The sequence below is a fragment of the Pipistrellus kuhlii genome, unplaced genomic scaffold, assembly GCF_014108245.1.
Source record: "Pipistrellus kuhlii isolate mPipKuh1 unplaced genomic scaffold, mPipKuh1.p scaffold_m20_p_2, whole genome shotgun sequence".
NCBI classification, from domain to species: domain Eukaryota; kingdom Metazoa; phylum Chordata; class Mammalia; order Chiroptera; family Vespertilionidae; genus Pipistrellus; species Pipistrellus kuhlii.
Genome location: NW_023425515.1, coordinates 134,968,865 through 135,113,043, shown reverse-complemented (window position 1 = coordinate 135,113,043; position 144,179 = coordinate 134,968,865). Strand labels below are relative to the sequence as shown.

Genomic DNA, 144,179 nt, shown 5'->3' with positions numbered 1-144,179 from the left:
ACCTTGTTATAAATCAAGAATTTTAGACCCCCAACCTAGACCAACAGAATCAGAACCTGCTTATTAACAAGATCCTGGGTGATTCAAATGCACATTAAAGTTCGAATATAAAATGAGTGCAATGATCCAAAAGGTAGTAGCTGGTCGAATATTTTGATGATATTTTACATCCTTATCCTACAGCCAGGCTTCTATAAAATAACAGTTTTGTCCTCAAAGACCTCAGTCTCTTCCAGCTAGATAATAAGTCTTTATAGGAGAAAGATCCTTCCTAGTTTCTCAGTAACTGCAGTCTAGCACAGTGTTTCATAAATAGTGAGTGTACCATAAATGCCTTTGATCATGCCAGTAGAAATAAGAGTTTTTTGAAATTAGGATCCATGTTTTACCAAAAGTCTATAGATCTCATGGCGTCAAGCATGTCAAACTCGTGGCTGCATGCCTTGGCAATCTGTGAACTTTCAGCAAACAAAACTACCCTTCATATTCCCCAATTATCACCACAGTACTAAGTGTCCAGTTCTTTCTTTTATCCAAATATAATAAGAAGGCTTGTGGATTTTCACTGTTTCATTCTCCTCTGTTTATAATTTTAGAATGTAAATTAAAACTTAACTTCACTATTAAAAAACACACACAAACACACATTTTTTTGAAGTAATTCTCTAGAGCACATGTGTCAAACACAAGGCCCGCGGGCCAAATCCATCCCGCCAGGCCTTGCAATGTGGCCCGCACTGCGCTGTCATCACTGCACTCCACTGCGTTTCCATCACAATGACAGTTTATGACTGTTCAGTAAACCATTCGGCCCGCGATTTAGGCTGGATTTTAGATTTTGGCCCCTTCTCTGATTGAGTTCGACACCCCTACTCTAGAGAAAAGGCAATGAACAGTAAGATAAGGGATGGATGCATTCATCGATAGCAAACAATTGTATGTGTTTTCAGCATAGATGACTCATTAATTCAACTAATATTGAAGATGTGCCATATGAGGGTAACAGATGTGATAATAAAAAATCTGTGGATTTTGCTTCTTTAAGTCCATTGTTGTTTTTGTCGGTGCATCTGTACAGTGTTCTGAGACTTTTTCCCCACAGCAAATCTGACACACACCCAACCAAATAAACTATTATTCCTAGCTTGACTGCTTCTGGCAAGAACAAGAGTTTCATATGCCAACCCATGGCTGAGCCACTGTATGTCTTTATTAAAAATAAAGAATAGTTGCCATTTAGTGAAAGCTTAATATATGCTAGGAACTGTGTTAAGTATTTTCATGTTTTGTTTTCCTCAACTCTCAAACAACCCTATGACACATATGTATCACAGCCTTGTTTCTCAGAAGAGGAAACTGAGGCTTAGAAAGCTTAATTTAGTTGCCCTAAATCAATCAACAGGGACTAAGCTCTTCTCTCTAATATGTCTCATGGTTATAAGGGTCAGAAAGTTTATTCCCATTAACATCTCCTGATCTGAGCTAGAATTCTGTGAAACATGCATAAGTCTGGCCTATGGGGCTTTTTCAATTTTAGTTCATCCTCATCTGGAGAAGTAGGAGTACCATCTTGGCAGGATCATTTCAGAAGAATGTGGCAGAACTTGATCCCAAAATTCCTTATAATGCCAAAGATTTCCAGAAGGGAACTGGCTTCCTACTTATGGGCTCTTCCTCTTAACTCCCCACACTTCTTAGTCCCCTATGGGGGAAGGTGTATGGGAAAAGTTGCAGAAATTAATAATTTATTAAGGTGTCTCTTAAGGAGAAACCAAGATGGAGGCATAGGTGAACACCTGAACTTGCTGTCTCTCACAACAATTTCAAAACTACAACTAAAAGACAAATTGAACATCATCCAGAACCACAGGAAGGCTGGCTGGTGGAAACTGCACAACTAGAAGGAAAGAGAAAAGCACGCTGAGACTCACAGGAGGTGCAGAAGTAAAGGCAGAAATGCAGGCAACTGAGTACGCAGCTGGTTTTTTCAATCCAGAGGGAGACACAAGCTCCCAGTTGCTCTGAACTCCAGTTCCGGGTGAGATTCTGGGGACTCAGACTCATACAGGGAGAAACTGGACTCTCTGGCATAGGGCAGAACTCAAGGGTGGCTTTCTCTCAGAGGAGGTCTCTTGGGGCAAGGCTGACAGGAAGCCATTGCTGTATGCTCCACCTTGAGACTCTGCTCATCCAAGCTGTGCTCAGAGGCTTTTTTATATTAATGACCTGGTCCTTTGAAATCTAAACCTCCCTAACAAACTGTAGCCGAGTCAGAGAGACCCAGAACATCCAAAAGAAGGCCCAAGGCTCCACAGCAGCTTGCACAGCTTCACAGCTGGGCCTCATTTGGCACCTACAAAACCCAAACAAAGAAGAGGAATCTGCAGATCTCTCCATAGCTCCTACTGAGTGGCCACATGTAGAGGCTAAATTAGCACCTCCTTGGAGATCCAAGAGCCAGTGTACCCAGTGATCAGAGTGGGACCATACAGATTATAACTCCTCAGATCCATAAGGGACACACTCAGGGGGCAGAATCAGTGAGCACCAAAGCCCCACTGAAGCAAGTCTTGTCTCATAAGGGTTTCTCCAGCACAGAAGTTCTCCCATCACAGACATGGCTGATTCTCACAGCCAGTTGGCCTGGAGGTCAATTCTTCCTAGTGATACCAACAACAATCAAGGCTTAACTGCAACAAGACTGTACACAGAGCCCACAAAGGGGTGTACCAAGAGTATCCACCTCAGGTAACCGGGGAGGCTGAGCCACCGGACCCTTTAGGAAACCTAGCACACAAAGCCACTTTATTAATTCAGGGAAGCAGCCAAAATGTGGAGACAAACAGGTTACAAATGAAAGAAATGGAGGAAAGCAAACTACTGGATATAGAATTCAAAACCACAGTTATAAGGTTTTTCAAGAATTTCCTAGAAAAGGCCGATAAATTTAGTGAGACCCTTGTGGATATGAAAAAGGACCAACTAGAAATTAAGCATACACTGCCTGAATTAAAGAATAATATACAAAGATCCAACAGCAGACTAGTGGATCCCAAGAATCAAGTCAAAGATTTGAAATACAAAGGAGCAAAAGACACACAACTGGAAAAGAAAAAAGAATCCAAAAATATGAAGATAGTGTAAGGAGCCTCTGGGACAACTTCAAGCACACCAACATCCGAATTATGGGAGTGCCAGAAAAAAGAGAGAGCAAGATATTAAAAACCTACTTGAAGAAATAATGACAAAAAACTTCCCCCACCTGGTGAAAGAAATAGACTTACAAGTCCAGGAAATGCAGAGAACACCAAACAAAAGGAATCCAAAGAAAACCACACCAAGACACATTATAATTAAAATGCCAAGAGCAAAAGACAAAGAGAGAATATTAAAAGTAGCAAGAGAAAAATAGTTAGTTACCTACAAGGGAGCACCCATACAATTGTCAGCTGATTTCTCAACAGAAACTATGCAGGACAGGTGGAAATGGCAAGAAATATTCAAAGTGATGAATAGCAAGAACATACAATCAAGATTACTCTACCCAGCAATCAAGATTACTCTTACCTTCAGAATTGAAGGTAAGATAAAGAGCTTCACAAATAAGAAAAGCTAAAGGAGTTCATCACCGCCAAACCAGTATTATATGAAATGCTGAAAGGTATTCTTTAAGAAGAGGAAGAAGAAGAAAAAGGTAAAGATAAAAATTATGAACAACAAATACTTAACTATCAACAAGTGAATCTAAAAATCAAGAGAATAAAAAATCTGATGAACAGAATAATCTGGTGAATATAATAGAATCAGGGGCATAGAAAGGGAGTGAACTGACAATTCTTGGGGGGGGGAGGATGTGGGGTGTGGGAAGAGACTGGACAAAAATCATACACCTATGGATGAGGACAGTGGGGGAGGGGTAAGGGCAGAGGGTGGGGTGGGAACTGGGTGGAGGGGAGCTATGGGGGTAAAAAAGATAAACAAGCCAAAACCAGTTTGGCTCAGTGGATAAATCATAGGCCTGTGGACTGAAAGGTCCCAGGTTCGATTCTGGTCAAGGGCATGTACCTTGTTTACGGGTACATTCCTACTAGAGGGCGTGCAAGAGGCAGCTGATCAATGATTCCCTCTCATCGATGTTTCAAACTCTCTATCCCTCTCTCTTCCTCTCTGTAAAAAAAAAAAAAAAAAAAATCAATAAAATATATAAAAAAAAATAGGAACAATTGTAAAATCTGAACAATAAAGATTTATTTTTTTAAAAGAAACATTAAAATATGGGGGGGGGGGGGGGAAGATGTCTCTTAACCCATACCCTTAACAACAACAAAATCCTGATTTCAAATATTGCATATTGCCAAAAATAGTGTATGTTGTTCTAAGACTTAAAAATACTGTATCTTTTTTAATGTAAAGAAGTTCAGGTCTTCCTATATTTTTATTATTAATGGCAGAATCCCTTACATTTCCAAAGTCAGTTATGAGGGCAAGATGGCCTGCCTATCAAATGGGTAACCAGAAGTATTATTTATCACAAACAGAATAGAAAACACTCACTGAAATGCAATCTTATTATACTCATTAGAAAAACCTTGTGATCTCCATGTCTGAGTATTGGTCATACAAACCTTATATTCAACATGTACATGGTAATGGAACATAGAAATGCTCTTTAATATCCCCATCAAGAAAGAAATCACCTGGTGGCTTGCCCCGTAGTTAATTAAGCAACTGTCTGACTTCCATATATGTATATTCACTTGACTAGTGTCCTTCAACAGATGTCTATACTGAACTAAAAATACATAGTAGTCAAGTCAAATTAAATAGCTATAAAAATTTTTATTTCAAGACAATCCTATTACATACAAGAAGAGATAAACTCTATAAGATGAAAAATTAATAAGACATTTATTACCAACTCACATCCCTTTCAAATATATAATTAGTAAAACTGATAGTATTTAAACTCAAATTACCCTCATGCTGAGAGATAGGTTCAGAGACTGAAATAACTACCATTGCATGAATTGTGAGCAAACTGACATTTCTTCTGTCCTCTGAAGGGACTACTGGTGTGCAAATATGGAATTTTGAAAACAATTTCACCTAAAGAATTAATTGCATCTCCGGGAGGAACGTGTTTGGTTGAATAACATGACAGTAAATGACTGCCTTGGGTTGGCATAAACTTCGGTAGTTCTTTCTCCACATTTTTCACCTGAGATATTATCCTGAGCTCAGCATGTTTGTGTGTCAAATGGGTGCTTGTGAAATGTTGTCATCTATTGGGAGCTAAGAGAATTCAACTTTGGCCTAATGCTATACATATATGTCAGAAAAATTCTTCAAGGGAAATACCAATATGAAACCTGAAAGTTAGCATTGTGCTACAAATATCCATACTGTCCAAATGTATTTACTCAAATCTTTATCCTTCTTAAAATTTTGAAAGGGAAGTGATAAGGTTCTGCCATGCCACAATATTACAAAACCTAAATTCATAAAATAGATAGCATGCTTAGATGAAGGAATTCTGAGATATCATGGTTAAAAACACAAGGATAGACCTCAACAATCACTTAAGCTTTCAATATCTCTGGTTACTTGTTCTGTGAAGTGGGGTAATTATATTGTACTTACCTTATAGGGTTGTCATGAGATTATATAAGATAATATATGCCAAGTACTTAGCATACTCCCTGACTCATAGTAGTCAATGCAGTGCTATCAAAATATCCTTATCAATAATTTTAGTTATAGAAATTTGATGAATACTCAGAGTATTACTGGTGTCTACTAGTTCAAAGCTATGAAAGTCTTAGAAACTAGCCTTCTTGCCCCACTCTCATCTCACTCCCTGAATGATCTGAAGAGAAATTTAAAAGGTGGGTTTCTGCCGGACTCTCAGCTTTTATTTGCAATCCCAATCCAGTGACTAAGTATGAACTCTAACTCTGTTTCTAAAACACAGGTTCAGAGTTCATTTAACAGGGAACAAAGGGTTGTCCACTAGGACATTTTCCTAGAAACACAGCAGATTTTCAGTGTCAAATCAGTGTAGCACAAGTCTGATGCAACATAAAATTTTCACCCAAATATGAGGTCTATTTGAATTATAATCTAGTTAGTTTTGAAATTCAGAATCAATATTTCAAAGGCACACTGATTAGAGTCAAAGTAACAAAATTCGCAAGACAAAAAAAAAATCTACTTCTAATTTTTTACACACCATTGTGTTTAAAAGCTTGTTCAAACATTTGCTTTGCTATCATATGTCTCATTCGGCCATAGTTTTGTTAAGCTAATAAAAATCTTATTCACTAGATTTTAAAGCATTTAAATATGGCTGCTTTAAATGTTTTGCAGCCACAGCTGGTACCGTTGTGTTAATAAAACATCATTCAGAAAAGTAAGTCGAAGACTTTGGTTGGCATTTATATTTTCCCCAGACCAGGTAAATCAAATGTCAAACTACAATGCCAGTTCTGAAGCATAATTAACAGAGATGTGGACATTTAGAATTTGGCAACATAGAACTGAATAAAGAAAACTAAACATAAATACAGTTTTAGAAGTTTACCATGTGCTCTCTCCACTGAGTTCTGTCACTACATAAGAAATTTTTTTTTTGCTATCTTTTCCCCTCTACCTGTGACCAAGCAAAATTAAATAATACTAACTTTACATTTGTTTAGTATCTTATAGTTTACAAAGTATTTTCACATACTTTCATTTAACTCTCACATCCACAGAGCATTTGATGAGGAAATTAAGTTTGTGAAACTAGCAAGGAAAGCATTAATATTCATATTTTAAGAGCTAAGAAAGGTAAAGTGAGGTATATAAAAATTCAGAGATACGCTATAAACCTAGAACTTACTCTTGAAGTACCCCAACTGCCAGAGCACCAGAGAAAATTAAGAACACTCTAAGACTCATCAAACATCTGGAGACCTCTGGCTCACACCGCTGGTGACCAGACCAGCTCTGAGGTACCAAGGAGCACGATTTGAGTTAGAATGGACTCCAGAAGTTCACTCCTCTTGTTAAGACCAATGGAAGGTGGACTGGTTCTAAGGATCAAAGGAAGGGTGGATTTATATTCTGGGAGCATAGCATAGCACAGTGGTTTTCAACCTTTTTCATCTGATAGCACACATTAAAACAAATTACTAAAATTCTGCGGCACACCGAAATAAATATTTTTTACTGACCTGACAAAAAAAATAGGTATAATTTTGATTCATTCACACCCATTGGCTATTGTGTTGGCTGTTGTCATTTTTAAAATTGACAATCTAAGAGAAAAGAGGTCAGTGGTCCTGACTAAATAGTCAGGTATTACGTGTTTTAAAAATTCTTATGGCACATTGGTTAAAATTTGCTGGTATAGGGTTAAGTTACAATGGTATATTCTGGTAGGTGGAATACTTTTAGTATCATCCAAAAGAGTTAATAATGTACTGTTGACAAAAAAAAAAAAAAAGGTTAAGCATCTGCCTTTGCTTATGTGCAGCTAGATATCAAATACTTCCAAACCATATGTGGATTTAACATGGATTTGATGATGCCATATAGCTGCTTTTTTATTTCTTGTTTGATTTGCATGTTGGAAAGAGAACATGAAAAGACCAAATGAAAAGAATTATTGCCAGAAAAATGTTTTAGTCCATCTTTCTTTTCAAAACATTGGATTTATGAGCTCAATCTTATTTTATTAAGTTTATAATTTCCTGATGTTTTTACTTAATTTTGCTCAAAGCACACATATATCTGGATGTCTACAAATTATTCTCATAACTTCATCCATAAATGACTTAATACATTTTAGGAATGTAGATTTATATATAAAATGTCCAATCAATGCCAGAATTATTAGATTCCTAAACAACAGAAAAAAAGAATCCTGAGATCCAGTGGGAACAGGACTGCACATACTCAGTAGTCCCTCTTTATTCCTGTAACACAGCCAAAGGCAGCAGGGAGACACAAAACAAAAATTCAAACTTATATTTGGTGGAACCAGGAGCTCAGACTCTAAAGTTGTTTCTGTAAACACTGCCCAAAGCAACTGAGTTTGCACAGGAACCCTTGGGAGAAAGTAAAGTTCAGGAAAGAGAATCCAGCAGTTGTAAATATCAGAAACTTAAAACAAATTAACTAACAAACAAAAACACTTTCGAAGTCCAGAAACATTCTGAGAGGCAGGAGTTATACCTATTGTCTGAAACAGAGGGGGAAAGAATAGAAATGAGTGGAATATTAGAAGAAGCCCCCTGAGTATGCTTGATTCAGAGAAGGCTGGATCAGGGATACCTAAGAACCACCCAGACAAGCCATATTTGTGGGAAGTTTACATCTGCCAAGAGGAGAGTCTTGTCTTTGTTTTGTAAAAACCATCTAGTGTAGAATATCATCCTGACCTCTTCCTGCCTTAGGGATCTTTTGTCAAGAGCTGATATAGAAAGATTCAACACTTTCAATGAGAAGTGTATCTTTGAATAATATAAAACTGTGAATGTATATGTGTATGAGTTAAAATTCAGAGCATTCAATGAGAAAAATTCAATAAGCAGCATAGCATCAATACAAAATTGATATTAAAAGGAAAAATAAAGCAGCAAACTTTAGTAACAGATGAAAAACAGTCACCAGAGAAACATTGCCACAGAATATAAAAGGTGTGAATAAAAGTTTCCTAAAATAAAAACATTCCCTTCTATAAGAAAAGTCACAAAGCAGAAATGCCAGATATTAAGAAGGAAATACTGAAACAGAGGAGAGGAAGCATGAGCTGTAATAATTGAGGAAATAAGTAGAGGGGAAAAGTAAAACCATCACAGAAATAAAAATAAGAATTTAAAAAGCTCAAGGGCAACACATTATGCAAAACATAAAGAAGACACAGAAGATAAAATGAGAACAGCAAATACAATACAATAAAATAAAGAACTAAAGTAGAGTGAAGAGAAAATGAGAGCTAGGGATGTTACATATTAGATCCAGCTTATACATAACTGGAATCCCTAAGAAGAAAATCTAAACAATGGAATGGAACATACATCGAAAGACATAATTCAAGTGAACTCCTATAAAATGAAAGGCCACAGAATGTACTGCGGTGAATTTATTTTAAAAAGTCAACAATGAGACATAATCTAGGATAGTCACCTGTCTTCAAAAATAAGAAAGAACCCTTTGAACAATTAGACAAAAAGATAAAGTATGCTTTAAAAAAAGGAAATGATCAGACTGATCTTAGATGTCTCCAGACTAACATTTGTCACCAGGAAACATAACAAAATCTATAAAGTACTCAAGGAAAGAAAGCAGGAGTTGAAGGTTTACCATCTAACTAAACAAGGCTTTAAATTTAAGGCTACAGACAACAAATTACACCATGAAAGGATTTAGAGAATATATTTCCCATCACCTCTTGAGTAAACTTCTACAAAGGACTGGCAGTGAGCTTTAATATACTTCACTGTAGACCTAAGACTTAAAAAAAAATGTGGATTAGAGTGACAGAGGTAATATCAATATTGTATGTGTTGAAAGGGTAGAAATTATAACATTAACATGGTAAAGAAAGTGGGAAGAGAGTACACAGATTCCCCCAGGTGTAGTATCAAGCATAAAAAGATATAATTTAAATATGACACATTAAGTAATATTTGTATAAATATTTAAAAATACATAGATAAATTCTAAAGCTAGGTGATAGGAACAAGGTAGGGAAGAGGAAAAATAGGGAAAAATGTAATTTTATCATTGCTTATACAGGAAACTCATAGTGTCTAAAGATATGAAGAACTAATATTAAGGAGCTAAAATTACAAAAGTAATAGTGAGAACAAAACTGCAAACTTTCCTTTAGTATTATTATAGCTAGCATATACAGAAAGCAAAATGAGGAAAACAGAAAACAAACCTTATGCTACACTGCCTTCTTGCTCCCATCCTGTACCTATAGTTCCCTACAATCAGTCAACAGAGGAAGATGAGATGTGGGCCTAGTTAGGTGATTCTTCACAACATGCAGGCAACCCCCAAAAGTGGACAGCCTGTTTCTGTGACATCTCTGAAGGAGATGTGATGAAGAAAAACCTTCCCTGTGGGCAGAACTTGTGGCAGTAGCACCTGGTTGTTCTCTTAGCTTGGAAGGAAGAATGGCCAGACATGGGATTATATGCCAATTCATGGGTTCTGGACAATGGTTTGGCTGAATGGTCAGGAATCTGGGACTTGGAAAATTGTTGACAAGGAAATTTTGCGAAAAGCTATGTGTAAAGACCTCTCTCAATGGGAAAACAAACAAACAAACAAACAAAAAGCATGAAGACAGTCATATCCTATGCTCATCAAAGGGTGACCTCAAGCATAGGAGGATCTGAATAATGACATAGAGAGTGTGACTCATTCTATGAATAACAATCAGTCTCTCTCCCCAGACACTTCTGTTATTGCCCAAGGGGCCCATGAACAAAGTGGCCATCATGACATGGATGGCCATTATGCATGGGCTATGGCCATTGGTGAGTGCCTAATCTGATAGTGGCAGAGACTAACACTGAGTACTCAACAGGACACAATTCCTTGTGGTCATTAGCCCACTACCTGGTGGCAGGTTAATTGCATTGTATGACTTCCATTATGGAAAGGACAATATTTTGTTCTTATTGGAATAGACATTTAATCTAGATATGCATTTGCCTCTCCTGCATTCAATTACTTCTGATAAAACTACAATTCATGGCTTTTTTGAATGCCTTAGCCACCAGCATGGTATTGTACCCAGCACTGCTTGTGATCAAGGAACTAATTTTACAACCAAAGAAGTGTGACCATAGGCCCATGCTCATGTAATTCACTGGTCGTACCATGTTCCCCACCATCCTCAGGCAGCTGGCTTAATTGAATGGTGAAAATGGTCTTTTGAATACACACACACAGGTGGCAATATATTGTAGGCCTGGGGAAGGTTCTTCAGAAGGCTGTATAGCTGTGAATTAGCATCCAATATATAGTGTATTTCTCCCACATGTATGATTCAAGGGTCTAGGATTCACAGGGTGGAAATATAAGTGGTGCCACTGTTAACTCTAGTGGCTCCCTAGCAAAAACCTTCCTATTCCTCAATTTTATGCTCCACTGGCCAAGAGGTCTTAGTTCCAAAGGGAGGAATGCTTTCACCAGGAGATACAACAAGGATCGCATTGACCTGGAAGTTAAGACAGCCATCCAGCCACTGTGGAGAAATAATGGAGAATTTACCCTCTGTCTGTCTTCAAGCTAGGACACTGTTATTCTAATGCCATTGAACTCAGCCTCAGAGTCAAACTTACACCATCACTATCCTTGTTTTTAGGTCTTTGGACTCAGAGTGGAACTTACACTCTCAGCTCTTTGGGGCCTCTGGAGTTGGACTGGAAATACACTATCAGCTCTCCTGGGTCTCCACACATAGCAAGCACTAACCACATTAAATGAAGGAGTTAATATATTATATTTTGAAGTCTAAATGTTTTATTTCTATTTATTCCAAGAGTCAAAGTAACTATAAGCATCTCACTTCTTCATTGCTGCCTTAGAGGAGTTGAAAAAGGTGCTTTCTATCGCTCCCACTGCTGTGCTGCCTTGTGCAGGTATCCTTGCTTTGGGAGAAAGGGTTAGAGCGGAAGCCTAGTATTTGCAAGGGACCGCTAAGGTTTCAAAAGCTTGATGATGTGCTCTTGAAAAGAAGTGTTGGCGTTTTCCCCATCTCCATTTACCTCTTCTTCTTTTCCTTAAGAGAACTCCCCGCAGTCATCAAGTTTGGCTAGGCTAATGGCCACTCCAGTTAGACGTTATATTTTCCATCTTCTTTGAATCTTGATGAGGCTTTGAGTTTTGGTTCTAGCTACTAGGTTTTAGCAACTACTGCTTAATGTCCTTCAAAATGAAGTTGTTTCCTTCCATGTTTTCTTTTTTCTTTCTTTCTTTCTTTCCACCATCCTGGAATGTGGATACGGTGCAGTGCAAATATCTCAGCCAGAGAGAAAAACCAAATGGAGCAGATGGCAGAGTTGCCCCAACAGCCTGGGTCTCTAGACAACTGTATGGAGCTTAGCCCAACTACCTATCTTGAACTAGAATATTAGCAAGAAAGAATCTTCTAAAATATTTAAGCCACTGTTCCTGGAATCACTCTTTCACAGTGGCTAAGCTTATTCCTAATAATGACAACAATTACTGGTGAGATTCTTAGTTGCAGGATCTGTTTTGCAGAAAAGAGAATCCCCTCTAGCTAGTTTAGAATAGACATATTACAGCCTATTAGGTAGTTTATTGAACTTTTAGGAAGGCCAAGGAAACAATCTTGGATTACATACCGTCAAATGCAACCTAAGCCAGAAAAAACACCCAACTCACTGCAGACTTATTACAGAGGAAATCACACAGGTGCCAGCACCCTATACACAGCCCTTACCAGTATCGTCCATCTCCTTGGGTTCTAGGCTGACTTGTTGGACTGTGAGCCATGAGCATGGAAGCCACCCATTGAGCTAGACAGAGTCCTATCTCTCTGGGCCATGCCAAGGTGGGATCCGCTCCGACTATAATGTGTTGATTTTCTTAGCTCTCTTTCCTTTGTGGCATTAATGTCACCTATAAAGAAGTTGTTTGTCTGTTGAAGTATTCCGTGCTTTCATTTGCTACCAGTGATATCACTAGATGATCCATTTTTTCTTTTGAGCTTCCTAGAAATGAGATCTTTCAAAATTATTCACTATAGATTTTAAACAGTGGATAATGAAAGGCTTTAAACAGTGGATGTAAATGTCAGTTACAGAGTCATCCTACCACAATTTCAAGCCTAATTCCAGCACTATTCCTGAAAGGACAAGATTTATGATCAAAGAACTAGTTTAAGTCATAACTTGGCAAGTAGTCAAAATAGATCAACATTCAATTATTAACATCCGGAACCATACGTGAATTAACTAGAAACCAGATCCTGAAGCCATAAACATTAACACTTGTTCTTTTCTTTCTGTCAATTTAAACACCAAAAGCACTTTAGAAAACCAAAGACACATGAATATTCATAAAGGAAAGAGATTTGAGTGAATCTGTCTGTTTTACTTTTAATGCTAGGATATTCTTTCACATTCTTTCCAATGTTATACTTAGTTTGAATCCAATGTTTTCTGTAATTTTTATGACTTCTTCAAAGACACTTCATTGTGAGTCAGCAAGTAGGCCACCATCATAGATTTTCTCAAAACTGAAAATGATCTCTTTATTATTTAAAACACTTTTCATCTAATTTTCATCAAAAATCTTTCTATAGTCCATTATATTCTTACCTGCCTTATTAGACAAAGATGCTCTTCAATTATCTCCATGAATACTTATCACCAGACAATGTTTTGCAGAGTGAAATTCTAACAACTTTTCAAAGCTCTTTTCTCTGGGACTCCATCAAATATGTTGATGTCACCTCCATATTTCAAATATATATTCTTCATAACTATCAAGCTTAACTGAAGTTGTGTGTTAAGTAAAATCAAGCAGACTCTGAATAGGGGTTTTTAAGTTCACCTAGGAAGTAGGAAATTAAGCTGAAATGCCATAGCTTTGTCAAAGTGGTTTCAACATAATTAAAAAAAATTTTCTGAGTGAATAATTCTGTCAACAGCTATCTCCAACATCTAAAGGTTTCTGACTGAAGTGTATGTGTTTAAACCAATAATTTAACAGACATTTATACAAAAGAAACAACATAAGCGTAATGGAGGTGGGACTGTTCACTTCACAAGGCCAGATTTTGTGCTCTAATGCACTTGATAAATGAATAAATGTGCCTATTCCTGCCAAACATATTTCTCCTGTTTTTGTCTCTGTACCTGGAATACTTTTCCCGTTTTAGCTGAATGTGTGAATGTGTTTTAATTCTTCAAGCCTTGAGTTCTTCAAAACTCAGCTGCAGAAAGCCAACTTTCCACAAGACCAATTTGCCAAATTTCCTTGTTCCTTTGAACTATTTATAAAGTTTACAGAAATTCACATTGGATGGGGTAGTTTTAATAGCTTTAAAAAACTATGTAAACTTTTAGTTGACCAGTTTTCATTTTGTTTTCATAACAGCATTGGAAGGAATGTTTAATTTGTCTCTACCCGATCCTGCCAGAGCTGGAAAGAGCTGGGACACACAGGGGGCTGCAACTGGGGGCAAGATGTGGAGGAGGCTCGGCACGCGCCGCTTCCCAGAGAGAGGCAGGATGTGGTCCTAAGAAAAAGGGCACATCCACTGAACATACGTTCACAAAGAATACATTCTCAAATAGAATAACTTTTTAGATAAATGTTATTCTTCCTTTGTCCCACTCCCATTCTGCCCCTTTGTTTCCCCAGGGCTGTGCTGTGTGCTGACTCTGCTCCTTCTAGTGCTAGCAGCAGGGAGATGGAGCAGAGGCAAGCCAGCACTCCTTTAGATGCTGTTATGGAGACAAAGTGAAAAGTAGCCCATTGAAACTAAGTGGTGAAAAGGAACAAGTAAACTTGGTGAATTGGTCTTGTTTCCTCCAGAAACTCGCTCACATGACTACTTTTCTCTGAAAACTGGTGGGTCCCATTACAACCTGTTCACACCACCGTTCCCACCACCGTTACATCACTTCGAAATGATGTGAGAATAAAAGCATTGTATCTTGATTATCTGGTTTCATAAGTAGTTCCATTTCTAGACTGTTTATTCACTCAACAACTGCTTGATAAAAAGTGAATTTCTTCAATAAACAGATATTTTCCGAAGGGTAGGAGTGGGAGCCAAAATGGGTAAAGGGGGTCAAAGGTCCAAGGTTCCACTTATAAAATAAGTCCTGTGGATATAATGTACAGCATGGTGACTACAATTAATACCATGTTGCATATTTAAAAATTGCTAAGAGAGGAAAGCTTACAAGTTCTCACCACAAGAAAAAAAAATTTCTGTAAGTACTAGTATGTCTGAGGGCAGATGCTAACTAGACTAATTGTGGTGGTCATTTTGCAGTATATAATACAAATGTCAAATCATTGAATTGTATACCTGAAATTTTAAAACAAAACATAGACACTTATTGTGAGGTGACTATGTGCTGGAGAGTAGCATACATGTTGCACATTAAGATTAAAAAGGTTTAGACCCCAGTCCAGAGAGCAGTCTGGAGGAGACAGCCCAAGTCTTAGATACCATTACATTCGCCCTACCTCTCAGCATTATGGTTGGCCAAGAGTCTGAGCTCAGGGGTGCTAAGCTTATTAGAGGCATGTTGCCATTAACAGAAACAGAACTACCAGTCCCAAGCAGAGTTACAGTTTTATAACTAAAATTAAAACAGCAGCCAGAAAAACAGTTCAAGTCCAAGAGAACATACATGGTGGCTCTGAAGGCTACATTTTCTAATTCATCACATTTTTTAACAACAACAAAAAAAGAGAACAAACAAAATTGTATAGTGTGATACATGGAATTTAAAATGTCATGACAAGAAAAATAAAGGTGAGATAGCCTTTGTATTTAAAGTCTGGACCCAGTGTTTAAGTTTAAAATTTAAACTTCAGCAATAATAATTTAATAACTACTGGGTGTATCAATTAATAATGGTGGATTTTGTAATCAAAGAAAACACGATAATTTCAAGAAAAAAAAACATCAAAAGTGCCTTATTCATGAGGATTCCTTTTTCTCCCACATCCTCGCCAGCACTTGTTATTTGTTGATTTGTTGATGATAGCCATTCTGGCAGGTGTAAGATGGTACCACATTGTTGTTTTGATTTGCATCTCTCTGATGATTAGTGACTTTGAGCAGGTTTTCATGTGTCTCTTGGCCAGGTGGGGATGCAGACTGGTGCAGCCACTGTAGAGGACAATATGGAGTTTCCTCAAAAACTAAAAATGGAGCTCCTATTTGACCCAGTAATCCCACTTTTAGGAATATGTCCCAAGAAACTAGAAACACGAATCAGAAAGGATATATGCACCCCTATGTTCACAGCAGTACGATTCACCATAGCTAAGATTTGGAAATAGCCGAAGTGCTCATCAGCAGATGAGTGGATTCAAAAGCTGTGGTACATCTACACAAAGAAATACTACACTGCGGTAAAAAAAAAAAGTTTAAAAAAATTTAAAAAAAAAAAAGAATTCTTACCATTTGCAACAACATGGATGGAGCTGGAGAGTATTATTCTCAGTTCACTGAGCCAGGCAGGGAAAGATAAATATCACAGGTTCTCACTCATTTATGGAAAATAATGAACAACATAATCTGATGAACAAAAACAGATTCAGAGACAGAGAAACATTGATCAGAATCAAACCCCAGGGAAGGTAGGGGAGGGTGGGGGTAAGGGTGAGAGATCAACCAAAGGACTTATATGCATGTGTAGAAGCCTAACCAATGGACACAGACAACAGAGTAGTAAGGGCATGAATGGGAGGTTTGGGGGTAATGGAGGAATAAGGACACATGTAATACCTTAATTAATAAAGAATTTTTTTAAAGTGCTGTATTCAAAGTAATGTCCACTACTAGATAACATTTCACCCATCTTTCAGGTAATTTGTGGATACTGTCCCAGTAGAACTTTTCCTGTTTTGAGGCAAACCATTTAGAGACCCAATTTTACACTTCTTTGTACGTTTTGAAGTGCTGCTCAGAAAGTGTGTGTGCCATCTATTAAAACAAGTGGTAATCTGAAGGAGCAAGGTCTGGTGAATACAGTGGGTGGGTAAATATTATACTTAAAAGGCAAGATCTTTTAACGTGTCTTTAACTGGTTTTGAAGTGTGTGATTGTGCGTTATCATGAAGCAAAATTACTTTGCCATGTCTTCTGGAACATTCTGGTTGTTTCACAATCAAAGTGTGGTTCAAATTGATTATTTGTTGTTGGTAGCAATCAGTACTAATGGTTTCACCTGGTTTTAGAAGCTCATAATATACCACACCTTCCTGATCCCACCAAAGTCAGAGCATTGTCTTCCTGCCAAAGCTATTTGGCCTTACAGTCAATATTGATGGTTGACCTATCAATCCATGATTTTGTGCATTTGTGATTCTCAGAATAAATCTAGTTTTCATCACGTCACAATTAGATGCAACAAAGACTTTCATGCCATTGAAGCAACATTTTACTAATGACTTTTCAGTTTTCCATTTGTCTTTCATTCAGTTGATGTGGCACTCATTTTCCTCACTTTAAAATCTTTTCCATTACTTGTAATTGAACCAAAATTGATTACTGAGCAATGTTTTATCTTTCTGTAAGTTGTTTTTTAGTTTGACACGCATTTTCATCCAATAATGCTTGTAATTATTGGTCTTCAAACTTTTTTGGTTGGCCTGGATGTTCGACTTTCATATAGAAATCTTCACTTTTAAAGTGTTTAAACCAGCATTCACAAGTATCTTGAGATGGAGCATGTTCATCATAAGCTTCCCAAAATATATGATAACATTTTCTTCAAAATAATGAATTAAACTTCCCACAAATGCTCTTTTTTTGGACATGAAATTCAACATTTTTAAACATCTTCAGCAAATTTGACCTGAAGTTTTAAAGCTTGTTATCAGTACAACAAAACAGCATACACATCAAATCGCATATATATCAACATATGTGTAACTCCATCTGTTGAAATAAATCTGCATTATTAACTGGTACACCTAATATGCTCAGTGTCAGTTAGGGTATGTTAAATGATCTGTTACATGTAAATTCATTGAAAAAAAATGTATTAATTCAGCCATAACCCAGTTGAAAGTATAATCTGAGTGATAAAAATTAAACAGTGGCCCTGGCAGGTGTTCTCAGTGGTTAGAGCAAAGGCCCAGGCATGAAGAGTCAAGAGTTTGATTACCAGCCAAGGACACGTACCTGCGTTGTGCGTTCATCCCTCCCCCTTCCCCTTGACCCTTCCCACTCTTCCTGAAAAGCAATGGAAATAATATCTCCAAGTGAAAATTAACAAAAAAATGAAGATTTAAAAAATTAAAGTATCGAATCATTTCAGAGTCAAAGTTTTATAGCTTCCACATATTAAAAATTGGTACAGCCACTATGAAAACAGAATGGAGATTCCCCAAAAATTAAAAATAGAACTATCTTATGATTCAGCAATTCTATTTCTAGATATATATTAGAAAAGCTATATGTATCTCTCTGTTCATTGCAGCATTATTTACAATAGCCAATCCTACCTTATAAAAGAGTAATATGCAAATTAACCATCACTCTGCTCAAGCCACACCCATCCGTCAATCAAAGTGAGTATGTAAATTAACTCTAGTCAAGATGGCTGCAGCCACAGAGAGCAGTTGAGAGAGGCTTGGGTTTCCCTGGCAATGGAAGCCAAGCATTCCACAAACACTGGCCGGCCTACGCCTCCACTCTAGGTTACAAAGTTTTAATTATAGAAGATAGATACCAAGAAAAATGGGGTAATCAGGCTGGCAGCAGAAGCAGTTAGGGGCAATCAGGAAAGCAGACAGGTGAGCAGTTGGGAGCCAGCAGTCCTGGATTGTGAGAGGGATGTCCAATTGTCGATTTAGACCCAATCCTGGTGGGTCTAAATGGACAGTTTAACATCCCTCCGGGTGTCCAAGATTGGAGAGGGTGCAGTCTGGGCTGAAGGACACTCCTCCCCATCCTGTGCACAAATTCATGCACCGGGTTTCTAGTATACAATTAATGTCCACCAATAGATGATTAGATAAAGAAGGTGTGGGACATATATATGATGGAATATTACTCGGCAAAAAATAAGAATAAATTCTTACCATCTTTGACAATATGGATGGGCCTAGACGGTAGTATGCTAAGTGAAGTCAGACAGAGAAAGAAAAATACTATATATCACTTATATGTAGAATCTAAATAACAAAATAAGTAAACAAACAAAACAGAAACAGACTCATAGATACAGAGAACTTATGGTTGCCAGATGTGAGTAGGATTGGGGTGAGTGAGTGAAAAAGGTGAAGGGATTAAGAAATACAAATTGGAAGTTACTAAACAATCACAGGAATATAAAGTACAACATAGCAAATACAGTCGATAATATTGCAATAACTATGTATGGTGCCAGGTGGGTATTAGACTTACTGAGAGGACCATTTCATAAGTTATATAAATGCTGTATACCTAAAACTAATATGATATTGAATCTCAAATATAATTGAAAAAAAAATTTTAAATGCAGAAATGCATGACAATTTAGGATGTTCAATAAAATATAATTGAAATCCTCAATATCTTTGAAGACTGTATCTAAATTATTCTAGATAATTAAAAACATAAATTATGCTTCAGATGTTCCCTAAAACAACCCTCTTAAAAGACACTTATTTAAAAACCTAGGTTTATGATTGCTAGTCAAAAAGAAAGCCTATGAAATCTCCATTTTTCCATGTTCTGCTCGGAGGTAGTAGGTAGTAATGAGGTGAGTTAGTGTTTTTTTACACAGCATGCATAGAAGGCTGAATAACGCCTCCCTCCCCCGAATGATATCCAAGTCTTAAACCCTGGAATCTATGAATGTTACCTTTCGTGGCCAAAAAAGGACTTTGCTGTTAAAATTAAGTTAAGAATTTTGAGATGGGAAGATTTCCCTGGGTTATCTGAGTGGATAACCTTTATTGTACTTGTAATGTATACTTGTATCGTAGTTATACTTGGTTAATGTAACTATTTAATTCAGAGGCACAATGGATTAGGATAAATCCAACAGTCAAATTGACGTGAAAGAAAAGGTTAACTAGATAATAAAAGTCAACATTCTTTGCTCTGCCTTTCCTGAACAAATAAGAATTTCCTTATTTCCTACTTTGAGTCAGAGGACAGACTGACTTTCAGGCTATCACAACCAGTGACTCACACAATTGCCTCATTGATTCCCATAACTAACTCATATGTTCTGAGTTACAACTAGATCTAATTCAAAACCTGCCAGACTGTCATGTCCGTTGTAAGACTTTTGATCCTGTCCACAACTTCCAGAGGGACATTTGGTCCTTGGTATTTAAAATCTGCTCTTCTGCAAAATTCAAACACTGACCTGTCTACCTCACCCCATGTGCCAATTACCAACTAGGCTGCTAGGAAAGAAGGGATATCATTGGCAATACAGTCACAACATGATTATTGGAACAAGAAATCGTGATAGTATATTTTATGTATTAATCCTGTAAACCAAAAATATAAATAAACATATCTATTTGAACCCAGGGACATTTTCTAATTGTGGACATTTTTGACAGGAACAAATATCAAGGATCATTTGGCATGGACCAAATGTGCTCATGAACATTTCCATAGAACCAAATTTCAATGATCTTTGGTGTAGACCAAATGGGCATTTTGGACAGGAACAAATGTCCTTAATCATCAGGTCAGCCAGATGCTCATGAACAGTGTGGTGATTACTGGAGGGAAAGGAGTGTGGGGGAGGTAGTTGAGAATAAAAGGGGTACATGACAGAGATTTGAGTTGGGGTGATGAACACACAATACAATAGATAGATGATGAATCACAGAATTGTACACCTGAAACCCACATAATCTTATTAACCAATGTCACCTCAATAAATTCTATAAAAAAATAAATAACTTTAAAGACTTTTTGGAGTAAGCCCACCACCCCACATCACTTCATGGACAGCCAGATAAGTTCTGAGAAGTGCAGCTCTGCCTCCTGAATTGCTTTGGAAGATATGATCATCCAACAAGCTCCCAACTGTCCTCACTGTCATCTAATCCATAGCTACACGATTCAGACTGTTCATTAAATCTCCGGGGAAAGCTGTAACTTTACATCTTTGTGATTAAGAGATATTTATAGACACACACACACACACACACACTTGTCCAAAGCATTTCTAATTAAAACATTTTGGCAGAAATACTCTTACTTTCCATTTTTGAAATGGTCAGAAGTATATGAAAAGTTTGATTCTTATTGAAGGTATTCTTGTTTTAAATCAATCTAATTTTTCCATAGAATATTCTGTGATTTCAGACATATTCCCTTTGAAATTAATTCCAGTTTGTGACATTCAGAAGGTGAAGACTGGGAGGAATGTAATTTCGTATTAGTGGTTTCTGCGGGTTAGGTAAACATTCCAAATGTTTCCCTGGTGGCACAGTAAGAGATTTAATTCACTAAACACAGTGGATATCTGGTACCATGTTTGTATTAGCCATGCCCAGTACATGAAAAAAAGCCCTAAATATAATTTACATACCTTTTCTAAAATTTTTTTACTAACCCACAGCATTTTAATATGAATTTGTCATTAGTAATGAAGATCTCTAGTTAATATGAATTATGGCAAGAAGTATAGTTAATAACTATAGCATATAAAAGAGGAGTAGCAATTCATTTCTGCTTGCTGTGCTCTTCCTGTGTGACAGGCCTTGTAATGTGAACTGGAGATGGAGGCGTGAATGAGCCAGATCTAGTCCTTGCCTACAGACCTAGAGTGCAGAGCGGATACCACTCTTGCCAGACTCCCCATGTGGGTGATCGTGGCCGATAAGGCAGGTTGTCTTACATCCATTCCAGCTTCCTGGACTGCAGTGCCTTTTTGTACTGCTTAGGATGGAAAGCTAAAAACTACACTTCCCATTCTCTTATTGATACAACCAGAGATTAGGATGCGATTTGGATTACACTAATCAGGTGCATTTATCAAAGACTTGGGTTAAAAACTCAATTAAGTGAAGACTGGGCTAGCTACAGAATCTGTGAGGCTCTGGACAAAATGAAAATGTGAGGCTCAGTACAAAATGAGAATACAAAAAGCAGAAAAAACACTATTTTTTCTTCCTTCTGTGGTCTTTCCCACAACTTTTCGGGGTTGTTTTGTTTGTTTTCTAATTAATGTTGCACCCCTCTCCCTCCCCCTAATCCGCGCCCGCCCCTCCCATCCCCCCAAATGTGTGGTCACTCACCCTCACAGGTACCCAGGCCATGACTCAGAGCACATACATGTGGCCCAATGGCAGCTGGGTTTCCGCTCGCACCTGCAGCAGGAGCAAAGCTTCCAGACGTCCAGTCAGGCATTTCTCCCAAGGCCTGCCACCCAAACCTGCGGGGGCTGAGTGACCCCTGAGAGTGATGCCATGCACCTTCACACTCAGGCGCTAAAGGCCAGTGAAGCCTGAGTGGAGTGCTCCGCCTCCCTGCCCCAACGCATGCGCTGACTCAGCCAATCCCCACCCTCCGCACCCACGCCCAGGCCTCCACCTGCCTCAGGTAGGCCTTGCTTTTCTCTAGGCAGTCGCAGGGAAGGGGAAGCCTGGGTTCCCAAAGGACTTCACTTACAAAACACAAATGTAAAGATCAATGATTAACACTTTCAAGATGGTAAACCACAGAGCATCAAACTCTGAGTGGTGCCCTGTAAGCCTGGGTTGACTGCACAGGTAGCATGCTCATGCAGCTGGCCCTGAGTGGAAAGAAAGGGTGTGAGGCTTTCATTTTATGCCCCGGGATTGTAGCAACGCTATCAAGGTTCTCCCGTGGGCAGTTGCCTGCAAACGTGTCAGGAAGAGACTGTGAGGTTCTTGGCCATGCAGAAGCTGTGTGATTTTGGAAAGTGGGAATTGTTCCTAGAAGCTCAGCCTTGAGTCTGCTCTTACAGTGCTTCCAGTAGGTTTGTAAACAAGCTAATAGCTGGCAATAATTCCCTTAGCCACCCAGAAGGGTTCGATTGAAAACAACAGAAACCACAGTGGATACAGTAGTATAATTCTCTCCGGAGAGGCATGAAATAGTGAGATTCCAGGAGTAAATTGACTGTGGTGGTGGCCACTGTTCAGACAACAAAAGAAAGCATTTTATCTTGCAGGAAGTCATACAGTGCTATAAGAAAAACCAATTAGATAGAAGGAGAGGCATCATAAAAGTGGAATAGCTGTGTCATTCTAAACTGCCATTTATGTTACAAGAAACAGAGAGGACTGTTGAAGCAAAGCATGTATGGTTTGAGAGTGGGAAATAGAAATAAATTGTGTCCATGCGCAGAAAATAGTAGGTAGGAATTGTCCCCATGATGTGGTAGGAAAAACATAAGCTAGACATTTACGTAGATCTACCTGCTGTCTTACTTTAGGTAAATAAATTAACTTCTCTAAGTTTCAGGCTCCTCATCCTATCCTTCCAGAGTAGTTAGAGATGATATAGAAAAAGAACCTAGAGTAATATCTGATACACAGCAGATATGCAATAACTACTGTTATAATAATAAAATAAAAATTTGTGAATAGGAACATGTGAATGGCTTTCTCAGGTCACCTCTGTATCTGGATACATCACCCAAGCAGAACTCTAGTAAAACAACACCATTCCCATTTCTATTGGATTCCTTGGCATTCATCTCAGATCCTCCCACTTATCCATCTAACAATCCAGTCAACTCATCCACCCACCCTCCCATCTCTCCTCTCCCCCTTAAAACACTGAACTGTCTTCAATATCCAGAAGCCTTGAAATTGCCTAGTAACCATCACAGCAAGATATGAATTAGAAAAATGATTTACTCCAAAATAAAATTAGTTTAAAACACATGAAAAACTTTTCCCTCAAAAAGTGACACCAACTTTATAATAATAGCAGGGATGCTAAAGATTTCTCTATGTTTGGGGAAGGGGGACACTATATATATTACATGGGCTGGCAGGTCACATGAGATGCTGGTGAAGCCCCAGTGGCTTGAACAGCTACAGGGAAGCCATAGTGGTAGAAGGCAGGCTTAGTGGGTTGGGGAGAGAAGGAAAGGTGCAGAAATGAAAAAAAAAAAAAAAAAAAAAAAAAAAAAAAAAAAAAAAAAAACTTCAGAACTGCTTAAAGAAGCCTAGCTGGAGTAAGGGAAGAAAGGACAGTAATGAGAGGTAAGGTGTTGCCGAAACCGGTTTGGCTCAATGGATAGAGCGTTGGCTTAGGGACTGAAAGGTCCTGGGTTTGATTCAGGTCAAGGGCATGTACCTTGGTTGCCGGCACATCCCCAGTAGAGGGTGTGCAAGAGGCAGCTGGTCAATGACTCTCTCTCATTGATGTTTCTAACTCTCTATCTCTCTCCCTTCCTCTCTGTACAAAATCAATAAAATATAGTTGTTGTTTTTTTTAAAAAAAAAAAAAAAAAAAAAAGGAGAGGTAAGGTGTTGAGTTGAGAAACCTTAAATACTTGTAGATGTTGTAGAGAATGAAAAGTAAAAGACAATGGAGAGGAGAGATGATTTTCTGAGCAAGATCTGAACACACATCAAAGGGCTGGGATTCAAGCACAGCAAAAGGATTAGATTGAGACAGCAGGAGGAACAGTGATTCCAGTGACAGGAGTGATGGGAGGAAGGATGAGTTGGACCCGTAAAAGCTCATGAATGGAACAAAACTGGAGAGTTCTCATTACTTTTTTTTCCTTTGAAATGGGTTCCCTGAATGCTGTGTCCCGCTCACCTCACTGAGTACTCATGTCCAAACTTTACTGGAATTAAGTCTGAGACTCAGTCCTTTTGGACCTTGTCTAGTCCTGTCTGCCCACTTTATGTGGATCACTGCTCCTGGCTCCTACCTTGCTGACCAAGTACAACATAATGCTTTGTGCCTGACTTTCCTGAGAACTGGGAATTCCTAAACTCTCACAACAGCACTCATATAAACTCAAAAACTAAAAATAATACATGAGAGTTGATCTCTTTATCAAGGAATGTTCACTACATATGCAAACCTCACATGAGATGACCCCAAAGAAATTCCATGATGCCATGATCCAGGAAAATATTTCTGAAGAGGGTGGAGTGAAAGCTTAGGAACCAGCCCCATCTTGCAGCATTGATAGTGTCAATCTATGATGCATGTAGACTGAATGGGATCAGGAATTCTGACAGATATGTAATTCCACTGGTGCAAGGCATTACTGAACGTGTTCAATAAAGATCTTATGATGAAATGACATGTTCATTCAAAAACATCTGCCCCAAGTTTATCCATCTCCTTCAAGAAAATTGTAATGATTGTGTTTCTCTTCATTAATAATGAAGATAATAAGGACAACCCATATAGAAAAAGGATGGATTACTGGCATCACTCAAATGACTTGTATAACAATTTCCTCGGTTTTAAGAAATAAATTCTCTTTGTTATGTAAAGGCTGAAGTTGTGGACTTAAAAAAATTATAAAAGTAAACTTTCTTATGCTAGCCAGTTTTGCTCAGTGGATAGAGCATTGGTTTGTGGTCTGAAGGGTCCTGGGTTCTATTCCATTTGGGGGCACATGCCTGGGTTACGGGATCGATCCCCAGTGGGGGTTGTGCAGGAGGCCACTGATCAATGGTTCTCTCTCCTCATTGATGTTTCTATCTTTCTCCCCCTCTCCCTTCCTCTCTGAAATCAATAAAAATATATTTTTTAATTAAACTTTCTCAAATTTTCAGTTATAAGATAAATAAGGTCTGAGGATCTAATTATAATGTTGAAATAAGTTATATAATTGAAATTTGCTGAGACTAGATCTTAAATGTTCTCTCACACACAAAAAGAAATAAACATGTGAGGAGATGGATGTGTTAATTAACTGATGGGAGGACTCCTTTCACAATAGATGCACATATCAAATCATGATGTACACTTTAATATGTTACAATTTTGTCAATAAAATTGAAGAAAAAAATAAAATAACTTGAATTCATCCTCCTTTTACCACCACCAATTTTTTTTTCTCAAAAGCAAAACTCTATTTGCAGGAAAGACACTGGGCTCTGAATCCTAAAGGGAAAAAAATGTGATCAGAGTAATTTTAGAATTAAGTGCATTATACTATAATATCTAAAAAGTACATAGGGCAATTATAGTATTTTCCTGATTATTTGAAAACTCCCTATTTTAATCTAGATATTCTAGATTTAATGTATCCTATTAATGAAATTACTCTTCCATCACAACAAATAGCAGACTTTATTACTAGTCTTAAGATATGAACAGGCTGAGAATTGGGTATATGTATACAAAAAGTTAAAAAGTGGGGAGGGGGAAGGATGAAGGGTGGTGAATGGCTTTTGGGGCAGCTAGGCTATCCTGTCAGCCTCTGTGAACAAGAGGATGAGAAAGTTTATTAAAAATATTAATAGGCCATTAAAATCGTTTATTAAATCACAGAAAGCAAACATCTCCTTAGCAAATACTGACTTATGTAGTGTTACTATATGGCACTATTAGGCAGATCTTATTGACAGTAAGTCCATGTGTTGCCCATGGAAGTGGGGTGCTTGCAGTGTCAAGAAAAGCATTTCAGAGACTGCGATGGGGTGTCGTGCTGAGATTTATTGAAGCTGAGCAAACACAAAGACTGTCCTGGGTTCAGCTTCATCCTGCTGTGGGGAAAGTCCAGCCTTGTTTTCATCGAGCTGCGAAGGGCCAGGATCCAGAAAGTCTGTGCCCTTGGCTCAGTCCATGCCAGAGCTTAGTTCAGTCTTTGTCTCCACCCAACTAGCTTAGTCTCTGCTGCTGGCTGTGCTCTGGCTGGCGCTGAGCCATACCCAGGCTCATGCTTGGAGACCCCGCAGTGGCCTGCCCTTGGAACATGAATGGGATTGAAAAGCCCTTTTTATGCTTTGATTACATTATCTCAGGCTTTCAGAATGACCAATCTCTTTTCCAGTACTTGTTGGGCTTGTGCTGGGTCCTCCCCTAACCAATCCAATCTTTCCCCAGATTAGATTCCCTCCCCCTTATAGATGCCACCTTGGCTCCTACTGTGCATGCACTCAGCAGAGGAATTTCCCCTTTATTGTTTTATCAATCCCAGCTAATAACCAGTAATTTGTCTTTCCTTGAGATATCAGGTCCCAAGGGCAGAGGATGTGGTGGTCCCAAGAGCAGAGGATATGGTGGTCATTAAATCTATGAATGACTTAATGAGGCTTAATATCTGATTCAGTTTCCTAGTTTATTAGGCTTAATGTCTGATTCCCCCTGCTCCTTCCTTTTATTAAAATCTAGCTACCTATGCTAACAAATGTAAAAGTCATTTACTGACCACTGAGATGGTTTCTCAATATGCTTTGCTCCTATTATAACCTGACCTTTAGTTGAGCTTGATATTTTTCAAATGCTTTTATTTAAACCCTGGACACTTGTACACAAACTTCAGGTTAGCAAGATCTCAAACCCATTATTCTCTTTTGAAGCTATATTAAGAAAAATAAAACAGGCATTGCAGGTTTGCCTCTCTTAAGTATCAATTAGGGGGAGCAAGAGATTAAATGGCTTCACTTATACAATGATTCTAAATATTAAAATTACCTAAGAAGTTTTTTAGAAATTATAATAAACTGTCTTAAGATCTTTTAAATGAGTCTAATAAACAGAAGGGGTATTTTTAATAGGAAAAAGGAAAAAAGCTAGAAATAACTTGAAAAACCTTGCACAAGTTATTGAACCTCTATAAACTCAATTTCCTCATTTGTTAACTGAATGAGCTAATCCATGTAAACATTTAGCTTTGTGCTTGACACATATTAACTTAATAAATATTAGTTATTATTGTTTTTGTTATATTAATATAATTTTGGGGGGAAATCATTTTATTTGTGAGCAAATGGGATTTCTGCAAGGCAGGCAATAATATATGAGCATCAATATTGAATATAGCAAAGTTTGGCATTTAAATCCAAGCTTGGTCACTTACTAGTTAAATCATTATGGGGCAGGCAAGCCATTTGATTTGTCTCATCTGATAGATATAAATAATACCTATCTCTCAGTTTGAAAAGATTAGAAGGTACTATTTTTGCTAAGGTATAATTTCCAAAAACAGTAAAAGCAGGACTCATACATATATAAGATGAACATGTATTAAAAATTTTAATCAACTCTTTAATTACTGAGGGAACCAAGATAGTAAGATATGATCAAAGGAGAATTGGACTTCAAAGCTTTATTATCTAAACAACAAGAAAGCCCACTGTATGGGAGAACATATTTGCAAAAGTTATCACTGATAAAGGTTTAATCTCCAACATTTATAAGGAATTTATTCAACTTAATAAAAGGAAGATAAATGATCCAATAAAAATATGAGCAATAGCCAAAACCGGTTTGGCTCAGTGAATAGAGCACTGGCCTGTGAACTGAAAGGTCCCGGGTTTGATTCTGATCAAGGGCATGTACCTTGGTTGCGGGCACATCCCCAATGGGGGATGTGCAAGAGGCAGCTGATCGATGATTCTCTCTCATCGATGTTTCTAACTCTCTATCCCTCTCGCTTCTATCTATAAAAAATCAATAAAATATATTTTAAAAAATATATGGGCAATGAACCTAAATAGAAACTTTTCTAAAGAAGACAGACGGAAGGTCAAGAGACATATGAAAACATGCTCAAAGTCACTAATTATCCGAGAGATGCAAATCAAAATGACAATATGGTACCATCTCACACTTGTCAGAGTGGCTATCATCAGCAAATTAACAAAGGACAAGTGCTGGTGAGGATGTGGAGAAAAAGGAAACCTCATGCACTGCTGGTGGGAATGCAGACTGGTGCAGTTACTGTGAAGAAACAATATGGAGTTTCCTCAAAAAACTAAAAATGGAACTTCCATTTAACCCAGTAATTCCACTTCTAGGAATATATCCCGAGAAACTAGGGGGAGCACAATCAGAAAGGATATATGCACTCTTATACTAATAGCAGCACAGTTCACCATAGCTAAGATTTGTAAACAGCCTAAGTGCCCATCAGCAGATGAGTGGATTAGAAAACTGTGGTACATCTACACCGTGGAATACTACACTGCTACAAAAAAGAAGGAATTCTTACCATTTGCAGCAGCATAGATGGATATGGAGAGCATTATGTTAAGTGAAATAAGCCAGTCAATGAAAGAAAAATACCACATGATCTCACTCATTTATGGAAAATAAAGAACATTATAACCTGATGAACAAAAAGATAGAGACAGAGGAAGTAAAGCACCGAACAGACTGTCAAATTACAGTGGGAAGGCTGGAGAGTGTTGGAGAAGGGGGAAAGGAGATCAACCAAAGGACTTGTATGCATGAATATAAGCACAACCAATGGACACAAGACACTGGGGGGGTGGGATAAGGACATGTGACAGGGGGTAGGGGAGGCTGAGGAAAGGTCAATGAAGAGAAAATGAGATATATGTACTACCGTGTTTCCCCCAAAATAAGACATCCTTCGAAAATAAGACCCAGGGCATGGAAAAATAAGACATCCCCTGAAAATAAGACGTAGCGCAACTTTGGGAGAAAAAATTAATATAAGACACTGTCTTATTTTTGGGGAAACAGGGTACTATATGTAATACTTTATACAATAAAAAATAAAAAAAGAAACCAAGATGGCAGCATAGGTAAATACCTGAACTTGCTGCCAAGCACAACCACTTCAAAACTACAACTAAAAGACAAAACGAACATCATCCAGAACCACAGAAAGGCTGGCTGAGTGAAAATTCAACAACTAGAAGGAAAGAGAAAAGCAAAATGAGACTCAGTGAAGCTGCAGAAGTAAAGTGCAGAGGTACAGAGATGCGCATGCGAAAAGGGCTGGCAACTGAGTACGAGGCTGTCTTTTTCATTTCAGAGGTAGACACAAGCTCTGAACTGCTCAAAACTCCAGTTCCAGGTGAGACTCTGGGGACCCAGATTCATAAGGGAAGAAACTGGACGGCCTGGCATTGGGCTGAACTTGAGGGTGCCTTTCTCTCAGAGGTACTTGCAGCAATTACCAAGGGACACTGAGAACCAGGGGCCAATTAGAGCAGGTCTGATGGGAAGTCATTGCTGTTTGCTCTGCCCTGAGACCGTGCCCCATCCAAGCTGTGTGCAGAAGCTTTTGCACATGAATGGCCTGGTCTTTTGAAATCTAAAATTACCTAACAAACTGCAGCTGTGTCAGAGAGATCCAGAAATCCAAAAGAAGGCCCAAGGCCCCACAGCAGCTTGCACTGGTTCAAAGCTGGGCTTCATCTGGGCACCTCCAAAACTCAAACAAAGAAGAGGAATCTGCAGATCTCTCCATAGCTCCTGCTGGGTGGCCTCAGGTAGAGGCTAAATTATCACCTCCTTGGAGATCCAAGAGCCAGTGTACCCAGTGGTCAGAGTGGGACCATACAGATTATAACTCCTCAGATCCATAAGGGACACACTGAGGGGGCAGACTCAGTGAGCACCAAAGCCCCACTGAAGCTAGTCTTGCCTCATAAGGGTGTCTCCAGCACAGAAGTTTTCTCATCATAGACAAAGCTGATCCTCACAGCCAATTGGCCTGGAGATCAATTCCTCCCAGCGATACCAACAACAATCTAGTATTAACTACAACAAGACTGTGCACACAGCCCACAAAGGGGTGCACCAAGAGTGTCCACCTCAAGTAACTGGGAAGGCTGAGCCACTGGGCCCTATAGGACATCTAGCACATAAAGCTACTCTATCAACACAGGGAAGAATGTGGAGACAAAGAAACAGGTCATAAATTAAAGAAATAGAGTATATAGAGTTCAAAACCACAGTTATAAGGTTTTTCAAGAAGTTTCTAGAAACCACTGTTAAACTTAGTGAGACGCTCAAAATATAAAAAAAGGACCAACTAGAAATTAAGCATAAATAGTGAACAACATAGACTGATGAACACGAATAAACCCAGAGATAAAGAGCCATGGGTAAGACTGTTGGACCTCAAAGGGAGGGTGGGGATAAAAGAGAAAGATCAACCAAGGACTTATGTGCATACATATGAGCCTAATCAGTGGTCGAGGACAATAGGGGAGTGGGGGCATTAGTGGGGGTAGGGTGGAGAATTGGAATGGGGGTGTTGAAATACGTGATACCTTAATCAATAAATTAAAAAATAAATAAACATACATACATAAAAAGAAAAAAAAAGAAATTAAGTATACACTGACTGAAATAAAAAATAATATACAGAGATCCAACAGCAGACTAGAGGATTGCAAGAATCAAGTCAAAGATTTGAAATACAAAGAAGCAAAAAAACACCCAACTGGAAAAGCAAAAAGAAAAAAGAATCCAGAAATATAAAGATAGTGTATGGAGCCTCTAGGAAAACTTCAAGAGCACCAACATCCGAATTATGGAGGTGCCAGATGAAGAGAGAGATCAATATATTGAAAACCTATTTGAAGAAATAATGACAGAAAACTTCCCCCACCTGGTGACAGTAATAGACTTACTACAAATCCAGGAAGCACACAGAACCCCAAACAAAAGGAATCCAAAGAGGACCACACCAAGACACATCATAATTAAAATGCCAAGAGCAAAAGATAAAGAGAGAATCTTATAAGTAGCAAGAGAAAAATAGTTACCTTCAAGGAAGTACCCATATGATTGTCAGCTGATTTCTCAACAGAAACTATGCAGGCCAGCCGAAACCGGTTTGGCTCAGTGGATAGAGCGTCGGCCTGCGGAATGAAAGGTCCCAGGTTTGATTCCGGTCAAGGGCATGTACCTTGGTTGCGGGCATATCCCCAGTACAGGGTGTGCAAGAGGCAGCTGATTGATTATTCTCTCTCATCGATGTTTCTAACTCTATCCCTCTCTCTTCCTCTCTGTAAAAAATCAATAAAATATTATATATAAGAAAGAAACTATGCAGGCCAGATGGGAGCGGCAAGAAATATTCAAAGTGATGAATAGCAAGTACCTACAACCAAGATTACTCTACCCAGCAAAGCTATCATTCAGAATTGAAGGTCAGATAAAGAGCTTCACAAATAAGAAAAAGCTAAAGGAGTTCATCACCACCAAACCAGTATTATATGAAATGCTGAAAGGTATTCTTTAAGAAGAGGAAGAAGAAGAAAAAGGTAAAGATAAAAATTATGAACAAGAAATACTTATCTATCAACAAGTGAATCTAAAAATCTAGTGAATAAAAATCTAATGAACAGAATAAACTGGTGAATACAATAGAACCAGGGGCATAGAAAAGGAGTGGATTGACAATCCTCGAGGGGGAAAGGGGTGTGGGGGCTGCGGGAAGAGACTGAATATAAAGTATTATTAATCTAAGAACTACTAAATATATTTGACCTGCCAGCTTTAAAAATTCAAAGTACTAGATGTATTAAGACAGATGTATCATTACTAGGACACTACATCCATGGTTCCATTCCTCCCTCTACTGTAAACATAGCAATGATAGATTTTTAATATAAACAAAAATCATAATCATATTCAAAAAGCAGAATAATATGCAGGAGCTGAAGACTTGGACAGCCCAGAGTTGGACTCTTGTGGGATGACAGAACAAGGTGTCCTCCCTAAAGTTGGACACAAGGACAGTGTTACCCTTTGCCCCCTCAATGACTGCTTCTCCTATCTCCAGTAAACAAGGAATAGGAGCCACAAGTCACCAACTAAAACCATAACCTGGACTAGATATGTTGAAGGGAGGGACAGTAGCAGCAACCAAAAAACTGATAGAGAGGAAGATTTGGAGGGGAGGAGAATGGAAATTCCCATATAACATTAAAATTTCAAAGAAAGTGAGAAAAATTAATACCAAGACAGAAAATAAAATTAAAAACCAGAGATTAATAATAGAGAGTATAGTACAGTCATTAACTGTGGAAGAATGGAGACATAGAAAATGTATTAAAGGAAGGAAAGCATTTCAAGGGAAGGTAAATGTTCTGAAGACTGGTCTGTTCCCTGGATATTTGTTCTCAGCTCCATTTCCACCCTTCTGTGCTATCTATCCCCCTTTAGATAAACACACCTTCCCTTTTTTGCTCCTCCAATCATATTCGTAACCACTTTTCTCTACTACATCCCCTGCATTGATTCTGATTGCCTGAGTGGACACTAATAAGATTTGGCTACACCAACAGAATATGGATGACATTCAGCATTCTCATGTACACAGAAATTCAGAGGAACAATTGAAGAAATGTGAATGCCAGCAGGAACTAACCAGTTATGCTAAGAGATGTATTATATGAAATGCTAAAATGTATTCTTTAAGAAGAGGGGGAAAAAAAGATTAGAAATTAGAATTTCTTACATTAGAATCTCCACTTGTTTTAGAAAGGAGGCCAGTTTTCTGTTTCGTATTATTGCAGGTGATTTTAATGTGGTGAGAGGATCACAAATGCTGGAACCAGCCTAACTCTGCTCGAATCTCAGCTCTGCCACCTCCTAAGTGGCCTTGGGCAGAATTTTTTAACTTCTGTTGTAGTACCATCTCAAAATGTCATATGAAGAAAAAAAACATGAACTAATGAAATAAAGGAATATAAACAAGAACCTGGTGTATATTTTCTATAATAATTTTAATAAAGGATATATATTTTACCAGGAAACATGTCAAGATGAAAAGAAAAATTTGACAATCTATAAAAAAGAAATATAAATGATCTTAAAGTTGTTACATTTATGACTTTTACAGTGTCATAGGGCTTTAGAAGCCATATTCTAATGGTCACACAAACTGACAAGGGTGTGAATGAGGAGGGGATCATTGTGGGCTAACTTGGAGACTAGCCAACAACATTGGGAACATGAAGATCATTGTCATACTTATTGCCAAATTAATTTCTTTTCTCTGGTTCAGTTAGTAATGCATGCAGAAAGAGTAACAGGGACCCTAGCAAATGGTGATTTAAACAAGAAACAGGTTTCTTTATTTCATGTCACATGAAGTCCTGGAGTAGGATGTCCACCCTAGTATGGTGGTCAAGGACACCTACAATGACCCAGGCTCCATCTGGCTTTGGGCTCTACAGCCAGCCCTGACAGCAGCCCTTCTAGAGCCCCGAGCAGAGACACCATGTGGCACCAGCCAGCGACCCTCCCTTTACACCTCATTGGCCAGAATCTCCGCATGCAACCTCTAGCTGAAAGGCAATTAAGTTTTTAGACATTATAGCACCTGCCCTAGATGAAGGCAAGGAAAAAAAAAAAAAAAAAAAGGAAAACAATTGATTGAACCTACAGATCCTGTCACATTTTCTAAGTGCTGATTTAGAACACTGAGGCAATAAATTATTGGAGCCACATTATAACATAAAAGAAGTACAGAGCCTTAAAAGAAACAGATTCTCATTATTTCTTGAGTGAATCCATTATATCATATTAGGTATTTAGCTTCTCTTATAAGCATTAATCTTATACAAACATTTCCTAAAATGACTTGGTATTGTATTTGGGGCGGGGGGCTGGGGCGGGGGGCGGATTTTGCCACGACTGGGAAGTAAAAGGATTATAAACAATTCTGTGTAGTTTACTTTTCTCTTAACTTCAGGGTTTGTATTACAGTTTTGATCTGGCATGAGATGCTAAGCCCAGCTAACTTCAGCTCTATGCTTCCTGTGCCACCCTGTGCCCCCAACCTTTCCCCTACATTCCTGCTCCCACACATAAGTTCTTGTTCTACCATTTTTCTTCTTGGTTCAGATTTTTCTTTTTTTTAAGGAACTTTAAAAAAAAAAAGTGATAGAGCAAGCTGACTAAATATATTCCCTTTAGGAAAAAAAATGATGTTATAAGAAACTTTGTGAAAGGGACAACCCATAAAACAAACTGCATTCTGAAAATACCATGAAACGCCAACATAGCATTTCTGTACTTCAAAAAAATGTCCAACTTTTATGCCAAAATTGACTTTAAAATTGAAGCTGTTAAAAATACACACTTAATTTAGTAGCTTTTAATTCACAGGGCTTTTTCATGGGTGGGGTTGCAAAGTGGTGAGTTGAAATCTGCCACAGAGGACTGTACTGCCTCTGTAAAAGTCAGACTTTTTACTAAGAATAGACTTGTGGGCTGCAAGATAATTAAAAAGTGCTTGGCATAATTGAAGTTCTGGTGAGGAAATGATTAAAGTCATGGCCTTGTCTGTTGGGTGTATACAAACGACTTTAAAACTTGGATACTGGAATGTATGGCTTTAAAAGTACTACATTAAGATGAAAAACATGTAAAATGCCACCAATACACCATACTAACATTTTTCAATAGAACTAGAATCACTAAAACATTATATTGATTTTACATGAATAATGAAACTTGCTATACCTATTATAAATATAGAAAAACATCTCTCTCTCTCTTTGGGGATAGCTTACTTTTTTACTCAAAAGTGACAGTGGAAAATAAATTATAGAAAAATGTTTACTTTGCCATTTCAGCATTAACAAACATTTTTTATATATTATTCAGTTTTTCTACCTAGCTTTGTGAGACACTAACATTTAAAAGTCTTGAACAGTAATTCTTATTAGTATAAGAACCAGATACTATTTCTTCCTTGGACTAAATTATTTGAAGTTGAAGAATTAATATTTTCTTTAAAGATTAAGCAATATGCTTAGGTAACTATTACCATGACTACTTTGGGGAGTGGGATCTGGAGTGAGAAGCAGCTGAAGTAATACTTTTCACATCGCATTTTTAGTATAACTTGAAATTGTTTTAAAATAAATATTTATTAACTTCATAATTAAATTATTAATTATAAAATTAGGGCAAACCTTATAAGATCAAAAATCACAAAGAAACTGAAACATAAGTTGTGAAAAAAGAATTACCTTGATTGAAACTTGAAAAATAACTTTATATATATGAACAAGTTTCAAAACAGTAAGATCCAACCTACACCTAGAATTATCATCTTAAAACCAAATAGGAAAACTGAAACAATTACAAGTTTTTGTGTTCTAGTTTCTTTAAAAATAAATTTATCCTAAAAATCAAGAGATCGCAAATACCTTCTCATTATCAGGTATCTTGTTAATAAAAGGCAAGACCACATTCTTATCTTTCCATTAGTAATTACGAAGTCTCATTAACATGCTTTTATTACTAGTCTCAGGGTTCTTAGGTGTGGACTCCATGAAATCAGTTAAAGATAAGTATATAAATTTCAATGATTATGTTATATACAGTTACAACATTAACTTTCATTTTAAAGTAATATTTATATTGCACTTTATAAAACCAATAAATGATAGGACTTACAATCCCAGACTAAATTATTAGGGAATTGGAAGCAGAGAGGATGTGAAAGTAGCAAATTCCTTATCTTCACGAAAAAGCACCAAAACAAAATAAAAGCAGTGACACAGACACAATTTATCAGGCAAATGTGAAGAAAAAGTATGCAGAATTGGTAATATTTATACCATCCAATTATAATTCAAGGCCAAAAGCATAAAATAAGACAATAAAATCTATTTAAATAGCATAATTTATAATAAAAACAGAAGGCTACTTTGTGGCTACCAGCAAAGGATTAAAAGTTCAATAGCCTTAAATAGCTTTATGACAAAGTAGATAATATCTAAATAATAACATATCAAATTCTGTAGAATAAAAGTACTGCACATAGAGGGGAAAATGGGCAGAAACCACATACAGTGGGAAACTTTATATACACCAGCATTCATCTATGACAGACAAAATGGACAAAATAAGGAAGGTTTATGAAATTAAAAATGGAGTAGACAATGATACTCAATAAATTCCCAACAGCAGGAATTTACAAAGACCATATTTTTACTATAACATAAAAAATTAAAGCAAGAAAATCTTTGAAAACAAAAATACAAACCACACATATCCACACACACACACACACACACACCTTACTATTATTATGGGAAGTGGTCAGGTATAAGCTGAACACATTAGAATCCCTCATTATCTAAATGGGATAAAAGTAAATTACCTCAATGCTTAAAATAGATATAGAGATATGTATCATCTATGTGTCAGTAAGGATATACCAAAAAAAACAAACAACCTTTTTGTTACTTTGGAGACTGTTAAGCACTCACTCATTATTCTAAAAATTGAATATGTCAGCTTTTGAGCATGCAGCTTTTTATGTCAGGAAAATCAAACAGTTAATGAAGTAAAGTGTTGTTGTTTTTATAGAGTGGTAGTAACGAATCAATGCAAAAGAATAAGAATTAGAAAACCATTTTAAGATTCCCTAATAAAATAATGGATCTTGGCAAAGATCATTAATGGTTGCTTAGAAAGAACCATTCAGTAAGAAGCTAATGTGATTCTTTTTAATGGATAAGTCAGTCAGACAAAAATGTCTCTACTGGGCAATCCCAAAATCATTAGCTGAAGTATGTGGTTATAGAATTGCCCCATCAACAGAGAATCAAAACTGGATTTTTGTTTTAATAATCTGGGGTTTGCTAATTCATTTCTAAACTATTTGGGAACATAAAGTTATTACAGCCTCATAAGGTTTCATTATGGGGCCACAGACTTTATCATTTCCTATGGCCTAGCCCAGTGGTCAGCAAACTCATTACTTAACAAGAGCCAAATATCAACAGTACAATGACTGAAATTTCTTTTGAGAGCCAAATTTTTTAAACCTAAACTTCTTCTAATGCTACTTAGAAATAGACTCGCCCGGGCCGTGATATTTTATGGAAGAGCCACACTCAAGGGACCAAAGAGCTGCATATGGCTCGCGAGCCACAGTTTGCTGACCCTAGCCTCATTAAACAAAGTTCTGCAGTCACTACTGACATACATACAGCAGCACCAGCAGCAGCCTGATGATTACAAATCTGCTTAGGGAATCTTATTGTCCTGGCCCTTCCAGTTACCCTAATCTGAGCATTCAGTGATTAAACTGTCCAATTAAAATCGAATCCTTACAGGAATTAGTGCCATAATCATAGGCTACTGCACTCGCTGCATATTTATCATACCATCAAAGGATATCATGTTGAATCAATTAAATTCTAATGTGTGAACACATTCTAATAATCTTCCACATCATCCCTCAGCTAAGTATCACAGTAAACTCTCAATTTATTAGTGGTTCAACTATTCTGTAATAAATAAAACATGTCAGTAAACTAGACCAGACATAAGTTTACATGTTTTATAAACGAAGAAATTTTCTGAGAACTGTACAGAGAAACTGCACTTATAACTGAAATATATTAAGAAAATTATCCACAGACTTAGAATTTTTAAAAATATATATTTTATTGATTTCTTACAGAGAGGAAGGGAGAGGGACAGAGAGTTAGAAATATCGATAAGAGAGAAACATCAATCAGCTGCCTCCTGCACATCTCCTACTGGGGATGTGTCTGCAACCAAAGTACATGCCCTTGACCGGAATCCACAAGTCGATGCTCTATCCACTGAGCCAAACTGGTTTTGCCCGGACTTAGAATTTTTAAAAGTCCATAAAATTACAAATAGAACACTCAACCACACATATCATTTTGCTTTAGTCATATTCCCACTGCAAATGACATTATCTCCACTATTGCAAAGCCAAACACTGCATGTGTCCCTTTCTATGAGAAAAAAATATGTAATACACAAAGAGAGAACAGAGAGAAACTGCGTTGCTAAACAGGCTAGAAATACTACTTTCTGTTCCCATATAACTGATTATAAGTAATCTAGATGAGCCACACAAGAGATCAGATTGAGGAAGGCTCAGGGATTCTGGCTCACATACATATTATCTCAAGAGCCAAAGGCATCTGGAGTTAGTACCACTTCTCTCCCCAGGGATGTGAGAAGATATTCAGTCTTTCACAAGTGATAGGCTAAAACATAGTGGATATGTTACCATAGCATGGATCGCTTAAGGCAAAAGTTCCCAGTCAGTGCCATAAATGGGTTACAAATATGAAGATGCCCATCTCAAATTGTAAAATGGAGTGATTTCGCCAAGACCTGTGTGGCTTGGCTAGAGCTCTGGGCCAGACCAGACACTTCTGGCTATACTAGTAAGCATCCACCTACACTTACTATAGTTTGGCATTAAAAATATATATATATTTTCTATGTGTCACGGTTTTTAAAAGGTTAGGAAATAGGTCTTAATCGTCTTGGTATACTCAGCATCGAGCAGCTGCATTTTCTGAGGGTGCAGGTGCCAATGCTAGACATGGCTAAAAGCTGAGAATTCATGCTTGGCACCTGGTAGAAGTCTGCTTCTGTGGGTCAGAGAAATGGAGCCTTTGGTGACTTGTAAGAAATGGAGGGGAAAATAGGAGACTGAGCATCTCAAACACTGAGCATCTGTCCTCATCAAGCTATTTTCTGAACCCTGAACCCTGTGTGAGGCGACTGTCCAAAATCTTAATCTATAAACCTGTGAAAAGCAGAATTACTTGCAGTCAGTGCTGAAGAACAAAAGACCAGACTCAGTTCCAAGTCCAAAAGAGAGATGCCATGGAAAAGAGGAGACCAGAAGTAGACTAGTTTTACCTAAACCATACCAAGCCTTAAATCACTAATTAGATTATGCTGACCAGCCCTTCTTTAATCTGCTTAAGGCAAAGGGGTAGACCCTGTCAAAAAATAAGTCATATTTAGCTTCTACAGCCTTTTAGTAGAAGGAAATTCGCAATAAAAATCTTTGATTGATTTAGATGAATCAAAAGAGAGAAAAAAGAACATAAAACAAGTGGATCATTTCTGACACGCATTTTTTTAGATCCATTTTTCTAGCACACTTGCACTGCAAAACATTTTAAGACTTGCATACATAAAGAGTATGAAAAATGGATCTAAAGTAAATGAATAAAGAGTGCCAGAAATTGTAAGAATGGGAGTAGCCCAGCCAGTGTGGCTCAGTGTTTGAGCACTGACCCCTGAACCAGAAGGTCACGGTTCAAAATAGAGTACATACCTGGGTTGCAGGCTCAGTCTCCAGTGTGGGGTGTGCAGGAGGTGGCTGATCAATTATTCTCTCATCATTGATGTTTCTATCTCTCCCTCTCCCTTCCTTCTGAAATCAATATATATATATTAAATGGGGGAAAACATAAAAGACTTTTTTCTTATTTTTAATCAATTTGAAAGATAAGCTTCAAAGCAAAAATAGTAACAATGTATTGTAAGGTTTATAAAATATATAGGAGTAAAATCTTGTAACAACTTCAAAAAGGATGGGAAAGAGTGAAATTATACCAATTGTAAGTTTCCTAGAATATATGTGAGTTGGTATGCTATTACTTAAAGGTAGACTATGATGACTAAATATGTATTTTTAAACCTTAGAGATGTCACTAAAAAAAATAAAATTAAAGGAAAACATAACTACTAAGCAATAATGGAGATAAAATTAAATAAAATTATATTTAATTAATCAAAAATATTCAGAAACAGAGGTAAGAGTGAAAATAAAGTAACAAATGAGAATATTAGAAAACAATTAGCAAAATAAATTTCAATTCAATATTATTACTAATTACATTAAATGTAAATGGTTTAAACACCCTAATAAAAAGCAGATTGCCCTGGCCAGTTTGGCTCAGTGGATAGAGCATCAGCCTGCAGACTGAAAGATCTCAGATTCGATTCCAGTCAAGGGTATGTACCTTGGTTGCAGACTCCTCCCCAGTCAGGCCTTGGTTGGGGCGCTTGCAGGAGACAACCAATATATGTATTTCTCTCACATTTATGCTTCTCTCTACCTTTCCCTCCCTCTTCTACTTTCTCTAAAAATCAATGGAAAAATATCCTCGTGTGAGGATTAAAAAACAACAAAAAAAACAAAATAGAGATTGTCAGATTTGTTTCTACAAGAAAATTATTTTAAATATAAAGACATAGATAGGTAAAATAAAAGTATTAAGTTATTGCATAGAATAATTAAAGCTGGAATGACTCTATTAATATGAAATAAGTAGACTTCAGAGCAAGGAATATTATTAAAGATATAGAGGGGCATTATATAATGTTGAAGTGTCAATTCACCAAGTCATAACAATCCTAATTGTAAATACACCTAATAATAGAGCTTCAAAATATATAAAGCAAAAATTGATCCAACTGAAAGGGAAACTAGGCAAATTCCCAATTATAGTTAGAGACTTCAGCTCTATTCTTTCAGTTACTAAAACAAGTTGGTAAAAATAAAAAACCTGAAAAATACAATCAACAAATTTGTACTAAAACAAATCTCAACAAATTTCAAATGAATAAAATCATATAATGCTTATTCTCTGATGATAAAAGAAACTAGAAACCAATTACAGAAAGATATATATCAAGATATATGTATATGAAAAATCTCAAGTGTCAGGTAATTAGAAAGATAATTAGAAAATCACCAACTGCCTCAGAATTAGAAATTGATATGTAATGCATGAATTAAATATTAAATCAAAATAGAAAGCTAAAAATATTTTAACTAAAATATAATGTAAATGTGATATACCAAATCGTAGATAACCAGTGCTCAAAGGGAAGTTTCATATATATAATATATAAATGTTATGTATTAATTTGGCTGAATTACCATATGCTGTGATATCTGAGTAAACATTAATTCTGAGTGTATCTGTGAAGGTTCCTGGAAGATTAACATTTGAATAGATAGACTGAGTAAAGCAGATTGCTCTCCCAAAATGGTGGGCTTCAGGCAATCCACTAAGGTTTAAATAAAACACAAAAGGTGGAAGAAAGGAAAATTCTTTGGCTTCTGCCTGTCTACATGAACTGGGACATCAATCTTCTCCTACTCTCAGCACTTCTGGCTTTCAGGCCTCGGACTCACACTGTAACCTATACAATTGATTCTCAGGCCTTCAAAGACCATTATAGGCTTTTCTGGGATTCCAGCTGACAGAGAGTAGATCATGGAATTTCTCAGGCTCCATAATCATGTAAGTTAATACCATATACATACTGTTTCTCTGGAGAATCCAGACTAATACAATATTAAAATTAAGAAATGTGGTCATCAAAAATTACAATTAAGAAAATGGAAAGGCGATTCACCAATAAGTTTTTAAGTATTTTATACATCTATCTCTAATAATTCATTTTATACTATGACCTAACTTGACTTTTAACAACATAAGATAATTTTAATACAAATGAATAATCAAATAGACAGAGATGTAGGAAAACAAACATCAGCTTCAGGTACTACTTGAACTGCCATCAACTAAATGGTAATCAGAATTAAAAATACAACATTTCTAAAATTATGAACAATTATTTATATTACAGTTTCAGAACTTCCAATTTTCAAGGTATGCTCACATTTCTACTTTAGAATTATAACCACAATTGAGAGATGACTTGGCCAAATTGATATTCATCTATAGATTAACAAGATTTAATTGTTCTTACTAGGTGCCAGACATTAGCTAAACAATGGAATGACATAACACAAGTATTTCCTGTGAGCATCTAATTATTACCTTAGGAAAAATGCTTAAGTTGAAAATTATTGTAGCAGTGGCATCAACAATTCTGTGTTCCAAGAACTTGAAATTTTCATGGCATTTGGTAGAATAATTCACATCTAGGCATTTGTTGTAAAGTAATAATTAGATGCAGATAAGGAATTGCACAGGATAATATTTATTGAAGAAAAATATATAACAGAAAACACAGAAACAACATAGTTATCCAACAATGTAGCAATAATCAATATATTATAGTATATTCAGAGATAATAGAATAATAGGTCCCACTGGTAGTGTGTAAAAATTCTTATTCTACCCCACCTTTTCAAAAGTAGGAATTACCTTTTTTTAAAGTTATTGTAGGAAAAATAACAAGAGATTAGTTTATTTACAATTTTTACATTATTTTATTTATATTTTTTTTGCTAATAAGTCTGATTATCTTGTAAACATGTTTATTGGGCATTAGTGATTCCTGAATTGTCTTTTTTTATTCTTTGGCTTTTTTATCTGATGGACATTCATATTTTATTAATTTGTAAAAGCTTCTTTACATGTTAGGCAGGAAAAAGAAAGTATATCATTGTGTCTATTATACTCCCAAGAATTATCCCAAGAGTTATGCTTTGTAGCTTATTGTAGAGAGCATGTGGGAAGGCACATGAGCATTTCTTTAATTATTGTCAGCAGAATTCAGTGGCATTGGCAGAGCCACGTCCTGGAAACATACCTTGCCAGAGGCAGGTGTGTTGTCAGCCTGACCTTCAGCTCAGGCACCAAGGAGTGGGTTTCATTATCTAAATCACATGTGTCAAACACAAGGCCCGCGGGCCAAATCCGTCCCGCCAGGCCTTGCAATGTGGCCCGCACCGTGCTGTCATCACTGCACTCCGCTGCGTTTCCATCACAATGACAGTTTATGACTGTTCAGTAAACCATTCGGCCCACGATTTAGGCTGGATTTTAGATTTTGGCCCCTTCTCTGATTGAGTTCGACACCCCTAATCTAAATCCAGCCAAGCACCAGGAGCAAACATGATTATCTGGGCCCAAACAGAAGTGCTGGTTACAAGGAAGCCACCAGAAAGCACATAATCTCCTTTGTTTTAGGCTTTAGTAAAACTTCCTGGTATTTCGCTTTATAAAATAAATGCACTGTATTGGCTCTGGATCTCCATCAGAGGACAGCTGTCCTACCTTGTCCCAGCTTTATCCTTCTATCTCTTTCGTTCATTTTCTCAATCCCCAGGAACCGGACTACTCTCTAGCCTCACTGGATTCGAAAAAGAGAGAAATATTTTTAGTTTATGTCAGCTAATTTAAAATTAAAATTCTTATTTCTTGAAATGCTTCAAGTCCTGATAGTGTTCAAGCTAAAATATCATTTTTCAACTAAGAAAGGATCAAAATAAAAACCAAATTAGACTTGTAGCATAGAAATAATTTTTTTTTAAGTTTTAAGGTAATTAATGGTGTTTATTTGTAGAAGTAAACACAAGTCTTTTAAAAATAAAAAAGTTTTAGATAGTATTATATTCAGGTGACATTAATAAGTTTTATTACCATTAATTATTAAAACAAAATCACTATTTTTAAAATATTATTCATATATACCTAATTACCTTGGGTTTTGATGCCCTTTTTACTTAGTTCTTTAAAAAAAAAATTGAGCATTTTTTTAAGTGATAGGAAAAGATATCTACTTTACAAAAAATGTTGCAAAAAATAAACTTTAAGCTTGCAAAAAAGTGATTACACTATATAATTACAATGTTTCTAATCAAATAACATGTGATAGTTAATCACAAGTTTAATTTTTATAGTTTAAACCACAAAACTATAAAATGCACATAATCTCCTTTATCTTGGGCTTTAGTAAAACTTCCTGGTATTTTGCTTTATAAAATAAATGCACTATATTGGCTCTGGATCTTCATCAGAGGAGTTGATCAATATTTGTTGTCAATATTAACTTCATCTTATAACAATAAACTAGATATAGAGGTTCCTAACAGTGTTTCCTCCTTTCAAGCCCCATCCCAAACTGTGCAAAAGTAAGAAGAAAAGGAAGATACTTGAGTTATTTTTTAAAAGTAAAACTAATCACAATTTTACAGTCTCTTAAGTTTTAAAGGGGCAAAAATGTTAATTATTTGTCTTTTGTGGAAGTATTAAATCTTAAAGTACCACAACAAACTATAATCTTATATAATAAAGAAGTTATATGCAAATTGACCCTCACACCCTCATAAAATGGCTGCCTATGATCAGGCCAGCAGGGGGATTAGTGAGGGACAAGCAAATGACAGAGCAAGCAGGCTGCATGGGGCAATCAGGCCAGCAGGAGGGTAGTTGGGGGCCACGCTGGCAGGGAGGGCAGTTGGGAGTGACCTGGCTGGCAGCGGGGGGCAGTTAGGGGTGACCAAGCTGGCACACAGAGGCAATGAGGGGCAATCAGGCCAGCGGGGGGAGGGGGATTGTTAGGGGTGACCAGGCAGGCAGGTAGGTGAGCGATTAGGAGCCAGTGGTCCAGGATTGTGAAAGGGATGTCTGACATCACCCAAGGAGTCCTGGATTGGAGAGGATGCAGGCTGGGCTGAGGAGACCCTCCCCCCATGCACGAATTTTGTGCACCGGGCCTTTAGTGTTAAATAAATCAAAACCACTGCCTTATACTTAGGATTTAAGCAACTGTCCCAATGCATAGTATCAAAAGAAAAGATAACACATGGGATTAGAAAAGGAAACAAAGAGAAATTCCTCAAACTATCTGAAGCAAGAGCCCACTCTACTTTCCTAACTCTCTCCTAGTACCCACACTTTCCCATTTCCACTGTGGCCTCTAGAACATGTCTGATAAATAAGGTGCACCCTGAATCTCCTCAGTCTCTACCTCTGTCTGAAAGGAAACCCAACCCTTCACCTAGGAAACTGCCTCCTTGCAGCCCTCAAGAATGAAAGATAGTCACTCTCCCAAACCGTATAGTTTCCCTGCCTTTCTTAGATGAGTGCCCTGGTCCTGCTTTGAAGCTCAGAACTAAAGACAATATCACCATTCCTCCATCTACGTATCCGTCCAACACATATGTACTAGTGCCTGCTATGCACCAGACTACAGAACTGAAAATCCTCAGAGAGATAAAAATCTACTGAGATAATCACACTCAAAATATAATTCCCAGTTGTGAAAGAAAAGAACAAGAAGGTATATGATTCGTATAATTTAGTCAGGCCAGTAGTGGGGGAAGTGGGGAGCATTTCAGGATGAGAAAAGGAAGGAAAGAATGAACTGTTTTCAAGGAAGGAAGTACAGCTGGACCTCGCGTGTGAGGAAAAGAATGGTCTGAGGCTGAGGAGGTTTGCAGGGCCTGGAGACCATGAACGTGAGGGCCAGAATGTGCAGAGTCTTGAGGGTCAGGTTGAGGACTTTGGATTTTATTCTCAATGCAATCACAGAAACCAGTTAGTTTTCAGAACTTAATTCCTTATCGCAGTCATCTATTATACTTATCTGCTCACATTTAATCAGGATGCTTTTTCTTCAGCTCCATCCCAAATCCTTCCAAATCCGAAACAGTTTCAACATCTAAGACTTTTCAGTTACTCAATATCCTGGACTCCGGTGACTCATCTCCACCTCAAGCAGGCTTCTCCTCATTTTTTCCTAATCCACCTCTGAAATCAAATTCTATTTCATTCTCAGACCAAACCTCTCACCAACCTTACACTTCCATTCCCACAACTTTCAGGTCTGTCAATTCAACATTTAAAATTTTATCTGAGTAGGAAAAAAAAAATAGAAAAATACCAATTTCATTAGGACAAAAAGTTATTAGTATTTCTCCCATCCCTACCAAGGCATTTAGCATTTAGGCTTCTTTGTACCCACCCCCATGCTTACACCTACATATGTGAACTTATACACAGATGCTTGTTTTGATTACAAAAAGTGAGTCATACCCTAGCCAATTTAGCTCAGTAGTTAGAGCACTGCCTGCGAACTGAAAGGTCCCAGGTTTGATTTCAGTCAAGGCCATGTTCCTTGGTTGCAGGCACAACCCCAGTGAGGGGTGTGCAGGAGGCAGCTGATCGATGTTTCTCTCTCATTGATGTTTCTAACTCTCCCTCTCCCTTCCTCTCTGTAAAAAAATCAATAAAATAATTTTTTTTTAAAAATTTAAAAATGAATTATGTTGAATATATAATTCTGTGACTTGTCTTCACCTAAAAATAAAAACCATGAACAAATCTCAAGCCAGCTTGATCCCCAGTGGGGACTTGCAGGAGGCAGCCAATCCATGATTCTCTCTCATTGTGGATGTTTCTCTCTCTTTAAATTCATTCTTTAAATTGCTGCACATTATTCAAGGTTCAGTTGCTGCCAGTAGTTCCCCTCCCAAAGGGACTTCTCTTACTTGCTGCAAAAAAACTTGCTGATCCAGAAAATCCTTGGAGTGTGCTCTTCAGTGGAGCAAAGTGCTTCCAGTTTTTATAGGTGGGGGGGAAAAAAACAAAACAAACAAACAAACAAAACCCAAAAACTCATGCTTGGCTTGCAGCTGAAAGTCTGGGGACAGAATGGTTTCTCCTAGCACTTCAGTGGAGGATAATAGGTCTCAGGCCCATGAGAATGAAAGCCATTATGCATTTCACCACTTGGTTTGCTGCTGCCAAAAAATACGCAAGGCAGCTTGCTGGCAGGTACTGAGGGAACCACAAGCATGAGTATGCAAGGAAAATGAAAACTCACTTATGGGGCTTGGAAAGAAAAGATGGCCAGCAGAAGAGAAATTGGAGATGCCTGCTGACGTAGAACTAATCAAAAGAAGAAACAGGAGAGAATTTTAATGAAAATATAATGGAATTACAGCACTAAAAATGAACACTTTCAGGAACTAAAAAACAACAACATGAATTAATTATAAATTCAATATCTAACAGAAAAAGAGAATGATTGCCCTTCAGAAGCATATTAGTGACAGATACTATGAGAAAAAAGACAACTTGCATGGAAGTCAGATCCAGCAGATTAAAGGAGAAAGGAACATGTGGAGAGGTAATCCTATCTAATAAAATAGTAATATGCAAATTAACCATCACTCTGTCACACCCACAAGCCATGCCCATCAGCCACACCCACGAGCCAATCAGAGCAAGCATGCAAATTAATCCCAACCAAGATGGCTGTGGCCACGGAGCAAGCAGGAGGAAGGCTTGGGTTTCCCTAGCGATGGAGAAAGCCAAGCTTTCAACACACCCTGGTGGGCCCTGACCTCCACTCAAGGCTACAAAGTTTCAATTATAGAAGATAAATAAATTCCAACAGAAATGGTGGTAGCCATGGAGCAAGCAGGAAGCTTGGCTCTGCTCCAAGCTACAAAGTTTCAATTATAGAAGATAAATAAACCCCAGATACTAGGGTCTCCACTTGGGTCACCAAGGGGCATGGCCAGCCTGCAAATCACCACAGGCCCCTTGCCCAGGTTGCCCCATGTCCCAAGAGAATCCCCACCCTGATCTGCAACACCCTTTAGGGCAAACCAGCTGGCACCCACCCATGGACCAGATCACTATCCTATCTAATAAAAGAGTAATATGCAGATTGACCATCACTCCAACACACAAGATGGCTGCCCCCCTGTGTTAAAAGAACCTCCCCCTATATGGACACAAGATGGCCACCACAAGATGGCCAGCAGGAGAGGGAAATTGAGAGGAATCAGGCCTGCAAGGGAGGGCAGTTGTGGGCAATCAGGACAGCAGGGGAGGACAGTTAGGGTTGACCAGACCGCAGAGGAGGAAAGTTGGAGGTGACCAGGCATTCAGGGAAGGGTAGTTGGGGGGACCAAGGCCTGCAGGGGAGAGCAGTTGGGGGGACCTGGCCTGCAGGGGAGGGCAGTTAGAAGTGCCAGGCCTGCAGGGAGGGCAGTTAGGGGCAATCAGACTGGCAAGGGGGCAGTTAGGCATCAATCAAGCTGGCAGGCAGAAGCAGTTAGGGCAATCAGGAAGGCAGGCAGATGAGCAGTTGGGAGCCAGCAGTTTTGGATTGTGAGAGTGATGTCTCAGATTGGAGATGATGCAGGTTGGACTGAGGGACATGCTCTCCCCCTCCCCCTTTGTCCCCCCACCCCCCCCCCGCTACATGAATTTCATGCACCGGGCCTCTAGTCTATATATGGAGCCAGGGTCATAATATCCACAATGACCTGAGGCTCGACCAAATGCTAGGCAGCGTGTGCAGCAGGTGAGTGGACTGAAATGCTGACCTCTTGGAGAGAGAGAGAGAGAGGGAGAGGGAGAGGGGGAGGGGGAGGGGGAGGGGGAGGGGGAGGGGGAGGGGGGGGAGGGGGAGGGGGGAGGGAGAGAGAGAGAGAGAGAGAGAGAAGCAGAGTTGATAAGCAATGGCAGCAGCTGCTGATGAGGCTGAGGAGAGAAGCAGGATGATCAGACCCTGCTTTTCTATCCCAGCCTCAGTATCAGCCAAGCCTCTCCCCTACAGGTCAGCAGTTCAGCCTGCTTGCAGTTGATGATCAGCCCTACCTCCATGATCAGGCCCAGAGATAGGCCCAAAGATGCTGACTGACATAAAAACTGACCAATCAGAACTAAATCTGGGTGAACTGTGAAGACCCAATGGCTGCCTAGGAGGTGGGGCTTTTGACTCTGATTGGCATAGAAACCAACTAATCAGAACTAAATCTGGGTGAACTGCGAAGACAGAATCTAAAGTAGGGGCTGAGAAGGGGTTTTAAGGGCAACAGCTGTTTGGTGAAAGGTGTAAGAAAATAATTCAATTTTTTATGACCGGTTTGGAAGTATAGTGCATGACTGGTTATCATCCCAAATACAGGGATTATGTGTTTTTGTCTGACAAGAGCATCTCCTCCTGCTGAAAAAGGCTCCCCCCTCCCATTTAAGTAATACTACCCTCCATAATCTATTTATATTAAAGATCTCTACTAATAAATGCTAATTAGACTGGGTTGACTTCCTTTCAAACAAAGCCATAGTGGTGGGGGCTGAGGCAGAGGCAGTTAGGGGCGATCAGGTCAGAAGGAGAGGGCATTTGGGGGTGAGATCAGGCCAGCAGGGGAGGCCAGTTGGAGGCAACCAGGCCAGCAGGGGAGGGCAATTGGGGATGAGATCAGGTCGACAGGGAAGGGTAGTTAGGAGCTATCAGGCAGGCAGGCAAATAGATTAGGGGTGATCAGGCAGGTAAGGGGGGGAGGCAAGATAGGGGCAATCAAGACAGCAGGGGGGCATGATAGGGGTGATCAGGCCAGCAGGTAGAAAGGTTAAGGGTGATCAGGCATGCAGGCAGGCAGGCAGGCATGCGAGTGGTTAGGAGCCAGTCATCCTGGATTGCAAAAGGGTTGTCTAACATACCAATTAAAAAAATGAATCCTGTGGAATCAGGCCTAAACCATCAGTTGGACATCCTCTGAGGGGGTCCCAGATTGGAGAGGATGCAGGCCGGGCTGAGCAACCCACCTCTGTGGATGAATTTCGTGCACCAGGCCTCTAGTCTATAATAATAAAAAGGTAATATGCTAATTAAACTAGATGTCATTCTGGATGTCTTTCCTGACAAAGCTGGAGCTACAGAGAAGCTGGCCTGGTCCCAGGTGCAGGTGTGCAGCACGAGGAAAGCTAGTACAGGAGGAAAGCCAGGGCTGGCAGCTGGGGGAAGGAAGGCCTACTCTTGCACGAATTTTTATGCATCAGGCCTCTAGTAATCACATAAACAATAGAAGAACACTTTTACGACTTAAGAAAGTCATGAGGTGTTGACTATCAAGGATGAAGAGAAAATCCTGCCAGCCAATAGCGGGAAACTGGAAGCAAAGACATTACTTAGGGACACCAGGCACTGATTTGGGGCCTCCCCAATGTCTGCCTAACACTTCACATGGAAATATTAAGCACAGACATTGTTGAAGTTCTTCTAGGGTCTGGGAAACTTCTTTGTCATCTGTGTCGCTAGTGGCTGAGTACCAGCTTTAGGGACTTTGCAGTAGTCTTTTTCCTTCTAGCCTAAAACATTGTAAGTGCCAATTTTTAAATGCCCTATGCACATATTACTTTGATACAAATTAAAAATATAAGAAACTGTATTCATAGGTGAAGTAAATGCATGACTGTTGGTCAAAAACATTACCTTTATTTACGAAATATATACTAGCTGTGTGTCTTTTGACAAGTTTACTTAACCTTTTTATGTTTGGGTTTCCTGAAGAGTAAATGGGAAAAAAAGTTAATAGCACTCATCTCAATCAGGCATAAAGATTAAATGTACCACACCTAGAACTTTGGTACATATAAGTACTCAATAAATAAGAGCAACGTTGCTGACGGGTGGCTGCTCTTCCATTGCTCCCAACAGAGAAGCACTATACACAGAACTTTAATTTTAGAATCAGAAGACTTGAGTTCACATGTGGCCTTTAAAGTGTAAAAGTTTTATACCACAACCATGGTAGTAACCCCTCTAGGCTTATATTTTTTTCATACCTAAAACAGGAATATGAACAACTCTTCTGCTCAACATCTATCCATCTAGCTATCCACAAATATTAACTGAGTACCTACTATATTCCAAATATTGTGTAATGGCTGAAACAGAAATATGAATAAGATAGACTTCTACCCTAAGGAGCTCACAGTCTAGTGAACAAAACTCAAGAACCTTAGTTCCTTTTACCTGAGTGTTTCTTAAGGCTCACTTTGCCTTAGGAGATGAAAAAAGGACAAAGGTCAAGCCTGTGTTTTAGTAAATGTACTATGATTTTTTTTCTTTTTTAAAAGCAACACTAACATTGTCAGCAAAGGTTGGGAAATAAAATTACTATACTGTGCTATTCTAAGAAAGATACTATGAAGGAGTTGAGTCATTGGGAAGTAAGCCCCTGCAGATGAAATGGCATTCTTAGGAGTGAGGGGACCGGAGAAAAGCAGGTCCCCATTTCTGATGGGAGAAGATGAAACATCTTGGGGAGATTGAGCTTTGTTCATAGGCTAGACTGCGTAGTACTTAGAATAATCTTTTGAGACTCGAGTGCCCTTTGAATAAACAGCTCCACTGTTTGAGAGGAATCACTATTATGTGATCCCTTCCCAACTACATCCATCCCCTTTTAGAGCATCCTGCCTTGGCATTTGTGGGAAGCAAGTTCTTGGTATCTCTATGTCATCTCAAAAATAAAGACCTTATCCTAAAGCTTCTTATTAGGGTGCTTATTTTGATCAACTCATGTGAGTTGGCCCTGGGACAACATTTTCAAATGTCAGCTGGTATTTAATAGCTATGACTTAAAATTGTATATTTAAAGTTCACAAATTATAATGGTAACTTAGCATATACCTGAAGCAATATTAAGTACATCAAGACATGAGGTATCTTTAAAAAGAATGTAACTATACATTATTAAAAATTCATATTCAGAGTATTTTCCTTTATTATATTAAAACATTTTTAGCTACACAATGTAAAACAACGATGTACATTATTTAAAATCATGTATTTAGCTCATAATTAACAGAGATTTCTTACAAATTCACTTGGATGGTGACTACAGACTCACAAAGAATGATTCTGGCTTCTTTTGTGTATGTATAAAAATATTCGAAAAACTAATATAATTTAACTAGAAATTAAACCAGAGCTAAGTAAAAATTATCCAGAAAAAAAAAAAATGCTAACATCTTGTTTAAGTTTCAATTGGATAATAAAATTTAAAAAAAATCTTTACATAAAAATTCTAATACCACCACCCACAAATCATAAAGTATAACAACAGTGTATTTTTTACTTAATCACTTTTTTGATTCACAATAAAAACCTGTTACTTATAGAAAATCAATTCAACAATTTATCCAAACATTGTTACATAAGAAGTTTTAAGAAACTGTAAATAATTCTTAATACTCTCATTTTGATTCTCCGACTTTTCAAGATTATGTTGTATTTCTTTCAAACATACTTCCTGATGTTGTATTTTCTAAAGAAAAAAGAAACAGATAATCAATAATGACATTCATACCAAAGGATAGTCATAATATAACATTTATAATTGGCTACATGAATTTTAATTTTTTTAAAGACTCCTAACCATCTGATGTGTATGTTAATAAATTATCTTAGAACTCACTTTTCTTTACAATGCAGAAAAAGTAAATGGATGATATTTACTGTGGTATACTTTTCTTTGTACTACATATTCATTTAGCCCCAAATTATTACACATTTAACATGATTAACTTAATAAGTGGGTTTTATTTAAAGTTGTCCTAACTTCTCACATCTAACATGATATTTAAATACTAGTTTTTGCCATATTTTATAACATTAAAATGACTTTTGCTGTCTTAAAAATGGACAGAATTCCAGCTTTGATAATATAAACGTTTTATTTTTAGAATATTTCATAAATAAAATGAACTCTTAATGTTATATTCTTTATTTAAAGAAAAAATTAAAAACATAATAAAGCTTTAAAATAATCAGTTGCATATAAATTTCCAAGATATCATTTAGCTCCCAACTAAAATGTAGACACCTTGAGAATAAAAATCTTTTATTTCCCTCCCATCAGGTGTTCAATAACACCTGACATCTTCTGAAACTGAGCAATGCTCAATGTCCCTCAAGTGAAATAGGTGGGATGAAGAAATGTGCTAGTCTAGGCTATACAAAGTTACAGCATGAATATAATGTATCTTTGTAGATGTAGAATGTCAATTTTACTCAATAATTCAGAGGAAAAGATACTAATACAAACCACATATTGTGAGGCAGAATGCAAAATGTGCATACATTTTAGGATAACACTTAAGACTCCAAAGTCATTTCAGGCTGCAGGAAGGTTGGCCTGAGTTAAGCTGCTGAAGGCACCCTTAAGTCTGTGCACCCACTCTGCCCCCCACTGGAACACTTGGGCAAAAAAGTCTATGAAGGCCTGCTACATGGGCAGGGCACTGTGGCAGACACCAGATACAATCAATTATGAGGCAGGATCTCTGGGTGTTTATGATTCAATTGGAGGTAAGGTATGCATACAAAAATACTGAAAGGGACAGAATACATAAACTCCTTTTTTAGCAATGTCTAAATCTATGCTTAGAAATCTAGATTTTTACTATTGCAAAATTTTTCAGGTTTAATAGAGTGTCAAATGTTAAATCTATTTATTTTGGCAGCTTTAGCAAAGACCTGGGAGCATGAAAGCAAAACCCATCTCATCTTAGTATACTTATTTTATTTTTTCAGAAGCTTTAACTATACGAAGGACATGACATATTTATAATATCAGCAATTCTGAAGGTGGGTTAAAAAAATTAGAAATAAAGGGAAGGCCGATGCTAAATTCAAAGTGAAAAATGTTTTGTTCTGATTAAAACTGCCATGGAATTTTTTATGGCAATATAATTAAACTAATATTGCATGCCAAAAAGTCATTTAACTTTTTAACCTTTCAGGTTTTCAACTTTTTAGATACTTGGGAATGAAAAATTAGTTTTCATGGAGTCTCCAGCTCCTGGGAAAAATTAAGCGTCATTATTTTATATGTCATTTTTAAGTAGACAGTTTTCAAGTAATTTAGTCATGGCTAGTGCTAGCTCTCGTAATATCTTCTGCCAGTTGGCTATTTCAGAAATATTTAGGAAAAAACATTAGAAGATTAATTAAACACAGGCAACTTCATAATCTCATTTCACAGCTGAGTGGACCAAAGCAGCCATCTCCTATGCAGATATAACAATAGTAAATATTTAATGCCAACTTATAAACTTTATAAGATAGAATATTCATTATTCAAGACAAGTATCAAAATCTAACTCATAATAATTGTTTAAATTGTGAAATGAAATGAAAAATTCGTAACAGAAAGAAAGTGGAATATCTGTAACTTTCCTTAAGCAGCTGTCATGCTAAAATAATGTGTACGGAAAGAGTCCAATGAAACTTCGGGAAAAAAGGTAACCGAAGCTACTGAGGATGAGGATAATAATTCTTTGGCATAACCCTGACATTTTTAATTTGTGTGATTTATATTACTTGTTATTTGTAATAGTATCAATAAAGAAATGGCCCTCTTTTCCCTCACTTTATACTTTAACTGTTTAAGTAAACTAACGTGGTAAGAATGTTAAATGCTAATTTATTTTTTATGAAAGTACATAAGCTATACTAATACTTACAGTGTTTATTTTGCAAACAAGTTGATTTTGTTCTTCATTTTTCTTTCTAAGTTCAGTTTCCAGATCTAATATTTTAATTTGTAAAGCCCTCTCTCGAGATGACATTTTCTCTATTTCTTCAGAAACCTGTAATTTTCAAAAAGTAAACTAAATAAATGTACTTTCTTTGAAGTATAAAGCCCTGACATAGTAATATTATACCTCTTTTTTCCAAGTAGATTATTAATTGGATGCTAGACAATTTAATTAGAAAGTGTTTAAAGTTGTTGTATGTTAAGGAAACACATGTAGTATAGTATCTGAAAAATGGCTTAAGATACAAGAGGTATATATGCATTTGCACTATTCTGTAACTTCAATAGGTTTTCTCCCCAATACTATATTTTTGTATCTTACTGAGACCAATCTCTGCTTTATTGTATTTATATTCACCATAGTGTCAGGACTGGTGCTGGAATCTAGGAAGTTCTCATTAAATGCTTGGCTGGATAGAATTAGGGGAGGGCAGGTGATATATACACTTCAGACACAAACAAAAGAGATTGAGCTTTCATTCATTCACTTTCCAAGTGGTCTGAATTTGAGTTCTCACATTTCTCTGACTGCTTATTTAGTAGAAAGTCTCACTTAGCTATATTCTTCCAAGGATTCAGATATCTGGGAGCCTATTTGCAAAAAGGTAGGGCTGGAGCCACAATAATGAGAGTGGAGGCAGGGACTACTTAAGGAGCAAGGAACAATGGGAAGAACTATCCTCTAATCTAATTCCTATGGATAAGTTCTAAGTTATTGTAAAGTGATCTACCAACATGTCTTGTGCACAACAAATTCTGAGGGCAATTGTAACTGAGGCATGCTGGCAGTTACAGGAGAAAGCTGTGGGAGAAAGAGCCCTCAGAACGAGTATCCATGTCCATGACCATGTGCTGCAGTGTGGACAATGGTGACAGTGCAGTGACAGCATGCCTCATGAAGCAGGAACTAGAGACAGCCCCACAGTCCACTGCAGTGGAGGGAAAGGAAGGGGCGCACACATCTCTGGAGACTCTGAACACTAGGAGCAGGAATCTGAGGTCATCTAGTATTTTCAAAGTCCACTTAGGCTGAACACAAGATAAAGTCACTTCTTGTTTTCCTTCTACAGGTTGGTGGTACTGAGAAACCTGGCCTACAATTCTATCAATGGCAATACAATTTATTCCTTAGCTTTTATTCAATGATGTGTCCTTCAATATCCATTTAAATTGGTTTCCCACAGTTAAAAAAAAAAAATAAAGTATATGATACTTGTGATATAAGAGCCACATATCAAGGATATTGGATTTTATCTGACTCGTGTGGAACTGACATTAACATACTTTGGAAAGACCATGGGTATAAGAGAGATTAGAGGGAATGATTCAGTATCTGGTGTTGGACAGGTTAAGTTTGAGATGCCTCTGTTAAGTGGAGATATCAAATAAGTATTAGAATATCTGAATCTAGATTTCAGGAGACAAAGAAGTCTGAAGTAGAGAGGTATCTGAGAATCATCAAAGTGTAGATGATCTCTTTTTAGCATCATGTAATCCTATGAGGAAACTCATGACCCCCATTTTATCAATTAAGAAATTAAAGTTTAGGGAAGCAACTTGTCCTGGGTCAGGGTATAATGTACCAGAGGCAGAATTCAAATATGATGGATACCAGAGCCCACCACATGTCTTTTCAAGCCATTTCATAAATTTACCTCTTTTTTGAGATCTTTCTGAATCATTTCTCCTCACCCCTTGAACTACCTTGTACCCGCCCCCTCTACTGTAGCACCTATATGTTGGATGGCATATTTGTTCACCTGTCATCTCCTTCCTGGACTCTGAGTGTCCTGAGAGCTAAAGCCAGGTCTTATTCATCTTTGCATCTCAGGACTAGTAGAGACATACAGTGAGATATTTATTAAATGCTAACCAAATGAATTTAAATAGAATTTACTTGTTGCATGTATTTATGTATGCAACAATGTTTGCCCAAAGAAAAGGGAATTGAGCTTTGCAGCTCACTAGATCCTGATCAAAAACAAAATGTCCAATAATTTGCCCATTTGCTTTGGGTTTTTTTTTTGTTTGTTTTTGTTTTTTTTTTTTTTTTTTTTTTTAATGGGAGGGTAAAGGTGAGAGGAGGAGAATACTCCTTCAAAGTGTTTTCCATCTCTGCCCTTTACCCTGCCACATCATCATTATCAGGTAAAGAAATTCTGGTCCAGTAAGATATCTACTGGACCAGATATCTGTTTAGCTCCAAAAAGCAAAAGTAGGTAAAAAAACAAAAATGTACTTGCTCTCTTCACCCTGTCATCAGGATAAAAACAATAACTAGCTGTAGGTTTGGCAAGATGAGATATTGTCTGTTTAAAGAGGACTCTTTGGTAAACTAATTAAAAAGTTTCTAAATAAAGACCATCTGTACCTTTTGTCTTCCTTCTTCTAAAGCAGCTTCCAGCTGTCTAGCCAATGCTGTATATTCTGCAGACTTCTCTTTAAACTTAAGATTGCTATGCTTAAGACATTCTTCTTGGTTTTCCAGCTTCTTTTCAAGCTCTTTATTTTCTGCATCCATCTGTTCTAATTTTCTTTTTACAGAAAACATATATTTTAAAATTAAAGTGTATAGGGGAAAATGTAACACCAATTATAAGTCATTTCAGTACTTACTCTTTAAGGTTTTCACACTTCAACTGAATAAGATAATTTTCCTCTTCCAGAGAAAGCTCTGTCAGAAGATTGTGATTTCCATTAAACTAAAAAAGAAAAAAATTTTCTTGGTTATTTTCTTTATAATCAATTTCTAAAGAAATGTGCAATTTTTATTGTTAGAAAAATCATTTTTAAAAGTATAAATATTATTATTACTCCTATACAGAGAGACACTAAGAAATATTACATTGGTTAAGTTTTTTAAAACTATGCTGCCTTATGAAAAATCATCTATTATAAATTTTTTGAAAGATAGCTATTAAAACATTCTGAAAATATTTCATTGCAAAAGGTCATTTATTTTATTAAGTCAGTGTGAAGAATTTAAAAACTGTAGAATAGTAAAGGTTACTTTATAGTTTTTGTTTCACTTAAATAGTGATTGATAATTGAGTATCTGTGAAGGAAGTTTGAATAAAAACCATATTTATGAAAGGAGATTAAATTAACAAGGAAATCAATGAAAATACACTTGCCTACACCAAGACAGAATGTTCTTCCCAATGCTTAAGAATTAGAGAACATCACGCTGAGTAAAATATGCCAGTCAATGAAAGAGAAATACCACATGACCTCACTCATTTATGGATATTAAAGAACATTATAAACTGATGAGCCAAAAGACAGATATAAAGACAGTAAAGCAACAAGCAGACTGTCAAATTACAGCGAGGAGGGTAGGGAGATCTGGGGGAGATAAGAGATCAACCTAAGGACTTGTATACATGCATATAAGTACAACTAATGGACACAAAACTCTGGGAAGGGAGGGTATACATGGGAGGGGGGACAATGTTAAAATATGTACACAGATAATAATTTAATTTTTTAAAAAAGCTGTATTTAAACTGTTTCAGAAGCTTTGAAATAAATAAAAAAAATTTCATAATTTCAATTAGTAATTTAGGGTATCTATGTAATGTGACATTTTCTTAGAAATCTCTTATCAGGAATTTAAAATGAGCAACATTTTGTTTGCATGTTGTTTAAAAAAACAGGATGCATTTCAAAATTAAAATCCAAACTACATTTGGAAGATAGGGAATCATTCCTAAAATTGTTTTGCAAATATGAAAAAACAGTAACATCCTTGGACATACTTCTTTGAAAAAAAAGTACTTAATTAAAAATATATATATTAAGTGCTTACTATATGTGCTAGGCATTGTCTTAGAAGATGGCTATTTGGTGCTAACAGGGTATCCTTGATCCCTGCTCTATCGAAGTAAAAAAGTATGTTAAAAAAAAAATTAGAAATAATCCAAGTAAACTTGATGCACAATTCTAATTAAAATACACTCTAAGTTTTGTGAGGTAAATGACAATAATTAACTTTATCCTGAAATTAAAAAATATATATGTAAACACAGCATTGCTCCTTCTCTTAAGCTATTACCCTATCCTCAAATATCTAAATATAGATTTATATGAATAAACCAAACAAGCAATTAATCCTGTTTACAAATTTTTTAGTATAAAATACTAGAAGAATAGCTTGCAAAATAATAGTACTGTATCTGCATAAACTGGTATTTTATCAACTGATATAGGTTGGAGTAAAATAAATCAACCCCTGACATGAGTGCCCTCAACTGGTGAAAGCATTCATAGGCGTTCTTCAACACAGGTAGCAAAAGTGAGAATGACGCTGGACACCTGGCCCTGAAGCTCCCTAATGGTGTGCGCCTGGTCCGCACACGTCCCCTTGCAGTGCCGCAGACTCTCCTGACACTCCTGAAGCCTCCATTCCGCCGCCTTCAGGGAATCGCTGGTGTGTTCGAACTCCTTCAGATGAGACTCCATCTGGCCTCTCATCTGAGGTGTGGCATTAGAGAAATAAGTGTAAGGTCACACAGCATTACTGCTTTCACTATCTTAAACACTAGGTATGCTTATAACACAATATGTATTTTAGGAACAATGGTTTTAAACAAAAAGATTCCATCATATAAATGTGAATTAACATTAAGTTAGACTCTGCTAAGAACATATAACTCAAAAGTGGGTTATACTTTAGTTTTCAGAAAGTTTGTTGAATAAATGAATATAGCAACATTAGTGTGGAGGGAGAATATTTTAGCCTCCTTAGGAAAAGAAATTTTTGAATCCTATCATATTCATATTTATATTCATATTTATATTCCAGCGTAGATGATACTGATAAAGCTGGCATGGTAGTTTCCCAGCCCTCAGTCTAAAAGAACTGTCACCTTTTGTCTTTCCATCTTCTAATTCAGATATTTCAATTAGAACAGCCTTGTTGCACTCATCTTAGTCCAAATCGGTGGGTTTTGCTGTGAATTACTTTAAGATAGCTAATATCATCAGTCCTCAGTAGACTATTTGATTATTAACGGTACTATGAAGTAAATCTCTCTAACTTTATCTATATTAATCTCTCTGGCTACTGCAGTTACTTATAGTAGCACTTTTGTAGAGTTGTGATAAGAAGGTGTTAATTAAGAAAAAAACGACCATTTAGGATGTTCATAGGGAGGAAAAGTAAGCACCACCTGTTTCCCTGACAGAGCGACCACCCAGAGCTACTATGCAACATCTGCCATTCATAATCACAAAAGATAAAACTAGAACAAAGCACACCTTCCAAACATCTAAGAGCCCGTGAGAAAACCAGGAGACTTAAAGCAGTGGAAAAATAAAATGAAGAAGTTCGCTTAAAAACAAAGAATTTTCTGGTTTAATACAAGTAAGAAACCACTGTGACCTCACAGTATCTGAAAAACTCAGGCTTCTGCTCCATCTGCCTTTTGAACAGGTGTTTTAAATGGGCTTTTACTCACAGTGCTGCCCAGCAAAAACAGAAGACAGTTGCATTGGTATGTCTCATGAGAAAAGGAGACCAAGAAATATGAAATGATTTTTTCTCTAGGGTGCTAAAAATAGGAAGATTTATTAATTCTAGGAAAGTAGTAAGCTGCACATTTGGTGGGTTATCTATCTCTGTCTAAAGAGCAGAATGCCTGTGCTGGCTGAATTCTCACACCGATGCCTCATTTGAACTTCTCAGTCCCAAAATATGGAGACAATCCAGAAACAGAGACCGTTAGTTCTGAACAGTAACATCCCATGACCTCTCCAGCCAGGAGCTAGCGTCCCATGGCTTTCACTGCTGCCTTACCAAAAAAAAAACATGAAAAGACCCAAAAAGGGATGTGGTTTCATTTAAAAATTTAAAAATATTCACAAAAACATCATAACTTGCCAATACTGGCCTTCCTCTCATTCTGTTGCAATAGGATGAAAAAAAGGAAATGATGTGGGGGTTTTTTCTATGATATCATTTTTCATCCAACAAAGCATTTGGCAGAAAATATTTACTTTGCTTTTTTAGAAACAAAAGATTTACTGTCAGAAAAACAATAAGAGGTACTCAAGTTTGCATACTTATGGTTGGTAAAGCTCAGTGGTAACCATTTATGTAGCTATTTGAGTCTGCTCTTGAGTTAAAATAATTGTTTATGTGATTTTCCAAATATTAAAGAAAAAGGGAAAAAACATTCATACAAACAAATATGATTTCAAGCCTGGAAGAAACATTATTTCCTCAGAAAGTAAACTCCTACAGAGACTGAGAACAGATAATTCCTAGGTCTAAAATAGAGAAAATAACCACAGTGAAAGATATTTGTATAATATTCATAAAGTCTAAAACATAAATATTATTTTATTATTTAAAATTTCAAACTTACCTTCTCTAATTTTTTATTTTTGTTTTTTGTTACAAGGTTATTTTCACTTAGCAAATTTTCACATCTGCTTTTCACCATTTCAGCTGCTTCTTGCAATTTTTGTATCTGATAACAGAATATTATTAGAGTAACATCTATTATTTTATTATTAGGGCCATAATATAAAATTAAAAAGCCAGAGTTTGAATTTTCAATTATAAACAAATAATTATTTCTCTGTTAATATCTCAGTGGGTTTCTCTAATATTACTCTTTCTTTAAATATAGAAATCACTCAGTGCTCTCCTCTAATTCACAATCCTTGATTTACCCATCTATTCCCATCAATACATCTAGACTCTTCACTTGAGCTCTGAATATCAGAGAGATCTTCATTTGCAGGTCAATGTCACTTTAAAGAATCAATCTCCCTAGAACTGGTTTGGCTCAGTTTGATAGAGTGTCAGCCTGAAAACTGAAAGGTCCTAGGTTAGATTCCAGTCAAGGGCATGTACCTTGGTTGTGGGCACATCCCCAATGGGAGGTGTGCAGGAGGCAACTGGTCAATGTTTCTCTCTCATCGATGTTTCTGACTTTCTGTCCCTTTCCCTTCCTCTCTATAAAAAATCAATTAATATATATATATATAAGAATCAGTCTCTGGTTCAAACCAGCTCCCATAGCAATTATTTTACCCTCCAAATCAAAACCTGCTAAAAAAAAAAAAAATAGCTGACTGAGCACTTTGTACAAGGCCCAGAGCCTAGAATAAGGTAACTCAGCCATAATATTCCTACAAAGGAAGTAAACCCAAACAACCAGTTGGAATGAATTCTTAGTAACATGTGCCACCAACCACCATAGCCTTCATTTCTACCTCTGGCCTGGATGACTAACTGGATATCTCAACTCCATTTTCCTATTTAAGCCATCCAGAGGCAGCCCCTTCCTACTTTACCTACCCTGTGCCCCCTTTAAGCTTTTATAATATTTTTTGTTCATTACTCTTTAATTCAAATGTTCTCTTCCCAAAAACTTAAACTCTTTATTAACTGTTGTGTAACCCATCATTCACAGACCTGCATAAATCCCATCTTTCTCATGAAGTTTTTCTTGAATACTACATTTCCCAAACCTAAGATACAATTCAGTACATGCTCTAATCCATATATAATGTCCTATGTGCTTTCCAGGCATTTCATAGGAGTAAGTCTGAATGAAACTTTGTTTACTGGGAAAAATGGAGTCTTGGGCTTTAATGACCCTAGAAAGGAGTCATATTCCAAATCAATACCATTAAATATACAAGAAGACAAATACTGTACAAATAAATAAGATTAATAAGATTATATATAAGGTTTACATTACATTTATATAATTAATTTTAGATCTACTTTTAAGAATATCCAATACATATATAGACAATGAATATCTGAATCAGGAATCAACAGAGTCATCTATTATTAAAATATTTGGGACTTCAAGAAACACTTGGGACATGTCATTATCTATCACAAAAAAATAGCTCCACCTGTCTTCAGTTCTATTTATTTAGATCATAAACAAACGCAGTGTTTTATGAATAACTTGCCAACGAACATTAAAGTAATTGCAATGGTCACCTGAGTTTTATACACTTCAATAAGGTTTTTCTGTTGTTTTTCTACTTCTTGCAATTCTGAGAGTTCATTTTCAACGGAAACAACCTCATCCTTCAAAGCAGCAAATGTAGTCTAACAAGAAATATATAAATAGGAATTATAAATTATTAAAATTCATTCGTCCTCCAATGCTATATGAATATAAAAACATAACTCATTTATTAACAAAGTTAATAAATAAATACTTTTTATTGAATATAATTACCATCTAAAAATTCAGAAGTTTAAAAAAGTTAGTAGTACTTATAAATAACTTTAAAAGATTTTAGCAAGACAAATTTGAAAATTTTTCAAAATTTACTGACAAAAAAGACTTAGAAAATAGACCAGGTTCCTAGAGAGGAAGACGCATACCAGTTTTTTTCCAAATCAATAAAACTGTAATGCAATTTCAAACAAAAGTACTAGTATAATAATTTGGGGAAGGTAAATATGACAAGATTAATTTAAAATTCATATAGAAAAATAAATAGGAAAGACTAATGAAATTCTGAAAGAAATACTAAGTGGAAAATCTCAGTACTTATTAAAATGTATAAAGAACTAAAATTAAGAGGTTAATATAAGAAATCTAGAGGCTGACTGAACAGAAAAATGCACTAAAATTATATTTACTATACAACAACAATTAGATTTTAAATCAATAGGGAAAATATGGACCAGTAAATAATGGCAGTAACACAATTGTTTAACTGTTAGAAAAAACAGATTACTTACCTCCACCCAACACTATTTTTTTATATGTACTAAAAATGAAAACAGCACTGGCCAGTATAGCTCAGCTGGTTGGAGCAGTGGCCCGTAAACTGAAAGGTCTAGGGTTCCATCTCTGGTCAGGGCACATATCCAGGTTGCAGGTTTCTCCCGGTTGCAGCTTATGCAAGAGGTAATGTGTCAAAGTTTTGCATATCAATGTTTCTCTCTGTCTCTCTCTCTCTCTCTCTCTCTCTCTCTCTCTCTCTCTCTCTCTCTCCCTCCCTCCCTCCCTCCCTCCCTCCCTCCCTCCCTCCCTCCCTCTCTCTCTCTCTCTCTTTCACTATCTCTCAAATCAATAAAAACATATCCTCAGGTGAGGATTAAAAAACAACAACAAAAAAAAAACCCACAAAGCTATAACTATTTTCACAAAAAAAATTTATTGAATCTGAGGATTGCAAAAACCCACTAACATTAAAAAAAAAAAGGTATCAAAAACTGTAAGGATCTGAGATTTTACCCTCCAGATTAACTTGTGCTATTTTACAAGTTAACCTAGCACAGTTTCATGGATGCCAGCAAAAAGCATGAGATTCCTAGGTTAGAGATACAGGACTTTATTACTCCCAGCATTAGCAGTGGCCACATATTGTATCAGCATTCGTGTTAGTTTCCTAAGCCCCAGTTCCCACAGGGCAACATAAAGGTGTTGTTTAGCTGAATGACACCTGTGCATATAGTGAAGGCATCACAGAGGAGCAACGCTGAATTTAGGGAACTGCCTGTTAACAGGCAGCCAACATGCCTGCCCTCTGGTAGAAGGAAACAATGCTATCTTCCAAGCATTTGCAAGCAAGCATTGCTATTTTTCTCTATACAAACTTAATGCTTACTGCAGGATCAAAGACAGCAGCAAAGAGAAGAATTAGGAAGTCAGTATAGCAACAAGATGATGGTGGCTTGAACCAGGATAATGGCAGTGGTGCTGGTAAGAAGTGACCAAATTCAAGGTATATATGAAGTAGATTTACTGACACACTGGAAGCAAATATGAGAGAAAGGAGTCAAGGAGAACACCAAGTAATACAAAGTATGATTGGCATTAACTGAGATGAGGAAAGTGTAGGAGGAACTATTTTGAGGAATGCAGGAGGTCTGTTTTGGACATAACTTTGAAACACTTGTTAAACATTCTAGTGGAGATTTCAAGTAGACAGTAGAATACATGTACAGAATTTAGGGTCAGGTTTAGGCTAGGGACATAAATCTAAAGCCTTAGGATATAGATGGTATTTAAAGACCCAACACTAGATGAGATCACCTATCAAATCTGGAGAAATTTGTTTTAAAATTGCCTAATATTACCAGAAATATCTGTTTTAACCAAACTCCTGTTTCCAGGCATAATTCTGCACATAAATCTGATCTATATAGAGCAGTAACAAATCCCAAATTTTAATCTGGAATGTATTATTCTCTTTGAAAGGTAACTCTAACACTGGCATCCATTCAAATCATCAAAGAACAAAGTCAGATGAACTTATTATATGTTGAACTTCGGAGGAAATAGTATGTTTTTAAATAGAAAGAAAGAATAATAGACATTATATGTTGAAATGGGGAAATCTAGAAGGATAGACATGAAACTGTGAGCAGTGGTTATCTCCCGGGGGGTGGGACTTAGTACTATCTATGTTTCTGTGTTGTAGGAATTTTTACAATGAAGCATTCATTGCTTTTATAATCAGAAAATGTAAGAAAGATATTTCTACTTTGAACAAAACTAAATAAAAGGAATGGTTATGAAAGATTTTTAAAAGCAAAAATAAATAAATATATATATACATAAGTACATAAATAAATAAAATCAAATTACCTAATACTGGAAAAAGTATAGGAACCCAGCATGGCTGATAATTTAGAAAAATAAAACACCAACATTAAAAATGGGCCTCCCTTTGATCACGTAATTCCAATTCTAGGAATTTATCCTAAGAAAATAGATATACTAAAAGACTGAAAGGAACTTTTAAAATTTATATCTGCAAAAAAATGGAAGGAGTCCAAAATCCCAAAAATTATATATATGCTAATATAGTAACTTTAATTATATTTGTTCTGAGGTTACAGGTAATTTTTAAATGTTTTCCTTTTGTGCTTTTCTGTTTTTCCAACTTTCTGTAATAAATAAAAAAACAACTGTATAACCCTCTAAATAAACTTGTGTTCTTTTCAGTAAAGGAGTTCACTGAGCTTGGAAGCATTAGAAACTTTAAAATACAAAATTATTTTAAAGGAATTAAAAGTAACAAAACATAGACTTTTAGGCAATTCTATATTATAAATAACATACGCCAAACATCCCTGGATTTTTTTCTTAAATAAAATTCCAAGACTAATGCATTAAAAATATATGTTTCTGCATTATTGATAAAATACAGTGAGATATAAACTTCAATTCAATGACTTTATACCTATGTAATATAAAATAGAATTTCCATGTAATTCAAACTAGATTTATAATTAATGAAATATTCATTTAATCCTTTCCCTCTGAAGGATATCAAGAAAATTAAGAAAACAAACATAATATATAAAATTTCCTGTTCCTGGATGAAACATTTAAAACATTTCTTCAATAAATACTCACTGAGAGGTAAGTATATGCCATACCTTCCCTGGGCATCCTATTCTGACAAAGATAAGAGTTTATAAGGAGAGATTCTTCCTAAATGAGAAAATTTGGGAGTGGGGGAAAGATTTTGAGTGGACCTTCAAAGAAAAGGTTAGATTTAGATACTGAGAAAAATAGAATTCTAAACTGTAAAGCTAATCTAAACTAATAAAAGGGTAGTATGCTAAATAAACTAGACATCTTCCGGACATCCTTCCAGACAAAGCCACAGTGGAGGGGGCCGAGGCAGGGGCGGTTAGGGGCAATCAACCTGGCAAGTGAGGGCAGTCAGGGGCAACCAGCCTGGCAAGTGAAGGCAGTTTGGGGTGACTAGGCCAGCAGGAGAGGACAGTTAGGGGAAACCAGGCCTGCAAGTGTCCCACATCCCACAAGGTTCAGGGTTCATGTTCAGGGTTCAGGTTCGGGCTCTGGAGGAGTCCACATGCAAATGTTAGTAAAGACAATGGGCAAACACACACCCCCCGCCCCTCCGCATTGGCCAGCAGGGAAAGGGCAGTGAGGGGTGATCAGGCCAGCAGGGGAGGGCAGTTAGGGGTGATCAGGCAGGCAGGCAGAGTGATTAGGGGCCAGCGGTCCTGGATTACGAGAGGATTATCCAAGGGGTCCCAGAATGGAGAGGATGCAGGTTGTGCTGAGGGACTCCCAGCTCTGTGCATGGATTTCATGCACCGGATCTCTAGTAAACTATAGGAAAAGATACAGAAAAACTTGAACAAATTGCAGACTATAATGAATATTCAAATTTGGCTAGAGCTAAGAAGAACTAGTATAATACAATATATCCCCTAGTTTCCTTTGCAGCTATATGGGACCATATGTCTAAATAAGTAGAAAAGTCGAGTGATATATTACTTGAAACTTGACTACATGGTTGGAGCTCAATAACAATTTTAACTATGAGGATGAACTCCATACCTCTGAATGGCAAAATAGTAATATCTAACAGAGACTAGGTTATCTGATGCCATATCAGCTTTGAACTGCCAACACTGGCTTTGTTTTACATAAACATATTCCTTTCTGTTTTCTACTTACTGTCCTCCAAAAATAACATTATGAAATTGAAAATTATACCATCATTTTTAGTCAAGTCTCATCTGGTTACATTAATCTCTGATTGAGAACTCAAATATCCTTTTTCTCAGAAAACATAAAAGCTTCTTCCTCATCTTTTCTCTGGTACACGTACAAACCAATCACCCCTTGGATTTGATTGAGTTGGAAAATTCTTTCTGGTTATGAAGCAGCCAAGAACATACTTTCTGGTTTCAAACAGACCACAGTAGAGGTTTTATCATATCGTAACCATGACACCTAGAAATAATTTTATGCATTAAAGTTCATGTAATTTTGGATGGTTCACTTAATTGCTAAAATGGGAGAATAAGTAAATTTTTTAGGTTGAGACAAAGAGACAGTCATTCAACTTCTTAAATCTTGTTTAATACTGCTAAAACCAATTTTAACATGTATCTTTGCATACAACTATAAAACTTAATCCCTATGTACAAATATGTGTATATAAATATATATCTATACAGACATGTAAATAAATGTAGATTTTTAGAAGTTTCTTATTATAATATACTTTAACACTCTGAGAAACATAAAGGACAAAATGATGTAACAGCATTATTCTAAACATACTGCGATTTTAAGTTACTTGTACTAAGTAGACTAAGTTGTCATTACACAAAACATACACAAACACACAGTACCTTTAATTTTGTATTCTCGAGATTCAGAGTTTCATTTTCATATTCAATTGATTGAAGTTTTCTAAGAATTTCTTCACATGAACTTTTTCCCTGGTCCTCCATTTTCTTCAGGTCTTCTAAAAGATTATTGATTTGCCTTTATAAAATAAAATTATATATTTTATAAAAGTTACTAAAATTTCAAAGAATATATTTTAAGTGTTTCTGAAATTATTTTGGTAGGGTTCATTGTTTCAAAAATTAATAAAAGTCATAGAACAAGGGAAATAAGAAGCATTCATCTATATAAAGTTACTACTAAGTAACCTTGAAAATACCAATGAAAAATTATACAACATTCTCTTTGCTATTCAATAAAACAACTAAACTGCCATCCATAGATATGTCTATCTCTCTCATTTACACACATACAATTTCAGGACAAGATTAAATAAAAGGATCAGGTCAGGCAATAACTAATCTTTAGAAGCAAGTTATATATGACAATTTTCAATGATAATATTGAAGAGAATATACAGAAAATAAGACATTTAAAAGCAAATATTCAGGGTTTATTTTCTTACTTTTTCATTGTTTCGATCTGAACTTCCAATTCAGTTTTTTCTATTACAATCTTCTCATAATGACTTTTCCAGGCATTGGAAGCTGAAATTGCTTCAGACAACTTGGCTTCCTAAAAAATACATAAAGTACTCATCTTGTAATTTAGTAACACTTTGGTTTTGTACAGGCCCTAAACACACATATGTTACAAACGAGGAAAAATCCTATAAAGCATGAAACTATTGTTATAGGAAATTTCAGTATACAACTCTGTATACAGGAAAGAATAATATCTTTATGTAACTATTTTATATGCACATAGTGGCAGTTCTAACTTAACATTTTAAGGATGTTGCTGAAGCTATTTTCAAATATTGTTTCCTAACTAATGAAGATAATTCTCTACTTATTGTAGTTTTCATTTTGTGTTTTATATACAGAAGACACCAGCAACCATATAAACATCAGAGGAGAAAGAAACTATCTGTAACTCCATAATTCCACAGCATTTAATAATGCAGCCTTATTTTATAATGATGCCAAGATGTTTTGTAGAGGTCACCCCACTGGCCTTCAAACATTGTTACTATCAGCAAAGAGATGAAAGGGGTAGTGGTGGCTTATTCACTTTGTGAGCTCCCAGAGCTACAGATTTTTGTTTTATTCAGCCAACCTCTTAGTCCCTCCCCCAAGTCAGCAGGTTCTGATCACCTGATGGAAAACAGAGAACTAGGGGGAGGGTGATGGCAGGGGGCAGGGCCGGCTGCCAGCATCCAGAGAATATGGCCCTAATCACAGGCCAGGCTGAGGGACTGTACCTGTGCATGAATTTTGTGCACTGGGCCTCTAGTACTGCAGTAAAAGTTATGTGATTGTGGACTCTCTCAAAATATCTTATTGGACCATACTCACTCATCCTTCTTATGATGATGGGAGATAATAAAATGCCTTACTGAGTTAAGAATTTCACCTTTTCACTTAAAGGAAGCACTTTACAGTTTCTCTTTGGAGTACCAGAATTGCTAGCATCACTCCTCTTACACTTACACTTAGGGGCCATTATTAAGTAAAATAAGGATTACTTGAACACAAGCACTGCGATACCACAACAGTCAATCCAATAACCAGGGCTAAATAAGTGAATAAAAGGCAGGGAGCATTTACAGTGTAAATATGCTGGACAAAAGGATGATTCATATCCCAGGTGAGACAAAGCTGGACAGCACAAGATTTCAGAACAGCATGCAACTTAAAATTTAAGAATTATTTCTGGAATTTTCCATTTAATATTTATAGACCACAGTTGAGTAAGGGTAACAAACTATGGAAAGTGAATCAACAGGTAAGAGGGGGATTACTATAGCAATGGTAACAGTTAACACTTATTGGGTGCTTACTCTTTTCCTTCCATCATTCACCCAACCACTGAATAAATACTTATTGAGCATCTATTGTGCACAAGACATTTTTTGTTTAATTCTTACAGTTACATTTTTTCTATATTGAAGATGAGTATACTGTTTTCAAATTCTATGTAAATAAATTTTAATATGCACTGTGAAGTATAAGTTGGGTAATTATGTTATATTATAAACAAGGATACTTGGAAATTTTACCTATAAAATAAATGCTATGGAAAACTTAAGACGTGATATGATTAATTGATTTAACTACTTCAAAAGGAGTAGTCAATGACGGCTCCTCTAAAGAGATGTCAAATTAAAAGATACCTGAATAAAGCGGCAATGAGCACAGGGGTGCATGTATCTTTGCTTATAAATGATTTAGAGTTTTTCTGGTATATACACAGGGGTGGGGTTGTTGGATCATACGTAGCTCTGATAGAGGACTGGAAAAAGAAGATGTGGTAATATACACAATAGAATACTACTCAGCCATAAGAAAGGATGAAATAGCATCATTGACACATGGTTGGACCTTGAGAGCATTACACTAAGTGAAATAAGTCAGACAGAAAAAGCTAAGAACCCTATGACTTCACTCATATGTGAGACATAAAACTGAAACTTATGAACACAAACAGCAGTGTGATGGATTTTGGGGAGTGGGGAAGAGGGTCTTATATAAGGTTTCAGGAGAAGACTTGATTTCGGGTGATTTTATAACTTAGAAATCCACACGTGAAACCTATATGTTCATATTGACTAATGTCACCCCAATAAAATTTATTAAAAACAATAAATTAATTTTTTTAAAAAGGATACCTGAATAATTAAAAAAAAAAACACACACACACAGAAAAACCCAGTTAATGTAAACCAGAAAGGAACATTATAGCCAAAGGCAACAGCAAACAAAACAGTAAAACAAACCAACTCCACACATTAGAGGGGTAGAAAGGAGGCTAAACATTGCAAATTATAGCATGGCCACCCACTGTTTTGACATATATTTTCTCATTGTTTTCCTCCCTATAATCATATGATAGGCAGAATTATTATCCCCTATTTTATAGATGAGAAAAGTAAAGCCTGGAGAGATTAAGTACCTCACCCAAAGTCATGAGGTTAACAAGCAGAGGAGTCTTCCTATACTCTTACCTGAGGCCTGGGTGATATGACACTATTTAAATAGGAAATCACAAGAATGTTAATGACTTGATTGGTTTGGTTTTTATCACTCAAGACTATTTTCAAGCTTTCAACTAGGTCTACAATCATCTAGATTTTGAACCTACAATTCTTTTAACTAGTTAAATTCTTCTGAATGTAGGTAAGTTAACTATTAGTCTTAAAATGTTAATACTTGAGTTTATAAAATATTGCTTTGTTTACGTAAGTGTTTGTGCAAGTCTGTTTTCGTTTCGAAAAACCTCTAATAATTCTGTAAGTCTTAACATAAGGTTCTAAGAGGTGGGACACCAATGAGACATTAAAAAGTAAATATTTTATTAATTGGTATCTGAGTAAATATAATAATTTGTTAAAAACAACAAAGCACTAAGCCTATTTGCAACTCTGTACTACACACAAAGATAACTTTCACATGGTGCTGTTTACGTCAGAGAATGGTTTTAAATGCACTACAGAGTTTAAATGAATTACTGAATAAAGACATATGGTCAAATAACATAAATCAGCATTTCCCAAACTGGTGTTCCTCAGAAGCAGTTCCAAGAGTTGTTTTGTGGGTAAAAGAAGAGTTCTGTGGTTAAATAAGTGGTGGGAAATTCTGAGTTCAATACCCTTCATTCCACTGTTTCACTCTTACTGAAATCTCCTCAGGGCCTCTAATATGCTAATGGGCACTGCAAGTCTCCAAAGGGAAATTTGTGTGAAATGTTACTCTTAGTTGGCCATAGAAGCTCTGGGACACAATTAACATAGCCTTTAAGTTCCCAAGGAAACGCTGATATAGTTCTATATGTAAATTTGACATTTTATATAATCTTTCAAAAAGAAAGACTACAGCAAAAAAACTAGGAGTTTTTCTATTATCAGTAACCTTAAGAGAAGAATAAAATTATTATATTAAGCATCATGACATTAACTGCATAAGCTAAGTACATAAAATAGTTCAGTAAGAAAGACTCTAGTATATACTAACCTGGTTTCTAATCTGGGAAGTAAGGTTTTCAATGTTTCCAGTAAAATGTTCAATCCTTTGTTTGTAAATTTTAGATGCCTGTTTTAGGGCCATAGCTTTTTTCCTACTTGATTCTTTCATGGCTGCTGTCTCATGCTTATTATTTTTCAATTGCAAGTTCCATTGGACTATCTTGGTCTCTAAGCTCTAAAAAAATATCAGCAACAATTAAACTTTTAGAACTCCAATATTTATGTAAACATTGCAATAGTATGTAAATAATCTACCACATGAGATTATTAAAGCATTCATCACATGATTACCGTATTTTTCGAACCATAAGACGCTCCGGACCGTAAGACGCACCAGTTTTTAGAGAAGGGAAATGAAGAAAAAAAGATTCTGAAACAAACAGTGTCCTAAAATATTTTATGTGCATTAAAACCCAACATCACAGTCATAAACACATGTAATCAACCCTATAAAGTAAACAGCAGCATTTAGAACCATTTTAGAGCCGGGCAAGCACACAGAGACCACACAGAGCTGGGCAAGTAAAAAAACTTTTTTTTTAAAGTATACGTGTAGGCTATATTTGGACCATAAGACGCAGGGACTTTTTCCCCCCACTTCTGGGGGGGGAAAAAGTGCATCTTATGGTCCAAAAAATACGGTAATAAAAAGAAAATAGTGAAGATAGATGATTTTACCAGTGTTTATCTCTAACCAGTTAGAGAATGCAAATTTAAAATACACAATCTAAATAAAACAAATGCTACTCTCACTATGGATAACAATATTACTGATTATAGTACAAACATTAACTTCCTTGAAACTGTTGTGATTTTAACTAGAACTTCACATCTAGACTATTACACACAGGACTAGTTATCTTGAATTAAAAAAAAATAGTTGAGCTAGAGACAACACAAACAATAGGTTCACCAAAAATATGATCAAAATCAATAGATCCTGAAGGGTATGGATGAGATAAACATATAGGTATTTACCAAACTGTAGTAGAATTAAGGGGCATGCCTTGACACTTAAAAGAGTTCATCAAAGATAATAAAAGTACTGCTTTACCCAATGAGTAGTAGTGGAAGCTATTATCCCAAGACTGAATGAGGTTACATAAAGGAATGACTATTAGTTTTAAAGAGCGAGGTTAAAAAGATGTCTGAAGGCATGTTTCAGTCTATTGAGTTTGATGATGCTAAAGAGCATGACTGTTTTCTCGACATATCTCTTGATGACATAAGAAAGAAGAGAGGCTACTAGGCTGGGTTAATGATGAATATGATTTAGTGTGACTACTCTCATATTTTTCTCCCAAAATTATTTTAAGAGTTTGTATGTTAAGTATTTGAGTACTAAGCATCTAAGAATTTAAAGACCTAAGATTTTAATGCTTTTACATTTTCAGAAAGTTGTGCAGTACTTAAAAGAATGTAAAATTATTACAGAATTTAAGTTTTAGTCGCAATGAAACAATAATTTTAATTTTTTAAAAAGCAAAGAAGTCACAGTAGAAAATGGGCCTTTACTAGTTAACTCTACGACCAATAACTAACTGCTTTATAACTTTTACTAAAATTGAGATCTTAAATAAGATTTAAAGACTTTATTTCTTTGAAGAGTGACTAGGCAGATGGGAGAAGCAAAATATTTTTAAGTTGTCTTTTAAAAATTTATCTTAAACTAAAAACCCCAGGGAATGTTTTACTAAGTAGTTGGGGGGAGATAAGTAAGAGCAGTAGGGTGTCTACTTAAGAGAAACAAAGACCCCATAGGAAATACAGCTGTCATTCCTCTATGAGACCACAGGATGTCATCATCACACCATGAATAATTGCTATCCTGTTAACCTTTTACAACACTAAAGGTGAAGCACATTTTCCAGCCAAAACCTTCTCACTAAATTTATCAAATCCTACACTTAAGCAGTATTATGGAGTATAACTAAACTATCAAATTATTTTTAATTTCAGAAAAAACTAACCCCTCACAGTCATTTGCCAAATGAAGAGACACATTTAAAAACAACTATTTGCCTTTTCACAATTCCAAATAACTATTAACACTGCATATTATAAAGATAATTATTCTCTGTCTCTTCTAAAATATGAAAACATTCTAACTCTAATTGTTATAATAAAGATCTAGAAAAAAAAATGAGTTCAAAGAATCTTTGAGGTAGTTCTCAGAGAATTATAATGTAATGTATATGTTTAAAAGACTCAATATAATGAATTGCATCAACAATAACTAAAAAAAACCCTGAGATTTATGTTGCCAGAGTTCATTTAGAGTTGTTACTAAATCAACTTAAACCTAAATCAAAGAACTGAATTCTGACATGCAATTACTTCTTAATGTCTCAAATTCCAAAAGTGTAAGATGGAATATAGAAAAACCAGCAATCAAATGCAACTTCTTTTAGTCATTTATAAACCAGTTTAATTTTTAAAAAGTAAATTGAACTTCAAATATTAGACAGAGGGCTCTCAATTGCAAAATCTTAGGAGTTTGGCCTTATATTTTTTTCCCTCAAATTATCAGAAATATAAAAAGTAACTGTTTACTTTTAAAAATCGCTTAATAGTTCATTTCTGAATTGAAAATAATTTCAAAAACTTCCCCAACTGCTATTTGAGAACATAATTAAAAAACTGTGCAAGTAAGGTAAATTATAGTAGATGATTTCTTGAGATATTAAATCACATGTAGTCCCTTCTATTGACCATCATGAGCAATGCAATAACAACCCTTAACTCATGGGCAGTGCCAGGACACTGATGCAGAGGACGCAGTGCATCTATAGGGAAAGAGCTTAAAAGCACATGTTGGGGGACAGAGGACAAAGTTTTACATCCCCCATAAGCCTGTTAACGTCCCTTTGATGGGCCAAAGCTCATTGAAGGGGGAAAAAAAAAAAAAGAAACACACCAAGTGTCCTCTTGAAACACGTGCCACAGATTGCAGAAGTCTGCTAAGATTCGGGAGTGCAAAAGCAAACTAATTTAACCCAGAAGTCCTCACACTCAGTGTAGGGATTGTCTTTGTACACTTCTCTTCTGAAAGTGAGAACACAACTTAGTTTCCTTTGGCAAAAATAATTGCAGCAAATCCAGACAGCTAGTGTCATATCATAGCCACCTCAACTTCTTATAGCAAGTGACTGTGAGGCTTCCTAAACAATTTTTAAACCATACAATTTAAACCAAAAAAATGTCTCATGCATACTGCTAAAAACTATACAACAAGATTACTTGATTATCTAAACACCAAACCTAGGGTAGCTGATTTTATTTTTTAAATATATTTTATAGATTCTACAGAGAGTAAGGGAGAGGGATAGAGAGTTAGAAACATCGATGAGAGAGAATCATCGACCAGCTGCCTCCTGCACACTCCCTACCGGGAATGTGCCTGCAACCAAGATAATACATGCTCTTGACCAGAATCAAACTTGGGAACCTTCAGTCTTCAGGCCAATGCTCTATCCACTGAACCAAACTGATTAGGGCAGGGTAACTGATTTTAAAGTTATTACCATTAGTAAACACAAAAATAATAAACATTTATTGAATGCTTACTAAATATGTGAGAGAGTATGTATGTATGTATGCATAGATGTGCCCCCCCCCGCCAGATAAAGACCAGAATACTATATTCCAAAATATAAACAATTGTTTCAGTTTTTGAGTTATTTTAATTTCTTTCTCTTTAACGTTACAAATGAATCACAATAAACATAAGTTAACTGTATAACGGGAAAGGGTTTTTAAGTAATTCAAGCTCTATAACCCTTCCTAGAGTGGTACTAAAAAGAGGCAGCATTTTATTATGAAGGCAAGTCTTCAGGCAGCCCAGAAATCTTATTCAGATTTGCCTCAAATATTACATTTCCCAGAGCAACACTTAAGTTGAATTCTTTCAAAACCACCAAATTTCCAGAATTAAGGAAAGGCTTTATAGTAGATCATTAATTTAATCACAAACTATAAAAATAAATGAATATGTATAACCTTTATGTATTCTCTTAATTTATCATTTTCTGTTTCTTTTTTATGTATTTGGAGCTGTAGTCGTTCATGAACTACTTTAACTGATTGTGAAAAACGGCTGGCTTTCAAAGCATTTTCCTAAAACAGAGAAAAGGAATGTGTTATTTGATCTATTTCTCCACAATCTTTAACTTTACCTGTATTTAAACCTGAACTAAAAAACTGATAAAAAGCAAAGTAACACTTTAAATAAACCATATTACACACACACACTTACACATGTATTTTATGTACTGCTATTAGGGATGTTTTCTCTTCCCTCCTTTTATTTAATTATCTCTTTTAAAAATTCCCATATATACTCCTAAGTAAAATTATGGGTATATCTAAAATGCTCTATAATACAAATTTATACAAAGTTCCTAACATACAGTAATTTAAGCCACATACCTCGACAAAACACCATAAAAATCTAACAGAAATTTTTTTTTTTAATTAAGATAGGCTATTTGCTATGTAAAATATCCAAATAATCTAAAAATCTTTGTGTGTCTATTTCTGAGGATATCAGAGCCAGGATGAAAAGAAGGGAAAGGAGTCAATTTTAAAAAAATAAATGAATTAAGCTCAAAATCTGCTTACCTTTTCATTCTGAAACAAACGTATAAGTTCTTGGATATAGGTCTCCTTTTCAAGTACCTTCTTCTTAAGATCCTTCAGTAAATATAATGTTAGAGTTAGGAATATCATAATTTAACATTAGCTAATTTTATAAAGCCGAGCAGCAGATAAACAAAAATGTCAGGAGAATAGACACAAGTGTAAAAGACTTACAGTATTTTCACTTTCATTATCAGTTAGCTCCTCTAATATGCTGGATAAACTGTCACCTATCTGTGGGAAAAAAAGGCTATAATCAGTGTTCACAAATTAAATTTCTCCATATAAAAAATAAAAAGTGGAATAGCATCAACTAAGAAATGAACATGGACAACTACAATGCACAGTGCAGATTTTTAAAAATGTTGACATCAGAAGAATTTTTGCCTAAGTGTTCCAAATCATGTTTTACCCACAATTCAAGAAATTAATTAATTCACTACATTAATCTCTAAATAATGTCTCAGAAAGTATAAGCCAATGACATAAATATCACACAAAAAATATTATAGGCAGCAGAAGCCCGCAGTGCTATTAATAAGTAGGTAAAAAGCATAAAAAATCTAATTTTACCAATAAGAATTATTTTTAATTATTGTGAATCATAACAGAATCCTATGTAGACATCTGAAATGAGGAGAAGAAGAATGTTTACTCATTTGAGTATTATATTCCTTCTTGAGAATGTGAAAAAGCTATGTATTCCTTACACCTACAAGTAGATACGCTTTGTAACTGTAATACAAACTATATACACAATTTCAGAGAGTTCATGGACTTTCATGAAACCCTCCCATATGCTCCATAAGGTCACACAGTAGAATTGCTTGGTACATGTTTTCATTTCTCTGAGTGTCCACAATTTATAAATGAATGTCACAACAGCTTTATCCATGACAGCCAAAAAGTAGAAACAACCCAAATGGCCATCAACTGAAAAATGGGTAAATAAAAATGGTATATCAAAGCACTGATACATGCTCAACATGGATGAACTTGAAAACACTGTTAAATGAAAGAAGGCAGTTATGAAAAACCACATATTAAATGATTACATTTATATGAAATATCCAGAATCAACAAATCCATAGAAACAGAAAGTAGGTGATATGCTTAGGAGGGTTGGGAGGTGAAATTCCAAAGGGCACGAGTTTCTTTTTGTAGTGATAAGATGCTCTAAAATTGTGGTGATAGCTACACAATTCTGTGAATATACTAAAGTTACTGAGTTGTATATTTTAAATGGGTAAATTATATGGAATGTGACTGTTATAAAAAGAATACATGAATGTATAAATGTAATGCACACAGAGCTTCAATTCTATGAGTACTTTATTAAAATTGGCTGAAATGAATTATAACATTATAACAAAGTTTTTGAGATAATGAAAATATATTTCTACAAAAATATATTGCTCTCACATAGAACTACTTATGAAACATGAAAAGGGTTAGTTTAATGATTGCCATTTCAAACAAAAATTCAAAAATTCCATCTCAAATATACCAACATTTTAATTTCTACAGCTTGAAAAATAATATAGTCGTCAAGTGAGAAATATCACTTTTAAATTAGCGATTAGCTAATTTAAAAGTGATATTTAGCGATTAGCTAAAGACTGAATACCAACAAGTTCCTTACTTATTGGTATTCAGTCTTTCTAAGAAGGTGTTCTAAAGCTTGTTTCACACATTTAAACGTATCTAATTCTTTTGTTAACATTTCCTCCTGTTTAAAAGTCTTCTTCATATTGGATGCAGAAAGATTAGCCCGACAAAATATAAGAACCACATATACACATAGTTAAGACAGTATTAATACAATCTAAAATATATTACTGTTTTCAAAGAATACACTTTTTCTTAGTAATAAAATCATTCTTTTGTACACAGTAATAAATACTGCCAAGTTTATTAAAAGTAATAGACTCTATTACCCAGTACATTCGAGTAAAATGAAATCAAAATAAGAACTTACACTATAAAGTATTGTTGGCATTTATTTTGATAAAATTAATATTATACAATCCATTTTTTTGTCCCTAACTCAAACTTTAGTGAACTGAAATTTCAGAGATTTCTATTCCACACACAAAACATTATAGAAAATAGATACATTTCATCTTTCAGAATATTTTGGTTTTAAATTCACTCGTGAAAAAAGCCGACTCTCTAGTTCAGCTCCAGGTAAATCAACCACCAAGGTAAACAGTGTCTAGCTTAGCCTCTTATCACGTGCATGACTGAGCCTATCTTTGAGGAGAAGAATTGTGGAATAAAGGACACTGGTAAGCCTGCATTTTTTTTTTTAATGAAAAATGCCAGTATTTGAGCATAACTACTTTAAGATATGAGTTAGTGCAATCTGAATATTATGCTAACTTTTAATCTCACTAGATGTTCACAAGTCAAAGTACTTACATTTTCAAAACTAATTTCTTCAATGGTGTCCTTACATGGTAAAAGTGATTCTACAGAATAGGTTGCCAACTCAGCTTCCTTAAATGTTGCTTCCAACTCAGTCTTTTCATTTAGGATGTCCTGGTTTAGACTAATTAGATATGCACAAACAAAATTTATGTTAAGTCTGTCACATAAATGAGGTATATTTTTATGCACATATATGATAACTTACCTAAATATTACAGTTCCATAAATTGTTCTGCAAAGTGTAACAGCAAATTATCACTGGAAATGTAATGAACTTTTCAATACTCCTATATTTTTTCTACATTTACTATAAACAGAAAACCAGCTTTTTAAATGATCAACACTAATAAAATGATCTACACTACATGCTAACTGACCATACCTTTGTGACACCCACCAGCCAATCAGGAGTATGCAAATTAAACCAACAAAGATGGCCGGCTAATTTGCATACACAGGCGAAGAGTGGCTGGGGCGGGGTAGGGGCCCTTGTGTCGCCATGGTGACAATGCAGGCATTCTGCACCACCCCAGCCACTCTGGCCTCTGGGCAGTGTGGGAAGGCAGAAGGGTAGCCTCCGGCCAGAGCGAAGGTGGTGCTGGCAGCCAGGGGAAGGAAGGTGCAGTCTTGCACAAAACCCCGTGCATTGGGCCTCTGGTAAGATATATAAAACATAAAGAGCACCAACAGCAGTGTTTTCACTGTACCATTCGATCATTAGTCAACACCCCTTTTCTGGTTTGTAAAACAATCTGTGGGAGTGTCTTTTTTTCTTCCCTTCCTTCTCCTTTATTTCAAACCCAAAATATTTCTCTTTCTTGATCTTATGCCCAAGCCCTTTCTTGAAACTTACTACTCATCAAAAATAAATAAATAAATAAATAAATAAATCCCGAGAATGAATAATCTAAACAAGTAGAAAACAAAAAACTAAAGCTCTCCATATACCTAAAAAATCCTTTACATTTGGCTTGATAATAATTATCGTTCAGGACAAAACTGATAGTATTTGCCTTCTTCATTATGTTTTACCTAAACACTACTGTGTATCACTCTAAGTTTTTTTGTTGGGGGAGGTTACATTGTTATATTCTGAAATCAGGGTGCTTTTTACAACCTTTGTCACTCAGGAGGAAGTCTTCAGCTGTCTATCCTGTACGTGCCTCATTCTTATAGAATAAGTGTCTAATGCTTTGCCAAATATCCCAGAGATGGGTTGCATCAATTTTGTAACCCCCAGGAAGGAAGGGTCATGGAAAAGGGCTGAGGGAGCTGGTGAACTAGGAATCTAGGAATGTTTAGCAACCTTCCAGAAGCAAGACTCAAATGTAGGTTTGCTGTATATGGTAATTAAGAGTCCAGCAGCAAGAAATTTTATTCCAGTTAGAGATGCTCCTAAAAAATGCTGTTATCACCAATAATCTTAATAGCAAGGGCAACTCTTGAGTCAAAAAGTGACCTGGAAGAGTTAGACTTAAGTATAGAGAAATTTTGAGAATACCTTAACTTGTTTATTATACGTAAATTTATTTTTATGTAAGCACAGTTATTTGGAATAAAAACCTATGTATAATTAAGGAGCTTTTTCAATATTTTTAAATAAAATCCCAAGTCTTTCTTTAATTGGCAGCTTTTCTCTTTCTTTATGGAACACATAATGGCTCATCAGCACTTGATGGCACCTTAGAGACTATGTCAAAAAGTAGATTGTATTCTTAAATCACCACTGGCTTAAAGTGATGGGCCTAAGAACATGCTGGCTCTGAATGATAATTGTCCATTATTAAAAACCATGGGCAGAAAGTCAAGAATGATTCTATATGACTGAACATTTTCATTTATAACAAGCTAAACTGGATGCTGGACCATACCATCCATACTAACAATATTGGTATTTTAAGATTGTCATTTTGGGGAGCAATAAGTCATATAAATAATGAGTATATGCCTCATTCTAAAAAAGCAAAATATGGCAGGTATTTGTTGAATAACAATATGGCAAGTGACAGCGTATTGGTGCTCATGAACTACATTTCCAATATTTCAGAATTTATATCTTCACTTACCTTAGTTAAACCACTTTATACCTTATAAATTTTAATAAGTAAGGTTTCGTTTTTAATTTTATTCACTGAGATCCCAAAAAACTAGTCAAATTCTGCTAAATGAGTATATTGTAATAATTAAATATGCTAACTACTAGATTTGAAGAAGATATTCTAGAAAGAATGCTGTATTTGATTCAAATAATTTACAATATAGGCAAAACATGAAACTCTGAAATCAGAAAATTAGATATCCCCTATTGTTGAGAATACCAGCAGAGATGATTTTCACCGATGTGCTGTGGTAAATGTTCTTTCTCTGATCTACTTTTAAAATGGGAAATCAGTTCTGAATGACTTCCATCATTTGCAGGCTTCTCCATAAATCCGGTCAAAGAATTTATAGGTGGCTTCCACAACAACTTCTCCACAAAAGCTGAAAGTTAGAAAATAATTTCGTTATTAAAATTATCATTTCATTAGATTCTTTTTATGTCATTACCCTAAAATAAAAATCTAAAAATATATAAAAAAATATTTCACAGACAAAACTCAACAAATAGGGATTTTAACTGCTACTAATTGTGAATACTAATTCAAAATAGTATCAAGATTGCACAGCACAAAAATAAAATAAATTAAAAAAGATTGCACAGCACAACCATTCAATAACTGTCAATATCCATAAAGTTTCCAAAAAGTCCACTATTTGCTATATGACCACATAATGTAGAAACTTTTAATTAACTGACTTCTTAAATTATAATATTTTAATCCATTTGGACTAGAAAACATATATAAAAAACATGGGTTACAGACTACACAATTTACCACACATTAATGAAACTCTAAAAAAAAAATCTTTCGATCATATTTATATTTATAAAAAATATATTTATAAAAAAAAACCACCATGGATTACTGATAATGATGTATCATTAGATCCATCCAATAAGAAATATTACTTATGCCTAGAATAGTAAAATTAACATACTTTGAAAGTATTTGACAATAATAGCTACAAAAAAAAGGTAAGCCATTCCTTTGAAAGTAGACCTTTCAAAATTAAATTCATTTACTCCTATTTCCAAGCTCAATCTAGGATAGAGTTTGGTGATAATAGAGAGTTGTCATCACTTCTAAATTTTACTAATTGTTTCACTCAAACATGGAGATGTCATTTTTTAATGTATTTATTAATTCCTTTAAAACTGTTCCAGTTTAAGTAATGTGTTAGTATTTCAGCAATTATTAAGGCTATGTTTTCACAACTATAATATATATACACTGTTGTGAGAAGATTCTATATATATCAGAGAGGTAAATATTTAGGATATAGACCAATGAAAAACATGATCATATTTTGGAAATACCAGAAACACATGCCCAAAGTGAACTGCTGAATAAACCTACATATAGACTAAGATTATCTACTTGAATGCTGCAAACATGCAACACCATTAAGGGAATAACAATAATTGAGCTATCTATAGTTTAGAAGAATTAAAAATATACACATACACAAAATTAAATAAACCAATTTAAGAATGAATAAGAGTATGCGCTGGATAAGCCACTGCAATCAAGAGAATTTTATCATCTACTGCTTTGTACAGATGCAATAGTTACTCAACTCAGAGAGGAACTATACATTTCAATCATTAATATTTGCTTTGCTTTTCACTAGTATATCAAGAAAGAATGTCTTATTTTCTTATTTATATTTGAATCCTCAGAACCAATAAATCTTGTATACTTTAATCAATAATTGAAGGAGAGGACTCAAGGCTTAAAGCAATTAATGAGTAGGATGAATAAAGACGTTTTACTTATTCACGCTTTGATTCATCTTTTGGGGGATCATTAAAAAAATGGTTCCTATATTTGGAATAAAAATTTTTAAATCAATGTGAGGGGTTAAGGATCTTCAATTTGTAGGAAATATTTTATGAGGTAGGATACAGTTTGGTATCAGTACTAGTTGTACTAGTTAATAATGGTGAATTTTGTAATCAAAGAAAACATAACTTCAAGAGAAACATCAAAAATGCTTTATTCAAAGTAATGTCCACTGCTAGCTACACAATTCCCCCATCTTTCAGGTAATTTGTGAATATCGTCCCAATAGAACTTTTCTTATTTTGAGGCAAACCATTCAGAGACCCAATTTTCCACTTCTTCGTACGTTTTGAAGTGCTGCTCAGAAAGTGTGTGTGCCATCGATCAGAACAAGTGGTAAACTGAAGGAGAAAAGTCTGGTGAATACAGTGGGTGGGTTAATATTTCCCAGGCAAGATCTTCTAACGTGTCTTTTACTGGTTTTGAAATGTGTAATGGAACATCTATCATAAAGCAAATTTACTTTGCCATGTCTTCTGGAACATTCTGGCCGTTTCACAATCAAAGTGTGGTTCAAATTGATTATTTATTGTCAGTAGCGATCAGTACTAATAGTTTCACCTGGTTTTAAAAGCTCATAATACACCACACCTTCCTGATCCAACCAAATGCAGAGCACTGTCGTCTTGCTGAAGCGATTTGGCCTTGCAGTCAATGTTGATAGTTCAACGCAATGATTTTGGGTTGGATCAACCCATGATTTTGTGCATTTGGGATTCTCAAAATAAATCTACTTTTCATCGCCAGTCACAATTCAATGCAAAAAAGACTTTCTTTTGTGCCACTGAAGCAACATTTCACTGATGACTTCAGTTTTCCATTTGTCTTTCATTTAGTTGATGTGGCACCCACTTTCCTACCTTTAAAATCTTTCCCATTGCTTGTAAATAATCAGAAATTGTTTACTGAGCAAAATTTTATCTTTTTGCAAGTTGTTTTTGAGTTTGACCTACATCTTCATTCAATAATGCTTGTTATTGTTGGTCTTCAAACTTTTTCAGTTGGCCTGGACATTCGTCTTTCACATTGAAATCATCACTTTTAAAGCGTTTAAACCAGTGTTCACAAGTATCTTGAGATGGAGCATGTTCATCACAAGCTTCCCGAAATATATGACAACTTTCAGCAGCACTTTTCTTCAAAATAAAGTAATGAATTAAAATTTCCAACAATTGCTCTTTTTGGGGGGGTACAAAATTCATTTTTAAGTGTAAAAATACCTATGTTAACACCTTCAGCAAATTTGACATATGAAGTTTTGAAGCTCGCTGTCAATTCACAAAATAGCATATATACCAAATCGCATGTATCATCATATGTGTAACTCCATCTTATGATTAAAAAAAATCCGTATTATTAACTGGAAAACCTAGTATTTTTAATGAGTTTTTACATGGTTTTGTTGGCTACTGACAGCTACTTAGATAATTTTTCTAAAAGTTTTATCACAAGATAAAATCATACAACATTTTTCTGCTTTATCACCTATAAAAGTAATTGTGTCATTTTAAAAGGTAAACAAATAAAATTAAAACATTGTAAAAATAAGGATTTTAGAGTGACTTTTAGCCCAACATTAAAATGGTTATCTTCATTACTGATTCCTCAAAACATGAAAAATATAAGTCAAATCTCAGATATTTCCACTGAAATCATCAACAATCACAGTCTTACAATCTAGAAGTATTTTCCAGGATAAAAATTGTTGAGAGGTTCCAAGGCACTCCACTATTTTTGTGTTGTGACAATACTATAACCAAAAACATGTGTGCTGAACAACAATGTAGTAATTTTCTTTAGCATAAAAAGTTCTATCTTCATTAAAAATGCTATCATCATAGTGGCCCAAATATATTTTGTATGGAAAAGCAGATGTTTCAAAAGAAAATGTAGAATATACTGCCAATTTTGTAGAATATACTGCCAATTGACAAATGTATAAAGAATACTTTTGAACAACTTGTGGTGAAACAAAGACACATATTCTGCACATATACTTAATGATCAAATCCCTAAAGATTAGTAATTTTAAAATATTTTTCATGTTTAAAGAATTAAATTTCCTATACAGAAATGACTTTACCAGTCCTCTACCAAAAAGGCATGTTCTTAAAACTTTTTCCAGGAGTGGTCATGGGTTTAGCTGATCCAGCTACATTCACTAAACTATGTTCCATTTTGGCCAGTAACAAACATTTGAGGGATGGCTGTTCAGGGACTGTGATGCTGGCCATGGTCAGAAAAAAAGCGAGATCACAGTCCATGAGACCTTCCTTAGCACCTAGATTGTTCTAACTAAACTAACCATCTGCAGACAAATATGCGTTTAAAACTAATTTCTCTGGTGAAAAAGAAAAAAAAAAGCGTATTAATCTTGCAGATTGTTTTTGTTTGTTTTTTTGTTTTTTTGTTTTTTTGGTCAAACATTAATTCTTGGAAATGTAGCTCCCATTGGCTTCAAACAAAGGCACACAAAGCTTCTACAGAAAATTCACTATGAAATATTCAACAAGGAACACAAAATAGATACAGGAAAGCTGCTCCTTTCTCTCACTATTCTAGACACTAGCCAAAAGTTTACTAGAGAAATAATTGTAGGTCTTTTTAGACTCTATAATGAAAAAAAAAAATGTATAAGAAATTTGAAAATAGGCAGAGTAAAAAATAACCCAAAGAAGAAAACTGATCTTATGAGTAAAGACTACTATAAATAGAAAAAAAAAATTTTTTTTTTTTTTCTGATACAGAGAATTTAACTTAGATACATTCATGCACCACTCAATGATGGGGATATATTCTGAGAAATGCTTTTGGTAATTTTATTGTTGTGTGAACATCATAGAGAGCACTTACACAAACCTAGATGGTATAGCCTACTACACATCTAGACTATACGGTAGAGTCCATTGCTCTTAGGCTACAAACCTGAACAGCATGTTACTGTACAAAACAATATGAGATTATATCAAACACAAAAGAACTGATATAATCAAGAAACATGGTAAATAGATGTATGAGGCTGCTGCTGGCATAACATGGCATACTCTTTTACAGCAAATTTTTTTTATAAGTAGAAAGAGTACACTCTAAAATAAAAATAAAAATAAAAATAATAAAAGTTGTAGTACAGTGAATATATAAACCAATAACATAGTCATTTATTATCACATATTATCTACTATACAACATTGTATGTGTTATGCTTTTATGTAAATGACAGCACAGCAGGTCCGTTTCACCAGCATCATCACAAACACGTAATGTGTTGTGCTCCAACATTAAGATGCCTATAGTATCACTAGATGACAGGAAATTTTCAGCTCCATTATAATCTTATGGGACCAACATTGTATCTGGGGTCCAATGTTGACTGAAATTTCATTATGTCAAACATGACTGTAAATAATTACCTAACTCCTCTGTCCAATAAATAATCTATACATATAAAAAGCCAGCAACCAGAACCACTCGTCGCTATGACACCCACTGCCAGCCCAATTGGGAGTGAGGACTGCGGGCCAACTGCCCACGGCCCCTCCCCACAGCCGACCTGGCCCTGATCTGCTGATCGGGATGGGCTGGCCAGCCAACCTCCTGTTGTCTCCTCCTCCCGACAGGCCCAGCCCTGATCTGCCCTGATTGGGGCTGGGCCAGCCAGATGCCATCTGTGCATGAATTCGTGCACTGGGTCTCTAGTCCTCTCTGATAAAAGAGAAACATGCAAACTGACCAATTGACCACACCTTCACTACACTCACAAGCCACGCCCACCAGTCAATCAGGGTGAGTATGCAAATTAACCCAACCAAGATGGTGGTTAATTTGCATATCCAGGCCAGAGGAAAGATTGAAGACAGCATAGAAGGAAGCCAAGTGCTGCAGAAAGGATGAAGCTGCAGAGAAGCAAGTAAGTGGGGCGGCACAGAAGGAAGGGAATCCGCTGGGGCGGGGGAGAAGGGAGAGAGGCTGGTGGGGCAGCGGAGACTGCAACAGGAAGCCCTATTGCAGGTGTCTTCCTGCAAGGGGCATCTAGTTTAAATATAAAAGGGTTGCAGAATTGATAATATAGGAGAAAAGTTGACATCAAGAGAGACTGATTTGTAAATACTGGATTATTACTTCAAGGTCCATCCCTCCTCCTTTCCAAAATATCCCTGATTGCTCCAAACCACCAAGAATCCTAAACATCTAATAGTATTTCAGAACCATAGTTTAGAATTTAATTGCTCCATAAATGCTCATATTATTGTTTTCTTTTAACTTGCTACTAAATCTGTAGGAACTAATGTCATATTCATCACCTTGTGCCCTAAAAATTACTTAGCACACTGAAGGTCATAGGTTAGGATCTAATATATGTTAGGGTGATCAAAAAATTTAGTTCTCCAATGGGAACAGTTTTGAAAAGAAAGGAGCCCCATATAAAACCCAATTATCTGGTAGAATAATGGCCCAAAGTTGTTCAGACATTGTCTAATACCAAGTAAAGTCAGATAAACAGAAAGCATTTTCCATTTCTTCAATACCAGGACAATTTCTGTCATTTATTAATGGAGCACTGACTGACCTTATACACATCATCTCACCTAATCAGATTGCTATTAATTTCTAAAAGCTACATATGAAAAAAAAAGTTTTAGGAAAGTTAAATAGCTTGCCCAAGATACAAATAAGGAAGTGGTAGAACTCAGTGTTCAACCAAAGCCATAAGATCCTAAAATATTAATAAAAATAAGAATCTACACAGCACAAATTAACATACAAACCTGCCTTAATCCAGTCAGGTTTTAACAACACTAGTATTATAAATTCTGTTTATATTAAAATATATATATATTCTGTACAAGGAAATGAAGGATGAATAAGATTGGGCTCCTTGAAGGGAGAGCATACAATCTAAAGAGAGTGCAGACAGTGAGCAGACCACTAAGCTCCAGTGTGCTACAGGCTGTGACAGGGAACTCATGGGATACCATGAGAACATGGAGGAGGATACCCAACACCAACTGGCAGGATCCTGGGAGACTTTCTAGAGGAGGTGGAACCCAGTTGAATCCTGCAAACAGTTTGCGGTTGGCAACACAGAACAGCAAAAGTCATTCCAGGTAGAGAGCAAAGTTCCAACAAAAGCAAGGAATCATGAGGGAACATGAATTGCAAGGACAAGTGGCAAAAGATGAAAACAGTAACTGCATGCCAAACTCAAGAGCTTGAATTTTTTCCTAAAGGTTAAAATAAACCATCAAATAATTTTAAACAGGGGAATGAGAGATCAGAAGTGCATCTTTAAAAGACAAACCCAGTGGTATTTTGGAGAATGGAATTAGGCATATGAAAGGGAGGAGAACAGAAGCAATGAAACTGGTTATTAGGGTCTCAGAGAGATGAAATTTCAACATTCTTTCTCTATAAAAATGTTTGAAGAAGTCAGAAGTTGTTTCCACTGGTGGTAAAAACATGAAGAACAGCAAAGGGATTAGAATTAGAATGCCAGAATAGCAAGAGATCAGTACAGAAAAAAGTGATCAAATATAACACCTCATTTACCCATAACTATCTGAATCAATTGCTCCACGTTTTATAAAATGATAGCTTTAACTACCAAAATTAACTTAGACCAGACTGAAGAAAATCTTTTAAAAGTACTATTTCTTCCTTTTCAAACGGAGTACAGGACAGAATGTAATTTAACCATTCCTTGACGACCCAGATAAAATGAGACTAACATTTGTCAGCCAAAGCTGTGGTGAGGTTCAAACAAAATAAAGTTGAAGCACTTACAGGCGAGGATTTTTATGTTTGTTTTATTGAGGACCTCTTTGTCTCATTCTGTTGGGACTGCTTTCCCACCCAGTCTTCCCTTTAAATGTTCATTTTTTAAAAATAATCATCCCGAGTCAATCAATAACCATTCCTGAAATTATTTGCAGCCCTGAGTCATCTGTTATAGAACCAACTCTACCTTTAAAACAATTTTTGAAACCTATTCTTTGCAGGACTATTACAAATCATCCTCAACATAGTCATAAACTGACTACTACTAAACTAGAGCCCAGGGGAAAACAATTACTGACTTCCAAAAGAATTGTGCCCAGTCGATAGATGTTATGTCAACCTCATTGCTATAGCCAAATTTTTGGGTTACATCATTTGTACAGACCAAGCACAATGATTAATAATAATACAAACAAAGCCATTTTCTCATACCTTTGGGTGTTTGGGATACAAAACTACGTTATTAATACACTTCAATTGCAAAAATAAAGGAAAGAGAGAGAAGGAAAAAAAAGGACACTTAGATGTTAAAGATTTACAAACATGACCATGGCATTTTTTATTGCAAGCAGAAGGAAACCAAACTAATTTTAAAAGCAAATAGGCTCTCTGCGGTTGTTCCTGTAACTACAATGAACCCAGTGGTGCTTAAGACTACTCCAAGTAATTCATACAAAACCACCTGACCCCTCACTATGCCTGAGGCTATAGGGAAACTGTCTCCTCAACAGACTTCCATTCCCAGCACCGGCCACCTCTGGTTTCTCAGCCAACAAGCAGCACCACTCACTAACCACCTGACTTAAAACCTGGCGCCGGTTTAATCTCCTGCATGACCACCACTCCAAAGTGGCTGTCGTCCTCCTTCTACAGAAGAGGACACTGACACAGGAACCATTAACCCACCTGCCTAAGGCCACACACCTGAAGGGCTTTCCCAGAGCCTGGAACATAGGACCCTGGAGAAGGAACTACTTCCCGAGGCTTCCAGGAGTGTTTCTCACGCCCAGAGCCCCGGGCCCACTATGCACCTACGGTCTGCTACGTCACAAGGCGGGCGTTTAAAAGTCAGCCGCCAGACTAAGAGGCTGTTCCTTAAAGAAATCCCTCCAAGCCGGGCCAGCCCCTCCAGGGCTCTGTCCCAGGGACCACACCCTTCCTAGGACAAGCCTCCCGGCCTTCTCCCAGCACAGGCTGCCAGCCTGGGGGAGCAGAGGGCGGGCTCAGCTCAGGGTCCCAGAACCCCAAACCCCCGCCAGAGCAATCGCCCACCCGCCTTGCAAACTCAAGCTTCCCTCCCGGACCAGCGCGCCTACGCCCCCACCGCTGCGTCATCACGTCGCCGTGACGTCATCCCGCCGCCCTGAGATGAGAGGGGTCCCAGAGGGTGGCTCCGCGAACGTTGGGGAAACCGGGCTGGGGTACCTGTGCTCTCCAGACCCGGTCGACGGGGAGGGGGCAGGTCGCAGGGGCAGTGCAGCAGGTGAAAGCTAGGAAGGAAGGCGAGGACCTGAGCGGAAGCAGGCGAGCTCCTAGAACCGCTGGCGGTGGAACTGTGCCCGCTGAGGCTCAGAGGGACCAAAGCCCAGCTAGTTACCAGCCTGTGGCTTCCGTGGCAACCGCCGCCCCGCCCCGCCCCGCCCCTTCCGTCAGGCCCGCTGCCGGCGCAGCCCATTGGCCAAGCGCAGGAAAAGGGACGCCGGCGCCGGTTGCTATTGGCAGGAGTGAAGGGCGGGGCCCGGGAGCAGCGGCTCTTTGTCTCTTTGATGCTTCTCAGTTTAAACACTCTGCCCTTCCCCTCCGCCCCCCAGTCTTTTGTTTTATGGAAGGTAAGACTTTCAATAACAACTTACCTGAACTCAACCAGAATGGGAAAGAAGGCTTACAGATTCCGAATTTTCTGGTTGGCCTGAAAGTGCCCCGTTTTTGCTTGTTAAAAGGAAGATTTGGAAAAGCCAAAGCAACCACCACTGGAAGACATCTCATTTTAAATATGTGGAATTGTTAACCGAGACAAAGAGCCACTCTTTGGGCCTCTGTTTTCTTCAGTTAAATGAGAAAACACTTTATGTACATTCCCAAGAAGCCTTCACGCCTCAAAGTCTAACTGTGCCACAATCAGCTGCTATGGTTTATAAACACCAGAACAAGCAAGCCAGATTTTATTTGGAAAAGTATAAAACTTTATCTAACACTTAAACTTAAAATTCATGTTAAGAATGTATGACATCATATTCACAAATAGAACAACTATCAGCTGAGCAGTTTAACTGTGGTATTGCTCATTATTGATTACACACAAAAAAATATTTTCCATTGATTATTCCAGCAACATATTTTTTCCCAGCAGCCAAAAATTCACGAGAATTACAAGTTTATTCATAATAAATACAACTTTCATATATGCAACTGGTAAAAGCACTAGGGACTGGAGATATAAGTACTCTCTCATTAATGAAAAGTTAACTAACTTCTCTGGGCCAGGTTTATCACAAAAAGTAAAATAAAAATAAAGTCAGTCGAGTTGGGGCAAAATACATAATTCTGAGGGCCTTTCTACCACTAATCTAGGATTCTAGCTAACCTTGCTAATCATCACAATTAGAAAAATAATTATATGCCTCTGGGTATATTTTGTTCATTAGTTTATTTTGCTAATTGGATTCCACATATGAATAAAATCATGTAATACTGATAGAGTATAGAGACGTAGAAGCATGGATTAGACCAGGGGTCCTCAAACTTTTTAAAGTGGGGGCCAGATCGCGGTCCCTCAGAGAGCTGGAGGGCCGGACTATATGAACTGGAGGGCCGGACTATAGTATTGGGTCGGCAACTACGTAATTGCGGGTACCACACATATATGGCTTCAGTTGAATTTTTAGGTTTGCAGACGTAGTACAAATGTAAAACAAATTTTGTTATTTGATAGTTGGCTATTCAGCTGTTAATCAGTTCCATGAAAAAATTGTCTTTGATTTTCTTTAAAAAATCCGCAATTACTTAGTTGCCGACCCAATACTAATTCCTACTGTAACACCTCGGCTGCGCTCACTGCCCAAAAAACCTGGCGGGCCGGATCAGACTCCTCTGCGGGCCGCATGTGGCCCGCGGGCCATAGTTTGAAGACCCCTGGATTAGACTGTTGCATCGCAGAGGGAAGGTGGAGGTGGGAAGAGATTAACCTAAGAATTTGTATATGTATATGCATAACCCTTGGACACAGACAATAATGTGGTAAAGGCCTCAGGGGGGCTAGAAGGGGTCAGTGGAGAAAAAAAGGGGACATAATACTTTCAACAATAAAGTTAAAAAATAATAATTGCAAATATAAAAGGCTAATCTTATGAAAACTACTTTTTTAAAATGGCAGAGGAAACATTCACAAAATCTCAAAAAGATTTCATAAGATTCACAAATTAACTATTTTAACCAAATTGTCCAAGTAAATATGGGATTCCTCATCCTCTAAATCTAATCTTTTCCTGAAAGCTGATTGGATATGAATTTTTCTAAAGACCCCTTATTCTTCAGTTATTAAAATGAGCAATAATTCATTCCAGCCCATCCAAAAATGCCAATCAAGAGACTTAGCAGGTTCTGCTTTCCTTTTGGAATCCAGGTACCATATAAGAAATCATCTGATTATCTTGTTGTAGAGCAAAATGCAGCCAGATCCCAGCTATTTAAGCCACTCACCTGCAGTGCCAGACATGGGAGCCATTAACTTTCCAGACCCAACCATGTTCTTATCGAATGTACCTGTGTGAGTGACCCTAGCCAAAGCCATGAGCTAAGGGGATGACAAGTGAAATAGTTTTCATTTTGAAAGGACAAACTAATATGTCTCAGACCATTGAACCCAAGAAAACCTAAATTTGAGGTACCAGAACCCTAAATTTTCATAGGGTTAATCCCTCATTATCTGAATTACATGTGTTTTTTCAATATGTTTTCATTTTATTTTAACAAACTTAGTGGTGTAAAACAACAAATTTTATTTATGGTTCTGTGGATCAGATATTCAGTCAGGGTTCAGCTGGGTGGTTTTTTTTCCTCCATGTAGCAGAAGCTGGGTTCTCTCATCATATTGCAAGCAGATTGCTGCTGAGCCTGGAGTATCATAAAAGAACACTGCTTTATCCTTATATGTTAAGCTCAATATTTAATTCTCTGGATATTTACTGGCTGAACAACAACAACAAAAATGATGCATGGGTATGCAATTTTCTTTTTTAAATATATTATTGTTTGGCTCTGATTAGGTATTAAAGGCCTTAAGAATATAATGTAAGAGATTTAAGTCTCATGACATAAAGATGCTATGTGCTCATAGAGAGTATAGACACTATTTTATTCTTATATTGTTTTAAAATTGATTAATATAACTAGAAATTAATTTGAGAGCTAAACACTTCAAGAAAATGATGCCCACCCAAGTGTCAAATATGAAGAAAAAAGCCTATCTAATAAAAGAGTAATATGCAAATTAACCATCACTCCGCTACACCCGCAAGCCATGTCCACCAGCCAATTAGGAACAGATATGCAAATTAACCAAAGATGGTTGCTGCCAAGGAGGGAGGCTTGGGTTTCTCTGGCAAGCTTTCCACACACCATGGCTGGCAAAGGCATCTGCTTAAGGCTACAAAGTATCAACTGTAGAAGATAAATAAAGCCCAGATACCAGGGCTTCTGCTTGGGTCACCAGGGGGCATGGCCATGCAGCAAACCAACACAGGTCCCTCGCCCAAGCCACCCCATGCCCCAAGGGAACCCCCACCCTGATCCAGGACACCCTTCAGGGAAAACCAGCTGGCCCCCATCCATGTACCAGGCCTCTATCCTATCTAATAAAAGAGTAATATGCAGATTGACCATTACTCCAACACACAAGATGGCTGCCCCCATGTGGTCCAAGATACTGCCCCCATGTGGACACAAGATGGCCACCACAAGATGGCCAGCAGGGAGGGCAGTTGGGAGGGACCAGGCCTACAAGGGAGGGCAGTTGGGGGTAATCAAGCCTACAGGGGAGGACAGTTTAAAAAATATACTTAAAGTCTACAAAGACTGCTGCTTTCTGGTGAAAGGGCTGTAATCACCAAGTACCTCCCTGAATGTTCCCTGGGAGTCCTTCTGATAGACACTCCAACTGTGTGGCTCAAGGACCAGCACCTGGGAGTTTGGTAAACCTGCACCATATTGGCCTCACCAGTCAAAATCTGCATCTGAACAGGTGATTCTGAGAAATATTAAAACTCGACTCAAATATAAGCCCTGACTTGGTTGCTCAGTTGCTTGGGGTGCTGTCCTCATACACCAAGGTTGCAAGTTTGATCTCTGGAAGCAACCAATGAATGCATAAATAAGTGAAACAACAAATCCATGTTTCTCTTTCTCTCTCTCTCACTTCCTCTCTCTAAAATTTTAAAAATACTTTTAAAATACTACTCTAAATAGCACTCATGGAGGGAAGCTCCTGCAGAATGATTTTGTCTGGAGTTTTTTTTTTCTGGAAATTCAGAGCTCCAGGTACCTGCACCCCAAGAACAGAAGGGGAAGCCCTAATGCCCCAATTGCCAGATCTTTCAACGTGTTGCAGTTGCTTTCTGCTTTGTGTGGTTAAATGGAGTCTCAGCAGTAGCAGAGGAGAGGAAGGAAACCCAAAAGACCTGATGCCCTTTGTGGGTGGAGTCAGGGCAGCAGGGAATTCTGGAAGAACCTCTGAGCTTCAGAGACACTGAGGTCAGAATCAGAGCAGGAAGAAAACAGGAGGGGAGACTAGGCAAACAGAGCTCAAATTCTGTGCTTCTGCTTTCATTTATTGATCTCTGGGTCTCCCTGGTTATTTTTCACCTCTTTAAAAAAGTTCCCTTGCATTTCTACTTTCTCTTTCTTTTTCTCTCTGCAACATGATGATAGGAATAATGATGACACCTTATCTCGACATGATGTAACAGATAAAGGATTTTATAGGAGGCAGTTTTATGCCCATTTGGCAAATGAGGAATATTCCACATTTTCTTTTATTGGCTTATCATTAAAAGTAGTTCTTGTTTCCCATTGATTTTGGCAAACTTTGGAGGGTTTTTTTTGTTGTTGTTTTTTGGTTTTTTTAATGTACAAAGTCATCTGCAGAGTTATTGCCACAGTGAGGGCGAGGAGGAGGCTTTATAGCCCAGGCATGGAGGTAAAAGGCTGCATGGGGAGAATTCAAGAACCTAGAAACGAAGTGTAAGCACTCCATGCTTTGGCACTGTGGTGAGTGGGGAAACACAAAACGCTTCCTGGGCCCCATCTGGACCATGCACTTCACTCCTCTGCTTTGAAAATGCATACAGTAGTCCCCTCTACCCACAGGGTGCAGCAAAGCCCTCCAGGGAATGTCTGAAACGGGGAACAGTACTGCACCTTAAGTATACTGGGTGTTTGTTTGTTTTTTCCTATCCTTGCATATCTGTGATAAAGTTTAACTTATAAATTAGACATTATAAGAGATTAACAATAACGATAAAATAGAATGACTGTAACACTATACTGTAATCAAAATAATGTGACTGTGGTCTCTCAAGATATCTTACTGTACTGTGCTCACCTTTTCACTTAAAGGAAGCGCTTCATGGCTTCTCTTTGGCATATCCAGACTGCCAGACTCACTACTCTTGCCATTGTGGGACCATTCTTAAGTAAAATACAGGTTACTTGAACACACGCACAGCGATACTGTGACAATCAGCCTGAAACCAAGATGGCTCCTCAGTGACTGGAGGGCAGGTAGAGTACACAGCGTGAGAACGCTGGACAAAGGGCTGATTCACCACCTGGGCGGGCAGGAGCGGGAAGGCCTGAGATTTCATCACGCTGCTCAGAGCTTAAAACGTATTCGTTTATTATTTTTGCCATTTTTCATTTAACATTTTCAGACCGAAGTTGACTACAGGTAACTGAAGCTTCATAAAATGGATGAAGAAAACCGGTAAGGAAGGCATGAAATGTGCCTTCTGGGTCCTTGGCAAACTTCGGTTTTTAGATTCTTAGTCTGAACAGTTTGTCTCACTTCCATTTTTATTTATTTCAAAAACTAAAGTGGCCATAAATCGTGTAGTCCTCTCCCCTCCTCTTCGGAGTGGGATTGCTGCAAGAACTGTAACAAAGGCCTGAGAGGTAAAAATCCACGGCTTTTTTTTTTTTTATTCCTCAGGATGTGAAATCGCCTGGGTTCTCTGACACCGGGTACATATTTTACTCACTTTGCTTGTGGGTCTCCACCAGCAGACTCTATAAAAAGAAACAGACAGAGTGGCCTTTTGGGAACAGGTTGAACTGCACCATCCAAGAATGAACAAAGATGTGCTTTAGATTCCTTAGTTACTGAAATTGAATAACTTATTTTCTTGAAATCAGATGAGAACAGAGCAAATTCCTATAGTTTTTACAACATTGAATAAATGCTTAGCATTGTGTTCCCATTTTTTTTCACTTTGGGCATATTTCATTTCTTTGATATCATAAAATCTAAGGACATGAGCATTTGGATCTAGGGTGTGAATATTTTTTTGAATGAAAGGATACATTGTTCTTTCTGTTCTCAAAGTCATACTTTATCAGAAGTGATACTCTGCTCAGGAATGACTCTTAAGTCACTTAGTCAAGTCAGTTTTCCCCTGCAGGGTCAGCCTGGCCACAGGAGAAGGCAGGAAGAAGAGATGCTCAGCAGGCCTGGTTGCTGACAGCAAAGAAGGGTTCTGAGGGTAGGTCAGAAGAGAGGTGGTGGGAACAGGCTTTTAGGAGTGAACATGACTCTCCCAGGGAATAGATCAGTGACTGGGAATCTTGGAAGGGACACGCGATGAAAGTGGAATACAGTCAAGTGGCCAGACCTGGGGATTGGGTTCCCGAACCAAGAAAGCAAAGAGCAGATAGACAGGAATGAATGTCTCCACCCAGGGTAAGCAAGGCCTGTGTAGCTTGTTTAGGTTTCAACCCAGGTGGAGTTGAACAAGATTGTTCACTTATGTCTGTTCCTTTTAAAGCTGCATGCACGCTATTGCCAATATTCTCACACCCACATTCTAGGGGAGCCATTATAACTGTCAATAAGTGAAGAGCGCGGCTGACATGGCTCAGTGTTTGAGCTTCTCAACCTATGAACCAGGAGGTCAAGGCACATGCCTGGGTTGCAGGTTGAATCCCCAGTCGGGGGCATGCAGGAGACAGCCAATCAGTGATTCTCTGTCATCATTGATGCTTCTATCTCTCCATCTCTGATCCTCTCTCAAATCAATAAAAAAAAAAAATTTTTTTTAAAGAATAAGTGAAGAAGACTCAATCCTCAATGACCCCTGAACCAGTGAACTACTTATACAAGTTGTGATGTTGACAAGAAGGAACTCTTCCCTTATTCTTGGCCAAAAGCTACTTCCACAGTGTGGCTTATGAGTTGAATTTTTAAGCATATTTCTTAATAATAATGTTTTCTTGAAGTCACGAGAGATTGGCATAAGGAAATAAACTGCCAAGGAAAGTTGAAAATAAAGAGTATTGTTCCATTCATTGAGTCACAGTTAGAGGTAATGCCTTTGGCCTTGCCACACCTGTGGATTTCCATTCTGCAGACACAGTAAGCGAGCAGGAAAAACCCACAGCTGGGAATTAGCCACTGAAGATAATCAGCAGCTAAGCTGACTTCTGAGCTGCAGAGTGAGCAACTTTGGCAGCAAGCGATGACCAGTGACATTCCATTCCCCTCCACACCCAGGGGAGCACCAGTACCAAAGAGCCTCTGCAAGAGGGAACAAGAAGAAAAGACACCTTCTGGAAGGGATACCATCAAATAAGAAGCAGGGGGAGTATTGTCACACTACAACTCATGGCTCCTTCGTAACCTGGCTTTTATTTACTTCTCCTGACTCAATTTATTCTGTCAACACATATTCACTGTGAGTTTACTGAGCTAGGTGCTGAGGAGGTAGTGATCAAAACAGAGTCTCCCCTCTCACATGCCCTTCAGCAGGAAGCAGACAACCAACCGCACAGTATACATGTGACATCATGACCATAAACATGCTTCAAAGGAGAGGGGTCTGATGCTATGAAAAAGGGGGTTTGAAAGTTAGGGAGCTCTGGGCCAGAACTGGAATTGGAAGCAAAACAGGTGAGAAGCAGTGCATTACAGTTCTTCACATTTCATTTCTAGTTTCTTGAGAACATGAGTGAACCATGATTGATATAGTAAAAAAAAAAAAAAAAAAAAAAAAGGAATTTAAAGTCAGTTGGTCTCGTTCTTGCACTATGACAACACGTTTACAACCTTGCACAAGTTACTTAGTTTTCTGAGCCTGAGTTTTGCCATAATGTTGGAGCAATAAGACCCATCGCACAATAAATACTAGTTTTTACCCCATTGGCTAATTTTCATAATCCCCATGAGACTCGGTGCCTTCGTTGAAAAAGTAAAAACTTTACCTGCATCAGGGAATTTATACTGAAGTGTGTTCATTTGCAAACTCTAAAGCATTCTGTAATGATCAGGCATTACTGATCACTCATAAAATAGTTGAGAGGCCTACTTCAATCCAGAACCTATAATAGGTACTGGAGAAATGGAGGGCTGACGGAGACAGAGTCTTGCCTTCAAGGAGAGAGTTGCTGAAGGAGAAATTCATTCTTTCCTCAGCTTCTGAGGGAAGAAGGCAGCCAGGGCAGAGGGACATGCCTCTGCGGTCTGCTCAGGCATCCAAGTTCCCGGCACTTGGCGCTCCCTGGGGGGATACCTGATACCCTCCCCCAGCCATTAGCTGAGAGCTTGCCCAGACTATCTGACCCAAGGCCCTGGGCACAGGGCTGCAGGATGGATTTCTAAATCTTCAAAATAACCAGACAAAGGAATCTTAACAACAAACAAAATATGACTGGAGTGCAGTGGGGAAGTAGTTGCGAGGATGGATGGAGAAGGCTGTCAAGGATAAGGAGAGGAAAATCATTATAGATGTTGTGTTTCTAGAGAAAGTGGATTGAACAATCCAGAGTTTCTCATTTCCAGCCCAGCCACTCAGGCCTCTCTCTTTCGAGCTCCTTTTGTCTTATTTTCCCCTTCCTTCAGAGAAATATAAAATGAATCTGAGGTGGAAGATTTATTGCCCAACTATGATTCAGGAGAAAGCTCAGCCACAGAACAGGCACGTGCGGCATTGCCTAGAGAAAAAGGACTTGCAGAGGCAGGTCTCAGATAGGTCCACCCCTTGATTTGGCAAAGAAGGCACCTCCTCCACTACACGTTCTAGGACCTTCAAGTTCAGAAGGAAACTATTTTGCCCTGTCACCTGGCACCATGCATCTAGCAGGACCAGTGTGAGTGAACCAGTCGGAGGCTTCTCTACAACATGACCCACAGGGACAAAGCAGGTACTGTTGGCTCCCTGAAGATTGCAACTCTCCTGGTGGCTCTAAGTCCAGAACTCCTACTCCTGGGAGCTGGAGTGCAGCTTCGAGACAACGGGTATGACGGGTTACTCATTGCAATCAACCCTCAGGTGTCTGAGAATCAGAACCTCATCCCAAATATCAAGGTGAGTGGCAAATATTATGTCAAATTCATTATCCCATTAGGACATTATGTCAAATTCATTATCCCATAGCCTTCTGTAAGGAGCTAACAAACCTGTTTGATTTGTAATTTGAGCCGCAAAGAGAGCAGTGTTTCTGAAAGATTGCACCAAGCTTTAGTTATAATTATGGGCATGCCAGTGTGTTCACCTAATTCTGTGGAGTCTCAGTTCACCCACTGTTGATCTAGTCCTCTTTTTTGTTGTTGTTGTTGATTACTACTAATTTTAGCGTTTTTGTGTTCCTGCATGACTGTTTTGGGGTAGCAACTTAAGAAATAAGTACTGTGGCAACAAAGACCAGATGTTTGACTGATAAATAAGCATGGTTTCATGCTTATTAAAATCATGTGGTTGGATTCCCTCCTGAGGGTGAGAATCCTCAGACAGAAAGAGTGGTAGTCTGGATGGAGTGCCGAAGAGCAAAAAAATATTTCTTTTTACCCGAATGCTCTCTAATTGACTATTTTCGTCTTACAATCAGGAAGGATCACAACTCTATTACTCATGAGCCTCCTTTCATTGATGCTTTAGTGAAATTAGTAACATTTATAAGGTGTGGTCTTGAACATGCCCACAGGTGTAACATGAAAAGGATTTGTTTGGTAAAACCTTAAAAGCCTTTCACAAAGTTGGAAAATTACATAGGCAAGCCCAGACACCTAATTACTCTCCTAAAAATCTCTTTCAGACAACCATCTAACTTTAGTTTGTCCCTAAGTTGGCACAGCCTAATGCTGTCTCTAATAGAAATGGGCTCCTTCAAAATATTTCCATTATTTGTGACCAGCAAACTCAAACATAAAGAACTTATAATGATAAAGGATAAAACAAGCTTTCCTTTTATTTGGTTATAGGAAATGGTAACTGAAGCTTCTTTTTACCTGTTCAATGCTACCAAGAAAAGAGTATTTTTCAGAAGTGTAAAGATTTTAATTCCTGCCACATGGAAAGCTAATAATTATAGCAAAGTTAAACAAGAATCATATGAAAAGGTAAGAATTCAGTTTCATTAAATGAGCTTCAATCAAGGGTGGAAGGGTGAAACAATCGAAATATACTGTGTTCAAACTTTAAAAGTGAGAACTTAAGCAAAAACAAATCATTGATATTAATATGCAAATGACATTTTGGGAAGATTGTTAACCACAAAATATATAGATATTTAATAAAGGAGTACAAATTTTGTGCTAAAAGGTGAGCAAAATGCCATTGCTCAAGTAGCCTCTCAGATTTCCTTACTTTGTAACCTACAGAATATTTCCTGAAATTTCTGGTTAAGGACCAAAACCTAGCTTTATCTACTGAGTCTGAGCTGTAAAGGGAACAATTCCAATTATGGCTATCTTTATAATATGTCAGGGCAGTAAACATGCATGTCCATAGAGAAACATTGGCCACCCATGCACATGAAAATATGACCGTCTTCTGCCAAAGTGTAAGTTAGGAAAATTTCACTTTACCTCATATCTAGGACAGCTTTCAAGTAGTATGTTGATAAGAAGGAAGGCAGAAAGTGGGGAGAAGGGGTGTGTGGCTATTTCCTCTTTTCCAACCAAAAAAAAAAGAATTTAATCTTCAAAGGACTCTGATAATTTATAAATTATAGTTAAAAATCTATAATGATGCCTGGCTCATACTGGTGTGCATGCTATAAATAAATGGTAAGTAAATCTGGTAAATCACTGAAGTTATTGTGAACAAGAGCCATGGCACTGCCAGTAGGCACAGAAGCAGAGGTATTGAAAATGTAGCTCAGGGCTCCAGCAATGGAGTGGGTTGGAGATCTGTAACTACAGCTCAAACAGGACTGGGACATATGCCATCATTTCCCCTCTGCTCATTTGTGTCATTGCTATGAAGCCTGTTTTAATTCTTAGCCCTTTTTTGAAGTTACTCTCTCCATAATGGAATGGTATACAATCTAGATAGGCACCTCAGCGTCCTGAAGAGGTTACAGAGGCTCTCATAAGCATTTGATTTATGACCAGAGGAAAGCATTTTGCAATTCTTGAGCATGGAGGTATGAGAGATGGAGGACCTGGGATAAACTGGAAAGAGAGCTGCTGTTTTTTTAAGATGCAACTAAGTGCCAGGAATTCTACACAAATATATTGTTTAATTCCCCCACACCCTAAAATTGGTTGCTGTTATCACAAATTGGGAAACCCAGGCTCAAATAAATTAAGGATTTTGTTCCAAGTCAAACAGCTAGCAAATTTCAGAGCCACAATTTGATTCCCAAACCCATGTTCTTTGCACTAAGCTATGTTGCCTCTAGCTTCCTATACAGATTGCATTAACCAGTTTTGCCATCTGTGGAACAAAGAAGTATTGGAGATAATCAACCCCAAACCAGGTAGTATTCCTGATCCCAATGAAGAAATAAACAACTAAAGAAAAAATGAGAATATGACTGAACAGAAAGATTAAAGAAAATAATAGTCGTTGAAAGCTGTTCCTATATCTGTTGGATACCAATTTCTTTAACCTCATAATATCAATTAAGGCAACACTTAGTGGATAATAATTATGCACAGTATACGTTCTAAGCACTATGGAGGACTCAAGGACAAGCAAGGTGATTCCTATGAATCTAGTTTCATGTAGGTAGAAAAGAGGGGAGGAGAGAAAGGGTTAGGAATAGTAGGCCTGCGCTGGGTTACTATGGTCTACAAGGTAAAAGGTTAATCCTGAACAGCCTGAGTATTCTATCCTATGCAAAGCACTTTTTCTTTTGCTTCAGGACAAATTTCAGGAAATAGGAATGAGATTTTGTCCAAATGACAAGGGCATGACAACTGTTGCTTTTTTGTGGGTGTTGCCTTGTATCCCCATGACATGTTTTATATCTGAAAGTTTATACCTTGATCCCCTTTATCCATTTCCACATCCCAACACCCCTGTCCTCTGACAACCAATGATCTGTTTGCTATAAGTCTGGTTTTTTAGATTCCACATAAAAGTGAAATCATGCAGTAGTTGTCTTTCTTTTTGACTTCTTTCACTTAGCATAATGCCTTCCAGGTCTATCCATGTTGTTGCAATGACAAGATTACATACTTTGTTATTTCATTGTGTGGGTATATGTGTGTGTATGTATGTGTGTGTGTGTATGTATTATATATGTTATATATTATATACTATATATGTACTAGAGGCCCAGTACATGAAAATTCATACACTGGAGGGGAGGTCCCTCAGCCTGGCCTGCCCTCTCACAGTCCAGGAGCCCTCAGGGGCAGGAGGTGACATGACGATCAGGGGAAGGCGATGCCACATCACACCTCTGCTGCTGTAATAACATCTATAATAACAAAAGTCTAATGCATGTCCTTCCTTCCAGACAAAGCCACAGTGGCGGGGGGTCAAGGCAGAGCAGCCCTGCGTTAGCAGGGGCCAAGGCCCTTGCATGACTTTCATGCATCAGGCCTCTAGTATATATATAATATATCTTCTTTATCCATTCATCCTTTGATTGACACTCGGTTTTTTTTCCCCATGTGTTGGCTATACTAGTATCTAACAAAGATGTAATATGCTAATTGACCATCAAGCCATCACAAAGATGGTGGCGCCCACAGCTAAAAGGGAGGGAATATGCTAATTGACTGCCCTGCCCTCAAAGATGGTGGTGCCCACAGCCACAAGATGGCAGCACTCATTCCTCTCAGCTCCTCCGAGGTGCCAGGCATGTGGCAAGGCTGGGCCCACCCCTGGGCAAGCCTGGTCATTCCACATTCCTACCTCTGGATTTCCTCATTCCTCCCTTAGCCCCCAGCCTCCCAGGCTGGTCCAAGGTTCAGGCAAGCCTTGGATGGTGGCTGCCTGGCTGCCAGGACCGCTGAGGCACAGGTAACCAGGGCTGGAAGAGGTTTGCACTGCTGGCAATGGTGGCAGCAGAGGTGTGATATGGCGTCGCCTTCTCCTGATCACTGGGTTGCCTCCTGCCCCTGAGGGCTCCCGGACTGTGAGGGGGGCAGGCTGGGCTGAGGGGCACCCCCTCCAGTGCATGAATTTTAATGCACCAGGCCTCTAATTGTAAATAATGCAGAAATGAACTTAATGTGCATCTATTATTTTTTTAATTAGTGTTTTCATTTTCTTCAGATAAATATCTAGAATTGGAATTGTTTGATCATATTCCAGTTTTAGTTCCCATTTTATGAGGAAAGTTCATACTGTTTTCCATAGTGATTGCACCAATTTATATTCTTACCAAAAGTGCATAAAAGATCCAGGTTTTTAGATCCTCATCAATGGTTATTTCTTGTCTTATTTTATAACTAAAAGCCTGATTTATAAAAACTCATGCACTCAGGAAGAGATCCCTTAGGAGTGGGCCTAAGCTGCAGTCTGACCTTACTCTGTGGGAGGCAACCCATGGGCCATTAGGGGGACAGGGACAGCTGGCAAGTGGCCAGACCTATCCCCTGATCACCCCTCTGCCATCACTAGTTGCTGCTGCCCACCTCCCCTAACCCCAATTGACATCCCCTCCTTCTGCCCGCTGGCACCTGCCTTGGCTGGCCTGGACCAACCCACTTGCTGGCCCTACCCCTTGCCAATTGATCATTCTGCTGTTGGGTCAATTTGCATATTAGGCTTTTATTATATAGGTTAAACATTCTGACAGGTATGAGGTGATATCTCATTGTGGTTTTGAATTGCATTTTTCTGATGATTAATGGTGCTGAGCATTTTTTCATGTGTCTATTGGCCATCAATATGTCTATGGGAAAATGTTTATTTAGACCCTCTGCACATTTTTTAATCATATTTTTTTTTGTTATGGAGTTGTAAGAGTTATTTATATATTTTTATGTTAACTGCTTATTGGATATATGGTTTGCAAATATTTCCTCCCATTGACTTTTGTTTAACTGACAGTTCCTTTCCTTCACTGTGCAGAAACCTTTCAGTTTGATATAATTTCATTTGTTTATTTTTGCCCTTGTCTTTAGAGTGAGATGGCCCCTCCAAAAAAAAAAAAAAAAAAAAAAAAAAAAAAAAAAAAAAAAAAAAAACCACCCAAAATTACTATGTATTATATTCAAGTCATTAATCAATGTTGAGTTAATTTTTTTTATGTGGTGTAGGATAATAATCCAGTTTCATTCTTTTGCAGGTAGCTGTCCAATTTTCCAACACCATTATTGAGAAATTGTCCTTTCCATTGTATATTTTTGCCTCCATTATCATAAATTAACTGACTATATATGCATGAATTAATTTATGAGCTCTCTATTCTGTTCCATGGATCTATGTGTCGATTTTTATACTGATACTGTTTTGGTTATTACTATAGCTTTGTAGCATAGTTAGAAATCAGGATGCATTATGTTGAGGTACATTTCCTCTATTCCAACTTCATTGAGAGCTGCTATAGAGGAAATGTATTTATGTTTATCACAAATCAACATTGAATGTTGTTAAACATTTTCTTTGCATTTATTGATCATATTATGATCATACAATTTTAATCTTTCATTTTGTTTTATTTTGGTGTCTTAAATTAATTTGTGGATGTTGAGAAATCCTTGTATCCCTGGAATAAATCCCACTTGATCATGGTGTGTAGTCCTTTTAATATATTGTTGAATTTGGCTTGCTGATATTTTGTTGAGGATTTTTGCAACTATGTTTATTAGTTATATTTTATTTTTTGTAGAGTCCTTGTCTACTTCTGTTATCAGAGTAGTGCTGGCTTTGTAAAGTGTTTCCCCCATCTCAAATTTTTTGGTAGTGTTTGAGAAAAATATTTATTAAATCTTCTTTGAATGTTTGGTTGAATTGATCCATTAAGCCATCTGGCCCTGGATTTTTCTTTGTTGGAAAGGTTTTGCCTACTTATTCAATCGTCTTACTAGTAATTTGTCCATTCAGATTTTCTATTTCTTCATGGTTCAATCTTTAGGGATTATATGTTTCTAAGAATTTATCCATTTCTTCTAGGTGGTCTAATTTGTTGGAGTATAATTGTTCATAGTAGTCTCTTACGATTCTTTGCATTTCTGTAGTACATTTGTAACTTCTCTTACATTTCTTATTTTATTTGAACCCCCTTCCCCCACTCTCACTCTCTTTCTCTCTCATCTCAATATCTCTTTCTCTGATAAATCTAGTTTAAGGTTTGTTAACTTGGTGTATCTTCTCAAAGGATCAACACTTAGTTTCATTGACTTGTTTTTATTTTTATTTCATCTCCATCTTGTCGTTAATATTTCCTTTCTTCTAACTTTGGGTTTTGTTTGTCCTTCTTTTCTATTTCTTTTAGGTGTAAACTTACAATATTTATTTGAGGTTTTTCTTGTTTCTTAAAGTAGGCTTGTATTGCAGTGAACTTCCCTCCTAGAAATGCTTTTGCTACATCCATAAATTACGGGATGTTGTATTTCTGTTTTCATTTTCCTCTAGCTTTTTTTTTCATTGAGTTCTTCAATGACCCAGTAATTCTTCAGTAGCATGTAGTTTAATCTCCACATATTTATGCTTTTTCCAGTTTTCTTCTTGTAATTAATTCCTAGATTTATACCATTGTATTTAGAAAAGATGCTTGTGATTTCAATATTCCTGAATTTATTGAGAATCATTTTGTGGCCTAACTTGATCTATCCTGGAAAATGTTCCATGTGCACTTGAGAAGAAGATGTATTCTGCTTATTTTGGATCAAATGTTCTGCATATATTTATTAAATCCATCTTAATAGATCTAAAAATGTCCTTAAGCCTGATATTTCCTTATTGATTTCTGAATGGATGATCTCTCCATTGATAAAAATGGGGTGCTAAAGTCTCTAATATTATTGAATTCTGTCAATTTCTCTCTTTAGGTATGTTAATATTCACTTCATATATTTTGATACTCCTATGTTGAATGCATATATATTCACAAATGTTATATCTTCTTGCTGGATTAGCCTTTTTATCATTATTTAATGCCCTTTGCCTTGTATTACAGTCTTTGTCTTTTTAAAGTCTTTTTGTCTTATATGATTTGATTTTTAAATTTCTATTTATATGAAACATTTTTTTCCCATCCCTTCACTTTCAGTCAGTGAGTCTTCTTACATCTGAAGTAAGTCTCTTGTAGGGAGCAAATAGACACATTTTGTTTATTTAACCATTTATCCATTCTGTGTCTTTTGAATGGATAATTTAGTCCATTAACATTCAAGTAATTATTAATAGATATGTAATTACTGACATTTTATTAATTTTTTATTAGCTGTTTTATAGTTTCTCTGTGTTCTTTTTCTTTCTTTTTTTAAAATATATTTTATTGATTTCTTACAGAGAGGAAGGGAGAGAGACAGAGAGTTAGAAACATCGATGAGAGAGAATCATTGATCAGCTGCCTCTTGCACACCCCCTACTGGGGATGAGCCCGCAACCAAGGTACATGCCCTTGACCGGAATCAAACCCGGGACCTTTCAGTCTGCAGGCAGATGCTCTATCCTCTGAGCCAAACCGGTTTCGGCTCTCTGTGTTCTTATTCTTTTCTCTTGCTCTCTTCCCTGTGGATTGATCACTTTATTTGATAGTATGCTTACATTCCTTCTCATTCTCTTTTGTGTATCTGCTATGGGTTTTTGTTTTGTGGTTACTATTAAGCTCACATAGAGCAGCCTATATCCATAAAACAGTCTGCTTTAAATTGATAGCAAGTCACATTTGAGTGCATTCTAAAACTCTACACTTCTACTACCCTTGCCATGTTTTATATTTTTGATGTCACATTTAAATTTTTTTATTTTATGCATACCTTAACTAATTACTATAATTTTAGTTAATTTTACTACATTTTTCTTTTAACTTTATAATACCTTTATAAGTGATGACTCTGTTGCTTTAAGCATATATTTACCTTTATCAGTAGGATTTTTACTTTCATGTGTTTTCTTGTTATTAATTAGTGCCATTTCTTTTCAGCTTAAAGAAATCCCTTAACATTTCTTATAAAGATAAGTTAGTGGTGACAAACTTCTTTGGATTTTGCTTTATTTCTTCTGGAAGATTCTTTATTTCTTCTTGAATTCTGAATGATAACCATGCTGATAGAGTGTTCTTGGTTGAAAATTATTTTTTTTTCTGGCATTTTGAATATGTCTTGCTGCTCCCTTTTGGCCCATAAAATTTCTGCTAAAATATCTTCTGATAGCCTTATGGGGTTTCCCTTGTATGAAATAAGTTGTTTTCTTTTACTGCTTTCAAAATGATCTCTATCTTTTGCCATTTTAATTACAATGTGTCTTGGTGCATATGTCTTTACTTTATTTGGAACTCTCTGGGATTTCTGAACCTAGAGGTCTGTTCACTTTCCCAGGTTAGGAAGTTTTCAGCCATTATTTCTTCAAATACTTTTCTGACTCTTCTCTCTCTCTCTCTTTGCCTTCTGTTTTAATGCAAATGTTATTCCTCTCAATGTTGTCCTATGCGTCTTTTAAGCCATATTGACTTTTTAAAAATTATCTTCTCTTTGTGGTACTCTGCTTGTGTCAGGTCCGGTGCTTTGTCTTACAGCTCACTGATCTGTCGTTCTGCTTTATCCAGTCTGTTTTTGAACCTCTCTAGTATATTCTTCAGTTCGGTTATTGTAAGCTTCAGTGCTATATCTTCTGATACTTTCTTTTATTTTCTCTTTCTTTGTTGAAGATCTCACTATGTTCATTCACTCTTTTTCCAAGTTTGTTAAACAACTTTATGACCATTCATTTGAATTATCAGGTAGATTACTTCTTTATATTGTTAAAATTTTTCTGAGTTTTTTTCTTGTTCTTTTATGTGGAATATATTGCTTTGTTTCCTCACTTCGTTTAACTCTCTGTTTGTGTGTATTAGGCAAAATAGCTATTTCTCTCAGTCTGGAATGAGTGGCCTTGAATAGGTGATGAACTTTATTAATCAACTTTGCCCTAGCTCTTGGTTGTCTCTTAAGCCTTTATGTGGTTTAAACAGACTGATTTATTCTTAACAGGTCCCCATTGTTGAGGGGATGGCAAGACCTGTCAGTTTCTCAAGGATATGAATCTTATTTTGCACCTAGTTTCAAGTTCATTGGAAGCCAGACTCTCAAGGCAGCAGCTTTTAAAGTACGTGAATATATCCACAGTCATTAGCCCTGCTGGTCTCCAGATCAGGAGATCTGGAAGTGTTTCGTAGGTGATGCTGGCTGTCTTCAGTAAGGCAGCAAGAAACCCTTCACTGTCATGCCTGGGGAAAAATGTCCTGTCTGTGTGTGCACATGCACACATGCTGCCTTTAGGGAGGGAGCAGGAGGATGTGTGCTTGCAGGCCCCAGCCAGGGAGTGGGAGAGTGTTGCAACTGGCTTTGCTGGTGACTTTCTGTTCATCTTCCCAGCCAGGGAGTGGTTGGATGTTGCAACCCCACTCTCCCATTTCAGCAAGGTAGTGGGACAGTGTGGAAACTACTCACCCTGCCTGTCCTAGCAATGCAGTATGTGTGTTGGGGGGTGGAGCAGGGGGTTGATAGTGGGGTAGGGTGCAACACCCAGTCTCACCACTTACGGTAGTAGGGCAGGTGGAGAATGCAAAAATAGAATCTGCCAGTGCCTCCATCTCCAGAGAGAGTTTCAATTATTCTCTGCTCCATCAGCAGGTGCTTTCAGGTGCTTTAAGATTAGTAAATGACTCTCCTCATGTAGTCTAAGCACTTTTCAAACTTCTTCTTTTGCACTGGGTCCCCAGACAAATAAAACCTCACATGAGCCCTTAAAAAGAAGAATCTCAGTTCCCTAAAGCCCTTTGGGTCCCTTATATCATCCCCGTAAGTTTTCTAATCCAGACACATATGGGGCGTGTCTCTCCAGTGCAGATCCCAGGTGCTGGGGGTGTGATGTTAAGCTCTCGTCTGCAGGGGAAGCACCAAGCTGGTGAGATCCTCCCTATCGTGTGTTGCTCCATTACAGAAGCCTGTCTCTGCTTCCTTACCCAGATCAATGTGGTCCTTTTATCTTTTCTTCATGGAGGAGCAGTGTAGTTTGCAGGTATTTTTGGAGGAAAATGATCCATATGTAGCTATAGGTCCAATGTGTCCGTGTCCAAGGGAGGAGGCGAGCTCAGCATCTTCCTGTGCTGCCATCTTGGACCCCCATCTGAAGGTGGCACAGCTCAGTGCAATTTCAGAAAATTTTAATCTGGGAAACAGGGAGGGCAAATAGAAGAAATTAAACTCTCTGGAAATTTGCTAAACTTTTAAAATGTAGATTTTAAAATAAAATTTTATAGGAGTGACATTACTCAACATAAATATATAGGTTACATGTGTGGATTACTAATTTACAAAATCTATATATAGGACCATGTAACCACCACCCAAAGTCAAATCTTCTCCTGTCACCACATATTAGGACCCCTTTTTTCCCCCATCCTCCTCCCTCTGACAACCACCACACTGCTGTTTGGGTTCATAAATTTCAGTTTTATATTCCACATTTGAGTTAAATCATATAGTTCTTAGCTTTTTCTGTCTGACTTATTTCACTTCCCATAATGTTCTCAAGGTCCATCCGTGTTGTAAATGATGCCATTTCATCCTTTCTTATGGCAGTGCAGTACTCATTGTGTATATGTACCACATCTTCTTTATCCAGTCCTCCATCATAGGGTACTTTGGCTATTTCCAACCTTTGGCCACCATGAATAATGCTGCAATGAACATAGGGAAGCATATATCTTTGCATATAAGTTATTTTGATTTTTGGGGGCATAAACCCAGGAGTGGAATTGTTGGGTCATATGGTAGCTCTATTTTTAATTTTTTAAGGGTGGCAGAGTGCTTTCCATAGTGGTTGTACCAGTCTACATTCCCACCAGCAGTGAATGAGGTTTCCTTTCTCCCCACAACCTCTCCAACACTTGTTGCTGCTTGTCTTGTTGATAGTGGCCATTCTAGCTGGTGTAAGGTGGTATTTCACTGCATTAGAACATTTTATGGACTTGACCCCAAATTCAAGGGAGGTAAAGGCAAAAATAAATGAATGGGACTATATCAAATATAAGAGCTTTTGGACAGCAAAAGAAATGGACAACAAAACAAACAGGCAGCCAACCAGATGGGAGATGATATTTTCAAACAGTAGCTCTGACAAAGGCTTAATTTCCAAAAAATATAAAGAACTCATAAAACTCAACACCAAACAACTAAGCAATCCAATCAAAAAGTGGGCCGAGGACCTGAAAATTCACCTATTTCAAGAAGACATACAAACAACCAATAGATATGAACAAATGTTCAACCTCATTGGCAATCAGAAAAATGTACATGGTTTTTGAAGTTCCAAATAATTTTGTTGATATTTAGTTGTGAAATGCATTTTAAACTCCATTTATAAGGCACTTTAAAACATATGTCTTTAAATATGAATATAATTTGTACAATAAAGTGTACAGATCTTAAGTGTACTGTTCAAAGTATTTTAATGTGTATATTTTTATGTCACCAATATCACAGTTGAGCTATTACAAGGTATTTCTTTTAATTTAGGCAAATGTTATAGTGACTGCCTGGTCTGGGGCACATGGAGGTGATCCATTTACCCTACAATATAGAGGGTGTGGAAAAGAGGGAAAACACATCTATTTCACACCTGACTTTCTACTGAATGATGACTTAACAGCTGGCTATGGACCACGAGGTAAGAAATAAACATTTGCCATTACTTTTTACAATATTCTGGGCTTAGTGTGGAAAAAAATTCAGAGAACCTGAAATTTGCCAAGACTTACCCTATTGTTGGGAGATAGGCCATATACCCATGAAAAATGAGGAACAAAGTGGGCCAGAAAGAATTAAGCATCAGGTTAATGGCCCCGACAGTTAGTATTGTAAGAATTTAGTGAAAGGAGAAAACTAAGGATGTCAGAAATGACCTCATTGAGCAGAGGATCTTCAAGGTTAAATGTCATTTTGATAAAAGGAAAGGGGGGAGAGAACAGTGGAAATAGTATGGATAAATTTGTTCCAGCAGAAGAATCCAGGGCATATTTAGACATGTGAGCAGCAGATCCTATTAATGGGGCAGAGTGACTGTGGGCAGTGAAGTAGCAGGTGAAAATGCTGACATACACATGGGAGTTAGTGATGAAGAGCTTCAAGTGCTCAACTTATTATAGTAAGTCACCATTGAAAGTGTATACTAATAAGCATGGGAGTACCAATATCAAAGCAGTGTTTTAAGATGATGAACCGGGCTGTGAGGATAATCTGTATTCCTCATCTCAATGAGGGAAAACTGGATGAAAGGAGAACAACCTTGTTCAGGTACAAGGCCACGAGACTTGTGGAATGTGGAGGCAGTGAGATGAGAAGGATAGGAAAGGTAGGAATAACAACAATGAGAATTTTCCATGTTCTAGGTGCTGTGCTGTTTGCTTTTCAAATGTTATCGTGTTTAATCCTAACAACTCTACGTGATGAGAGACATTCCAGAAGGGAAAAGGAGAAAGAGGTCTGAAGTGCTATAGTATGAAGGATAAGGGGGATGTGTGTGAGAGCATTAGGAACACACCAAGTTTTTGGCAGAAATGGAAGGAATCAATTTAAAGGAGAAAATCCATATGTATGGATTAAGGCAAATGGATTGTGAGAAACAGTGAACTATCCTGGGGGGAGGTGGGAGGAAGAACAGCCTGTGGATGAATGTGTGTGGCTGGAGTTTGGGAGAGTAGTCAGGTTTGGAAACTGGCATTTAGTGGGTGAGATCTGAGGGGGAAACTATGTTTAGAAAAGATCAGCAGGTCAAGAACTAACCATCCCAATCTTAATTTTCTGTTTTTTATTTTAACATATAGTATTGCTTTTCAATGCTGCTACTATGATTACCCCCATTTAAATCTAAATAGATTCTGTTATCCTCTATATAGCTAGTAGAAGTTGGGGTGACACACTCTATAAAACACATTTTATAAGACACTTAAAACTTTGTAAGAGTTTTTTTTCTGATAACTATGTGTTATTGATAATTTCTGCATAAACATATAATTTCATCAGCACTTCTAAATTCTGAGTAGGCACAAATTTTTTCTTAAGATTTTCAACTTACACTATTCCCCTCCCTTCCTTTGTCCCAAGGTCAAAAATTGCACAATATGCCACAGCTTGAGTCATCTGAGCAAATACTTCCTGGATTTCCATAACTTTAACAATTTTTTAAAGTGCACTTTAAAAGATGAGTTAAACTGGAAAGCATCATGGAAGGAAAAGTCAGTTTTTATCTGAATGTTGAAGAAAATGAAATATTTAGAGAGGTAGAGAAAAGATTATAAAGGATTGTATGCTAAGGATGAGAGTTTCCATGAGCTAAGAGTTGCAAATAAATATAAATGTGAAGAATCAGGGATGAAAAGAAAAGAGAAGAGAAAAGAAGAGAAAGGAAGGGAAAGAAAGGGAAGGGAAAGGAAGGGAAGGGAAGGGAAGGGAAGGGAAGGGAAGGGAAGGGAAGGGAAGGGAAGGGAAGGGAAGGGAAGGGAAGGGAAGGGAAAGGGAAGGAAAGGGAAAGGGAAAGGGGAAAGGGAAGGAGAAGGGGAAGGGGAAAGGGAAGGAGAAGGGGAAGGGAAGGGAAAAGTAAGGGGAAGGGAAAGGGAAGGGAAAGAAAAGAAAAGAAAAGAAAATGGAAGAAAAAGGAAGAAAATGGAAGAAAAAGGAAGAAAAGGAAAGAAAAAGAATAATCTATGTTAGAAAGGAAGTTCTATGATTTCTTTGCTCCTTCCTCTCTCCCTGGCCCCAATGTTCTAATCATGGTTCTGGATAGTAGAATTATTTCCAAGAAAAAAAAAAATCAGGCATGTTTGGATAACATAGACTGATCAATAAGAAAGGTTTATTTGCTTATTTTGTATCTTACTCTGTCTGGGCTGCTATAAAAATATTATAGACTGGGTGACTTATAAACAACATAAATTTCTCACAGTTCTGGAGTCTGGAAGTCCAAGATTAAGGCACCAGCAGATTCGGTGTCTGCTGACGCTAAATATACCCTTCCTGGTACATAAACAGCCATCTTCTCTTTGTGTCCTCACCTGGCAGAAACAGGAAAGGAGCACTCTGGATTCTCTCTCTAATTCGTTTATTCTTTTTGTTAATCGTCACCCACAGATATTGCTTGTATTGATTTTTTTTTTTAGAGAGAGAGTGTAAGGGAGGGAGTGGGAGAAGAGAAGGAGAAAAAGAAAAAAGAGAGAGAGACAGAAAGAAAGAGACAGATAGAAACATTGATGTTCTAGAATCTAGAGTCATATCAATTGGTTGTCTCCTGCACATACCCCAACTGATGCAGGGGATGGAATCTGCAACCCAGGTACATGCCCTTGACTGGGAATCAACCCGAGAACCTTCTGTGTGCAGGCCAACACTCTAACCACCAAGTAACACCAGCCAGGGCTGGAATCTCTTTTATAAGGTCACTAATCACATTATGGGGTTTTACCTTCATGATCTAATCTACCTCCTAATATTATCTCATTGGGCATTAGGATTTCAACATCTGAATTTTGTGGGCATGTAAACATTCAATTCATTGCACTTAAATATGCTTCTTTTCTTTTCTGCAAATCCTGACATTATAGGCTTATATGAAGCTAAATAGAAGCCTGTTAGGCAGCTTCATTGAGGAAATGAGAAGATGTAGGACTGCTCACCAGTTTCAAATAGATGTGCAAGTCAATCACCAGTTTGCATTTATGGGACTAGACACATGTGACTCTGCCTCTTTTATGATGGTAGGGTATAAAGGAGAGGTGATGAAATGCAGTGAGAAAGATGAAAGTGGAAGAGAAAATTGTACTTCAACCCTTTGGATTGAGCATATATAGTCAAGTACTGTTACATTTGCACTGATTAACAAATCTATTGCTGAGATTTTAGAGACTCAAAACAAAAGCTCTCTCGTCCACAGGCAGAGTGTTTGTCCATGAATGGGCCCATCTTCGTTGGGGTGTGTTTGATGAATATAACAATGAAAAGCCTTTCTACATAAATGGGCAAAATCAAATTGAAGTAACAAGGTTAGTAATTTTCTAATGCTAAAAATTCAGTTTATTTATTTTTTACTCTACAGGTAAGTATATAATGGCAGCTAAAACTTAATTGACAATTTTAAAATGCTTAAGTGACTCAAATATCCAAAAGTTATATTAGATATCTCACATCATTATTGTCTTTACCCTTGCTCTCTCATTCCCTCTAGATAACTAATAACATTTTTATTAGTTTCTTTTTTTTCTCAGGATTTTTCTAGATGTTTTTTTTAATGTGTATTTTTTTATATTCTATTTTTATTTTTAATAATTACACTAGAGGCCCAGTGCATAGATTTGTGCAGATTGAAAGGAAATTAATTAGAAGAAATATTTTAGAGATCGGGGAAGGACCATGGGAGGTTGACTCCAGGGTATGTCCAGCCCATCTTGTCCAGTCCTGATAGGCTGGACCCCAGCAGCAAGCTAACTTACCAGTCAGAGCATCTGCCTCTTGGTGGTCAGTGCACATAATAGCGACTAGTTGAAAGGTCAGACACTTAGCATAGTAGGCTTTTATTATGTAGGATAGTGTTTTATTATATGGATGTAACATAATTTCTCAGTCACTCTCCTATTGTACAAGTGTGTTGTTCCTAATCTTTTACTACCAACATTACTACAGGTGATAATGCTATATATGTGCCATTTCTCATGTATGCAGGCTGATCTGTATATCTATTAAATAACCTATTCTATTAAGAATTACTGACTCAAAAGGTACGCCAAGCTGTAATTTTGTTAAGTGTTGATTGATTCCTCTCCTTAAGATTGTATTGTTTTTTCACTCCCTTCAACTATTTGAAATTAGTATTTAGAAAGGAATCCTTTAATTATTTTATTTTTAATATATTTTATTGATTTTTTTACAGAGAGGAAAGGAGAAGGATGAAGACTTAGAAACATCAATGAGAGAGAAACATCGATCAGCTGTCTCCTGCACACCCCCTTCTGGGGATGTGCCCACAACCAATGTACATGCTCTTGACCAGAATCAAACCTGGGACCCTTCAGTCCGCAGGCCAATGCTCTATCCACTGAGCCAAACCGGTTTCGGCGGAAGGAATTCTTTTAAATATTATCATTACGTGTCCATTTTCTTCTTTCTCCGATGTCCAATGGCAATGAGCTCAAAGGAACCCTGACTTAGAATACTGCCTCTCATGCTCTGCCAGGAATCTCAAAAAGTTCACATTGATTCCCGATAACTTGTGCTTTGACCTTGTTTAATTGGTAAAATCCTTGGCAATACAAAACCTCTCATCAGGACCAAATTCTTTAAAATAGAGTCTATTTCTAAATTGAACTTTAATAAAGTAGTTTTAAAAATATTTTATATGTTTCTAGTAAGCCTTAGTCTTTGCAACTCATTATTATGTGAGCTAGTGAAGAAAAAAACACAAGTATTTCTAAAATAGACATACTTTTTCTTTCTATTTTTAGGTGCTCATCTGACATCACCGGCGTATTTGTGTGTGAAAAAGGGCCTTGCCCCCAAGAGAACTGTATTACTAGTAAGCTTTTTCAAGAAGGTTGCTTGTTTTTATACAACAGCATGCAAAATACAACATCATCAATAATGTTCATGCAAAGTTTATCTTCTGTAAGTATGCCCTTGGAATAACAAACTTCTACAAGATCTCATCTCTTCCCAAGACAGACTGATATATTTTAAATATTTAAACAAAAAAATAAGATTCACTATTTTTTAGAGCTTGGCGGACCTTGGAGTTCATCTACTTTATATTTTACAGATTATAAAGTAACTGAGACCCCAAAGATGATCACCAAAAATAGATTCCTTAAGAAAAGTGATTATTTGCTTTCCAGAGAAGGTGATGTAACAATGTGAACACTAAATCTAAAAAATAAATTGCTCATATGGTGGTGTTCCTATGTCTTTTCACAGGGAAGTGAACTGGGTTAATGAGGGATATAACAGGATTGCTTCTCTCTTTTGAGGTAGCTATCCACTCTTATTTTAATTGCACTAATTCTCTTTCCATTGTTTCGCATAGCCTAGACCTTAAAAAGAAAATTCAGGTTCTACCAAGAAACATCAACTAACCCCTGGCTTTGCAGGTTGGGAAACTCAACCTTGTCATCATTATACACCATCTGGCAAGAGACTAGTGTATAAATCCAGAACACCATTTTAAAAATTACTTAAAAAGAGTACTCTGCCATGGGCATCCAATCCTAGCCTCCTTAATCCAGCCCATTTTCTCTCTAAAGTAAACAGCATGGAACAGTCAAGTCCCCATCAGAAGCCTGCTCTGAGAGCATGAAATCTCTCAGAAAGGAGGGACTTAGGTGATATAGGGGTTCAGTGATATCAGCCTTTTTGACTAGATATATCTATCCATCTTCACAAAAAAAACCTGAAGGTCAAGTCTGTGAGTCATCTCTGCTCCGTGGAGCTTAAAGCACCGTGGGCATGTGTCTCTGTGAAGTTATTAGTTCCCACAGCCGACCAATACCCCCTGGATTAACACAGTTGTTTTAGACAACTTTTTTCTTCAGTCTGATTTTAGTCAAGACTGAGTCATTCCTTAAATTTGAAGTGATATTTCTTAGTTTCTTGTCTGATCCATTATGTTTTTAATGTATAGCTTTAGTCTATGAAGCCAGCCTAATTCCATGTATTTCACCCACATTGATGTGACTAGATACTGTCCTTGTGATCTTTTGAAAGACCGACGTGTTACTACCCAGTCAGATAAGCTTTACAATCATCTAACCACGATCATGAAACAGAGAGTTAAAAACAAATAACAAAGAAAGTAGGTTCTACTCCTGTCTCCCCATTCTACTAAGAAACTTGTGTTCTTAAGCAATCATGAACCCTTTGGAGCTTCCATTTCCTCCTCTATGAATTAGAACTGGGACTAAGAGATTCTTCTGGCTCTAAGAGCCCCTGGTTCCATTTAACAGGAAGCAGCCATTCTTCCTAGGAATATAGCATTGGGAATAGCTGGTGACATATTACTTAAAAATGAAAACCACACCTTTAAAAGGGTTGTTAACACAGATCTAGTATTATTAAATGAATTCTACCTATATTTCCAAATAAGGAGAAAGATTGGGAAGTAGATTTAAGTCAATTTTCTCCTTATCCTATTCTTACAGCTATCAATATTTGAACTAGGTCAATGTGTTGACTGATCAATAAAGGAGCAGTAGTCATTAAATATTAGTTCAAGAAATAAGCTGACCAAAATATAATCTCCAAGTGGTGTTTTCTTTAACACAATATCATGCTAAGGAAGGTGGGAGATAGTTTGGGGTGTGTGTGTGTGTGTGTGTGTGTGTGTGTGTTATATATATAGTCTTCTCTCTGTTATCCAAGTGCAAATAAACTATAACAGAGCTTGATCTCAGTACCACAGGGATGCCAGTATTTCAGGCAAAGGGTGCCAAAGGTTAGGTGTATATTTGATGTCAGCTTTGAAGTAAAGAAGAACATTGCTGTGGCACTTATTTCCATGTCTCAGCTCACCTTCCCCTTTCCCTTTAGTTTCTTGAGCACTAGCAGCATGTCTAGCATGACAGAAGAGCTGCAGTCTCTCACAGGCTTTGCTCTTCTTCCAGGTGGTTGAGTTCTGCAACGCAAGTACCCACAACCAAGAAGCTCCAAACCGACAGAACCAAGTGTGCAGCCTCAGAAGTACATGGGACGTAATCTCAGACTCCACTGACTTTCATCACAGCCCTCCCATGAACGGGACTGAGCTCCCACCTCCTCCTACCTTCTCCCTTGTCCAGGCGGGGGACAAAGTGGTCTGTTTAGTGCTGGATGTGTCCAGCAAGATGGCAGAGGTAACATTTTTGAACCACAATGGTTGTAAAACATTCTTCTTTTTTTTCCCCTATCAGTTTTTAATTCTTTTTTTTTTTTCCCCCCCAAAGTCTAAGAGCAGAGGAGGGAGAGGCCGAAAGTTTGGAATAGTCATAGACATCATCTTTTCTTGGGGATAAGAGGAACAAATTCAGAATGTATCCCAGAAATTGAGATAATGCAGATAAATGAAATATATAGATAATTCCTAACCTTTATTTTTATTACTAATTGCAACATTTTCCAACCAAGAACTTTTCTAAAACTCTTACATGTAATGAAAGGCTCTGATCTGTCCATATTCCACTCACTAGGAAAGATTCTTGGTGGAGGCAAGAGACTGTGAATTGGCAGTGAACGTGAATATCCATTATGTGTACATTTTCCATGTCACTGTGGACAGAAAACCATATCTCGGTTGTCTGACTATCTAGCAGCCCTCCAGAAACCCACTCTACAAAGCGCCAAAACTCTCAGATACTAGCTTGTCTTAGTCTCTGAAAGATCTACTTCCTACCCTTTTGCAAAAAAATGTCCACTGACCCCTGATCTATGCTCCTGAGGTAATTTCTGCTCTATTATATAGCTGCATGGGTCTGCCACACATCTCTTCCAACTGTGCATTCAGTGACATCACGTGGATGGCTTAAAACAGCCTCAGTGGAAGGAGAAATTGTCAACTGCAACAAATCAGGGTTTTCCACTTTCTCTCCTCTCTTTCTCTCCTCTTTCGCTCTCTCTCTCTCTCTCTCTCTCTCTCTCTCTCTCTCTCTCTCTCTCTCTCTCTCTCACACACACACACACACACACACACACACACCCACCCCAGAAAGCCAGTTTTTAAACATTTACCAGCACACCACTATCTACTTCATAGGGTTGTTGAGGTGAAATAAATGAAATAATATTAAGTTTTTGGTTCATAACTGGTAGCTATTATTTTATAATCATATTTGTTCTAAGGGAGAGTTTATTGTCTGCATCAGTAGTCCTAGAAAATTTGCCTTTCCTGGCTGGTCTCTGAAATATTAGGAACACTACTAATACATTAAGCTTCTAGGTAATTTTGCACACTTGCCTACCTGTAGTTTGACAAGGGCACAATCTTCTCAAATATGGCCTCAGGGTAATTTATATCAGCTATCTGCCTGTGTTGAGTAAGCATGGATTTAGTGAAAACTAAAGATAGTTGTACTTGAAAGAAGAGCTGAAAGAAGCAGATGAGAAATAAGCCTAAAATAACAATCTCATGGGAAAGCCAACTTCCCTTCCTTTTCCTGATAATACTATCATTGATATTAATCTACTTACCAGGGGCCTCTATACCATGCTGGTTTGGGAGATACAGAAATGACAGAATAGAGTTTCTGCTTTGAAATACAACGTAGTGAGGGAGATGTGACATGTGGGAATAAATACGATTGAGTGTGAAGAAGCTCCACAGAGTTGTGAAGCGGCACCTAGTTCTGTAGAAGAAAGGGACTGAGGAAGACTTCACTGAGCAAGGGACCTTAGCCTTGAACCTTGAAGGGTGTGAAAGTACCTGCTAGGTTGGGTGAAGTGAGGGAAGTGGGGGGAGGGAGGACATCCCAAGGTAGGGAAGAGTATGTACAATGACTGAGAGGCAAAATTAGAAGGATTTGTGCAGGGAATGGGTATCAACTGGTATGATTATAACTGACATTGGGTGGCTCTGATGAACTGGCAGATAAGATGGAGATGTGGTATGAATTTGAGAGAAACTGAAGACATCGAGTTGATAGGATATGGTTAAGGATGTGGGGGCTGGCTGGTAACAAGGGACAATAAAGGAGAGTTCCAGCTTGCTCATTTAACTTGTTAGGAGTAGAGGCCATCATTGAGAATAATGAGATGATGACTGTGATGTGAGCAAGAGCAAATTTACTAAGTGGTTACTATGTATCCATTTTGCAGATAGAAAACTGAAGCTAAAAAAAAAAAATAAGTATTTCTCTCTGGTCACATAGTTAGCAAAAGTTGAAGGCAAGTCCTTGTTTTATTCACTCTACTAACTTACCTCTCAATATTGTAAGAGAAATAATAGTTGGGAAAGAAGGCAACGAAGTCAAAGTGTGTAGAGTTTGTGATGTCAGGGGGACATTAAATTGGTGATGTCTCTATTAAGCAGTGCGAAGTGCAGGTACAGATAGATGTTGAGAGAGATGCCTGGGTTCTATCGATAGATGGAGACCACGGTTATCTCTGAACAGGTTGTCCCTGAAGCTCAGCTTCTGGTTCCAGCCATCGAAACAAGTGACCCTAATGAATTCATTAGCATCATCCCCTGCCAAATATGATTCATTGATCAGGGGTGTGGCCTGGCCACTAAATATTTTAAAGCTCCCCATTTGATTCTAATATGAGCCATAGTTGAGAACCACTGTTCTAGGGCCCTTATTGGCCCTTATTGCCCCAGACGGGTCACTAATATTACTTTATACTTGGTTAGTAGTTCAAGGAGTAATGGTACAGTTGTACATAGATGTCAGTTGAACCTCACAGCAATTCTATTTTAGGAGGAAATACATTATTTTTCCATCCTCTACAAATGATGTGCCCAGCCTAAGGTGAACATTATAACAGAAGTCAGTGCCAGGACAGATACTTCTGAGTGCCACTCTCCACTTCTTTTCAATATTTTCTCTTATGAAGATTGAATTTTAAAAGAAACAGCTGAGTTTTAAAGGAATTCTGAGTTGGAGAGAAATAGCGAGGATGTGTATTCTGAGAGTGGTAATTATGAACAGCTTGTCAGAGAAGGAATTCCAAACCACACTCTCCTCCCAGAAAAGCATTAGTTTTTGAGCCTGCAGTTGATCTAACAATATTTTAGCATGGTGTCACTCTTTGCAAATCAAAACCCTAAAGAATTAGCAGAAATCTTTGCTCATTAGGTAACTTAATCAGACTTTTGTTTGCCAACCAAATATTATTACCTTTTTTTTCTTTTGGGGACATAGGCAGACAGATTCCTTCGACTGCAACAAGCGGCAGAATTTTACTTGATGCAGATTGTTGAAAGTCATACCTTTGTGGGCATTGTCAGTTTCAACAGCAAAGGAGAGATCAGATCCCAGCTACACCAAGTTAGCAATGATGATGACCGAAAGCTGCTGGTTTCACACCTGCCTGCCACTGTGTCAGCTGATGCAGAAACCAGTATCTGCTCGGGGCTTCAGAGGGGATTTGAGGTATAGAACCCCAAGTCTGGGATCACTATCACATTCCTTTCCTTTGTTTTGTTTTTTTTTGTTTGTTTTGTTTGTTTGTTTTTGTTTTGTTTTTTTATCCGATTTGGGCTTATCTGTTAAATGTGGTTGTATGGCCTCACTTTAGGAGAGCAATGATGGATCATCGTTAAGGCCAGGAACCATGTCCTGTTCACCATTGTAGTCCCTGTGCCTAACAAAGTACCTGACATGTAATAGTTGCTTAATAACTGCCTGTTGAAAGGAGGAGTAAATAAATGAAAAGAATAGCCCAGGTGGGGAATTGTCAGCATCATCTGGACACTTGCTGAAACTGTCCCTGTCAATTCTGGGACTATCCTAGCTATGGCCATTGGGTTTTCCAGTCAAAATCAGCATATCTGGCTCCTGCCTGCAGTCATATCGGACCTCAAGCATATAAAACTCAAGACCAGAGATATGTTTCAGGAATGTTAGAGTTCATCTAAATTAGCATAAGTTTGCATTCAGTGTCTGGGATGCAGCGATCAATCAAACATCTGGTATCAAGCAAAGTACATCAATCGCCATTGTTGCTGCCTATAGGCAAATATTGCTCCACTTTGGCTACCCGTTGAATTGAAATTATGTGGGAGTTAAAAAAAACCCTGATGTCTAGGTCTCATCTCCAGAGAGTCTGATTTCATTGATCAGGGGTGTGGCCTGGCCACTAAATATTTTAAAGCTCCCCATCTGATTCTAATATGAGCCATAGTTGAGAACCACTGTTCTAGGGCCCTTATTGGTCTCTCACTGGATCTCAGAGGCCAGATCTCACAGGGTCAAGTTCCCTCATATCCCCCCTGGGGGACTTTATTCTGAACTAGTGGCACATCATGGTGATTGGAACAGAAAGAGTCCCTGTGCACAAGCAAACAGGCAGGGTTTGTAGGGTGGCAGGTGCTGGTGGGGTGGTGAGGACTAAACGGAGATGGGCATGGAGTGCAGGTGCCACAAAGGACCTCAGAGAGGCATGTGCCCACTGGTGGGGAATTTCGGAATGAACTTTCCTGCTCAATAAGACAATTTGATTTATATTTCTTTCCGAATGACCGATACTCCCTGTTCAGGTGGCTGAGAAACTGAACGGAGAAGCCTCCGGCGCTGTGTTGATATTAGTGACCAGCGGGCATGATGAGCATATCAGCAGCTGCTTGCTCACTGTGCTCAGCAGGGGTTCGACCATTCACACCATTGCCCTGGGTGCCTCTGCGGACAAACACCTGGAGGGACTTGCACAGCGTACAGGTAAATGAATTCCTAGAAATTTACATTTTAGAGTATTTCCTCTCAATTTGAGTATTCAAAGCACAGCAGTGAAACCAGATTATGTCAGCAGAATACATGGCGGAACTGAAAAAAATACAACCGCTTTCTTAAGGAAAAATACACACGAAGCGTTGCTAAAAGTTCCCTGAATTTTGCTGAATATTTTTTCCCCATTTTACTTAAAAGGCGACAATTATACTCATCCAATGAAAATTTTTTTTATAATTTCTTTGTTAAACTAGCCTGAGCATGTATGATCAGGGAACTAAAAATATGTTTAAGACGAAATGCATTACCTTCTATGATAAAGACACATGTAATATTGTAAGCCACATGTCTTTTTCTAAATGAGGCACAGAATAATCTTATCTTATATTCTTATATTCAATAAAAATGAGTATGCTGACTTGAAAACTGAAAATTAAGTCTTACTGAATTACTTTTGAAAATGACATTTTCAAAGTGCAAATATAAATATATAGGAGAGCAGGCAGGGACAATTGGCAGGGGAGCAATTAGGTGTTGATCAGGCTGGCAGGGGAGTGGTTACGGGGTGATCAGGCTGACAGGCAGAAGTGGTTAGGGGCAATCAGGCAGGTAGGAAGGCGAGTGGTTGGGAGCCATTAATAATGTTGGGAGACATTAATAAATCAGACACTAGCTCATAATTAACCTAGATTATCCAGGAATTGTATTCATTATAAGACTAATAAACATGTATTCATTGAGTTTTTACCATGTGTGGATTAGAGTTCTAGACCCTCACATTACATCTGTGGACAGAAGAGACAAAACCAGCCCTTTGTGCTGCTCCCTGTGTGATTGTGAGAGCGCCATGTCAACAAATCAAGCACTGCCCCTAGTTATCCCGAACCAACCCTCTTATACAAAGAAAAGTTGTTGGAAACATCCTAGATTTTATTTTTGTATTCTTGTCATATGTTTTAAGAGTTAACATCCAAATCATGTATTTCAGGAGGTTTAAAGTTCTTTGTCCCAGATAAATCAACCTCCAATAGCATGATTGATGCTTTCAGCAGAATTTCCTCGGGAACTGGAGACATTTTTCAACAATGTATTCAGGTCAGAATCTTCTCAATGTTATAGTTACAGCTGGCGGCGGGGGGGGGGGGGGGGGGGGGGGGGGGGGGGGGGGAGTAGGGGGAGAGACAAGGAAAACAGATGAATTGGGTTAATTGCCTCAATCACTTTATTTGATTATGTAATGAACTTCCTGGAATCACCGGAGCCAGGCTTCATTTCTACCTGATGTCTGTTACTTCCCAGCCCTGGGAGTCATTTTCTGTAATTGCTTTTCAAGGTCTATAAGCAGACTATTGCTCCTTCCTCATGGCTCAAAATGAGGGTGGGGGTGGGGATGCAGTGGAGGTAAGGCCCAGAAGGAAAATTAAAAACGATGTATTTAGTTTCAGTTCCATAATAACTTTTCATAAATCAGAATCCATTTTACTTTAGCTTATCCAAAAACTTTTTTGAAGCTCCTCTCAAATATATAAAAAAATCAACTATTCCATTAAATTCTAAAAATTCCTAAATATCTTTTTTAAATTTTATTTTATTATTTAAACTATTACATATAGTAGTACATATATCTCCTTCCCCCCCACATAGATCTTCCCCCAGCCTCCCCTACCCCCTTGTCACCTGCCCTCCTAAGCATCTTTTTAAAAACCACAGTTTGATTTTGCTCACAAAAGCATTCTCTAATCAAGCTCATTTTTAAAAGGGCCCACATTTTTCTTCTAAGTAAATTTTGAACATAGCTGAACAAAATTTCAGCTGCTGTCTCCTCACAGGTGGTAAGTGAACCTGCCAAGTTAATGGCTTTACATGAAGTCAGTAAATTATTCTTAGGAAATTTTTAACATGATTATATGTACACAGTAGAGGCAATAACCATCATTCCATGATTAGAAGTAAAAAAGGGAGGGTGGGTTGGGGGTTATCTGTAATACTGTCAACAATAAAAAAAAAATTAAGAAGTGAAAAAAGGTGAATTAAAAATGACAATATTTATTAGCCTGCAATTAGCTTTCTGAATGATCTTTCTACCTGTAATTTCCACTTTAAAAATTCTATCTAATGAAGAGGTAATATGCAAATTGACCATCACACCAACACACAAAGTAGCTGCCCCATGTGGACACAAGATGGCCAGCAGGGGAGGGCAGTTGTGGGTGATCAAGTCAGGAGGGGAGAGAAGTTGGGGGGTGGGAGGGACCAGGCCTGCAGGGGAGGGCAGTTGGGGTAACCAGGCTGGAAAGGGAGGGCAGTTGGGTGCAATCAGCAGGGGAGCAGGTAGGCATCAATCAGGGCTGACAGGAAAGTGGTTAGGGGGTGATCAGGATGATAGGCAGAAGCAGTTAGGAGCAATCAGGCAGGCAGGCTGGCGAGTGGTGGGAGCCAGCAGTCAGACATCCCTCAAGGGATCCCAGATTGGAGAGGGTGCAGGCTGAGCTGAGGGATACCCTCCCTGCATGAATTTCATGCACCGTGCTTCTAGTCCTATACATTAAAAAGGTAATATGCAAATTGCTCCCTCCACTCAGAGTTCTACCAGAGTTAGACCAGGGGGCAGGGCCAGTCCCTAACCACCCAGGTCCCCTCCCCCTGACTTACCCCACCCCAAGCACCCCTCACCCCAATCGAGGCCAAGGCTGGCCACCCAACCTCCATGTGCCCTCCCCCTGACCCGCCCAGCCTTATTGGCTATGATCAGTGCTGGTCAGCTGGACCCCATCTGTACATGAATTTATGCACCAGGCCTCTAGTATGAAACAAAAACAAATATATTAAAAAGTAACAAAATATTATTTATATGTCTCAAATCAAACTTATGTTCCCAGATTTGGCCACCTCTCCCCACTTGCTTTTGTCATTAGCCCCAGTAGACTGTGAGCAGAAACCACATCTAACCTCCTCCAATAGTTCAGGGCCCAGCACAGAATATGGTATAGAGGTCAGCAGGTCACAAACACTTGTTAAACTGATTTTAGCAAATAGTCCACAATGTCTCTGCTGTCATCCACCAAAAAAGGTTTATATGCTTTCCAAGACTGAGAATTTTACAGTGTTACTAATGTATTTCTTAAATAAATATAATTTCTCAAAGTTATTTATAAACTTGTATCTATTGTGACTACACAATGATTAAATGCTGTTGTGTAACACTTGTATTAACTGTAACAAAATGTTTTATATCTACTGTACTTATATAATACACTATATTTTGCTTTGGCAACAGATTTTTACATGAAAAATGATTTATGCAAATATAATACATGTTAGCATTAAGTGATTATTGTTTACTATTCATTTTTGTCACAAAGGAAAAAGATGGAATGATTATGCATACACTAGAAACTTCCATAATACATATTTTTTATGTATTCTTTTGAACAGCTTGAAAGTGTGGGTGAGAATGTTAAACCTCACCATCAATTGGAAAACACAGTGACTGTGGATAACAGTGTGGGCAATGATACTACCTTTCTAGTCACATGGCAGACCAGCGGGCCCCCTGAGATTGAACTGTTTGAACCTCATGGGAGAAAATACTACACACATAACTTTACCGTCAATCAAGCCTTGAGGGCTGCGCGCCTCCAGATTCCAGGAACTGCTAAGGTAGGTGTCCCGAGCTTGTTCATAATGACAACACTTAGTCAAGTAAATGACTTTCCGTTGAATCACCTAATTAAATGCCTTGTGTAAAGGAAATCCTATTCTGATATAGCAAAATTTTACTATAAATTTATGAGGGCATTTTGTGAATGCTAAAATTTTAAGGAGGAACAATTAAAGTATGTTCAAACCTTTAACAAAGGAAATTAGTATGTATGCAGTAAAAATAATTTATTTTTGCTTACTTCCTTCTTTACAAAATCTACATAAACATACCTATCTGTACACTTAGAAAAAGTCCTCTACTTAGAATTTATAATATGAATACATGCAATACATATTTTTTGAGCACTTACTTTGTATTGAGTCTTGTTTTAGGTGCTTCATAATAAAATGCCATGCTATGAATCAGAACAGGGTTCTCAGAGCACACAGGAGGGATATGCAGATGGCATGGGGTGTGGGGGTGGGGAGAATGCTTCCTGAAGTGAAAATATAAAACTGGAAATACGGAAGATAAAGGGGGCAAAGGTGTGAATGACATTCTGAGCAGAGTGAACAGCACACAGAAAGGCTCAGAGAAAAGGAATACAGCTCTTCGTGGAACTACAAGTTGTTCAATATGGATGAGCTACTGCGTAGCATGTAAGGTGGGGATGTAGGGGAAGGAAAGTGGAGGGGGTGATGAGACTAGACAGATACACAGGAGCACATCAGCAAGGACAGGAAAGGGGGTAGGAGTTTGAAGGGAACAGAAGATTGAATTCTGCAGGGTGGTGAATTGACCAGAATTACTCCTGCACTACCTGAATGCCGACCCAGCCTCATAACTGGTGGCTCTCCCTCCCCCCAGCCTCTGCTCAGTCTCCCTGCCTCTGGGCTAGCCTTCATCATCCCTGTCAGGTGATCCTTCTGAAGCACAAACCTTCCTCCTATTCAAAACTCTTTGGTGGTCCCAGGATAAAACCCATGTGGTTACTTTTATATACCAAGGCCTTCATATTCCAGCTTCTGCCCAAGTTCTCCCAAACATCCTGTGCTCTGTTCCTACTTAACTTTTCTTCAAGCTCATCATGTTCTTTACACACCTGTGCACAAGGGCCAGAAATACTTGACCTACTTCTCGCTGCCTTTGCCCAACCTCTTAGTCTGCATTAGGTGCCCTATAAAGCCTATATGAATACACTTATTATACCCAAGGAGAAGTTTTTGATGTGGAGTTTCCTGCTGTGTATCTGTTACTAATTTTATGGTTACAATAAAGATATGTAGACAGCTATAAATGATCTTGATGTCTGAAATGTGACTTCCCTGGCAAATGGTAAAGCACCTGGGTCTCACAAAGAAGGCTGGATAAGGTGTGTTGTCTTACCTTTCCACACTGAGTCACAGTCACACCCCAAGCCATTGCTTCCTCTCTTGTTCCTCCTGCTCAATTGTGTTCCAACTCTTACTTCCAGGGTTTAAGGAGCAGCAGCAGGAAAGAGAGGAAAAGGAGCATTTATGTACAGTTTAATCAAAAGAACAAAGTTCTGCTATATTGAAGTTTAAGCTTCTTTTTCCAGACATTATTTTGTATGTTTCCCCTGCCTCCCCTCCTCCCACCCTCATAGTTTAGACAAGCAAAAGAGGATGACATTTAGCAATATTTTAATAAATTACTCAACAAGATGTTATCGAATCCTGACCAATTAAAAAAGAGTATTCCTTTTCTTCGTCCCTAACAGTGTATGTGAGTTTTGCTGCTTGAGATTTGGGGGTATATTGAGGTTTGGGGGAAGTGGAGGCAAGGCTGGATACTATTGCCTTTAGGAAAGGTTATTTGTGTAAATCACAAGTGTCTGCTTAATCTACTGTAATTGTCTCCTTTACATAAAAGGAATAAAAACATTGACTATCCTTTTGGGTGAAGGGGCCCGGATTAATATTTGCAAAGTACTTTGAAGCTTTGACACACTGTTATCATCTTCTAAAATGTGACTCAGGATGTGTTCTCCTCAACAGATAAATTCAGGGCATAATTCCTTAAAGAGGTACAGAATTATGTAAATGGGTTGTGCTGTGAGCACCATATAGATACTGAATTTTAAGCAATATTCCTGACATTCTTTTGTAGTATTTTAGAAAATGCAACATCAATAAGATAAGAACAACAACAAAAAATACCTCTAGGATCCTAGATTTATGGTTTAAAATTAAGGGTTTACCTTGTTCTTCACACCTGACAAAGCAGAATCCCTTTGTTTTGTAGCCTGGGCTTTGGACTTACACCCTGAACAATACCCACCATTCTCTTCAGTCCTTGAAAGTGACAGTGACCTCTCGTGCCTCCCACTCAGCCGAGCCTCCTGCTGCCGTGGAGGCCTTTGTAGAAAACGACAGCACCTCTTTTCCACACCCCATGATGGTTTATGCCAATGTGAGAAAGGGGTTTTACCCCATTCTCAATGCCACTGTAACTGCCACCATTGAGCCAGAGACTGGAGATCCTGTTACGCTGACGCTTTTTGATGATGGATCAGGTAACAAGCAACGTCATGTCACTTTCCATGCGCTCAGGAGCTGCTGTGATGCTGCAGTATCCTTATCCAGCTTATCTTTAATATTCTTTCAATTCAATCGTTTTGCTCACTCAATCTTGTGAGGTTCTCAAATTCTCATAGAATCACTGATCTACAAAGTAGCTACAGGTTCCATTTGCACAAGGAAAGCAAATGTGAACTTGGAAAAGGGGAGTATCCATGAAGCTCTACCGAGTGTCTGTGTGTGAACAAACTGGTGGAGAGCCGCTTGATAGGTCTTGGCTTCTACCTGCCCAGTGGAGCTGGCCACACTCAGTGAGGTCACACAAGAGCAGGTTCTGTGTCCTTATGACATGCCCACATTCTGCCCAGACTCACCAGCTTCACTATTCACTGAACTCATCAGATGGGACAATTAAAAGAGCAAATGAAACCCCAAGAAGGGGGATGCGATGACAGTGAGTCCATTTTTCTCTCCTTGAACGAACCCAATAGCGAAGAGAAAATTGCAAGTTGAACTTGTAACCCACAAGATGACCCTGGACACTTTCTTTAGCCGAGTAGCTGGGTCACTAAGAGGACATGGCCAGTGACTTTTGCACATGTGATTTGGTCACAAGATGGCCAAACCAGCAAGCCTAGTGGAGTCCAGATAGAGATTTTGCCACTTCTGGGGAAATACAGTAAAGCAAAACAAAACCCTGCTTTAAGGCACTCACCCAGCACGGGGAAAGTTCAGGGCTTCCTCCTCACACAGACAGCACATATCCAGCTGGCAAACGGCAGCTTCGGGGGCTCTTCCTGGTGAACTTTTCTGACTTCTAAAAACAAACTCCTTAGCTCTTTTACCTTTCCTGTTCTGTTTTTTGTTTTGTTTTGTTTTGTTTTGTTTTTTCCCCTAAACTAAATTCTCAGAATGACAATAGACCTCAAGTCTATGTTAGCAACACCAAGTGTATGATCTACTGATAAAATCATGTCCCTTCCCTCTATTGTTTCAGAGAAAACCCATTACAATGTTGCCATGGCAATCTTGTATGCCATTTATGAAACCAACATCCATTTAAAGGATTTTAGTTCAAGTCTACCTCAGAGGGATACCAGAGAAGTCCTCCTGTTTTGTCCGTTGAAATGGACCCAAATGACCTTGCAAACCCTTCATTGCTTACCCGTGGCCACACCTTTCAGATTTTGTATAGAGTCCAGAAATGCACTTTGCAGAATGTCCCCACTTTGCCCAGCCGGTAGGCTGGCCTCCAGAAGGACGTTATCTCAGGAAAGATCACTTGAATATACTCAATAGGCTTTAATATTTATTCCCTTGGAACCATTTTATTTGGTGTCTAAATTTATACTCTAATGAAAGAAACAATGAAAAAAAGATTGTTTAGGCATTAACGTGTCAATTTAGACTGTTTTTCCTTAGTACACATGTATTGTCTAATACTTATTTTTATATTGGAAGTGGTATTTATCTGCTAAATAAAATTGAAAAATAAACCATGGCTTAGAGAAATTTTCCATTATCATTTCTACACAAAGATAGGCCTTACTCATCATTAAGTCACTAGTCAGTACACAAAACAATTTCTAAACCTACTATGAGCATAAGTTGCTTAGCGCTTTTTATTTTAATTAAATATAATCTTACTTTTCTCGGGCTAAGGAGCAGCCCTCCCTCTGCCGAAGGGACTCTAGAACACTCACTTCGGTGAAGAGGCAGGGACAGAGTGCGGGCTGGGTGTGTGGTGTGGGAGCAGGACAAGCTGCTTGGCCAGTGTGGCCACGACGCTGGCACAGGGAATGTGATCCGCACTCGGGCTGAGCTGTACCTCCCTGCTGCCCTGGCATCTAGGACTTCCTGCCACTCAGTCCTGGACTTGGTTTGGAACTGAACTGCTCTCTGAGGGTCCATGCAAAAGGAGCAGAGTCCAGCACAGGCCAAGCTTTCAGGTTGTCTCCTGAAGCAAGGCGCCAGTGGGTGGAACCAAACCCTGTCAAACGCCAAGTCAGTGAGCCCCTTCTGATCAGAACAACAGTCCCATGTACCCTCTAAGGAAAAAGTTAAATGATTTCACACTTTTTAAAACCAACTACAAATATTTTTTTCATAGGGATATTTTTCTTTTTTTTAAATAAGGGCTTCAAGGATATTCATAAACTCCTTGAAATTATGTGAAAATATACATATATGCATGTATATTAATTTCCTCAGAACAGATCACTTTTAAAAGGATCTATGATTGTAAATAAGCTTTAAAATATGCTTGGTTTCTGTGGGGGACTAGTATTATTCCGGGATAGGAAGGAGAGTTCTAAAGGTGATAATTAAATGCTTTCTTAGCACTGAAGCAGGTACAATTCATTTACCTTTAGAAAATAATTTTTCATAGATTAAGGAAGCACAGAGAGAAATTATGGAGCCACTGGATTTTTAATCACCTGAAGATATCAAAAATAGTTATGACCATTACATCATATGCTAAATTGAGAAGAATAAGGAGAGTGAATCTTATTTCTTTTTCAACATATTTTATTGATTTCAGAGAGAAAGGGAGAGGGAAAGAGAGACAGAAACATCAATGATGAGAGAGAATCATCAATCAGGGCTTCCTGTTGTATGCTCCCCCCAACCCCACCCCCACCCCTCCAATGGAGATCTAGTTCGTGACCAGGTCATGTGCCGTGAATCATTCAGTCTGCAGGCTCATTTACTCTATCCATTTAGCCACACCAGCTAGGGCATGACTTATTACTTAATGATTTAATTAAATATTATTATTCAGCTGTGATGACATGTTGACATTGAGGGTTTTTTTTGTTTTTTTGTTTTTGTTTTTTTTTTTGTATACCTACAGGTGCTGATGTTATAAAAAATGATGGAATTTACTCGAGGTATTTTTTCTCCTTTGCTGTAAATGGTAGATATAGCTTGAAAGTGCATGTCAATCACTCTCCCAGCATAAGCACCCTAGGCCACCACTCTTTTCCAGGGAGTCATGCTAAGTATGTACCAGGTTACATAACGAATGGTAAGAATCATTAGCACTGCTATTTGAGTAACATCATATAATGTGTATATAACTGATAAGTGTGTGTGTGTGTGTGTGTGTGTGTGTGTGTGTATACTTTATACTTAAGTCAGTGCATAAGTTGTTGACTATCTCTTTACCCTTCAAAGGTTCATGGTAGTAGATCACAGGAAGCAGATAGGTAATTACCACAGATGTCTCCTACCTCCATTTCAGTCACTATTTTGACCTCCTTCTTGTGACTGTTTCATCAGAATTACTAAAAGATAAAGAAATTTATTGAGTTTTCTCAGTTCCAGCTCCTGCATTTCCTCTACAGAGGTTTAGGCAGGGGAAAGAGGCGCTTAGTAGTTAGGAGTTAAAAGAGGGAAGCAAATAACCCAAACAATCCACACAGGAAATGAGTTCCTGAAAAAATAAGAGTTTGGATATTACAAACAACTGGGTGCTTCCTGACGATGCTATGTCTTCCTTCAAGATAAAAGGGCCAGATAAATAGAAGATCCACATCTTTTCAACACCATTATTATAGTTCCTGATAGGAAACAGTGAATAAGTATAACAAATAGAAATATGCTACATTATTTTATAAAATAAATCTTAGAAACATTTCTAAGTCTGTTTATTTTCAAAACTGCAGAATGTTTATGAATACTTTCCATGTATTTTATCAGCTATAATGAATTATTTTGTATCTAAATACAGTACTTCATTTGTAAGTAGATATTCTCTCTTTCATTTATAAATCAAAGATTTTTGAAGACCTACCAGGTGACAGGCTCAGTCCTAGGATCTTGGGATACCAGGTAGAATAAGACTTGATTCCACTCAAGGAGTTTACAGGTTACTGACGGGGTCTGAGAATCTTTTTAGAACACAAACGCTTAAAGGATAAAAATATCATCATCTCGTGGATAGTGAGATTAGAAAAGTAATATTCACCTGTGTTTTTGTCTGTGTCCTTCTTACGGGCCCTTGATAGCATAGAAAGAAAAGTTAGGGTTCCCTAGACATGGCTGCCATACACAATATTCACTTTATCAGCTAATTTTCAGAAGATGACCTTGAGCACACACTTCACCAAAAAGTGAGAGCTGCTGTTTACACCACCCAATCTCCAGACACAATAGCATCTGCTCCTTTCCTTCTCCCCAAGGGCTGGCTCTGCCTCGTGTGTGCTCCACTCATCCCTCTGAGCAGCAGTCAATCATGGTTTGTTACGTCCCCTTTTAAAATACTTTTTATTGGTCCCTCTTCAGCGACTGTCCACCTTTCTAGTCCCCACTTTCGGGTTCCTTGAAGTAAACCTACCATCTCTACTTTCTCACCTCCTATTTACTACTCTGTTCACTGCAATGAATTCCATTCGAGTCACTCTCCTATTTAAATCACTCCACTGGACTAGCTCTGGCCCTAGTCACCAATAACCTCACCACTGTTAAACTCAAAAAACACAGTTCAGTCTCTTTTTACCTGACTTTAGCAGTATCTGACACAACTGATCAATTTCTCTTTTGTCATTTCCTGGTTTCTCTGATAGGACACTCTCTTGATTACCTCTTATGCTCCCGAATTCCCTTCTGTGGGACTTTGGGCAAGTTACTTAATTCCTGTGTACTTCAGTTTCATCATTGGTAAAAATGAGGGTAATAATTGTACCCTACACATAGCATTGCTAGGAAAATTAAATATTTGATACACATCAGATACATGTTAAGCCAGGCACTCAATAAATGCAATTTATCATTATAGTTGAAATCTTATTAGATAGCCTCCTTAATCCATATAGCTTTAATAATATCTATATGACTATAACTTCCAAATTCATAACTTCTAAATTATTAAATCCAGCTAAAACCTCTTTGGGAGATTAAAATCCATCTCTAACTGACTGACACTTCAATGAGATGTTTTCCAGGAATCACAAACCTTGTAAAATTTACAGTTTTAGTCTGCTTCTCCTCCCAAGTAGCTCACTCTTTTTTGTTGTTGTTGTTTTGTTAATCCTCACCTGAGGACATTTTTTCCTTTGGTTTTTTTTAAAGAGAGAATAGAAGGGAGGGAAGAGGGAAGGGGAGAGAGAGAGAGACATCGATCTAGAGAGACACATCAATAGTTATCTCCCACACAGGCCCCTACCAGAGTCAGGATTGAACCTGTAAGCCAGGTACATGCCCCAAACTGAATCGAGCCTGCAACCTTGGATGTGTGGGCTGACTCTGCAACCACTGAGCAACTGAGCCAGGGCCAAAGTAGCTCACTTTAAAACCTGGGAGCTACTTTGTTGTTGTTGTTCACCAGTTTTCTCTTTTTGACACATTCAAACCCACCACCAGCTTTTGCTGATTTCATCTCCAAAATACACCTCAAACTGCCTTCTACTTGCCTCCTCTCCACTGCTCTCGCCCAGCCCGACCTGCTATTTTTTCTCATCTGGACTGTTGGCAATGGCCATCTCAGCGGCCTCTTTACTTGCTGTGCTTGAATCCATTCTCCCGCGAGAGCAGCCAGAGGGACCTGTTGGAGGACAACTGTGATGGTGTTACTGCTCGGCTTCTGCAGCATGTAACACTAAACTTTAAAACCACGACATGGCCCACGGATCCTGCATGAAGTCTTCTCCTGTCTCATCTCAAACTACTATCCTCCTCACCTTAATTAAGTTTTTCTAACCTGCATATCTCTTCTTCACCTCAGACTTTTACACAACCTCTTCCCTCAGCTTAGGACATTCTTACCTCCACTCTTTACCCAGCTGACACATACTCATACTTTAGGAAACCTCTAAACATAACTTCCTTGACAACACTCTAAATTATGTACTTGTTTTATTTTATTTTATAGTCCCCTGCTTTTTTTTCTTCTTACCTTTTACACAATTTATAAATATATGTTTATTAGTATGACTATAAATTCCATATGGTGCTGCTTTGTCCATTATTACTGGCACAGGATATGCCCTCAAAGTAGTTATTGAATGAATGAATGAATGAATGAATAGATGAATGAATGAATTGTGGACTAAACATACTCAGTTGTTCTAAAAATGTAGTAAAGAAAAAAAGTTTTAAAATATCAACTATCGGTCAAAAACAAGCTATTCAGGAGGTTGTAATTTGTGGGGGTTTTTTTCTCTTCTTTTCTTCGCTGTCCCAGGTAATATTCAGATGAATGTCCTAAGAACATCAGTGGGCAGGAGGGAGGAGGAGCAAAAGTGGGGCTTCAGCAGAACAAGCTCGGGGGGCTCCTTTTCCGTGCTGGGCGTTCCGGCTGGCCCCCACCCTGACATGCTCCCACCGTGCACCATTACAGACCTGGAAGCTGCACAGGGGGAAGAGGAGGTGACCTTGTCTTGGACAGCGCCTGGAGAAGACTTCGATCAGGGCCAGGGTAGGTTTCTTGGTTTCATTACCTACTTTTCTACCAGGAGGCATTTCTAATAATGACATCAGGTGTTAAATGAATAAGAATGACATTGGGAGTTTAGAGATGACAAAGGGACAGAGGTTTGTCATGAACATAGTGGAGTCCGGGAATGAGAGTGTGCCAGCTCCCCCTGGATTGAAGAGGCCTTTCATACACTGATCAGCGCTAATCAAACAGAAATCTTGACTGGAATCATGAATACCACATGCAATGGTGGTCTTATCAGCAGAAACAGAATCTGTATCACAGAGCATGGACTGTGGGAAATTAGTTTTCTGAAGATTGGACAGTGACTCCTTGCTCAGATTTAGAAGATGGGTTTAAGACAATTTCCCTAAGTCACATAAACTTGGCACATTTGCCTCTCCCACCTCTGGCCATCATTTTGTTAGGAAGGCTGGGACCATTTCCCTGGCTTGGGCTTTCTTACCTTGCTTGGGCAAATGTTGATGAAGTTCTTTTCTAACTTTCTAGCATTCAGGCTCCCACCTACCTCATCTTTTGATCTCCAAAGTAATTCAACAGAATAACTTTTCTCAAAAAATAATCCTTCCAATCATTTTGCCATCTCATACACACAAAAAGTTATCACTGATTACACATTAAATGGTTTATTTCCTGATGCCTCTGATTGGAAGCTTAGAAAAGCCAATTTCATTGGCTGCTGGTGTGTTGTTGTTGTTTCAATATCTGACAATAATAGTGACCTTCTTGGACCTTTGCCAGTCTTGCTTCCAACTTTGACCATCTTTTTTTGGCTTATAAGTCTCTGTTTACTACACTGCTGAAAAGCATCAATTACAAATAATTCTGTGCCTCTGAGAAATAGTCAATATTGTTGGTTTATCCTCTATTATTTTATCAAAATATCTGTTCTTGCCAGAGAAGAAAGGAATGAAACTGTGGGATGGACAGCCCCTTATATAGTGGAAATAGCTGTAACCTAGATGTAAGAGGGAAAAATCATTCCCACTCTGGCTGTAAGTTTGGCTGTTTCACCTTGGGCAAGTCGAGTAAATTCTATTGGCCTCGGTTTCCTTATGTGGAAAAGAGGCCTAGAGCTATCTATTTCGTAAGGCATTTCATAAGAAATGAAATAAACATATGAAATCAGAAAAGAAAATGTGCCCAATAAGTTCCTTGGGCTACTAGTTTGCATTGCTGGAGACTTCTCCAGTTTCTTATTTGGAGTAAAGGCCACAAACACTTAATCCCATTTCTATTTAAAGATAAGAGTGAGACCAGCTGGTGTGGCTAAGTGGTTGAGCATCAACCTATGAGTCAGTAGGTCATGGTTCAATGCCCAGTCAGGGCACATTCCCAGGTTGCAAGCTAGATTCCCCAGTGTGGGGCATATAGGAGGCAGCCAACCAGTGATTCTCATCATTGATGTCTTTCTCTCTCTCCCCCTCTCCCTTACTTTCTGAAATCAATAAAATTATATCAAAAAATAAATTAATAAAGGGAAGAGTGATGCCTGATATCTAGTATTTCCCCATTTTCTCACTGCCCTCCAAAGCATAGTAGTGTGTCAAAGGAGACAAACAGAAGTTTAGACTCCCATTCCTACTAGGAACCATTTTTTTCAAAACCCCTAATAGTTTGACTACACCACTGTAAAAGAGAAGAAAGTGAAGATGTGGAATTAGTGTTTAGTAATGGCTTGAAAAGAACAACTACAACCAAATTGGAACTTAGTATATAACTGATATCATAAAGGACATTAGAAAGGAATAAAGAGAACTTTGCTCCAATAGAGACCTTATTGATGAACACTATGATTCAAACTTATTATACAAAACCTCAGAACACAAAAGATAGATGGATAAAGTTGCTGAGATCATTCAGCTGTAATTGATTTAATGATCAGCAATGCTAAAATTAACCAACTAGCAAGAAAGTATCTGAGTAGACCAACTAGCAAGAAGGTGTCTGTTTAACTCATAAATATATGCTTTCATCGCCTCTTTCTTTTTTTCACTAATTGTTGGCTAGTACTTTTATGGTATATATTGGACATGTGATTTCAAATTGTAGACTCTGGAATCTGATATTTTTCTGAAGAGTTTTGCAATTTTTCTAACTTGGCAAGACCCATACTCCAAACTCAGTATCTCCCCTGTTGTGGGCATTAGCATAAAACTCTGCTCAGTTCTCAGCCTTCCCACTATTGCTTTTCCCTTGAGCCCTTGATATTTCACCCACACATGCATAATACTGAGTCTTCAAATGCTTTGTGAGAAGTTAGTACACATATTTTGAACTTGTCCTTCTCGGCCTCTTCCATTTTCAACCAGTCTGTTCATCCATACTTGGTTCTCTGACTTCTTAGCCCAATAAGATAGTGGCTTTTTCTATCAGTGTCAGTTTTATGTGCTGACATGGGAAGTGCCCTCAGGAGAAAAGCTACATAAATAGAAATCATTTCCAGTCTGGTTCCCTTCTTTTAAAGGTTATCTTTCCTCTGGTTTCTATTTGTTTTTTATCCAAATCCAGTGCTTCAATAGATGTTTTCCTTTCTTCAGAGTTTATGCCTGTTATCAGCAGGACAGTTAGTCCAAGAGAAGCCACTCAGCTATTACCAGAATTAAGCTTTACATTTAAGTTGTAAATATTTTTGTGACTTAACATTTATGTTTATATTTTGCTTAGGAGGTGGGAATTTTTCCCCAATGCAGAAGTTTTTCATTTTATATACTCAAATTTATCAATTTTTTGTTTATGGCTTCTGAATTTTGAGTTTTAATTAGAAGAGACTTTCCCATTTAAAGATTTATTGGAATTTATCTATGTCATCTACTAAATACTTAATATTTTTATATTTTTAATCAAACTTTTTTGATCACTTCAGAATTTATCCTGGACAAAAAAAAAGTTTGTAGTACAGGTCATATTGTTTTTCCAGCTTTTTATCCAGTTATCACACCACTATTATCAAGAAATTTGTATTTCTCACATTAATGAATTCTATATTATTTATATACTAAATTCCAGAATGCATTTGGCCTTTTTTTTTTGGTATATCTACTATTGTACCAATATGGCAATTTTTTAGTTATTAAAGCATTATAGTATCTTTATATCTGATAAGGTTAGTCCCTTCAACATTGCTATTTTTTAGACTTTATATGGCCAATCTTGATTATTTATTTTCCATTTAAGTTTTACAATAAGCTTGTTAAAATAGAAACTTAGAAGCACTATTAATAGAATCAAATAAAATTCAAAAATAAGAGAAAAATATCTTTATTATGCTGAATCTTTCTATTCAAAAAACAATGTCTTTCCTCTTATTTAGGTATTAATCTGAGTTTTTAGATAATGCATTAAAGTTTTGTTCGTGTGCATATTTCTTGTTATGTTTGTTCTTAGGTATTTTAACTTGTTATTGCTATTCTCATTAGTCATTTTTACCAAATTAACAAAACCTACTCAAAGTGACTTAACCTTCCCATTTATATTTTTAATTTCAGCTAACAGCTATGAAATAAGAATGAGTAAAAGTCTACAGAATATTCAAGATGATTTTAACAATGCCATTTTAGTGAATACATCAAAGCTAAATCCCCAACCAGCTGGCACCAAGGAGATATTCACATTTTCACCAAAGTTTTTCATAAATGGACCTGAACATCAACCTGATGGAGAGACGCAAAAAAGCCACAGAATTTATGTGGCAATACGAACCATAGATAAGAACTCCTTAAAATCTGCAGTATCTAACATTGCCCAGGCATCATTGTTTATTCCTCCAAATTTTGCTCCTGTGCTTGCCAGAGATTATCTTATATTGAAAGGAGTTTTAACAGCAATGGGTTTGATAGGAATCATTTGCCTCACTATAGTTGTAACACATTGTATTTTAAACAAGAAAAGGAGAGCAGACAGAAAGGAGCAAGAAATAGAACTACTATGAACAAAATTACCTTGGTTCTTAGATGTAAAACCCATGCCCTTTGCACTTTACGAAAACATACCCATAAAAACAAATTAACATCAAAACTGTTAAAAGTACTTTAAATTTTGCATACAACAGATCCTGTTTTTACATTAATAAAAGACAAAAAAATTTTATAACTCACATTTAGAGGGTAAAGTAGAAAATTCTTAAGCTTAGGCTATGAATAAAATAATAAAATGTATTTCCAAGATAATTCTTTAAAGACCAACAAGGCCAGGTCAAAGTCAAATCAGAATCAAGAAAAAGCTCCTTTTATTGAAGAGAAAAGATAGCCCAAAGTAGAAAAAGGAGGTTACATCTGGATGATATAACTGTCTATATGAAGCAATTGTTTAGTTACTTTAATTTTTCATTGTCTTCTTCTCTTCAGAACAGATTGCTTGTTTATGACTAAAGATCAATGTTCATTTTATATATGGTGCCCCTTGTAAAATTCTTTACCTCTAGCCATTTGGTTAACTATATACTACAGATCACTGTAAAAATTAACCTCAAAATGTGGGTATTATCCTTTCCCCATGACATTGGTTTTGTAAAAGAGGTTTATTGAATTTATTGTTTATCAGTTTCTAGTCTCATCTAAGTAGCTTTCCCAGTTATTGTCTTAAGTGTTATTCAAAGCAAACAGTTATAATTTTCATAAGGCTTTAAGTAAAAAATAAAAGACATAGTTCTAAACTTATTTTATTTTATTTATTTTATTTTTTTAAGATATATTTTATTGATTTTTTACAGAGAGGAAGGAAGAGAGATAGAGAGCTAGAAACGTCGATGAGAGAGAAACATCGACCAGCTGCCTCTTGTACACCCCCTACTGGGGATGTGCCCACAACCAACATACATGCCCTTGACTGGAATCGAACCTGGGACCTTTTAGGCCGCAGACCGATTCTCTACCACTGAGCCAAACCGGTTTCGGCCTAAACTTATTTTAATTCATGCACAGGCTACATAGTTTTATTCAATTTCAACCCAAGAAAGGCCTTTGAAAAAGACTGATTCTGTTTTCTGTTTAACTAAGACTCCAGGAATCCTTTCTTGATCAGGGGTTGTTTATATTGATCGAGGGGATGGGGAACAAATTGAGAGAAGAAAGCATAGGTCAGAAGAAATTAAAAATAATTTTTTATCTAATCTTATTTCTCCTATTTAAAAAAAAGATTATTGAACAACAGAATCATTTGCTTTATATGTTAAAGAACTGAAAGCTTTATTGAGTAAATACAGATAACAATGTAAATTAGATATTTTATAATCAGCACCAAATAAAAGGAAAAAAAATAGAATACGTTTTGGGGGTGGGGGAAGAAATTGTAGTAAATTCGGACAAGAAAAAGCATCAGAGAGGGTGAAGCCTTGAGTAAGAGCCTCAAAGCAGCACTGGGGGAGCAACAACCAACAAATCTCTCTACCTAAGCTGCCTCCTTGCAGTTCATACTACATCACAGGCCTGGCCTATCACATTCTCAGTCTATAGTGCCTACATTCTTGCAGATGGGAGAGTTTCAAGCACCCACTTAACAGTCAGTCTCCCCTCTCTCTAATTTGGGTTTTGCTTCTCTGTAATCAAAAGGCTGGTAAAATATTGAGATGGGGTGTGGTAGATTTTATGTCCCCAAATGTTTCCCTTATTTCACAGACAGGAAAATGAATGTTTACGTGAGTAATCCAAAATATTGTGCTGGTTAATGGCAGAGCTATAGGAGTACTGCCAGGTTCTCATACTGCTCCTTCACGCCTGTATATTTAAGAAGGTGTGGGCCCGGCCTATGTGGCTCAGTGGTTGAGCATTGGCCCAGGAACCAAAAAGTCACTATTTTGATTCCTGGTCAGGGCAGATGCCTGAGTTATGGGCTCCATCCCCATCAGGGGGCATGCAGGAGGCAGCTGATCCATGATGTTTCCCTTATCCATGTTGATCTCTCTCTCTCTCTCTCTCTCTCTCTCTCTCTCTCTCTCTCTCTCTCTCTCTCTTTTTCTAAAAAAAAACAAAAACAATAAAAATATATTTGAAAACAAAAATTGTGGGAAGATGCTGGGAATTATGACTAGAAATATTTAACCTTTTCAAGATCAATTAGCAGGAGAATGGGTCTGGCTTTAAAGAACTGGGTGGTGGTTGTTTTACTTTTCCATCTTGGTGTCAGAATGAAAAAGAAATGAACTTAAGCCTATGAATTAGTGATTTGGAAGAGGCAAACAAAGTAAAGGATGCTAAGTGACAAACTAAAATATATTATAGCAGGATAGAAAGGGGGGTTGTATCAAATGAATAGGCCAAACAATATTCAGTAGTTCTGAGGGAATGAAGCATTATAGAATAAAATAAATATATGGTAAATGTGGAAAGTTATTGATTTAGAGAAAAAAGAAAGTTAACTTTCAATGAGAGGGAGATGGAAACAGGAGATAGATAGGATATTTTAGGGGGAATGAGTTAACATACCCTATGCACTGAGCAGATTGCTGTTTATGGGTACACTGTTGACTGCTCTAAAATTACCTTTCCATCTGCATGTTAGTAGAAGAAATCCTACAAAAATAAATATATGTTATTTGCTTTTGGCTTTGCCTTCTGCTATAGTGTAGTTATTCTTAGAAGAGCATTCATTTGAAATTTAATGTGACAAATAATGATAGCATTCATTTAAAACATAATGTGTCAAATCCAATTACAATAATGGCAGAGTTGCTCATATCAAACTAATCATTTTGCTGATAACAGTTATAACTCTCTAAAAAATATATAACATACTCTTGGAAGGCACTGGACACCAACAAAAGCAGGTAGAAACTGAAGGCAATAGGGCCCTTGAAAAAAGGCAAGCAATCTCAGTGAGATCCACATTTAATCAGCTTTCCACTTAAGGCATTCCCAGTTGGTTTAGAGCACCTGGATGAGTTCAAGCAGAGTACAGCAGTCTTATGGAGTTGACAAGACAAAAGTAGGGTTCTGGGGCACCAAAGCACTTGAATATCCCAGAAAGAAAGCAACTGCCAAGGGGAAACTTCCCTAATTGTGTCTGCTCAATCCTTGGGTGAGTCCTAAATTGCAAAGGAATCTGAAGGAAAACAAGAGATTGGGGGCTAAAATTGCTGAACAGAGATTTCAGCAACTGCCTAGTTCTGGAGAGAAAAAGCTTATTTTTTAATCCTCACCCAAGGATATTTTTTCATTGCTTTTTAGAGAGATTGGAAGAGAGAGGGAAAGACAGAGAGAAATATTGATGTGAGAGAAACTCATTGATTGGTTGTCTCCTGCACGAGTCCTGACCAGGGCCCAGGCTCAGGAGGAACCTGCAACTGAGGTATGTGGCCTTGACTGGAATCGAACCTGGGACCCTTCAGTCTACAAGCCGATGCTCTTTCCATTGAGCCAAACCAGCCTGGGTGAGAAAAAGTTTGTTTGATTTCACCAGTTAGAGAGCTTGATAAGCACCTTGTGTTTCCATTGAAATTCCATAAGGATCACATTAGGGGTAAGAACCATGTACCCAGTCTAAGAATTATGCCCTAGAGCCAATGGCAAAATTAAAATAGATTTGCTTTGACAAAAACTAAAACCATATCTCCACAAAATCAAGGTGATTTACCAATAATTTAACTACTACTATAACATAACTCAGAGGAAGATAAAATAATACAGTCTCTACAACATATCATATAGTATATAATGAAAAATTTAATAGATATGCCAATGAACAGGAAATGAGTCCCATTATTTAAAAGAATAACCTAATTAACACAAAGGAGATAGGTAAAAAGCAATAAAGGCACACAAAAAAATAAAGGGAAATAACAGAAATCAAATAGCAAGATGGTAGACTAAAGCCAGCTAATCCTATATAATAAAAGTGTAATATGCAAATCAACCAAACAGAATGACCAGTCACTGTGTGTGTGAGGGGGGGTGGGGGGAGAGAGACAGGAGGAGGGCAAAGCCAATGAGCAGGAGGCACTAGGCCAGCCAAGGCGCATGCCAGTGGGCAGAGGGAGGGGACAGCAAAATGGGGGGAGGAGCAGCAACCAGTGGCTGTAGAGGGGTGACGGGGGGGGGGGGGGGTCCACACCTGTTGGTGCCAACCCCTAATCAGTTCTCCTGGTTGCCTCCCACAGAGGAAAGCCAGACTGTGCCTTAGACCCGCTCTCTGGGCCTAAGCCATCAGTAGGAAATCCCCTGAGAGCTCCCAGACTGTGAGAGGGTGCAGGCCGGGCCATAGGACCTCCCCCTGAGTGCATGAATTTTTGTCATGGGCCTCCAATATAAATGAATTAAACACGTCAACTGAAAAGCAGAGATTTTCAGATTTAGTAAAAAGCAAGACTCAACTATATGGAATTTATAACAGATGCATTTTAAATATACAAAGACATATAAGTTGCACCTTATCCAGTTTGGCTCAATGGATAGAGCATCAGCCTGCAGACTGAAGGGTCCCAGGTTTTATTCCGTCAAGGGCACGTGCCCAGGTTGTGGGTTCCATCCCCAGTAGGGAGTGTGCAGGGAGCAGCCAATCAATGATCCTCTCTCATTGTTGATGTTTCAATCTCTCTCTCTGAAATAAATTTTAAAAAGACATATAAATTGAAAGTGAAAAAAAATGAAAATGGTATGATATGCAAACACTAAAAATAAGAAACCTGCTATTAGTGTATTGTTATGAAATCAAATAGACTTTGAGAAAGAAGAGACAAAGAGAGTCATTCCATAATGATAAAAAAACTAAACTCATCAAAAAGACATAACAATTCTAAATGTGCATATAGCTATTAACAGAGTTTTAAAATACGAAAAACAAACCAAAATCCAGAACTAGAAATAGACAAATGAACAATTAAAGTTAGAGATTTAACTCTCCCACTGTCAATAATTGTAGTCCATGCAGACAGAAAAACTCATTAAGAATGGAAAATAGCTTAACAATATTATCAACCATTTGACCTTGACATTTACAAAATACCATACCCAATTATGCAGAATACACATTCTTTTTAAGTCCTCCTGCAACATTTACCAAATTATTATAAGCATAAAATACACCTCAGAATAAAGTCCAGAAACAGACCTGCAC

At 37.4% G+C, this 144,179-nt stretch overlaps 2 protein-coding genes across 3 annotated transcripts; one reads left to right on the top strand and one right to left on the bottom strand.

Annotated features, from left to right (window-relative positions):
- Nucleotides 1-51,649: 51,649 nt before the first annotated feature.
- On the bottom strand, nt 51,650-90,133 carry ODF2L (outer dense fiber of sperm tails 2 like). Its single transcript, XM_036446682.1, has 16 exons — nt 89,948-90,133; nt 81,122-81,284; nt 78,795-78,924; nt 76,548-76,607; nt 76,356-76,427; nt 75,735-75,851; nt 71,725-71,910; nt 68,178-68,287; nt 67,615-67,750; nt 62,467-62,577; nt 60,866-60,970; nt 58,812-58,970; nt 57,114-57,199; nt 56,869-57,031; nt 54,424-54,549; nt 51,650-52,223 (listed from the first exon to the last, which is right to left on the bottom strand). The coding sequence occupies exons 2-16, from the start codon at nt 81,229-81,231 to the stop codon at nt 52,095-52,097; spliced, it is 1,800 nt and encodes a 599-aa protein (XP_036302575.1). The 5' UTR covers nt 81,232-81,284; nt 89,948-90,133; the 3' UTR covers nt 51,650-52,094.
- Nucleotides 90,134-98,745: 8,612 nt separating this feature from the next.
- CLCA2 (chloride channel accessory 2) lies at nt 98,746-139,519 on the top strand. Of its 2 annotated transcripts, XM_036446608.2 has the most exons (14): nt 98,746-99,093; nt 99,987-100,124; nt 110,637-110,787; nt 114,046-114,154; nt 115,610-115,769; nt 117,758-117,985; nt 120,986-121,216; nt 122,323-122,500; nt 123,498-123,604; nt 125,945-126,169; nt 128,418-128,688; nt 131,547-131,720; nt 134,877-135,110; nt 138,620-139,519. In XM_036446608.2, the coding sequence occupies exons 1-14, from the start codon at nt 98,908-98,910 to the stop codon at nt 139,060-139,062; spliced, it is 2,835 nt and encodes a 944-aa protein (XP_036302501.1). In that variant the 5' UTR covers nt 98,746-98,907; the 3' UTR covers nt 139,063-139,519. The 2 variants fall into 2 exon arrangements, with proteins under 2 accessions (XP_036302501.1, XP_036302502.1); XM_036446609.2 differs by lacking the exon at nt 131,547-131,720.
- The last annotated feature ends 4,660 nt before the right edge of the window (nt 139,520-144,179 follow it).

Coding starts and splice junctions, on each gene's coding strand:
- ODF2L (XM_036446682.1), bottom strand. CDS start 81,231: ATGGAGAAGCCTGCAAATGATGGAAGTCATTCAGAACTGATTTCCCAT. Junction 57,200..58,811: donor TTAGGGAGCTTCAGGGCCAG/GTGTCCAGCGTC, acceptor TTTCTTTTTTAG/TTTAATGGAAATCACAATCT. Junction 57,032..57,113: donor AAGTGTGAAAACCTTAAAGA/GTAAGTACTGAA, acceptor TTCTGTAAAAAG/AAAATTAGAACAGATGGATG.
- CLCA2 (XM_036446608.2), top strand. CDS start 98,908: ATGACCCACAGGGACAAAGCAGGTACTGTTGGCTCCCTGAAGATTGCA. Junction 99,094..99,986: donor ACCTCATCCCAAATATCAAG/GTGAGTGGCAAA, acceptor ATTTGGTTATAG/GAAATGGTAACTGAAGCTTC. Junction 128,689..131,546: donor GCTTTTTGATGATGGATCAG/GTAACAAGCAAC, acceptor GTATACCTACAG/GTGCTGATGTTATAAAAAAT.